General features: G+C 49.0%; 2 protein-coding genes across 2 annotated transcripts; one reads left to right on the forward strand and one right to left on the reverse strand.

The window, feature by feature from the left end:
- Positions 1-38,184: 38,184 nt before the first annotated feature.
- On the forward strand, positions 38,185-60,780 carry LOC311191733 (uncharacterized protein; the record flags this gene model as incomplete). Its single annotated transcript, XM_084264003.1, has 13 exons — positions 38,185-38,250; positions 38,733-38,818; positions 39,645-39,684; positions 40,386-40,466; positions 46,846-46,953; positions 50,998-51,107; positions 52,013-52,061; positions 53,502-53,622; positions 54,534-54,628; positions 56,296-56,361; positions 57,782-57,881; positions 59,103-59,255; positions 59,480-60,780. The coding sequence occupies 13 exons, from the start codon at positions 38,185-38,187 to the stop codon at positions 60,778-60,780; spliced, it is 2,376 nt and encodes a 791-aa protein (XP_084120129.1).
- Positions 60,781-71,529: 10,749 nt separating this feature from the next.
- HRAS (HRas proto-oncogene, GTPase) lies at positions 71,530-111,435 on the reverse strand. Its single transcript, XM_084262760.1, has 6 exons — positions 111,306-111,435; positions 81,979-82,132; positions 77,245-77,423; positions 74,774-74,933; positions 73,937-74,061; positions 71,530-71,824 (listed from the first exon to the last, which is right to left on the reverse strand). Exons 2-5 carry the CDS (start codon positions 82,087-82,089, stop codon positions 73,942-73,944), a joined length of 570 nt encoding a protein of 189 aa, XP_084118886.1. The 5' UTR covers positions 82,090-82,132; positions 111,306-111,435; the 3' UTR covers positions 71,530-71,824; positions 73,937-73,941.
- Positions 111,436-134,838: the final 23,403 nt, after the last annotated feature.

Genomic DNA, 134,838 nt, shown 5'->3' on the forward strand with positions numbered 1-134,838 from the left:
GCAGCCAGGATCAACCCACCATGCTCTGCCTGCTCTAGCCTGACTTTGTGTCGTGTAGATGTGCTGGGTTTTGAGTGGGCTGAGAGCCTCCCTTGTTTGGCAGTCTCCAGCCCTGGGTAGTCTGGCAGGCGAGGAGCGGCCATGCCTGTGGCTGAGTGCTGAAACCAGGTCTGTGTGTGGTTGCAGTGGTGGAAGGGCTGCCTCTGGGTTACCTGCAGCAAAGGACAGAGCTGGCTTTTTGCAAGGTTCAGATCACAGCTTTGTTTAGCGTAGGGGAGTGTTTGTGGTGTGCAGATGTGTTCCTCTGAGCACGACAGCACCAATTTAAGTGTCTTTCAATTTGCTCCCTCATGGAGGGTCAGCACTGGGTGCCCATCTGAATTGCTACTTGTCCCTTTGAGGTTGTTTTTCTCTGCTTTGCTCTGTAATTACCTGCCACGCGTTGCATGCTTCCCAGCAGCTTTCACTGCAGGCTTTACGAGGGAAGATAAGCTACAGTGCCCAGATGGACATCTGGGAGGGATGCTGGTGGTGGGCAGGGGGAATGGTTTTACCCCTGATACTTGCATGAAGCATAGTCTCCAGGCAGATCCCACTGCGACTTGTGACGAAGTTTCCCTTCCTTGGCTTACTTGTTGGAAAACCCTTTTCACTTTGAGTTTGGTTTGGAAAGAGAAACACCCACACAGATGGCTGCTCTTCAGTTGTCATTCACACTGGGGTTTTTTATGTTCTTTTTGCATTACCCTCAGGTGAAACCCAGGCTTGCTGCCAAAAAACATATCCCAGAATTAGAAACTACACTGAGGACATTCTGGTTTTTGTTGTCTCTGTAAGCTAGACATGCAAGAGGCTATCTAGTACTGTATCAGTTCACAAAGGATTGTGTTGCTTTCGTGTTTTTCCTTTTTGGCTGTGTTTCCACATAGTTCATTTGTTTGTTTTCCTCAGATAAAAGATACAGCTTTCATTAAGACTTATTTTGGTTATGTTTTGCTCCTTTCTTGAGAGTCCTGCTGATCTCAATCTGATAAGGGTTCTTTTTTATCCAAAGTAGCTCTCAGAAGAATTGCTGGGTTGTTAAATAATAAGAAATATTTTTGGGTCTTTGAGCTATTGTAACTGAAGGTGAAGGAAGGAGACCGGTAGCATTGCTGCTGGAAATCTTGGGTTTGGTGTGCTGGTGATTTATGAAACTGAAGTTACTTGGATGCTTCACTGGGATCCAGGATGCTACGGATGGTGCAGTCTGTATGAACTCCAGTTTTCTGGCCACGTGGGATCTTTGGTCTTTCATTGCTCCTGGCTTTTCAGGCAGTAGAGGAAAAGCAGAGTTAAATCATGGATGGCCAATATGCTGCTGTGGTCAGACTTCAATCTCAAGTGCCCTTGTGGCTGTGTGCAGGAAGGCAAGGCTGAGGAAGAAGGTAGAGATGGCAACCTGAAGGCAAAGATATCTGGGGGGTGCCTAGAACTCCACTCCACCTTGCTGTCCATTTCTTTGTGTTCTTGACCTGCAAAATTGCTGTGCCAGAGCCTGAGGTAGTCTTTAGTAGGCTGGAAAGATGCTGGCCTGAGGAGAGGTGGCTGGTACTTCCAGATGTGTTAACTCATTCTTGAAATAGCCTTTTTTTTTTTTTTTTTTTAATTAAGAAAGGTTTTTCTAGGGTAGCTGAGAGAGGCTCAGACAGCTGACGAAGCGGTGCCTTCTCTTCACAACCAAACCTTCATGCCTTATCTTCTGTGCTCCCGCTGCAGTGCTGAGCAGGGCCAGCACCTGCTGCCAGGTGTGCTACCCCAGGGTAGCACCGGGGCTGGTCCCACAGCTGGGAGGGAGCTGTGGGATGAACCAGGTAGGGAGGAAGGACCGGGTCTGCATCCTTGCGTGGCAGCTGCCAAAACCCCCGTGCCAGGTTTCTGCTAAATGTGCTCCTGGATTAAAGCGGGTGAAAGCCGGGCTTGGGGGAGCTGGGGGAAGCGGCTCGAACACGGCAGTTTTCTTTGTGGCCTGTATTTCCTAGTGTGCCACTGCTGTAGTGCTACTTTTATTGTCCTCCTTATCTGAAAGCATGGAAGTATGGGTTAGCTTGGGTTTTTTCCTCTTTCTTTCCTGAGGGTTTTGGGCACTGTTCTCCAAAGCTATTGTGGTGGGCATTTCCCCTTCCCTCCCAGCAGCAGCTTTCATTTTTGAATGAATAGCTCAGCATTGTTCATATTGTCTTCCAATTTTATGGTGTCCCCCCTCTTTTGACTGTAGCTAAAGTGGTCTCCTAAATGCTTCTGGAGGCCTTTGGGTCACTTTGCAGAAAGTATTTTTTTCCTGTTACAGAAGGTCTTGTATTCAAAGCTCCAGGGAGGAAAACCGCTTTTGTAGCTGTTGCATTTGAGTTTCTGCGAGTGTGATTCTTGTGGGCTCTTTGCTCAGTTTTTGGCCAGGTTTCAGTTAAGATCACACCGAGTTAAGTTCAGCTTTAAGCAGGACTTTATAAGCTTGGTGGAGTTGACTTTTGTGGAAACATATCTAAGGCCATACCATACGCTGCTGCTTCTGGTTTCTACATAGCATCCCACGTCTTAAATCTGTTCTTCTCTTCCAGCCCGATGCCTATTCCCCTGCCCCCGCTCTGATTCCCTCCAGAAATATCAGGTTATTATTAGGATCTGTATGCATAAGTGTTTGCCAGACTTGACATAGTTTTGCACAGAAGATGTTTAATCTCTTTACCTATGTTGAACTCGGAAGCTGGTCCCTGTGGTCAGCATGGTGGATGCCTACACGCCACTCTTGGTTTGTTCAGAGAGTGGTCTTCTAGCAAAGACTTAAGTTTGCTTTCCTAATTTAAAATGAGCTGCAGTAATGAATTTCCCCACTCAATTTTTTTTGAACTAAATATCTGTTAAATGAGAATTGGGCTTTAACTTGTGTTTTTTGGGGATTTTTCCCCCCCTTCCCTTTCCCTTTTCCCCTCTGAATACCTTTAGAAGGCTGTGGGTTTTATCAGCGTAGGTAGGTGGTGTCTGTGGCACAGCAGTGATGTCTCCTAGAATGTGTCTGACTTCATGCCCTCTCTACTACAGAATACCCCCTCTCTACTACAGACTCTACTACAGGATCTCCCTGCTCGTTGGGTGCTGGCAATCTGCTGATCCAGTAGTGGGAGGAGCGTGATGAGCAAACTGCTCTGGGACGGGATGCAAGCCACCCACAGCAAGTCACTGAGATCTTCTCAACTGCCAGCTAATTACCATGACCTTGCAGTGTTTGCAGGCTGTGATCTGATGCTCAGAAGATAAATTTTCTGAGTGTTAACTGTTTAAGTGGTGCAATCCCAGTACTCACCCCAGTTGACCAACTGAGTTGCATGCTTTCAGTGCACAATGTCCCCCTCAGCCCCTTAAGATAGGAAAAAAAGATTTCAGAAAAGGGTGGAGGGGGAGAGTGGGGCACATATAGAGATTAATAACCTCTTTTCAAGTCGCCGTTATCCTTTATCCTTTGAATTAGCTTTTTTTTTCCCCAGTGTAATACCAGAGTTTTGCAATAAAATCCACATGTAAGAAACCAGTGGCACTACTTCTAGACAAAACAGCCTTGTCATCTGACTACTTAACTGGTCATAGGGAAACATTTGGATTAAGCAACTAGAGGCGAAGTGCATGTTGAATTAATTAGTTTCTCCCCTTTATACTGTAATGACAATGCCGTTAGAGAAACCACATGAGAGGAACATTTCTCAGACCATCTCTTCTGAGTTCAAGTGTTTAAAACTGCGAACTCTAGTACTTCTAATCACAGCTAAAACCTTTCTGGGCTTTTCTGGGGACATGTTTTTCCTTGGTTAGATTTTGTGGCAGAGCGGCTGTAGGGTGCATGCTTGCTGCTGGTGGTAGGTTGGTCTCGGTGCAGAGGAGGTTGCGCCTGCTGCAGCCTTGACCTCTTTTCAAGTCAGGCCTTGCTGTGTCAGCCCCGCTGAGAAGCTTGGTGTTAGCTGTGGAGGGGCATGAATTATTCTTCTTCAAAATTATGCAGTGCTTGCTTATATTGACCTGGAGTAATACTCCAAGCACAGTAATGACTTTTATTTCCACAGGATAAGATGTCTTTCCTTCTTTAACCTCATTTCACTTAAAGCAGCTGTTTCTTTGCTTGTTTCCAGATACCAGCCTTCAGAAGGCTTTACACGTAGGTTAAGTGAAGGAATAACTTTCTGAAGGACCTAATTATGTCACTGTGGCATCCCTTAGGTAGTAGATAGATAGGTGTAGTACTAAAAATGCCGAAGTTATAAGGTCAGAACTTGTTTGTGCTCCTCTTTGAAAAACCTGGTTAGAATTAGAGGTCAATTAATTAAAAAAAAAAGTAATTTTCAGAAAGGCTTGTAGTTCACCAGCTGCCTGAATCCTGAACTCAGATGCTAGTCTGTCTATTATGAGTTAAAACACCATTTCCTTCTCTTTCTGCCAGCAAAATTTGAGATGCCCTTTAAGCCTCTGAGATGAATAGTAGTGCTGCAGTGGTTTCTCACTTTGACTTTTTTTTTTTTTTTTTTTTGCCTGGTGTATTAAGAAGTCTCCAGGTAGGCTGGGTTGTGTTTAAATTAGCTGGTCCTCTACCTCAAGAAGCTCTCTTGGATAAGTGTCTACTGTGTTAACATTGAGAGAGAACATTTCTGTAAGTAGTCCGATGCCAAGCCTATCGGTATGTTAATTGGGGAAAGAAATTAAAAAGGAAAAGAAAAAAAATATCCACAGACCATACAGCTTGCTTGAGCTTTCTAGTCCTAGAGGTTTGGCAGATGTGTTGTGAAAGAGACTCCTGCTTTCTTGATGGAAACCTTTTGGATTAAACTTCCTTTGAGTCAAGGGACTTTGTACGTCTGGTATGGAAAAGCCTGCAAGCGTACCCAGCATTCAGCATCTGTGGAAAAAACAGCTGCCATGTCTGCTTGTGAGTGGTTGTCCTGGGAATCTGCCCAAAAGTCTGCTTTTTCCATTACTCGAGCACAGTATTGGGCTTGGCACAGTTCTTCGTGCAAAATATACGGGTAAGATTTGCAGCTGGCACACCTTTCAAAGATGATATTATTATAAACTTGTCATAACCCATTCATTAACACTGTGGAAGTAACCACAGTGGTGTACCAGCAGAGCTAAGGTGGTTCCTATACCTGTACTGCCAAGGATCACCTCGGTTCTGTCTTCCCAGGTTGGCATGCTGCAGACACATAAGGCAGTTCTGCTCTTCTGTACTTGCTCCCTCAGCCTGTTCCTGTTGGTATCCATGATAAAATAATCCCCTGCTATCCCATGTAAGTTTGTAAAAGCTGCAAGGGTGAGGCAAGAGAACACAGACGTGGTGTTAATAGTTTGGAAGCTAGATAGCTAATGAGAAGATAAAAACGCCCCGCAAAACGCATAGTGTGACTCTTTACCCACATAAAACCATACCTGTAGACATAACTATTGATGTTATACTTAACTATTAATACACCTAACGAAGGTTTCCTCTGGATGTCAGACTGAACACAGCTGTTGTGCTTAGTGAGTACTTTATAAGCTGTATTGTTCTGCAAACTGGGCAGCGGCCTACTTTTTGGTGGGAAACATGACCCTACTGAAGACAAGAAGTTTTTGGATTCATTTCAGTTGCATGTTATTTTCCTTCCAAATCTAGAATTACAGTTTATCAAAGTAGCAGGGAGACAGCTACTTATTGAATGCCTGGAGTTCTTGAGAAGAATTTTGGGACACCTTTTGTGGCAAAGAGGCCAAGAGCTGTCACCCTTCTCAGCTTGGTAAGCTTCTGCCTGGTGTGCTCCATCTACAGAGCAGATGCTGGAGGGCGGCAACTTGGTGCATGTTTTGCAAGCTCTGTGCTGAAGTGCTCTGTTTGGTTTGAGATACATGAAGCTGCTGTGTCTTCTGGGATGCTGAGCTACTTGCCTGCCTGGGAAGTGAAAAGAGAAAAACCCAGCTGCTGTTAGCAGATGAAGAAGAACCGTTGGCTGCTCTGACTAACGCACAGGTTAACCCACGGCCCAGAGCTGGGCTGTTTCTGAAGAGCAACAAGAATAAGAAAACCGAGCAAACCTTCTAATAAAACAGAAACCAAAACTAACACAGGAAGCATCTGCCGCTCAGATGAACTGATATAGGTGAGTGAAGAAAAAACATGTCACCAGACGCCTCCAGAGGCTTGCTGCTTTGGCCAGAAACCTGCAGTTTGGAGATGGCAGGCGTTTCATAGTCTAATGACAGTCGTGCAGATGCCCCTGTGGTGCAATCCTAGGCAAAAGCAGGCTGGGGGATGAAGAGAAGATGCTGAGCTAGATGCAGGAAAGCCATGTCTCAGTCTTGCTCTGTTCAGATGTCTTGAGATGCATCTCTCCGGGGCGGCTTCAGCTCTGCTCTCCGCTGCAGTTTCGATACGGTGAGAAGTACAGTGAGGAAGGAGGGAACCTATTACAGCACTTGCCTCTGTTTCCAGCTTATGGGGTAAAGCAGAGCACAGCACCAGTGTGTGGCAACACTGAGGGGCTTGCTTGGCTGTCCCCCACAAGCATCTCGCTGTGGTGGTATGGTAGAAGCCCTGGTCTGCAGGACACTTAGTTTTGTGGGCTGGTTAATTTGAAAGTCTGACACAAGGTGCTTACATTAGTAGGATTTGTGACGCTGGGTTAAGGATGCATCCCTGCAAACCTGGGAGCAGGAGAGCTATTTGTTCTGGTTACTCTTCTAGTTGTCTTCTATAAGTCTGTCTGGTACAATTTAGGAGAAGAAACAAGAGGAAGGGTTGTTTTGGGAGGATGCTGAATGTACAACATGTCCATGGGCTTGCATCATCAGCACCTAAGTCTATGAACAGGAGAGGGGACAAGCTGCTCGTGTTGGCACTGCTGTCAGCTCTTGTTTTTCTCACAGCTGGGGGACTATGAATGCACAGACCCCACTGATAGGATGTCCTGGTTTTAACCTTCTTGGTGGAAGGATTTGTCTGCCCTGAAGCAGAACACGTTTCTGCATGTGTCTTTCCAGCAGCAAAGGGTTTTACCCCCTTTGCTGAACAGTCCCTGCCAGCCCCAGAGGTGACCACTGCCATGTCACTTATTTTCACCTCTCTGTGGAGTGAGAGATAGATGCCTGGCTCAGAGTTCTTAATTATGATTGTCGCCCTAATTATTATTGCTGTGGTGTCTGTAGAACTCAGAGTCTCTTCTTTAACCACCAACTGGTGAGAGCATCCTCTTAGTAACCTGTCATTTTAATGCCTTAAAAGTCTTGTCTCCCTCCTGTATTCGGAGGCGAGTAACCTGGTGTGAGTGTGCCTGGCTGCTCACAGTGTGCACAGATGCTTGAAAGAGCCACAGGGGAATGCAGAAAAATAAGATTTGGTCAGCCTGGTTGGAAAGTAGCTACAGCAGTGAGCAAACGCTTCTTCATAACACACATAGGTGTGATTTCTAACACCGAGGCAGAAGGATGGCAAAGTGCTTTGGCTTGGAGGACAACTGGAATGATCTGCATAGAGTCATCATGATTTGCCCTCTCTTGGCATAAGTGGCTTAAACCCTTTAGAAGAGTCCTCTGCCTGATTGTTTTTGCTGCTAGTTTGTTCTGGATGGCTGGTTGCTGCAGGGAGAATGATTGTTGATCTCCGTGCTCCGTATTACTGGTGTTGTGTCTGCTCCTGGTTCAAAGGAGATGATGTCCTCTGTGTGAGCCATTAACCTGTTTCCTGGACATTGCTGCATTTCATGCACCTTCTGACAGAGCAACCCTAAAGTGCGGCTGATGAGCTTCCTCCCTGCCAGGAATGTTTCTGCTGCTAGTGGGTCTTTGTTTTGGAGAAAGAACACACTGAAGCTGCCCTGGCAGGTCTGCTTGTGCCGGGGCTTGATTTGGACACTTGGGTCAAACAGAAGAACTGCATGAAGGCGGTTCCTCAGTCCTTCAACCACCAGAGAACAAGTGCAAGAATGAAGTGGCTTAAACCCACTCTATTCAGCAGTATGACACCGCACCCTCTTCTATTCCTTGTGCGTGCACCAGTTCTTACAGCTTTCCAGCATCATCCACCAGTTAATGGCTTGGTAAGTGCTTGCTGTGTAAAAGCAGAAGTGATCCCAATGTGCCTTCCTGGGAGCTTGTCTTGGCTGGTGGTGCAGGAGTTCTGCAAGCACAATGTGCTTGTTGCAGCGTCTGTGATTGCGGTGGTCAATGTGGCAGGGAAATCCACATGGATGGAGATGCCACTGCCCTCAGATTTTCTCTGTAAAGCTTGTGCCCTGGTAATCATGAGAGCAGATGCCTTTTGTGAAGGTTGTGGATGCTGGAAAAATTTTGTACAACTCACTGGGGATCTCAGTGCTGGAGTCCGAGCTGCATTGAGGTTGGTGAAGCATTGCTGTGCTTGTTCTTGTCCATTTGAACTCTTGAGTTTCTGCTTGAGTGACACACTGGGGAGAAGACAGGGCATGCTGTGTCTCGCTGCTTGGAGCTCTGCACCATGGAAAACAATGTTTCTTCTCCAAATCCTCTGCCCAAGATGGAAAAGGTGGTAGTTGTTCTCTGTAAGGACAGTTGGAAGTATCTGTGATCTCTCCTTGATCTGCTCATATTGCAGAGCCCTGGCAAAGATGGTCTCTTAAGATGGTAGAACAGAGAGCTTAAATACCAGAGCCCAAACCTCTGCCAGCTTTGCAGTACTGCCACTGTATGGTAGCTCGAGTGGAAGACCTGCCACGCTGGTTCCAGCCAAGGTCCAGCTTGGCCAGTATCCCCCTCCTGGTGACAACCAGAGTGCATACTCAGAGAAGGAATATGAGTCGTTGCGTTTAATAGCTCAAGCTTGTCTTGTTCTCCCGCAGTTTGCATGTTATTTTACAGACACTTTCATTAACTTGCTCTGAGTATCAGAACACGCCACAGCTTGCTTGTGGGTCACTTGGAAGACCTGTTTCCTCTTCCTGTTTGACTTTCTTAATCTGCCGTTCTGTGGTCTTTCGCTGTGAACAGTTATTTGTTGTTCCCAACATGCTTTGCATGACACCAGTGGCTCCTGCAGGCTGTTTTGGTTTTGGCCTTGGTACACAGAGGCCTTTTCTGTGAAGCCCACGGCTTAGTATTTCATGCCTATATACTGTCTGCCTGGACTGTGCTGCTCTGGAGTCTGCGTTTAGGGAAAGACTTTGCGGATGCTTTGAAGAGGATTAGAACCAACCTTCTAATTGGAGAGAAAATAGGGTAATGGCAGACTTAGCTGAAGCAGCGTTCTGTGCTTCATTGCTTTGACTTTCTAGCTGGAGGAGTTGTTGAACATACTGAAGAGAAGGAATTTGGAAACATGCCCACATGACCCCATATTTATTACTCAGCAGGCATTTTTGTTGCACATCTTGCATTTATTATCTTGCTGAACCATTAGGCAATCTATTGGTCTTTCCATTCTGTAGCTGGTCACCCCTTTGCGCTGTCTGTCTTTCCAGCTAAAAATGAAGTGAGAGTGAAGCTCGGTAACAACATGAGCTCAGCGGTTCATTGCGAGGAAGACAGACGTTGGCTGCTCTCTCCGTTTAATCACTCAGTTAAAAGTACTGAAAGCTGCAAAATTGACATAAGAGTTGATGTTTATACACACAAAAATCCAACACATCCGAAGCTCAGGTCACAGGTTCCTATGCAAGAGGACTGCTGTTTGGGATGGCTTGATGGAACCAATAATACATGCTCCACTGATAGTTGTGCTCCACTATAGACGGGTCTGTGTTGGCTGTGGGTTTTTTGGGTTTTCCCTCAGCAAAGATCTTCTTTTTGCACACCTTCAAATTTCTGCTTTGTGCATGTAGAAGTGTTACTTGGTATGGACTTTGAGGCAAAGGGGAAGCTGTATCAGTTACCATGAACAGTGAGGGCTTTTGCTCAAGGGGACTGATGAAAGGAGCAAACCAGAAGTGAAGCCTACAAATCTCTACTTCTGTCCGAGCCTCGTGTTTTCTCTCTGCTGGTCCGTATTGAGAGGACTGGAGATCTGTCAACAGCAAGAGTAGAAACCTGGTAGTGACTGTTTTTGTTGAAATCTTTCCTGTGTGTCTTGGTCTCTCTTTCCAGTGTGATTTCCTTAAAACTCTTTTCCCTTGGCCATCTTCTGGTGGCTTTTGGTAGATCAGATTGAGAAGGGCTGTTGTCCATGCCAAAGGTTCCCAAACACTAAGGATGTCTTAGTTAATTCATGATGGGTCTGACCAGAGGAAATAACTCTTTGCCTGGCTGAGTGCTGATGGCTCAGTGGAACTTCTACTGTCCTCTTTCTTTTTAGGTCATTCTACAGTACCTGTTGTGTTTTCCCATGAGACTGGTCTTCACTGTGCATGTGGGATTTGTTCTTCACCTGGGGCCAGAACATGGCTGATAATACTTTAGGAATAACAGCAGGCTGCTGTTATTTGCTCTCTGAAAAGCATTTGGTTGTGTTTTCCCCAATGCCACACCCAAGCACTACAGGCTTCTCCATCTCCAGATGCAAGTAGCTTGCTTTGGTCGTTCGTGTTCCTGAAGAACCTTGTGGCAACACGACACTAAAATCTGGCTATTCAGGCTGAGGTATGCCATGGACATGTCCTTCCCCTAAAAGGGAAGAGGAAAGTATGGACCAAAGATGGCAGATGTTAAGCATTAAACAAGGTGACCTGCCACTGCGTGGTTGGCATTAGTGGTCCTGGGAGCCAAACTTCTGTAGGACTTGGTGTGTCCATGCGTCCTTTCCATTGTGCGATGGAACTAAGGCTTTGCAAAGCAGAGACAAGGGCTGTTGGAGAGCTTTCTCCTGACTTTCTGCTTTCCTACTGTAAGGCTTGAGTCAATTTGTAGTCAGTCAGGGCTGGTGTTCCATGAGGTGTGTGGCACAGGGGATGGAGAAGCCTTGGTTTGGCGCAGTGAGCATCTGTGTTTGTGCTGAGCATGCTACTTACCTGTGTGCCAGAGAGTGCCTGTCAAGGCTTGGGTTTACAAACAGAAGAGCTTGTTAGTTAGGGCAGCTGGATGATATGGCAGGGGGCCCAGGTTTTGGTAAGCTTTTGGGTAGCTGCTTGAAGGAGAAGGCGGTTGCTCAAACGTTCATAAACCTGACTGTGAGCAGACTCTTCCCAGTTGCCTCATCCATGGCGGAGGTGGGGGAGCACAGCCAAAAGCTGCCGTACACGTCCCGGGAGAGGCGTCAGGGAACAGCCTCGGGGGCTGGCTGCTCCCTGACATGCTCATCTGTGGTAATTCTCTGCTATTCTCCCATAATAAATGTGGGAGAATATCAGGATATTCCCCAGATGATTTGGGGAAATTTTATCATAATAAATTTCTGCCTTCGAAAGCTTAAATGAGCGGAGGTCTGCCATAGCAGTGCTAGGAGTGGTAGCTTGCTTTTTGTCCCCCCTGTATGGTTTATATGAAGGAGAATGCTCTTATGGTCTCAAGAAAAGCAGCAGCAAAACAATGCTAAATACTGGCTCTGAAAACCCTACTGATTTGCTGGGTGCATGTTGTGGTGGCAGTGGGGATGTCTCATGCAAGCCCCTTGTTCTTTATTTAGTTTTTTTTCTTTGCTGCTTACTTAAACTTAAGACTCTTTTTAATGTTATTCCCCTATATTTAGAAATAAGGGCACAATAATGCAATGGCACAATGGCTTGGAGACATGCTGGTACCTGGTTCTACAGCCCTGTGGCCAACACGAGCTCAGCTGACCCCTGTGGTTGTAAACGTTTCCCAAAATTGTTCATATCCAGTTTTTCTTTGTAAGTTTTCTCTGGTTTTCCTCTTGAAAAGTAACACAGGTGTGGTGGCAGGAGCAGAGTTGGGGAATTCAGAGTTAACTTCTGAGCTTGTCCTGTGTTCACCCCTCTGTAGGTGTCTCACCGCAGCAGCCTGTGTTCACTAACGTGACGTTCTGTCAGCCAGAAGAAATAAACTTTCTGCTGTGTGAGGGATCAGCTAATCACTGTGTGCCTCAGTTTCCCCATTTAAGAATCCGTTCTTTAAACCTGCTTATCTTCTCCCAGGCTTGAATCTCTGTCCAGTGGGTGGGAAAGTTGTTACAAAGTCCTGCAGCAGTGCTATCATGGGTCAGTGCTGCATCCTACGGGTGGGCACAAAGTGTCTTTCTGTGCATCACTTGGGGAATAGCCTCCCTAACAGGAGAGGACTTGAAGCTTTCCATTTTCTTTTTTCTTCTTTTTTTTTTTTTTTTGGTGGGGTACTTTTGCAGACATTGTGGTTGAAGGCTTCTATTTTTAAAACCTTAAAACTTGGAAAGTGGCTCCGTAGCAGTATGTAGTGGGATTTGGGAACATGTCTGCTAAAATTGTGTGTAAGGGATAGAGCAGCAGTCAGGTCATGTTAAAGTTGTTAGACTTTCTGCTGCTGGTGCGTGTGACTCTCTTTAAACAAACACAGAGCTATGAATGTTTTTCCCATAAAAAAACCCCTCAAATAAAAAAACCCCACAAAATCACTTCTCTCAAAAATCAAATAAGGGCTCCCCCCCATCTTAGACAAATGTCGCTTTTTTATGATGATGGCTTTTTCCTGGGTAATAATTTATTTAGTGGGAGCTGCCCTGTTCTTTCCATCTGATCTGTCCCCACACCTCCAAATGTTTCCACTTCAGAAGGGAGGAGGACACTGGTGCCAGCAGATGTACTTCAGAAGCTGTCATGCAGGAACATGTCACAGGTGAGGTGTGAGGAATGAGCAAGGGGAAGAAAAAAACAACCCAAAACTCAATAAAAAAACAACAAAGCACCACCAAAGCCCCTTAAGCTTTTACTGCCATGCCAAGGTAACAGGAAAAACTTGCTGCTTGGTTCTTTGGGTCCTTGTCATGCTAAAGTACTGGAACTGCATACTCCTCTTGTGCCTTAGAAAGAATTGGAGAGATTTAGGAGCACTATATAGTTTTTAAAAGACATATGATGCTTTACCTGTTGAATGCCACAGTTGTGCTGTCAGACTTAAAGACTTAAAATGGGACTTTTGAGTGCTGCTTAGCTGTGGGGCGCAGGTAAGGGCTCTCTGCACATGCCATTGTATTGCTGGTGGTTTTCACACTGCAGACCCAGGTGGTACCCAGTAGTCTTGCTCACCCCCATCCATAGTGCATAACTCCAGCCATCCTGGTGGACCTGAGGTTGGTTTAGACAATGTTTTTCTGTCCAAGCCTCCTCAGAGCCTATTGAGAGGGAAGGGGAATGGCTTTTTTTTTCTTTCCCGGAGCAGCTGAATGCAATGCCCTAGTTACCATGGTTTTTTAAATGGAGTACTTCAGAGGATGTACAAAAGCATCTTTAGCACTTGCAGTACAAGGAGAGTGAAAGGGCCTAGATTATGTCAGCACTGCATCCAGGCTTAAATGAGTGTCATTCATTTATTGTTAGGAGGTGACCCAATTTGGATTGTATTTACGGAGTGGGAGGGGAGAATGGACCTGTTTCAGATGACTTTTGAGCCTTAAATGTACTTACAGGCTTTGTGTAGGAATTGCATTGGGTCCCGCTGGGTAAACAGAGCCCTTTGGAGGGTGTTCCCTGTGTACCAGCGTGGTGACGCATCCTGCCCTTCCTGGCTAGACAGGCACTGCAAAAACGGGTTGATTGATGCCAAGTCTCTCCACGTGGCGTTGTATTGCATGGGGAAAAAGTGAGTTGTCAGACAGAACCTGCCCAGTTGATTTTTATTTATTTTACTGCATTTTCTTGCATGGTTTGTTTGTCCTCCTGTTACGTTGCAGACCAGTTCCAGCCAAGCAGATCCTTAGCTGAAGGCCATGACCCAGCAAAGGACTGGTGAAGGTAATAGGCCCTTAGGTCTCACACAGTGGGTTGCTTCTCTTTGCTTTCCTCCTGCTCCTTTCTGTACACTGACAGAGGGTCTTGTTTTAAGTGCCACTCATGTTAGTCTGCTGCCCCCTTTTCTTCTGGCTGGGGTGGCAATGAAGAACTTCCTTTTCATCTTTCAGTCTTGAAAGTTGGGCATTAGGGTCTGGTGCATCTCCTTCTGCAGGGCTCTTACCTGTCTTTTAGCCAGTTTTGGTCCGGCCAGGAGGAATTCACTGTCTGCAGATCCTGCTAGAGACATAATTAATTTTTATTTTGCCTTGCAAGGGTTCCTGTAGTCATTATATCAAGCTCAGCCCTGATAATGAGACTGCTTTGAGAAGTGTCCAGAGCAGAAGCTGCTCTGGATATAAACCCATCTGCAAATTTGGGAGGGGGAAGGAGGAAAATAAGCAGAGAAGACTCTTGAGGAACCAGAGCTCAGAGAAGCTCAGCCTTTCCAGCAAGCACTCCTCCTTTACATGGGAGTTTCATTGTAAATCCATTAGCAGCATTCCTGTTCACTTTGGTGGAGCCAGGGATATGTCTTCCAGCTAACCAGTGCTGTAAGCCCCTGCCTTTTCCTCTGGAGAGGTACATTTGCCTCACATCCTCCACAGTCTGTTTTTAAAAGATGCCCTTTCCCCATGAAGAGCAGGAGAAAGACATCCATCCCTTCCTGTCACTGTCCCAGCGAGTAACGGGCTGGGCTGCTCTAGGGAAGCTGCACTGTGGCTCCGGTGAGGTTCAGCAGGGTGGTCATCAGAGCTCTTGCTGGAGGAGGAAAGGGGTGCAAATGCTTGGAGGCAATGTCTGGATTTGCTCCTCTGGAGGCACCATCAGCTGCAAAGCCTGAATGCAATAATACTTGGATGCATCCAAACCCAGGCTGCACTGGCACCAGCTGACTTCTGAAGTAAGGGAGCTTGTTGTTCTGCAGGAATCAGCTTTTAGGTTTGCAGGGAACCTGCTGGCTGGGAAAGCTTTCTTGATTGTGGGTGAAAGTATTAAAAATCTGTTAAATGCATGTGTCCTGCACGGCTAGAGGCAAGGGTGGGTGGATGGTCTCATGGGGCAGGCTCCCTGGGGTCTGCCAGCACAGCAATGTCAGAGCAGCACCAAGTCACCTTGCAGCATCTGTGAGTTGAGCTTGTCAGGGCAGGCTCATTTCCTCCTCCTCTTGGCTTTCCCAGGGCTATGAATGGCAGTGTTTGATAGCTTTACACAGAGAGGCATCTTTGGCGTGGGAGATGTTAACCTGAGTTCAGGTTTGGATGTGTCCCTTTTCTGTCCATGGGAGCTTTAGGCTGGTTACTGCTTGGTTTTTCTTCCTGATAATTTTTTTTTAAATTAAATTTGAATATGCTGGTCCAAATACAGGATAATGAAAATTAAGTAACTTGCTCTACCTCTGACACAGCCACTGCTGTGTGTAGTTAGTAGTTTAATGAGAAATGGGGCAAGGTGGAGCTCGTTTTGTGTTCCTGTGACCAAGCTGGCTCTGAGGACCTCAGGAGTGAGACGGCATAGTAATCCAGTGTGATGCTGTGGTCTTCAGGGCAAGACTACAGGAAATTCATTGTATTCCTTTGAACAGGATGGAGCCTTTCACGTGATTATTTTTTTAAGAAAACTTCAGTTCTGTAATCTTGATCCGTTATCTAATAGCAGGAAGGCTCCCTGAACTCGGAAATACATTTTATCTGCTTGGGGAGCAAAGGGCTCCGTTTCGGTCTGTCTGGGGAGCTCTGTCTGACTGTCCCCTTGATGTGGGGCATCTTGTGTAGCAGATGCTGGGGATTGCATCGAATCAGCTTTTAGCTTGCATTAGGGCAGGAGGGGGTTTGTTGCAGCAGTCTGCTGCTGTTGAGAGATGCTGTCTTTTTGGCTCGTCTCCAAGGTATGTTGTGGGCTGTTTAGCTGACACAGACCGCCCCCAAACTTCCCCTCTGCTGTGCCTCTTGTACCTGAGAAGCTGCTTCAGAGGAGCTTTCTGCTGCCTCTTCCCACTCTGTCAAATCTGTCTGTAGGGGTGGTCTGTCATTCATCTGTCCTGACTGGTAAGCTGACTCCTTCCAGAGCTCACGGAGAATTTCAGAAGGAATAAAAAAATATCTTTAATGTCAGTGGTTTTGCATCAGGAAGACTGATTACTGTTTTTTCCATCACCCTGATAGCTATTCTCCTGGCAGGAGCAGATTATGATTTAACTTCCACTTGAATTTAACAGCTCTAAAAGGCCTAAAATCAGCAGTTGATTGGAGTTTTGATTTGGGATGCAGGAACTTTCATGCTTTTCTAGAGCAGATAATGCTTCAGGTGCAAAGAGAAGCAGCGAACCACCCTGTAAAGTGATCTGCTACATGTTTGCAAACAGGGTCCTGCTTCAAGCTCCCTGGAGTAATGTTTTGGGATACTCTTTTAACCTCATGTGTGACCCTCAGCTTTTAAAGAGCACAGCTGAGTCTATCCTTGCCTTGACAAGTTTGAGTTACATGTACTGTGGTCCATGAGCCTGTAGAGTGGCTTTTCTACCACTGCTTCTCTGTGATGGTTTTAACTTGGCTTCAGTCAAGACTCCTGCCTGCTTTCCTCTAATGATCTCTCTCCCTGTCTCAGCTAAATTTTTTTGGGGTAGAAACCCCACAGAGTTAACTTAGGACTGCATTTTTCCAGCAAGTAGAAAATTAGTGGCTCACCCTGAGGGAAGACAGATGGGATGCTGACAGCCCTGCCAGCTTATCGTGTGCCAGCAGCCCATCAAGGGTAGAAACAGTGTTGGGTGGCTGGTCACTGGAGATGATGAAAAGGTTCTTGGTGTGTCACTACCAAGTAGTGAGACTCCGAGTACAGAGGGAATGACTCCTTAGAAAGTTGAGTTTCAGTAGGTAGAAAGAAGTGTCCCTGGAACAGTTCACACCTGTGCCCTGCTCATGTCTGGTGGCAGCAGGTGACATCTTTGAGCATCCGGGGCAACTGACATCCTTGAGCATCCCAGGCGTGGCCAGGTGAGGAAGTCCACAGAGCCTGGAGGAAGTCCACAGAGCCTGGAGGAAGTCCACAGAGCTGGCATTGGCTTGCTCATCACCTCCCTGTGTGGGCTACTTGCTGTTGCATCCTGAAGGCCCAGAGGAGCACAGAGCTCTTTTCTCTGAGGCTCCTGCAAGACAAAAGGCAAAGTGCTACAAACCACAACAGCTTCCACTCTAAAAATACCATAAAAGGCTGTGTCCTTAGAAGCTGGGCATGGGAGCAGATCCCACCCACATTACTGCAGCATGAGTCACTGGACTATTGCAAACTGCTCTCCATGAGGATGCCTGGCTGAAGATGCAGTGAGGAGCATAGGGGAACTGCTCTGGTGCTGTGGAAGTGATGAAGAGTTACTAAGAAGAGGAAGACACGCAAGCACACATGAACTCAGCTGAACTGCCGGATGGTTTTGCTTTCATTAGAGTTCTGAGTCTGTTTTTTTGTGTGTGTGTGTATTTTTTAAAAAGAATTTCCAGCAAATGCCACTTGCTGATGATTTGAGCTTAAGGTGTTTGCAGCCAAGAGTCTTCTGAATACGCAGAAGCCCAGAGTTTGCTTCTGGGAAGCACAGTAATTGCTACGTGAATAATTGAAGCTGGAAAACCCCTCCGATGTGGAAGTACGTTTTATTTACTCTCTTTAAGCAAAAGTTTTCTCTCCCTATCCTCCCTTCTCATCCTTGTCCTTCAGTTTCCTATCCTGGTGCAGAAATAGGCTGTGCTTCCTTGTAACAGATGGTGTAAAAACACATCTCCCTTGCTCTACACGCTGCTCTTACCTGTGCTTTTTATCCAGTGGGTGGTATCAGGGAGTAAACTTGCTTTTATTTTGATTTCTTTCCTGAGTTGCCACCCACCTGGCCTGGCCTCAGTGATGGTATGGTTATTCTTTTCCCTGTCCTTCCCTTCTGGTTGATGCAAGCCTTGGCTATCAGGGTTTACCGGATTAAGTTTGTCAGTGGGAAATTCTATAAAAAGCTTCCTTTATTTAGATGCCAACCCAGCGATGACATCATGTGGGCATGTCTTCCAATTTCCTCCGGGCTGAGCGGATGGAGGGAGGTGGTGGCCGTGAAGCTGAGCCCTGCCTCTTTCCCAGTGCATCTCCCTGGTCCTGCTTGGTGGCTGTCCTTCAAAATAACCCCAATCCTCCTCCTCCAGGAAGAGCACAGGGAGGTCCCTCCCCCAGCAGACCAGTGCATCTCCCTTAGCAAACTTTGTAACAGTCTGACATAGCTGTTGCCGTCTTCCTGCTCATCACTTTCAGGTTAGTCCTTTAAGGTCTTTCTTGTAGGTGTCTTCTCAGGAAAGCAGGAGGCTTGTGTACATACCTTTGATGCTACTGAATTTTACGTTGAGAAGGTTTCGAATAACTTTGACAGAGGAGCAGGTGGACTAGAGCTGCGGATGTCTGCATGGGCAGGCAGAGAGCAGGGGGAATGGGCACGTGGGAGATGTGCTCCTTGGTTTTACGGTGGAGGGAAGGAAGTGGCTGGGGGAGGACAACAGGGCAAGAGTTGGCCACAAAAGTAATGGGCTGACAGCGTTGTTGTTTGTGTGTTTCTTAAAGTATTGTTTTGAGCGTCTCTGCATGGAGGAGAGGCGTGTCTTTATTAAAGGCTAGGAGGCAAAGAGTGTGACCTGGACAAGGTGTCTGGATCTTCTGAAGATGTTATTCCTGGATTTCATGTGCACCTTTGGAGGAAAAAACGTGCTGTGGAGTGCTAACCTTCCCCTTGTACATGCTCAGTTTGTTAAAACGCTAGCATGGGCACTCCCTTACCTGCCTGCAGTAATTCCTCTGTATTTTTCTAGGTGATCATTAAACCACAGCTTATTTAAGCAATGAAATGGTACAGAGCTCTTTGCTTGGGGGGCATGGGGACACTTAATTGACTGCCTTTATTCTACTCGTTCTACTCTTGAAGGAAGCCATCAGGCTGTTTTGTTGTCCACGAAATGCCAGTTGCACCCTTTGGAGCTGGGAGGACTCTGGACAGCAGTCTCAGTAACTAGCTCAGTCTGTCTGTAATGCAGATTTCTCCAATCCTACCTACAGTTTGGGTCAGATGAGAGGCGGTTTCCAGCCCTGTGCCAACACTTGATCTGTGCTGCTGTTCCACTTGTTGATGTTACTTCCTTCCCACATTCTCCACCTCGATACTCTGAAGTATTCAAAAATAAAAATAAATCTGTATTGCACAAGCACTCTGCAGCTGGTCTGGGTGGCCAAAAGACTTTGTTCTCTTTAGAAAACTATTTTGCGAGGTTAGGTCAGGTTGTGCTAGAAGAACGTATGGATTTGCAGGTGCCAATTTCAGACAGTATCTTGCCATCAGATAGCACATAAAAGTGGGATCTTGGAGGCAGTGAAAAGGCCTTTTCCTGAGGTCTGGTGTTGTGAGCCCTGTCAAAGAAGTCCAGTGTTCAAAATACCACCTTAATTAAAAAACAGGCTTGTTTTTATCATTGGGAAGTGACATCTGATAATGTTCTCTCTAAAGAAGGGGTGTGAGGATGAATTATTTTTAGCTGCAGCTATTCTCAAGTTGTTGTTCTTTCATGACCTTCTCATAACACTTTATTTAAAGTTTTTTGTAGTTCCCGGAGTTTTTCAGCCAAAGGGCTGTTTCCGGGGGAGGAGGAGAAGAGGGAGGAGCAGCCCACAGGCAGGGGAAGTATTGAAATCTGTGTTCTGGTGGATTTTGGTGCCCAGGGGGGAGCAATGTTAGGGTTGAGTGCATCTCAGAGGGACATTTCCCAGATCAGAGGGGTAGCTTGTGCTTCAGCTTCTCCCCCAGCTGCAGCAACTGCAAGATTGCCACTGTCTACTTCCTAAAAGCATTTAATGGGATCAGAAGGTTGAATGTGGACAAAAGGTTTTGAAGGTTGGAAGAGGAAAGCTTGGGCAGAGGAATGATATGTTGATGGCAATGCTGTAGTGCAGGAATTCCGTGGGAGGGAACATGTAAGGAGCGGCAGCCTAAACTTCTGCTCTTTGTGTAATGGTTTGGGCTGTTACTGACTGTCTGGAGACACTTGGGGCTTGCTGCAACTGCTGCTGTTGTCTCTGAGATAAGAGCGCCAGCAATCTCCTGTGTAAAAACTGAAGTTCATCTTCAGCAGTCCACAGACTGCTGGGCTTCTCTTTGCTTGATTTCTACAGACTGAAAAGACAGCACAGATCCTGGGGAGTCAGGTGAGCTGGTCCTGGGCTTTTGTGAACATCAAAGTGGCCATGAAAAATCTTCTCAAAGAATGGTGATGTAAATCAGGAGGAGAGAAGTGTTTTTACGTTGGGTTGCTGATGTTAATCTGTCTCTTGGTAGTTAACAAGCAGAGATGGTTGGACTTTCCAAAGTGAAGTGTGCAGTTAGGTGTTTCTCCTGATGACAGTGGGTGAGGAAAGCAATTAAGGGGAATGTAAATAATAAGCATGCACAGTGTGACAGCAGGCAGCAGGAAGAACAGGCGAGAGTTGTCTGTGCTGCATTGCCGCGAGCATCGGGGAAATTGAACTTGGTAGTGGGGCTGGAGAGGTGTCTGGCTTTGGCTGAGCCTGGGGAAGGGATAAGGAAGGTGTTTAAGTGGCCGTTTACTTCTTGATAGGTATTTTTTTCCTCAATACCTAAATCAACAATGAGGAGTTTCTGCAGAGTGGCAATGAATGAAGTGGAGCGAATGTTCCTTGAGCTGAGACAGTTTCTTATTTTTTGCCAACAAATACTTTTCATGCTGTGGTGCCTTTCTAATAACCACAAGCACTCAGAAATGACAGCCTGGCCTACTGCAGGTGTCAACACAGCACGTGGTCACTGGTCCATCCTTGAGTGATGGGGGAAAAAATAAAAAAGGGGGGGGTTGCTGCTCCCCAAAACATCAAGCCCACATCCTGTAGCTGCTGCTGGGGAGAGCAAGGCCACAGGTTTACAGGGATACTTGCAAGCCCTGTGCTGCCCCAAGGCTGCAAGGACTTACCATGGTAAAGAGAATCTTGCTTGGAAGAGGTTATGGGTCACTTAACACCAGAAGCATGCCAAAGTGTTCTTTGTTTAACCCCGTCTTTATGGATTAAGAATTTACTTATTTATTTTAAAGCTCATACCAATCATAGAATGGTTTGAGTTGTAAGGGACCTTTAAAGATCACCTAGTTCCAACCCCCTGCCCTGGGCAGGGACACCCTCCAGTAACCCAGGTTGCCCAAAGCCCCATTCAGCCTGGCCTTGAACACTGCCAAGGGACATCTACAGCCTCTCTGGGCAACCTGTGCCAGGGCCTCACCGCCCTCACAGTAAAGAATTTCTTCCTAGTATCTAATCTAAATCTCTCCTCCTTCAGCTTAAAGCCACTGCCTGTTGTCATGTCACTACGTGCCCTTGTGAAAAGTCCCTCTTCAGCTTTCCTGTAGGCTAGAAAGTACTGGAAGGGTGCTTTAACATCTGCTCAGAGCCTTTTCTTCTCCAGGCAGAACAAGCCCAACTCTCTCAGCCTGTCTTCATAAGAGAACTTCTCCAAGCCTAGAGCTGGATGCAATATTCCAGGTGCAGTTTCACAAGAGTGGAGCAGAGGGGTAGAATCACCTATCTCGACCTGCTGGTCATGCTTCTTTTGATGTAGCACAGGATGTGGCTGGCTTTCTGCTGCAAGCCACATTGCCAGCTCATGTTGAGCTTCTTGTCCACTTTCAGTCCAAAGTCCTTTTCCTCAGGGCTGCTCTCAATCCATTCTCTGCCCAGCCTGTCGTTGTGTTTGGGATTGCCCTGACCCATGTGCAGGACCTTGCATTTTGCCTTGTTGAACTTGATGTGGTTTGCACAAACCCACCTCTCCAGCCTGTCGAGACCCATCTGGATGGTATCCCTTCCCTCCAGCTTGTCAGCTGCACCACGCACCTTGCTGTCATCTGCCTGCAGTAAACTTGCTGAGGGTGCAGTCGATCCTACTGTCCATGTCACCAATAAACATGTCAAACAGTGCTGGTCCACATAGCATTGGTCAACACTTGGACATTGAGCTGTGATTCTTAGAGTGCAGCCATCCAGCCAGTTCCTTATCCATCAAGTCCATGTCCTGCCAATTTAGAGGCAGGGATGCTGTCCAGGACAGTGTCAAATGCTTTGCACAACTCCAGGTAGATGGTATCAGTTGCACTTTTTTTATCCACCAACACTGTAACCCTTCATAGAAGACCACCACACTTGTTAGGTACAGTTTGCCCTTAGTGAAGCCATGTTGATTTTCATCAATCACCTCCTTATTTTCCATGTGCTTTAGTACAGTTTCCAGGAGTATCTGCTCCATGATCTTGTCGGGCACAGAGGTGAGACTGACTGACCTGTAGTTCTTCAGGTCTTCCTTTTTTCCCTGTTAGTGCCTGATTTCCTCTTTGTTGGGATGCATTGCTCCTGAGCTTTGAGGAGGAGATCCTTGGATACTAACTAGCTTTCTTGGGATCTTTTTCCCTCCAGGGCTTTGTCCCATGGTGCTGCAACAAGCAGGTCCATGAAGAGGACAAAGTCTGCTCTCCTGAAGTCCAGAGCAGCAAGCTTGCTGTGCACCCTCCTCATTGCCCTAAAGATCTTGAATTCCACTGTTTCATGGTCACTGCAGCCAAGGCTGCCCTTGAGCTTCGCATCCTTTACCAGTTCTTCCTTGTTGGTGAGAGCAAGGTCCAGCACAGCACCTCTCTCCCTACCTTCAAGATCTGGTCAGTCTTCGGTAGAACCTCATGCCAAAGTGATCTCCAGCGTTAAGAACTGACCTTTCCTCTTCTGGATAATATTTCCTGAGAGCTTCTACAGCAGATAGTGCAGGGCTGGTATTGAGCTTCTGCAGAAACAGACTGTCTGCCACTCGGCATTTCCCCTTGCATTGTTGTCCTGGAGGACAGTTGATTTTGGGGGACAGAGTGGTTGTCTGGCCAATTGTTTTTGTTGCAAGGAACTGCCATGTGTTTATGAAACCTGGGCTTGGCAACAGCTGTTGTGACTTTACAAGGTGCCATCTTGGGCTGCAGTAGTTGAGCATTTCATGTCCTGAGTTATGTCATATCTTTAGACTTCTGGTGCCCTTCTTGGTTTTAGGACCTGACACTTGATGCTCTAAAAAATACATAATTAAAAATAAGAAGTGACTGAGTGTGCACATGCATTCAGTGCTTTTTTGGGAACTAAACTTGGCACCGTGTTTCAGTGTGACACCCACGTTTAATTCTGCTTCGCTCATCGACAGGAGCGTTGTGGACTTGGTGCCTGGGAGAGGGGGCTTCGTTTGATCACCAAGTAAAGGAGCAGCATCGGTAAGAGTGGAAGTTTCACCTGATTAGCTTTGGGGTTGAGTATGGTGATAAGGGATCTGGCAGGAAGGAAGCGCAGCATGTGGTGAGAAGAGAAAAACAGCAGATACTCAAAGTATGATACTCGGAGTATTATACAGCAGATACTCAGAGCAGGCAGAGTATCTTCTAGAGGTGGTCTGCAGCTAGAACACAGGGGCAGCTACTTGAAGCCAGGTCAGCAGTGTAGAGTTGGCCCTATCTCTTCAGACTGCAGGTGGAGCATCATCTCCTCTGCAGGACCTGTGAGGTGATGGAGGAAGTGCTGGAACATGCGGTCCCCAGCAGGGATGCAAGGGCGGGACAGGGCTGCACCTAGGTCCATGCTGGATTTGCAAGTGGGGTCTGAAGGACCTCTGTCCCAATCCACCCCTGCTGCTTTTCATTGGGAGAGAGCCTGTTATTCTACTGAAAACCCTTCGAAAACAAGGAGGGGAGAAACAGTCTGGGAAAGCAAATAGTTTCTGATAACAGTGAGCAACAGCACAAGCTTTTGTTTTCTGTCAATGCAAGGAAGTGGGAGAGACATGTAATGGCTTTAGCACAGCACAGACTTCACTGCTGTGAAAGAGATTTAGGGCTCGCCCTCCTGCAATGGATCCTAGGGGAGGATGTGGTGGGGAGAGATCCGTAAGGAGAGGAGCAAGGAGAGGACGGACTGGTTTTGTTTTGCTGCCCCAGGCATCTATCTGTCTGAAGCAGGTACTAAAGGAAGGTCTGCATCCAATGAGCTGAGATGGGGATCCAAGTCCTAGCTTAAGTGGGGAATGGGAACCTGCAGGATGAACTCCTTGGTTTGTACTCAGCCAGGACAAGACTGAAGCAACTGAGCTTTAAAGCTCAGGGGTGGGGGGGCTCACAGAGGCTCTTCTCTAGTCAGCTAACAGTGGTGATCAGAGTGAACCTGCTTTGATCCCTGGTCTCTGGAAAAATCCCTCCTGCTGAAGGGCTTGATGTTTTGTAGAAAATAAAATGCAGAAAACTCCTGTGCAGTTGCTATTTTACTTTGAAGTCTTATCTGAAGGCCTGCAGTCGTGTTCCAACTTGAATGTGAATCTCATTCTCTGTGTTGGCCCCACTCTTTAGGGGAAAGTTATTTCTTTGTGCTTTTCCTATCAAAACAGCCTCCACTGCCCTCAGATGCTTATTTATTGGCAACTTCCTTTGCCAAGCCTTCTTGCACAGTCAGAGGTCTAGCTGCACTTGAGCGAGATGCATTTAATTCTCCCAGGTTTTGATCTTTTGATGGAAGATTCCCATTTTCCAAGCTGCTGTGGAAATCATCATCCCCCTTTCAAATGTCTTTTGTAACAATTAACTAAAATTTTGTGTTTTAAGTGAACATGATTTAAGTGACTTGTCTCATAATTTTAACACAGTTTTGAGATAAATGCATTTTCAAGTAAAAATAATCTATTTTTTTCTTTAGCTGAGCATGTCTTCAGCTGAGTAAGACTGCATCTTGAAACATGGGTGATATTTGATTTGTGTTCATTTGTTTCCTGGGGAGAATAGCATCTGCTACTGCTTTTATGAGCAGCCTTGCATGGGTCTCCATCACACCAAATGCTTGTCATATGACTGCCACAAGCTCTCATCTCCTTAAACTTGTCCCTCTGCTTTCTATCTCATCCGAGAAGCGTCATTTTTTTAGTTCTTCCATACGTACTGTCACCTTCCCCAGGCAAGCTCCAGCTTCCACTGGAAAATCCCTTCTCACATGTTTTCATTGATAGACTTGAGCCTGCTATGGTCCCCTTTGATTTGCCTTTATCCTGTTTCTGTTGCTCTTCATTATTGGCATCGGAAACGGTGAGGACATGGAAGACAGTCATTGTAGGTAAAAGAAGTTCCTCGTGTTGCTCTCTTGAGCATATTTGATTGAAGGTGCTGCCTGAATGCCTCTGAAAATTAGACATGGGACAAAGTCTGTTCTCATGTCTGCCCATGTCACCTAGCCCACTCAGACACCCCTGTAGGTACTGGGCTCCTGGATGTTCAGGTCCACATCAGACCTCCCTGAGGGGTCTCCATGACCCATATGGAGCTGGACTCCATACCTGGGGCAAGCTCAGGCCGTTTGTTCTGCCACCGTTATACCTTTTGAGTTCCTTGTGGGGAGCCAGGTGATGTGATCGGGTATAGCATTCCCCCCCTCCAGAAACCAAGCTGAATTTGTGCCTTGTCCTGGTGTTGTGATCATACATCTGTAGGAGGTTTCTAAACCATGGGTGGGGAAGATGCTGAGTTGGCAGACCAGAATTTCTGGTTCTCACTGGTTTGAGGCTGCCTAGGGCTGTCTGGGGTGTACATCCTTACACAGTGTGGTACATGCCATGAAGCCTGAGCGTGGCAGTGCTCTGCTGTCTCCCTGTGTGTGCTGGGGGCTCAGCCTCACTGCAGCGGGTGGGGGAAAACACTGCCATTGTGGTAAGGCCCGTGAGATGGCACTGTGGCCGCGTGAGCAATCCTTGCCAAGCTCTTCAGAGGCTGGTGTTGAGCTAATTAGGACAAACCCCAAGTGCTGAGGGTGGCAAGGAAAAGAAGTGTCATTTGGAGCTGGTGAGAGGAAGAGAAAAGACTCATTTTATCCCCCAGGTAAACGTGCTGTTTGCACCCACTGCCCTGGGGACCAGCGCAGCTTTGCTGTGAGAGCGGGGGCTCCCCGCCGCAGCAATGGGGAGATGCGCCCCACATTTGCACGGGGTCATGGTTAGTGGTGTGGGTTCAGATGACATTTTTGGGAGCACTGGTTTGGCTGCTGTTGATAGCTGGGAGCCAACGCTGCTTGCTGCAGCTCACTGTCCAGCGCTAGGACTTGGCAGCGATTGAGAGACTGGTATCCTCTTCCACGCTTAGATCTTACCAGCATCCAGCACTAACCCACCGGCCTGTGTTTCCACCACTCCCCTGAGCACCATTTCACTCTACTTGTATCTAATGTACAGAAACTGCTGTTGGAATAAGGGGGCTTTCTCCAAAATGTCAGGCCCCTTTCATTTTCCCTGGCTGGAAAGTTACGTGTCTGTCTGTCAATCCCAGCAGGTTTAGTTTCTCACTGTCTGCAGTAAAGTGGTAACAGCAAAATATATTGTGAATGGTAATATGTATTTTGGAGCCCAGACCAAATGACACAGATGTTGGTTTTGATGCTGTTAGGAGAAACCCAAGAACCCTTGGGATATTTTTACATTGACTCTTAAGCTGGCGAGCTGCTTTGAACAGGGTGTCCTACACGACCGTTGCTGTTTCACAAGCTGAAGAGTTACGTCTGTCCTAAGTCTTTGCCTCTGGTTGGATTTTATAAGCATGTTTTTCATGAAAGGAAAAGGGGACAGCTTCTTGTGGGAAGAGTTTCCTCAGAGGGAACACAACCATTAAATTTTCTTGTTTATGTAAAAGGTTGCTTTTGCACCAAACTAAATTAGCAAAAAATCCTGTGACCATTCAGTTGGGCTAATTTTGGGAGTTGCCAACAAGCAAAAAGGAAGGGAATGTTGTAATTTAAAAAAATAAATTGCTTCCATACTCTTTAAAAATTTTGTGTCCTAATGCTGTCCTGCACATGGTTCTGGCTGTAAAAGAGCTTTGGGCCGTGTTTTCGCTGTACTTTCCAGTGTGGGATCACAATACTTCTGGTTTCCATGAAGTTTCTGTTGCTGGACGTGCTTGTGTGGGGCTTCGGCAGGAGAAGATAAGTTAACCACAGCTCGCTCATTAGCGTCCAGAGATGCTGTTGGAAGGTAAAGCAAGTCCAAGGTACTGCCAGCAAAATGGTCAGGGAGTGTCGTCTGCCGAGGCTGCCAAGGGCAGTACCGTCCCGCACGGCGTTCAGTGTTCCCAGGCGCTGTGAGCTGATGAGACTCATCAAAGCGGTTGAAGGAATGAGGGTGGTGCTTGGGGAACCTAAGTTGAAACATGTATTTCCCTATGGGAATGGGCATTATTCTGGGTCTGGGTCAGGGTCGGGCTTATGGCTCAGGCTGCCTCCGCTCCTAAAAATGGGGTGCAGCCAGGGGCTCTGGCAAGCAGTGTGAGACCCACACAGTCCACGTAGGTCTCACTTTAACTTGATGATCTACAACTTATAAATAATTCATCTCGGTGATTATTTTGGGCAAGTTTTCCATGAAGAAGCTGCATCTTTTTGTTAGTGGATTTTTAACTTCCCACCCATCTATTTCACTGTCTGTCCCCGTGACCTCGTGTCACTGTACACTTGTGATTCCCTTACTTGTGTTTTAAAAAGAAAAAGATGCTGCCCCTCTGTGCCAAGGGGAGCACAGGCTGCTGGCAGCACAATAGCTTATTTTTGCATCCTTGTTCCTTTGGTTTTGGCTAGTGACCATCGCTAGCTCCACAGTGCTCAGCGGGATGGCTTGGGTATCAGCCAGGACACGTGTCCTCACCCCGCTGCTTCAGGCACGTGTTAAATGTGGGGCTCTAGCTGGTGGTCGCCACCAAGACAAAAAGCAGGACAAGTTTTAAATAACAAAAGGAGATGCAATAAGACCTTTTAGCTTACCCCAAATTGCCATGTGTAGCTAGAGGCAAGAATGGCCATGGGGGTGGAGGAGGGAAGAACATCATGTTGCGTGGTGTCGCTACAGGGACCAAGAAGAATAAAATACAATATTTTGAGAAGAACCCATGTTCAAGTGATGAATTACCATCCTTGTAGCTTCCTTTAGTTTGTCGTTAAAGAAATGTAAACTGCTCTTCCAGTCTTAAGCAAACAGAAGCAGCCAGTTCCTAAGCTCTGTGTTTATATAGTTCCTTTCCAGGTCAGTGCATCATCTGAAAAAAGGAGATTTCCCCCCTCCCCCAGCTTTTCTGGCCTTTTTATAGACACTGGAATGGAGGAAGGAGGGAATACAGGGAGAAAATTAGTTTTCAATTCACAAGGCAGGATGTGGACTTTTGCATTCTTCAGTTTAGTTCTCTTCTTTTTTTTTAATGAGCAATCATTTAAATAATGATGCTTAAAAAATAAATTCATGCATCTTAGGCATCTTCAGGTTTTGTACTGGGTTTTTCTTTAGGTTTTTGGTGTGGGTTTTTTGTTATTGTTCCCTGGAGAGATGAGTTCCTTTTAAGAAGAGCTAAAAAAAAATTTTGGATGCTCTTACTTCTATGAGTTCTAAAAACAGACGTTGCCAAAGAATTGCTTGTAGACATGGAGCTCTACTTGGATGGCTTAGCTTATGTCCAAAAGGCCGTGTCTTCTGACATTGCAACAGCTTGAGCTTTAAGGTAGCACCAAGGCTGGGCTTACCAAGTGGAAGCAGGAAGCTGAGCTAATCTCTTTATCAGCCTTCTTGCTTCTCTCCTCCCTCCAGTCTCCATAGATGGGCAGAGGGCTTTAACCTGAGCAGCAAGGCACAGCGTAAAAAAATGTGTGCAAAAAGGAGAGTGAGACATAAGTGCTGGGGGCTGTAGGAAGGACTGGGGGGAGACAGCTGAGGCTTTATTTACTGGCAGCTCTGCTGCTCACACTGGTAGCGTTGGCGGGGGTGGATAGTATGTAAATGCAGCCTTACAGAGTTCCTTAGTTATTTCTAGAACTAAGGGACTTGGCCCCTGTTTTTGGGTTTCACGGTATAGCCAATATTATTGTCGTCGTGAGCACAGCTTGCCGTCGTACTCTGAAAGCTTGGTGCAGATTGGGACAGCAGAAGGAAACGTGTGTGATCTGGGCATAAGCTGCATTATAAGCCACTCAGTGATATTGTGTTGTGTATATAGTGTAATCTGGGCTATAGGTTGCTGCTTGATAAAAGTGATGAATGTTGTGAAGTGTGTGATGTCATCTGCACTCTGGGGTCTCCAAGTTGCTGTACGTGGGTGCTGGAGGGGAAATTCAGCACAGGACAGCCCAAGAACCAGGGGGAAAGCCCATTCAGAAATTCCTGTGAGGGTGATCAGAAGAGAGGTGGTGGTGTTAGAGTGGCTGCTCAGGACAAAGGTGAGCTGTGCTTGCTCTGCCAGGCCTCAGTGCACGCTCCCCCCTCCCAGCGTTTGCTGGCTTTAAGCAGAAGCGTTGCGCTTTGGGGTGATGTCTCGATTTCACACTTGTGAAACTGGAGTGTTGCTTCTTTATGTTGCTTAATGTGAGAATTAAAACCTTGTTTAAAAAACCCCCGACAGCTGTATGTTGAACTCTGATGTCCTTTGAGCTTGTGTCAGCTGTTTGAATGTGTCAGAAACTGCAGGTGCTGGATGGTGGCTCTGACGATACTCTCAGTGCCAGCTCTTCCACCGCCTGAGTCAGTGATCTGTTAGCCTGACCAAAGTCCCATATGCTGCATCTCCCTTCTCTTGCAGCTTGTTCCTGGAGAAACGGCCTGCACCCCTCGTTGCATCCCTTCTTGGCAGCAGTGTGTGCTGGGTGTGATGCTTGGGCAGGGTGCACATTCTGCCTGCTGAGTTGCCGGTAGCATGTGTCTACTGGTACAAAGGTGTAATAGACTCTGGGATCTGCATGGGAAGCCCTTCCATCCCCCCACACTCAACCAGGCCAGAAAACGGGCTAAAACACAGCCTTCCCCTGCAGACCAGGTACTGGGATGCATCTGAGCTGAGCATCCCTGGATAAACACCTGTGACAGGATTAATTTTGCAGCTGGAGTCCTATTGGCTGGTTTTCCAAAACCTGGCATGTATGGTCAGATAACTGTAAAATTCCTGGCCAGCCCCAAACCAACCCCCTGCGGTGAGTCCTCTGTGTTAGTGCAACACTCCCCTGGGCTGATGCTTTGAGCTGGGTGGGGAGGAACCTCAGCCTGAAAACCCCACTGAGTCAATAAGAATCTCAGCACAACCCACTCCCAGGGATTTCTTGCAGCTCAGACAAGCAGAGTTTTACTTCCCACCATTCAGTGCCCTCCTGATACAGCCTGTTCCTTCCCCACTAGCCTGAGACGCCTGCTCCAAAGGGACTCTGCATGCAGAGACACCTGTGCTGATGCAGGATGGTGCTGCTGCTGGGCCAGAACTGGAAAACTCACCAACCTTTATTTCCTTTGCAGTGAGTGCGGGGCAAGAGAGAGCCCGTGTGCGGATTGCCTCCCGCTGTGCCTTTGCTCCCAGCCGCTTGCGGGGAGCTCTCACTTGCCAGAGGAGCGGAGGGGAGAGCCATCACACTACACCAGGGCACTGTGAGAGGAGCCAGAGGGTACTGGACGAGTGGGCTGCGGCGGCTGAGGGTCCTCGCCAACCCGCAGTGGAGACAGCTGGCTCTGGCCAGGTAGATGCCCACAGGGGAGAGGACAACTTCGGCTGAACTGATGCATCTTGGCACCTAATACCGGGCTCAGGTAAGGCCATGTTGCTCGGAGCTGGGTTGGATTTCCACTGTCACTTCTCTAAATCACTCTGAGAGCAGTTGTGTGCTGTGGGTACCCATGCTAATAAATCAACAGGATCTTGTCTGAGATGATGCTGGATGCTCTGGCTTGTCAGGACATTGCCAGTGGCATCAAAGTGTCTTGCAGCAGAGGTTCTCACTTGGGTGTTCCCAGTGCCTCTGCTAAGGGTGGTGAGTGTGGTTTTATCCAGCGCTGCAGCCAGCAGTTTCAGATACAATGCAAGTTTACTGGGACAGGAGCAAACTTGAATTTTCAGTAATGCATCTGCAGCTCCTGTAAAGTGATTTATGGGCAGTCATTTTCAGAGACCTGAGACAGGTGAAATATAAAGCTTCTTCCAATTCAGTGGACTTAGTACTCTTTATGGTCTTAAAAAAAACCCCAACAACATAAAAAGAAAACAAAGCTTGCTTGTGCGTTTTTGTTGTAGTCAAGGAAATAAACTTGCAAACAGGATCTTGCTTCATCCTGCTTGATAGTAATTTCGTTCCTGAAGTCATAATTCACTTTGTGAGCGCAAGTCTGACTTCCTTGTCGGTAGCAGGCTTGTAAGCAAGTGCCAGATTTGGTGGTGTGCAGTCCAGTGACGTGTTGTTTAGAAGCCGGGGACCAATCAGGGCATTTACAGTCTGAGTTTGTTAAGAAGAGAGGAGCTGTGGATGGGCATCAGCAGAAGTCCTTGATTCAAGCACGTTGAGTGTGTTGTCTGTTTTGGGATTGAAATTTGGGGTTCTAGTAAAAAACAGTGGCAGTTGTGACGTTGGAGGTGGGGACACTGGTTGGTCTTGTAACAAGACCTTGACAGCAGCTTGACTTCCGCAAGGGGAGCCAGGTCTCGTGGAGCAGAAGCTCTGCCTGCAGCCGGCAGCGCGGGGCCGTCACTTCCTCCTGCAGCTCGTCACCTCCCCGGCACACAGCCCTGCATGCCGGCGCCCTCCCACAACAGCCTGCAGCTCCTCCTGGATGTCTTGGGAGGCTTCAAGATTTCCTTGGGCCGCGGCGATGCTGTCGAAGCAGACCCAAAGCCGTGCTTGTAATGGATGTGCTTGGTAGGTACGTGCGGTGGCATGACCCTGCGGCTTTTGTTTTAAGTGCATGGGGCAGAGCCTCTTGTGACAGCTGCCCTCGTCTCACAAGTGCTGGCTGTGCCCTCCAAATTCTACCAGGCAACCAGGCTGGGGAGCTTGCTGTGAGCCAGTAGCCTGCATGGTTCAAAGCATATTGAGGTGCCTGTTTCGTGCACTTGACAAAGGCCCTGTAAGAGTTTATTGAAATTCTTGCAGCTTGCTTTAGCCTCTTTGTAAGCAGACTTTGCACCGCTTTGCGTGGCCGGGTTTACTCCAGGGCGTGCAAGCACACAAGTCAGTGTTACAACCAGTGGTAGCACTACAAGCGAGAGCAGTGCCTTGTTGGGAAGCGGAGCAGGCTGCAGGTGCCTCGCGCAAGGGTCTCACCTCTTAGCAGGTGTTGAACAGTGTTTCCACTTGTATAAACACTTAAGTGTTTCCTTCAGGCCTGTTCCCCTAAAGGAAAAATGTCAGGTTCAGAGCGTAGATGGCTGCAGATGTAAACCGCTGTATTAAAATGGGCTTTTAAAATAGCACGCGAAACAGAAACGGCGTCTTGCTGAGTTTCGGCAGTGGTGGTTGTGGTTGTAACAAGTACATACCTTTTTGTCTATTCCACAGCAGTTGTTTCAGTCTCTTACAAGCCATTGTGGTATGTAAGTAACATGTGTCAAAATTTGCCCCCGCCCTTTTTCCCCTGGCTTTTGGGTTTGGTTTTTTTTTCTTCCTCTTGTTCCCTTCTGGCAGCAGTCTCTGTTGGCAGTCCATTGGCCACATCCAGGACTCCAACAAACCTTCGGCTGAACTCATCTTTCCTGTTTCAGTCACCTTCTGCTTGCAGTAGCATGCAGAAGAAAACCCAGCACACGTGTTTCCGTGGGCTTGGATGCAGCTGGGTGGGAGAAACGTGGTGCAGCAAGAGGTGACTGAAGCGAAAAACACAAATTTTCTTAGGTTTTCTCCTGGAGATGGAACGTGCTGAGGAGGGTGCAAGGAGAGTTGAGATGACTCTGCTAGGGGGAAGGTAACTCATAAGATTTTTGTAACACAGCTGCATGCCTGCATCATACACAGAATCATACGGAATCTACAGAATAGTTGGGATTGGAAAGAGATCTCTGGAGATCATCTAGTCCAACCCTCCTGCTGGAGCAGGATCACCTAGAGCAGACTGCACAGGGCAGCATCCAGACAGGTTTTGAATGTCTCCAGAGATGGAGAAGCAACAACCTCTCTGGGCAGCCTGTCCCAGTGCTCTATCACCCTCAGAGTAAAGAAGTTCCTCCTCATGTTTAGGTGGATATTCAAGTTTGTGCCCATTACCTCTTGTCCTGTCACTGGGCAGCACTGGAAAAAGACTGACCCCATCCTCCTGATACCCACAGCTCATGCTTGCCTTTAATTTGCTCTAGCTGGTGCATACAGCGGGAATGGAGAAGTAACTGATAAATAGTCTGTATCATCAAGGGCTTGAGTAGGTACTTTTCTACAGTATAAAATATGTAAAAGTTGTGCTCCAGAATACGTCCAAATTCAGCCCAAGGTTGAGAATCTGTACTTTCCTAAAAAGAGGGGATTGTACTGAAAATTTCATTTTCAAAAGCCCTTCTGCCATGTGACACAGATGAGTCTTTGATTTCTTGGCTCCAGTCCTTAGACCACAGTCATTGGCATTTTTAATGGATTGAATTCTACGTACAGGTCTGGTGTCCTGGTGGCTTTTAATGGAAGTTTGTCCTCGTTTCCTCCAAATGGAGCAGTGGGGAGAGGAGGACCTGGCAGTGAGCAGAGGGGTGGAGATGTGGTCAGTGGAAAGAGGTGGCAGTGGCTGTGTCTTCTGTAGGGACTGTCTCAGAGGGAGCAAGCCAGGCAGAGTGATTGCTAATGGGTTTGTAAGCGGCAGGGGAAAACGTGTGTGCATCCTGGGGCTGCAGCACAAGCTGCACCGTGGGAAACACTTGGTTCCTCTTCTGGGCAGCGAGCAGGGTGGTTGCAACATCCAGTTTGGGTGATGGGTGGTGAGAAGTTCCCATGCTGGTCCCAGCGGGTACCACTGGGCATCTTAGTGGGGAAATACAGGACTTTCTGGGGAGGGTGATTACAGTAAATCTGACATGGGTAGCAATTTGTGATGTGGACGCATCTTTCCACTGCCAGTACTTGAGATCCCAGCTGGAAAATTGATTTCAGTGAAGTTGTTCTCAGCCAAAGTTTGAGTATTTGGTTTCAGGGTTGGTAATGGCTGGACAGCATTCAGTGCGGGTGGGCAGGGACGTGTGTTTTCATTAAGCGTCTTCAGGCTTACAGCTGCTGGCATTAATTTATTACTTCCTTAAATTGTTAACTGAAAGCTGCAAGTTTCAGTGTGAGGTGACAGATTGGGGGGGGGGGCTTTAACTCTTTTTTTTTTTTCTTTTTTTTTAAGGAATGAGTTGGTAACTGTTGAATTTAAATACACATGGCTTGGGGCTTTTCTGTAGCTTATATATTTATATAATCCCATTCTTGCATTGCTCAAGTTTTCTCACCGTTCGTGTTCACAGCTGCTTCATCGTGTGTGTTTGTCATGGGGGAAAAAAACCCAACCCGTTCACTGGAAAAATACAGCACTGACAGGAGAAAATTGTGTGGCAGGCTTGAGAAAGTAGTTTGAGTGGTGTGTTAGGGGGGAAAAAATCAGGCTTAAAATATTACAGAGGTTCTCCACGTGTATGTGAAGTGTGGCAGGTACACACTGCGCTGATTTATAGCTGGCCTATTTATATCAGGGCAGAATGATGTGTTTCATCAAACTTGCCAGGAAATAAATGTTCCTGTAGTTTTCACATCCCCACAGTGTCATTTTCCTCAGCTTCACAGTGTCAAACTACTCTTGAGTTGGAGCATGAGCAGAATCAAATCGTAAAAATATGCATATTCAGGATCTGTATTCAACAGAGGCTGTTAGAGGTAAGCTACGCTCAGTTCCCTCTCCAGAGTACTTTGAAGACCCACCTAGTAGAGCACAGCATCGCCTTTGTACTCCAAGAAGCAGTAGTGTTGTGGTCAGGTGCCGAGGTTGGTGTGGCCACTTCCCATCTCCATCCCTCCCACTGCCATCAACAGTTTTCTCCACTTTTAAGTTTTTCCTAAATTTGGTGTTGCTGTAATAGAAACCCCAAACACACACGTTGCAGGCATGAGATGTGAAACTGGCTCCCTTGCACCAGTCTGGCATTTCTGGCTGCAGAGGCGGATGCCAAAATATATGTGGTCTCCTGATGTCTTCTGCTGTGTAAATCCTCCCATGCTACCGAGTCACTCTTCCTCTGGTTATTTATTACAGCGTGTGGTCAGAGATGTTCAGAACAACTTCCACTTCATCCATGTCTTGAGAAATTGACTGTTTAATTTGATGTACAGTTTATTTTTTCCCCGCCGGTCTCCGGAATATTTGTATTTTTAGCAGCACACAGAGGATGGCATTTGAATTCTTTGGCTGATTAACAACCAAAACCACTGTCAGAAGTGGAGTGAATTTGCTGTTAAGCTTCGCAGAGGAAAGATGTGAGAAGGTGCAGAATTAGGTGACACTGTGAGACAGTTACTCAGACCTTGCTGCTTTGGAAAATGCAGCTGTGATTACACGTGTTGAGCAAATCTCATGGGGACGCCTGAAGGAGGAGCTGCAGCTTGGAAAAATAGCAGAACAAAATACACATTAATATTTCTGTCCTTGCTCTGTTTTGATTGCAGAGTAAGTAACTGAATAAAGATCATAGAGTCACAGAATGGTTGGGGTTGGAGGGGACCTTAAAGATCATCTAGTTCCAGCCCCCTACCACGGGCTGGAACTCCTTTCACTAGACCAGGTTGCCCAAAGCCCCATCCCACCTGGCCTTTAACACCTCCAGGGAGGGAGCATCCACCTCCTCCCTGAAGACACCTATTCTTGCTTTTCTCCGGTGTCAGTATGGATGAGCGTAAGGTTGCAATGCCTGTGCTGTTGGCTGTAATGCATTGTGAAAGAGCTGCCCTTGTAGCCCTGATTATTGTGTGCAGTTTCATGTTTCTGTCACACTGCTGGCAACCAGGAGCGATGGCTGTTCTCGAAGTGAAGAGATAGGGAAAGGTGGATCTCCTGGTCATCTTCCATCCATGCCAGAAAAGACGCAGTGGCAGCAAGCAGGTTGCACTAAGGGTTCATTGAGATGAGACAAATAATCTCTGATGGATTTGTGAAGGTGCAGAGAAGTGGGCCAAGCCTTGGAGAGTGCTACTGGTTTTGCTTATCTTATGTCATTGTGTGTCCCCCTTTTTTTTTATTTCTCCTTCCCCTCTGCCCCACCCTCCCCCAGGAAAAACAAAATCACATTCTTCAGCTGATGCCAAGTGCAGCACCGTTGGCTGCTGTGGCTCACCCAGGCTCGAATTGCCACAGCCAGCTCACCAAGCTGCGATTTCAGCCAGAAGCTGGGAACTATGTCCTACAACAAGAACCCTTCAGGTTCCTCATGAAGGGAGGTCAGGATGACTCTTGGTGTCCATTGCAGAGCTGTAATGGCAGCTTGGAGAAAGTTCTTGAGCAGTTATAGCACAGTGTTAGCCATCATCTGTGCATAGCAATGCTCCTCTGCTCTGCAAGGAAGTGGTCACCAGTGCTTTGGGAAAGAACCAGAGAAGAGAAACGCGGGATTTACTTTCCAGCTTCAGATGCAACAAGGCAGTCAACCTGCTCTTTTTTATTTTCAAAATTCCATAATTTCTTGTTAGAGGTTTTCAAGTCTCTTCTGCGAGGGGGATGCCAGGTGCTCCAGGGAGCTGCTTTCAAGCCCTTCAAGAAACCTCTGAACTGTATTATTGAAGTTGTTTAGCTTTCAGATGTTCCGGGCAGATCACTGGCCCATTCGTAATGTGGCAGTGGACAAAATCTCTTAAGATGGCTAACACCTGAATCTCTTTACAGCAGGAAAAGTAGGCAAAACCTTAGAGCAGCAGCATGCAGTCTGCCTCTAACAAGCTATCTGAGAGGCCTTGCACTTGGAAGTGTTCAAACACTTTTCCAAACACAAAGTGATTCGCATACAATGGACTAAAATTATTTTACCTTGTTCTCCTTGAAATCTGTAGCATCCATCTGGGACCTGTGGCAAGTCAGCAGGACTCCAAAGGACAGAGCCATGTAGGTGATAAAACAGGATGACTTCCCAGTGCTTATCCTGTCTGCACCAAGTAGGGTTTGTAATTTGTAGCAGAAGTGTGGGAATAACTTAAAACTGTTGGAAAAAAAAAATTTTAAAAGCAACTGAGCACTAGGGAAGGGGAGCAAGGGGAAGACCAGAAAGATGGGGAGAAGGGGCAGACCAGAGTTTGTTTACAGAGCCTTTGGGAATGTGGTCAGCAGGCTGGAGATGAGCCCATCCCCCATGGCTGCTAGTCCCTACTGCTGTCCTTCATGCCTGGGGACTGCTACACCTGGGACTGCGGTGCGGTGGCATCACTCCCACAGCCTGAAGGTTTGGGTAACGTGGCTGGTGGTACCCTGGCTTTAGGTGGTGCTGCAACCATCGTGTGGTTGCATATTCTGCACAGGGCTGGCTGCGTCTCCATACAGTTTGAGAGGAGGAGGACTTGGTAGACCTTCCCGCTGCCTTCATCCTTGCGGCCACCCCTGGGGACTGTGGTCCAAAATCCCTGGGGATTTTGTCTGTCTGTGTTTTCTCCTCAGTGTCTTAGTTCAACCTCTTCCTTTGGTGGACAGTGAGAAGCCAGCTACGGCTTGACAGGGGAGATACTCTTTTGGGCTTGTGCAAGACAGCACTCGAGTCACGTTTGACATGGAAATTACCTTGCTTGTACGTGAACAGAATGAAGCAGAGCAGTGGGCACAGAGCTCAGTGACCAAGCCTGGTCTGCCTCAGAGCAGATGGGGACTCTGAGGTCATCTTGCTGCTGTGTTGTTTTTCTTCTGGGGGTGTGTATAGAAGATAATCATCTAGAGACCAATTTACTTGTTGCGTGCATGCTTCAGTAGGCAAAACCTTACCTTTTAGTTTCTCCTTTGATGTTACATTTGCTTTTGGATGCCCCTGTGAAGCATCTCCTGGCTTCACATCCATAGCCAAGGGCAAGAGCATGGTGGTTTGCTGTCACCCACACGAAGGCAATGCTGGTGCGGGGCTCGCGCGGTGCAAGGGCTCTGTACCTGGTTCGCATGTATCCATGTAAAAGCATGATGTCTTTCTTACAGGCATGTGTGTGCCTGAGAACAAAGGCAGCAGACAAGACTCCCCCTTGCTCAAATTCAGTTGTGGCCCCACGAAGAGAGCGGGGAGCTGCGTGCCGGCAGGCTGTGTGCACGCTTTGTACAGCAGCTTTTCAACCTCAACCTGCTTTTACCTGTGTATGGGGTATGACTGAAAGCTAAAGTTGTCAGCAAAGGCTTTTTCTATTAGTGCTTTCCTAAAATACTTCCCGTGCTGTGTACACATTTACTCATCTCCTTTTCCCCTCTTGTTATTTTTTTCTTACAGCTTCTGACATGAAGAAAGATATAGAGTCTTTAATAGCCCGGGAAAAAGCGGAGATCGTCGCCAAGTATGAGAAGGTATCAGCAGAGTTTCTCCCTGACATGCTGGCTAGGGCTGGAGCTATTTAATTGATTAGGAATGCTTCAAGTCAGAACATCACCTCAGTAACCCTTATGCCCTCAGGCTTTGTGCTGGCTCTCCCTGCACACCCCCTCTCACCACATCCCCAGAGTTTCCTGCGGATCCCACATTCGCTCAGCTCAGGGCTTCTGGTGCTTCCGTGCGCCCTTAACACCAGGATGGCTTGTGCCCAACAGCACTGATTTTCTCCAATGCTCTCCCCAGCCCATAGCAGAGGCAGACTGGGGATGCTGGATAAGCTGAACTTGTGTGGTTTTCTCTCTCCAGTGTTGTGTTTGTCTCTTTAGAGCAGGTTGCTCTCCAGGCTCTGTGGGTTCTGGCATGTAGGGAGAGAGATGTGGGGCACTGGGGGCAGGATGCAGGCACCGGGACGTCGCTGATGCTGAGGCCAGCTCACAGGTGTCCTTTCTGCTTTCAGGGCAGGCAGGCAGGAGCTCAGATTGACCAGTGGGAAGATGCTGATTTCGCGCTGTATAAAGTTACAGACCGGTTTGGATTCCTGCAGTAAGTCCTCCTGCCCTTTCCTGTCCTCTCTGACCCATGTGTCTGTGCAGACCATCCATCTGCACCCGGTGTGGTAGACCCAAGGTCCTTCCTATAAGCCACTCTGTGGCTTGATCAATCCCAAATGCAGGAGGTACTGCACGTACCTCCTCCCTCAACCACGCATGTCCAGGCACTCTGATGCTTTGAGTCTGCTGCAAGCCAAGGCTCAGAAATGGTTTCCCATCACAAACCTGGTGTCAGAAGGTATAGGCTCCCATGCCTCCATGGAGTCCTGCAGTGTGTCACAGAGGGAGAGGCCCTTGCAGTTGCACCAGATGATTCAGGGAGGTATAGGAAGAAATGAGAAGGCATCTGATTGTTCTTGACTCCCTTAGGAAATCCCCCTCCTCAGCAAGGCACAGATGAATTAATGCACACCCTGTGCCTGGGGACAGTGCTTAAAAATAAGTATTTGTGTTCCAAATCTGAACAAAAACTTATAGTAGTAGGTGTTTTGTGTGTAGGAGGGGGGGCTCGAAGCAACTGTGATCCAGAAATGTCCCCGCTCTCTCCTTTTAATTACTGATGATATGTTTATTGGAGAGGTGCCTTATGCCCAGCGATGCCCAGTACTTGATTACCCCGCAGCAGCTCCCATAGGGTGCTGGGTTTTTTTCTGGTGCTTCCTCTGCCTCTTTCTCATTGGAGACAGCCATAAGGAAGGCATGAAGCCACCGAGTCCTGTGTCCTCAGGTGCCCAAGGTGATCCTTGAAATGCAGCACCCCATGCTCCTCCACACCCTTTCTTGCCTATAGAGTAACTAGTGACCTCTTGCTTTTCCAGTGAGCAGGAGCTGCCGACCCGCACAGCCTTGGAGGAAAAGGTAAGAGCTGATAATTCAGTCGTGGTGGATATCAGATCCTTATCACACTGGCCGGGGAGGGGACAGTTCTGAAGAAAAGGGGGGCACAAGCAAGAAGAGCAAAGCAGGCAGCTAGTGCCAACTGGATATGACTGCTTGTGCAGAGGTGGGAACTCTGCATGGCATCCAGCTGTTGGAGTTTTATTTTGCCAAGTCAGGCATCTCCCCTCCTGCACCTTTTAAAGCGTTTTGGGGCTTTTCCCTCTGCTTTGGCACAGTGCTTAGTGGCTGTGGCTTGAAAAGGAGTTTTCACGTGTGGGGGAAGGCAGTGGAGGTTGTAGAAGACTGTAATCTCTGCTGTCATCACCACTGAGCTGGGAGTATCCCCTTTGTTAGGATCCTGCAGACTGGGACTAAATAGCCTCTTGCTTCTGCTGATCTGATACGATGATACAATTTGAGGTTAGCCCAACCTGCAAAGATTTTTTTTCTTGTCAACAGCTTTCTCTGTTCAGCTTGTGGGTCTTGTCATTTTTACCAATGCTGCTTTAATTACCACGGGTCAAAATTACCAGTTTCTTCAACCACCTCAGGGTTATTCCCATCTCTGATGTGAGGTCTCTGCTTAGAAGCTTAAACCTAAAGAGGGTGAAGTTTTCAGGAGGTATCTTCTGTAGCTTTTTTTTCATAAATTTGTCTTGCTTTCTTCCCCCTCGTACCAGCAAAAGCATCAGGAAATTGAGCGTGTGGACAAGTGGCTAAAGATGCTGAAGAAATGGGGCAAATACAGAAACAGTGACAAGGTAAGGAGGAAAAGAAAGAGCAAGTGTCCAGCAGGATGGAGATGGTGCATCCTTCCAGTGAGATCATTGGAAAATATTACCTAATTCTACCCATTCATGTTTAGTATTTTAAAGCTTTCCTTGAAGTTGCTGGATTGCCAGTCGAGGGAAAAGTCCTGTTCTGACTGGCATAGTTTTAAAAACGGTTCCCTAAATGCTGCTGGTACGTTTGTACTTCTGGTTCCCTGTGCAGGCAGGAGCACAGCAAAGAAGTTCATGTCCCCAGTTTGGTCCCTGCCCTGGGAGCCAGGGGTGTTGCGTGCCGCAGGTCCGTTCTGCGTCTTCACCACCTGGGAGTGGCACGGGAGATGGGACTGGTGCAGTCCAGATGATGGTACTCATAACTGTCCCTGGAGGGAGAATTACTTGTCTGGGACATCCCCTAGATTCTGTATTTGGCTTCTAGCTGTGCCTGTGAGAAACCTTGTAGGTGTTAGATTGTGTGCATCCACCTGTGGAAATCAAGGATAGAGACACCAACCTTGTGTCTTGGCTTTAGTGCTCAAAATAAACTCTGCACCAAGTGCTGCTGTGAAACCAAGCTGGTTTTCATCAATATTTGTAATGTGTTCCTGGCACAAACCTCTTGAAACAAGAGCTTGCAGGACCTAATGGGAGGGCCCTTGCAGGCTGAGGAGCATCGTGCCTGACCTGCTCTGCTGACAGCACTCCAGGCAGGGGATGGCTGAAGCCCTGTGTCACTGTGGCCTCTGCAGCCTCCTCCCTTGGCAGGAGAAGCTGGGTGTTTGGCTGTGTTGCCTCCAGCTCCAGCTGAGACTCCTCAGGAGAAACGAGCATGGTTACAAGGTTGTGCAGAGGATATCCCTGCAACTTGGGGGTGGGGGTGGCACACTGAGCAGAGCATTCCCCCCTGCTCAGCCAGCCAGAGCAATGTCAGGTTCACCCAGCTGAAGACCCTGTTTAAAAGGAAACCCACATCTTCTCTTTGCTACAGCAGGGACGGGGTGGAGATGGGCTCGGGGTTTTGCAATCCTTCTCTTTGCTTCAGAGTGGTTCTAATTACTTTGTTCAGCGGTGCTGCTCCACAGGCAAAAGCAGAGGCTCTCCTGTGGCTTTGTTTTTTCTAATTAGAAGTTAGCACTAATTGGTTAGTGGCCTTGAGAGTTAAACACTAAATCCCAGCAGAGTGCAGGGGATTCCTTCAGGCCCTGGAGGATTTTTGGGACAGACCCCTTGGCTTCCTTGGGTTGTCTGGTGTGGGCAGACGGGAACCAGGGTGAGGGGTGTGTGGAGCAGCAATCACCATCTGTCTTTTGGATTTACCCTGGTAATCAATGGGTATGTTACCCACGCCGCAGCTGACATCGCTCAGGTTTGCTGGATGGTGTGGGGCTAGATTGGCAGGTGGGTTTTGAGGGTCTTCGGGTCAGAAAATCACAGAGCTCTTGTGACGGAATAAATGATGTTATTTATGGCAGCCTGTAAGTGGTTGGTGATTCTTGGGGACAGACGTGGCATTGTCCCTGTGCTGGGTGACTGGAGGTGGCTTTTCCCTCCTCCCAGCAAACAGAGAAGGAGCGCTTGGTCCCAGGCAGGGAAGGAGCAGCTTGTTGACCCTGGGGAGGAGAAAGGAGCTTTGGTTTCAGTCCCATCCAGCCTAACACCCCGCTGCCACGCACCACTGGGAGTGCAGACAGACTTTGGAGCAGCCATGCAGCGTTAAGTGCAAAGAGAGGCACAAAAAATAATAGTAATACCAGACTGTGTCCTTCACCTGGATGTGCAACACCATGCTCTTGTTTCAGGAGCATGGAAGCTGCTTAGAGATTCCTGCTGCCACAGTTGGATGCAGCTCAGACATAGTGTTTCCAGGACATTGTGTTGGAATTATAGTCACGTCCTTCAAATGGTTATGGGATTTTTTTCTAGCTGAAGTAAACGTGACAAGCCCTTCGTCTGATGTGTCTAAAGCGGGGCGGGTTGGGTTTGTTCCCTCTCTGAGCACTCAGGCTGTCACATCTCCAATTGCACGTGTCCTTCAAGTTTGCTTTCAGCGCCTTGCAGGTGCCATGGAAGCCTGAGTGTCACAATACAGCAGCTCTGTGTTACTTTAATAAAGAGCAGGTTGTCATCTTTGATAAAAAAACTCACTGAAGGCAGCAGTCTTCCCTTCGGTATTCATCTTGATAGACTGCACTTTGTTAGAGGGAAGAAATCTTGTTGGAGGAACCCCAGACTGTTCCGCAGGGAAGCTGCCCTGACTGTGGCTGTAGAAACCTGTCTTAATTTCCAGGCTGTAACTTTCTGGATTTCAGGGCCAGCCTGTTGAGTTCATGTGGTGCAGCTGACAGACAGCTGACCCTATCGAGTGCTTGAAGAGGGGCTCTTGGCTCCACACGAGCAGGCTGGTTTGCATCATCTTAGTAGCTCGCCGGGGCTTAGGTGGTTGTCTCAGCTTCTGTGTTGCAAAACATCAGGAAGACAAGGGAGGCTGTGTCCCCGGCCAGTGACTGGCCCCAAAGCAACCACCCATCCATCAGTGGGTAAGAAAGGGCTTTTTTAGACCCCAGCACGAGCCATCGTCCAAGCGCAGCAGGTTTTGCTCGCTGTTCCCCACCTGCTGCCAGTGCGCGTCCCTGTGTACCGCTGGTTGCACTCTGACTGTTGTGGCTGTTGCAGATTATAGGAAATAAAGCTGGAAAAACATGGAATGCCTCTTCCAGTCCCTTGCCCAAGTAGGCCCAGCTATGCTGAAAATCATTCCTGACATAAGCTGTTTCAGGATGTGCAACAAACAGAATTATTTTAAAGTGATGCCCTGGTGTTCCTTGGGCTCATCACCACATCAGATCTGTTTGCATCCATGTCCTAGACACATTTTGTAGTGATCAGATTAATTTCAGGAGCAACATCAGTAACAAGTGACACCAGCACAATCCCTTGTGTGGATGGGGTGGTACCCTCTTCTGGCTGCACAAGGGTGCAAAACCAAAGGAGTTCATGCAAGGACCATGCTGCTTTGCAGAGTTAGGGTATGTCAAACCTGCAAAGACATGCTAAACTTTGTCATTCAGGGTTCAGCACAGGGAGGCTCAGGTGGTCTGTGTCCTCTTCACTGCTGTTTTAAGCTTGAGTTTAAATCCCAACCTGTCTCTACTTGGAAAGGTTAGGAAATTGATGGTGCCGTGTAAGAATACACACAGTTGTGGCAGCATGGCTTTGCAGAGGAAAAAAAGAGGCCATGTGCTGGGATAGCAGGATAATTTATTCATTAAGGCCCTGAGATCAGTGGATTTCAGCCAGAAGTATCAGTCCTAGGAAGAGGATATGACCTCTGCATCGTTTTCAAGCTGCTGTTTGCTGCTGGCTGTGTGGGACGGGACATTTCGAGAGGGATGTCTGGCCAGAGATGTCTGGTTCCTAGGCAAAGCCTGTCTTTGTGTACTGGGATAGCCTTGTCTCTGCGGAGGTCAGGGGAGTGCAGGGTGCTTAATCCAGTGCATGCCAGCAAAGCAGTTTAGGATGAATCAGGGCTCTGTATGGACTGACACGGACCCCCAAGAGCAAATAATCTGCTAACACTGGGGAGAGACAGCAGATGTTTTTCATGGCAGTGTCAGCGGGTGATGAGGTCTCCTGCCTGGAGACAGCATGGGAAAGCAAGGGGCTAGCGCCTGGAAGCTCCAGGGTGACCTCTGCTGCTGCTTTTTGCCAGGTGACATTTCCCTCTGCCCCGGAGGTAGCCCTGGTAATAAATTTAAGTCCCCACCCATGACACATCAGCTTCAGGATTTAAATTTGCCCTGGCTTTGCCATCAAGACCCCTGCACACCTGCTGGTACCCCACCCAGGATAGCCAAGGCTCCAACCGCAGGGACTGCTGCCCAGTGTCTTGCCACATCATCAATCAGCCAGTTTTGTGGTGCATAAAAAGTTCTCTTCTCCAAGGTGGTCATGTCGTGGTCATGGTGGTGGTGGCTTCCTTCACCCACCACTCCAGGTGAAGAGTTTCACAGCTCAGCTTCCGTGCTACATGACTGATGGAGGAAGTGAAAGAGTCCTTCCTTTCCAGAGGAATCAGTCTTTGAGCCCTACAGGAACTGAGGAAAGGGGGCTGCCCCCCACTTCAGGGTGTTGGAGACGCATGGTAGATAGGCGTGAATGTGAAATTGCCATGCATACCCAGAATGTGGTCATTTCTCTTGCTGTCTCTTCCTGGTGGACCATGTAGGTGGCTGAGAAGGTAACAGTGACAGGCTCCAGAATGTGAAAATGTATTGAAATGTGTATGTTCTGCTTTAAAGAAACAACCTACCCCTCCTAAACCCCTTTAAAATGCATTGTTCTACTACTGCAAAACATGTCCTGTGTTTAAGGGCAGTGACTCCACCCCTCTAAAGACCTGGGCTGATTGACTGGGTACTACTCAGAGGAGAACTCTGATACAGGAAGCAGCAGCTCAGGTCTGAGTTCTGTAGTCTTCCCCATCCCACCTATTGGAAAGAAAATACTTGGAGGGGGGAGAGATGGGGATCTGGAGCCATTGCTTTGACTGCTAGCATGTCCATATGTGAAACAGGATGATATCCGTTCTTCCTGCTGTGCATTGGTCTGTCAGTCTGCATGGAGCATTGTCTAGGTGCTCTCTTCCATGTGTGAGGACTCAGTGGCATATAAGATGGTGGCCTTGAGGTTTGTTTTTGCTTCTCACATAGAGCAGGAGTTGCCATCACCTGCTGCCTTCCCTCTGCCACTTCATCCCAGCGTAAATGCTGCTTTTAATCACAACTTCCCTGTTTTCCTTCAAGTTTCGTGATGAAGGAAAATTGCTCATCCTTCTTCCACGTGACTCACAGCTCTGAGGGTTTATCACTTTCACGTCTGGAGGCGGTGGGAGGAGGAAAGCCCTTGGATAAATAACAGGGAGGCATTTCAGTTCAGTTCCATCTCAGCATGTTTTGTAATTCCCTGTTCCAGCCGCACTCTCATGTGGAGAAAAATCATTAGAGACATTTACTACACACCAGTGAGGGTTTCACTCATTAAAGTACAACAATACCAGCTCTGGGAATTCAATCAAAACTATTTCTTCCCACGGCACTCAATGTCATCTTCTGCCTCAGCAGCTGTCAGTTGGTCTCTTCTAATCTGTTGGAAATAAATAATTTTTTCTGAATTGGTGGTTTTATCCCAGCTGGTACATACTTCACTTTCCTGATCTTAGCTTCTGCTTCATGAAAACATGAGCTTGCTTACAGGAGCTGGGCTTTTGTGGGCACTGTACTGATACCACTTTGGGGATATGGTTCATCTAACCCCCTCGCTTCATGTCTCCTGATGCATGGCACTTCTTGTGTCCTGGTTTAATGATTCTCAGGCAACAGGACTCTCCTGTTCGTCTCCTTGGTCTTTCAGCTGTGGGGATGAAATGTTCCAACATGGTTTTAAGGTTGGAGATGGAGACACCACCTCATGTGAGCTAGGATGCACAGAGTGTCTCCCTTGGGTGTGAAGATGATGAATTAGTGATGATCTGCTTACAGTGCAGGATGTTGTTGAACAGGATGGTGGCCTTCTGTGGGCATGTCTTGGTAGTGAGATGATTTTTAGGGAGACAGCTCTTATTTGGCACCTACAGATGGCGGGGCAGGATCTTGCAAAGTATTTCTGTAGGGTATGGTCCAGACTGTGCATGGGACCTTCAGAGCGTGTGCTCAGCAACACCTGAGGCAGGACAAGCATTTGGTAAGGACTGAGAATGGGGTTTAAAATGTTGAATGTCCTTTACACTTGCAGGATCAGGATGCATTACACTGACACTTTCTGTGTCAGCAGAAACACTGAAATATTTACCATAATGTGGCGGGGAAGTGCTATAAACACAGATCTAGCCCTCTTAGTACTACATGGTGGTCTTGCAATTTATTGCATACCTATTTTATATGCTTATTTTGACTGGGATGGTGGTGGTACTTTGTTGCTGTTGCCTAGCTTGTCTACTTGACCACCACCTTCTGTCTCATCTTGTACTCGATCTTTGGGACAAGAGCTGCTGTTGCTTTGTTTTGCATTCGGTCGGCAGTAATGAAATGAGATGCAAGGGTCTGTGCTTTTGGAGGCTCAGATGGGTTGACAACACAGTGCCATGGTTATGGTCTTTATAACCTTATATGTAGGCTGGTGTTGAAAGGTCAAGCTAGAAGTGAAAAAGCTGATGATGTGAGAGGGGTCAGAAAGGAAACACAACAGGAACAAATGTTCAGCTTGGTGTAAGAGATGCAAAGGCAACGCAGCAGGACCACATCCAGAGAACCTTCTGGTAGGTTCTTGATGCCAGAGGCAGGGCCAGCTAACCTTGCACGCATTTCTGCCCTCACAGATGTGCCGGCGAGTATACAAAGGGATCCCGCTTCAGGTGCGAGGCCAGGTCTGGTCACTTCTGCTGGAGGTGGACAAGATGAAGAAGGAGAACGCAGGCAAATATGAGGTATGGGCTCTTCCCAGCAAACACAGGAGCAAGGTGATGGGCAAGGCTGGTTTGGTGGGGCTTTACTGGCTGGGGCAAGTCACACCCGTGGTGGATGCGGGTGTCTCCACCTCCACCTGCGCAGGCAGAAGGGAAATGAGGGTTCCTGCAGGGATGCTTTAAGGGTCAGAGGGGGCACCCAACCCTTACATCCTCCCTCGCAGGACTGTGGCATGCTGAGCACCCTACGACATACACTGGTGGCAAGGTCTGTTCCCGGCTATGAACTGCTGTAACCCCTGAGAAGGAAAGACTTAAAATTAGTGAAGACTGAGTATGCAAAGGGGATAAACTCTTTATCCGCGTGTGTATGTTAGGCTGGGGCCTTTTACCATGTTAGCCAGCTGCTTCCACTTGTTTTGTTGGAAGATGTGAGCAAGGATGCTGTCTGTGTTAGTACATCCATAGGGGAAAATACAGGGAAGAGGGAGGGGAAGTTTAGCAAAGGTACTGCCCAAAGGAGCTCACTGGAGTGATGCAGCGTAGCCAGGAGTACCCTGAAGTGGGTCAGTGCTAGATGGGGGTGCCTCAAACCTCTTCCTGTGCTTGAAAATTTCACAGGATGCTTTTAAGTGCAGCTCAGAAGTCTTAAACCAGATAACGATGGGTTGTGAGTTGAGAAACCCCGTTAAGGCTGAGGTGAGGGCAGGTCGTGCAGGTATGGGCAGGGGGAGAGCACACGGATTTGTGAGCACAGGGTCTTGGCCTACAACATAGAATGTGCAGCTGGAAGTTGACTGTCAACGCTGGAAAAGCTTGGATTGAAGTGGCTTCTTTTATCATCCATCTTCAGTCTTATAACTGTCTTGAAAGCGTCTGTTAAAAATAACATAAAAATCCTTTTTCTTTTAAAAATACTTCATTTTCTCTGCAGGTAGGAGAAGAACCTGCCTGGCATCACTTCCCACCAGAGTGCTGCCTGCACCAGGCTTGGGTGCCTTGGTACAAAACAGGCAATTTCTGTTGCATGCGTGGAGCAGGATCCCGAGTGAGGGCATTGCTGCAGTGTCTGATTTGTTTGATTTCAGGCAGCTCAGCTCCTTTATGCTGCCTCTTTCCATGGCCAGCGTCTGGAAGTCCCTGGCTGAAAGAGAACTTGTTTTCCAAACTTGTGTTGTGGTTTAGTTTGCATCATGTACCTGGGTGAGGATCAGGATGTTGTGAGGACAGTTATGTCTCAGAGGCAGGAGGTGGAGTGCTGCTTCTAGCAGGTGTTTCTAAAAATCCCTGCCTATTAAGCAGGATGACGTTAATGCTCATTATAGTTAGTCAAGCGTAGATGTTAATAGCGAGGTGCCGCTGGGATGGAGTCACGTGCAGGGGCTTGGGGAAGTGGGGCTGGGCTCAGGGCAATCAGCAGAGATAACAAAGCTCTCCCAGCGTGCAGATTCTTACCACACTCCCTCCCCTCAAAGCTGTGCAGCGCAGGCAGGGAGGCAATCTGAACAAATGAAAGTCTGGAGGAGTTTATCTGTGCTCCAGAGGGGTCTGTGATAAACAGGAGCTTCAGAGCTAATAGGCTTTGCTGGATGCAAACCCCCTACAAGCTCATCTTAATCCTCCTCTTCTTTGGTGCCACCTGCCGCCAGTAATTAGCCTCCCTTCATTTTCTCTAGAAGAGGCTCAGTGTAGGTCCCGGATCAGGGCTTTTGCTTTCAAGAATGGACCACGCCTCAGCCCTGTGTCCTGGAGAGGCTGGTCCCAGGGCCACCCCGTTTATCCTTGGTCATGCACCATGCCACAGAAGCCTGGCTTTTGCATGTGCCTTGTTTTGAGTGTGTCACCAGGCATGTGCCAGGTGACTTACCTTTTTCTATACTCACTGGTCCCACTGTAGAGATGTCCCCTGTGCTCAGAGGACCTACTTTTCCATCCAGATGGGATACCTTGCTCCCCATGTCTGTGTTTCCTCTGGAGAGATACAATTCAAAACCATGGTCCGATTGCTTCCATAGCACTTTAATTTTTCCCAGCTGTCCTCCAAGACTTATCCATGCAAGTGAATGAGTCTTACCCAGGGCCATGGCAGCTATCCCTGATGCTGCAGGAGCCTGGAGGCTACCAGTGGTTCCAACATGGATGTGATGTTCTGCCTCCCTGGGGTTTTATTGCTACAATCAAGGGGCCTTGAGGGTTGCTGAGAAGGTGGCAGAAGAAATGTGCTGGCTTTGTGATAGAGCAGAGACTTTATAAAAGATCTTTGGGACGGGACCACCAGCATCCCAGCCTCTGCTCTGCTGCCAGCTTGCGGGGCTCACAGTGCTGATGAACTCATCAAACCACCTCTGGAGGTTCCAGTTTCCTTGGGAAAAAGGCGAACAACCTGTCTCAGGCTTCTTGTTTAGTGTGCAGAACTGCTGAAGCCTCCTGGGTGGCATGGAGGTGACAAACTGCTCTACAACCTACCTGCTATTCAGGTGTAGTGATTTAAAAAAAAACCAAAAAAACCCACAACAAACCCAAAGCAGGATGTTTTACAGTCTTTTGGAGATTTCTGTGTTTATCTGGCAGGAAAAACAAGAGCGCCTTTAGCAGGGAAATTCGAGCTGATGTGACCTGGTGTACATGAACAGTCATCTTGTTGAGGGTAGTTTGTCTGCTTTGTATTGGATAAAGAGATGTAGGATGCACTGAGCACAGGATTTACAGCATGGAAATTACGTTCATCAGATCTTCATTCCGTTGTCACTTTTATCCTTCCTTGTCTTGTGCAGGCAATAATCACCACGTCCCCTGCACTGCTGTTCCTTCATACAGCTGTTCTCAAGGTTGGAATTAACATTCCTGAGATGCTGTGACTGCCCTGAGCTAGCAATGACTGTGCTGGGTGCTAATGACCTTTCGAAGTTCCCCAGAGCTGCTGTGGCCAACCCAGCAGGTCAACAGCAGCCTGGAGGCACCTTGTATCAGGCTGACGAGCATTTGTAGGATGGCAGCTGCTGGAGCAGATGATGAAGTATCTGTGCAGATGTGCTATTTTCTGACTCCTGTGTCTCGACCCTCGGCTCAAGGCAAGCTGGGCTTGCTGCTCATCTCTGCTTCCCCTTAACCTGCCAGTGGATCTCAGGCTGTGTGAAGATGGTCAGAAAATGTATTTTATTGATGCAGTTGACCCTGGTGATACTGAAGAGGGAGGGCAATTGCACAGTCATTGATGGTATCTAAAAGCTGTGAGAATTAGATGCTTGGCTATGGTCCTTGTCTGCATGGGTCTGTGGTGGGATTCGACCATGGAGCATCTTGAGCTTGAGACTCTGAGGGCACAGTTGGTTGAGGTGGGCTTACCTTTGGTTTGAATTTCCTTTTATTGAGTGGACTTCAGTCTTTTATCTGCGTGATGCTGCCTTAAATGATTGGCCAGCATGGGGTGGGGGAGGACATGGCTATTCAGGGTTTTAAGTTTAGCTTCTGTTCTTGACCTGCCAATTCCTTAAAATTTGCACCAGTCCAAGGGAATTCCCCAGAATTCCTTAAAACTAAGAAGATTCTCTTCTGCTGGGGTAGTAGTTGGAGATTGCTTCATAGAGCCATAGTAACAGTTTGGACTTGATTAGGACTGAGCCTCTGAAAAGCTCAGGGGCTCGGTGCTTACATCTGTGTGTCAGTTGTAAAAGTGTATCCTACCTTAAGCACCAAGACATGGGGATGCTTTATGACAGCCAAGCAGGGTACCTCAAAGGAATCAAAAGAAATCAGAATGGAATTTAATTCTAAAGGTTTTAGATTCTGAAAACTTGGTATCTGCGTTGGACGATGGGTGAATGCTGGGTTGGTGGTATGTGAGCCTGGGGTTGTCCCCTTCTCCCTGGGCCAGCAGTGCATCCAAGGGGCCTGGAATGCATCTCTAGGCTGCAGATCATTGCTCACTGCAAGATGTCAGTGTGTCCAAGTCACTTTGCGATAGCTCTCTGCTGCTCACAAGCTGCTACTCCTCCTGTACCTTCTGGCAGTGTGGAGAGGTGTGATGTCTGACTGCTTCCTCTTGTCTGCCCTTCTCCCTAACAGCAAATGAAAGAACAAGCAAAGAGCTTTTCATCGGAGATCAAGCAGATAGACTTGGACGTTAACCGCACCTTCCGAAACCACATCATGTTTAGGGATCGCTATGGAGTGAAGTGAGTATGGGGGGCTTTGCACGGCTGTACAGGCTCCGGTGCCAGTCGGTGTGCGTGGGATGAGCTGGATGGGGTGGACAGCAGCCTCCTGGCTCAAAGGAGCTCACAGGAGAGCAAAGCCATCTCTGCCTGCTCCACAGACTACCAACAGTGACCCACAGATTTTGGGCTGTTGACTCTCTCTTTGGACAGGTCTATACCATACATGTGCAGCCCCAGTTCTTGAGCCAGACATCAGTCTGTTGCAGTGTCTTGTCCTCCAGGGTGCTAGAGTTGCAGTTGCAGAGGACTTGGTTTGGGGTGATGGAGTGGGTCTGTGAGGAGCTGGGTGAGATGGGGCATACGTGGCTTCCACAACAGACAGGGCTGGAGAGGTTTGACAAAGTGGCTGTGTCACTTGGATGAGTCACGCCTGGCCACCCTACACAGACTTTGTGAGGAAGTGTGCGCTGTGTGTCTAGATAGTAAGGACTCCTTTAGTGAGGAGGGAAGGAAGAAAGGAGCCTACTAATAAAATGGTGGCAGTGCTTTCCCCAGGGTGTCTCACATTTGATGCCTGGGTCGTTTTAAGTCTGTTAAAGACCCACCATCCCCCAAGCCTGAAGAGCAGGTGTGTTGAACATCACATGTGGGTAGGTGCGCATGTGTCCAGGAGACCTGCTGATGGGCCAGGCTGGTTCAGCCCCACTCCAAGGGGCTGCTGACTCCCCAGTACGGGAGGAGGTCCCATCCCACATGCTTGTCAAAGTGCTTTCTGGTTCTGTGAGCCCTGCTCCTTCCAAAAAGCTTAAGTACTGGATGCCCAGGTGTTTTCAGAGCCTCTGCTCTATGTACAGATGTGCTGGTGTGCACACGAAGCTGGAGACCTCATGCCCAAGAGTTCTAATGTCCTCCTTTCTCCCCAGGCAACAGGCACTCTTCCACGTCCTGGCGGCATACTCGGTTTATAACACCGTAAGTAGTAAGTTAGTCCAGTTAAAGTGAATAGCATTGTGCTTTATGTGGGTGTGTATATATACAGATTTTTAAAAAAACTTTATATATGTGTGTGTTATATATGTGTATACATATGTGGGGGGAATGTGTGTATATATACATGCACACTCCTCATTTAGCCAGTGTTAATTCCAGTTTTAAGTCCCAGTACTGGTTTGTAAAGACAGCTGTGAGACTTGCCAGCAGCACAAGAATCTTTGCAGAGTTGCTTCATTCCCTTGTTCATTTTGACACCTGGTAAATGACATCTGGCAGAAGTGGTTGTTTGGGCGAGTGTCAGCAAAGAGTGGGGGATTGCCCTTTGGCTTTCCATCAAGACTAGTCTCCTGGCTGAAGGTCTGTCATGTTTCTTGTCATACACTGAATGGCATCCTTGTTGAAAACACTGGTTTATTACAGTGAACCGGTCATTTTTAATTGAAAGGCCTGGGCAGAGTAATCAGGGGAACCTATTGCCTCCATCTCCTGGAGGGGATAGTTACCCCAGAAGGCAATTGTCAGGAGGGTAGTCAAGGAAACAAAGACCCTGCCTTCCCTCATACCAGATAAATGCTTACCAGGTTTGTTTATTCTGGAATTACTTCTGTGCTCATGTGGCTGAAAGAATCCAAAACAGTATCAGAGCCACATGCTGTTGGAGCCATCATCCCATCCCTATTCCTTGAAGTATCTGCAGGTGCCTCTTATGTTGGAATGTCTGTCCCTCACCCTCCAAGCTTGAGCAGGACTGGTGGGGAACATTGCCTGCAAGTGCCTCACCTCCTTGAGGGGCCGTGAACATGGTCAGAGGAACAGAACACCTCTCCCATGAAGAAAGGCTGAGAGTTGTGCATGTTCAACCTGGAGAAAAGAAGGTTCTGAGGGTATCTTATTGTGGCTTTTCATTATATAAAGAGTGCTTCTAAGAAAGACAGGGACACTTTTTATCAGGGCCTGTAGTGACAGGACAAGGGGCAAGAGTTTTAAATTGAAACAGGGTAGGTTCATGTTGGACATAAGGAAGACATTTTTAACTCTGAGAGTGGTTAGGCACTGGAAGAGGTTGCCCGGAGAAGCTGTGGATACCCCATGATCCCTGGCAGTGTTCAGGGCCAGGTTGGATGGGGCTTTGGGCAACCTGGTCTAATGAAGGGTGTCCCTGCCCGTGGCAGGAAGGATGGAACTAGGTGATCTTTGAGGTCCCTTCCAACACAAACCACTCTGTGAGTCAGTGACGTGGTAGATGCTCTAGACATATAGGAGCTATGAATTTGGGCATAAATAATAAAGACCTTGAAATGGGACAGACCTTGAAAGAGGAGAAAAAAAGCACAGACAACCTGACATGCTTCTCCAGCTTTAGTGTCATGGTGGGGTCTGACAGCATGACAGCACCTGTGCCCCTCTTGGTTCTTGCAGGAAGTGAGCTACTGCCAAGGAATGAGCCAGATAGCAGCCATCCTCCTGATGTACTTAAATGAAGAGGATGCATTTTGGGCACTGGCACAGCTACTGACCGACCAACGGCATGCCATGCACGGTAAGACTGGGACAGGATGGATATGGGGGCTCTTGACATGGGAGAGAAAGTTGGTGGGTAGGGCCTCGTTTCTCCTCACATACCTGATAAAGCTGGTAAGGCTCAGTTGTGTGCCAGTACAGCCTGACCATGGACTGAGCTTCACTCTTGGAGGCAGACAAGCTCATCAGAGAAAAATGTGGTTTGTCAGCACTGAGCTTTAGTGCTCAGGAATGAACACTTTTGCAGAGGTGCTGTTGTCCCTCCGAAGAGCCTTGTCACAGGCAGCCAGTTAACTCAAGGCTATGAGTTTTTGGGAAGTCTTGCAGAAGCACATCCGAGAGCACCGTGTAGCGCTCCAGGTGTAGCATGCCATGAGCTGTGAGTCCTTGTGTTTTGGTGAAGATGTAATTCCACCAAATGTGCTGCATCATTTTACTTCAGGCATATTAAATATCCTTTCATCTTACTTGTGATTAGTCATCTGTGCATGGAGGGTTATGTTAGGAGTGGAAGGCTAAGCCTTGTGACGTGATAACTCTGGACAGCGTTAAAGACATGTCCTGCTAGATTACAGAGCATTGCACAAGCTTCTGGTGTTCAAACATCTTCAGCTTTTCTCTGAACCTTGTTAAGCACCAAGATGTGTTCAGAGAGGTCTTGGCCAAGCCAGGTCCCAGGTGGGGAAGTGAGCGGTCTGCTCTGCCAGGGCTACAGTGAGAGGGGCCAGCAGGGGTTGGTGCTGAGGGTGCTGTTGTCCATGTAGATGGGGTGAAGGGTGGGCTCTGTGAGGAATGCCAGGGGAGGTAGCTGGGTGCGCTGTGGTCCAGCCAACTTCAAGAGAAGACCACAGGGGATGAGTTTCCAGAAAATGAGGACTGTTCTGGAGCTTTTCTGATGATGTTTTATTTCTCTCCTCTTTTCTTGTTAAGGCTTTTTCATTCCTGGGTTCCCGAAGCTGCAGAGATTCCAGGCTCACCACGAGCAGATTTTAAGCAAACTGTTTCCCAAACTGAAGAAGCACATGGTATCTCTTTGCTATCAGTCTTCCCATACTAATATCGTGTTTTAATGCAACACTAGTTAGTGTAATGTCCTGCCAAGCAGATGCACAACTGGTCGCGTTTCTAGCCATGCAGGGCCGCTCCAGCCGCAGGGAGACAGGCGTTTGTCGAGCGGGATGCCTGCGTCTTGCTGAGGCCAGTGGTTATCATTTGCTTGCCTGCTCATCGTTAGTGAAGGGACTGCTGAAATGCCAAGGCTTTCCCAGGAGAGCCAGGCAGGAATGCTCATGGAGCCTGCAGTGAGAGGGGCGTACAGCAGCGCAGCTGGGCTTTGTTCTTGCACCAGCTGCAAAGCCTGAAGGGTGATGCTGGACTCTGTGGAGTCGTACTTAATTCCATAATTATTAGCCCCAGTGCTTGCATTTGCCAGCTTTGCTGACAGGAGGCATGTAAGATTTGTTGTGTGTTTTGTTCCTTGGGCATGTCCAGTTGTTCTCTGTCTAGCAGATAGTATGAGGTCATTTGGTGGCTGGAGAAGCATCTGCAGGACACATCAGCTGCAGTCTAACGTATAGGCAACTATTTTGCAACACCTGCTCCCTTTTTTGTACACCCACCTCTGCCCCCAGATTTCTTGTAGCCAGTTGGGACTCAGTGGCCAGACTCTTGAAGGTTTCTTGTGCTCCCAAGGGACTCGGTGGCCCAGCTCCAGGAAATGCTCTTGGAATTGACATCATCTGCCACAACTCTTGCTTTCTGCTGCAAATGAGCCAGACCTGGCTGTATAGGTGTAGCAGGGCCAGGACAGGTTTTCACTTAATTACAGCCATAAAGGTGGGGAAGCCTGGGTGGGGAGGATGGGAATATAACTCCCAATACCGCTCATAGGCTCCCAGGTGCCCAGCTCTAGCCAAAAGCAAAGACCTGAGCCAGCCACTGATCCCATGGGCTGCTTTCTCTTCCCATGCCCACCACTTTGCTGGCTTTGCAGCAGTGGTCACATCGATTTTGTGCACGGGCAGGGCGCTGTGCATCCCAGCACCAGCTGTGCCACACCATCAGCTGTGCCAGAAAAAGCAGAGCTGTCTCTGTGTGCTGTGCTGGGTGCCAGACAGGGATGGAAAAGTGATAGACTGGAGTGATGTTGGTGAGGTGTTTAAGAGTTTTCCATAGCCTATCAGTCCATCCTACTGCAGCAGCCATGCCATGCATATGAGGTCGTGCTGGCAAAGCTGGCTTGACATCGTGCAGGTCTGGATCTACCTGTGGAATAGCTGGGGTTAATTGTTTTTGTGTTGCTCTGAGAGGCTTGCATGGGAATCACTATGGAAACAAAAATGGTAGAATGCAGGGGGTGTGTGCTTTGGGTTCTTGGAAGGTTTCTGTAAATCTCTGGAGTAGCTGTCAGGCCAGAAAAACTTCTAGAAATCCCTCTCCAAAGTTGTGTCTGAAGTTTGGCCACATTGAGGGTCAGGTTCAAGGAATATTTGGGGAAAAGTGCCAAAGTAGGTCTTTAAAATTGGTATTTAAAGCAGGGGCTTTGTTGGGAGACAAACTGCAGCCAGATCTTGCACCCAGGCACCAGCATTAGTAAACCAATCAACCAACTAACCAACCTCCCCAGAAGTTGCTTGAATGTCCAGCAGGCAGCCTGGTGAAACACCTGTCTCTCTTTGCTGTCTCCTCCTAGGACAAGGAGCAGATGACTACGGGGATTTACACGACCAAGTGGTTCCTGCAGTGTTTCATTGACCGGGTGAGGATGCTCTCTGGGTTCTTTGCTGCTCTGGTGTTTGTCTGTGTGGTTAATCCACCTGGCTGTTTTTTTAAAGTATCATAATTTGAAGAAGACATTTCCATTTCATAGGGTGGGATGTTGTACACACTCTCATAAGGCAAAAAAAATTAATAAGAGCAAAGCTTAAAGAGCATGCATGTGTGTGATGACAAGTCAGATCCTGCTGCCTCACCGCAAGCAGGAAGAGATGGTCACTGGGAGATGGCTCAGCAGCAGCAGTGTAAGCTTCAAAGTCAGGAGAGATCTTTCTCCTGCCCACTGGCACTGCTGCAAGGGCAATTAACCTCCCTTTGTCTCTGGAAGCAACGTAGGGAGAAGAAGAGCTTGGGGCACAACCCTAAGAAAATAGCACTGTGGCAGCCGTGGGCGAAGGAGCAGGCTGGACACTGAAGACACATGAAAGCGTGAGACAACTGCCCTGACTGGTCCAGAACTAATTTGCCACTCCCTAGCCAAGACTACTTTATTTTTAGGGGCAGTGTTGTGCTTGGACACTTGAATTCAAGATCCAGACTTGCTCATGTTTAGGACATCTTTGCCTCCTCAGTCTCAATTTTCTGCTGCCCTGTTGCCTCTAAAACCAGCGAGTGACCTCTTCCCCTCGAGAGGGAAGTCGCTGCTTCACAGGGCTTCACTCAGAGCTGTGTGAAACACACAACCCCTTAGCTGCAGGAACATGAGGTGAAGGACCCACGACCGCCAGTCACACTGAAGTCTGTAGAGTGAGCACAGCATCCTGAGTTCGACTTTAAATGTCACAGTAGGACCAGTATTCATTTCTGTGTTGGTGAGAGAAATTTTTGCTGGGGGCTGATGGGAAGCTCCATCATTTTGGATATGAGTTCATTCCTGTTTGTCAGATTGGGTCTGGGTGCAAATGAATGCCTCTAGCAGAAGTTGATCTAGCAGGCAGAAACGAGCCTGTGTGTAGACAGACCACTTCTAGACACTAAAGGACTGAGTTTTTTAATGCCTAGTGAAGCGCTGTTTGGCCTCCAGACCTATCCCATAAATAGCCCTTCATCTGTTGAGGCAATTTGGATGGATACAAGAGTGGCTTTGTGTGCTTGCAAGGCTGCAGAGATCACTCCGTGGGTAGGGTAATCCATATGTGAGTGTGCCTCTGTGGAAGGTTTCTCCTGCATTTGTGGTCAAGTTTTAAGCACGTTCCTGGCCACCCAGGGGTGTTGGCTTTTAGGCAAAACCACAGGTTTTGGTGTTATAGATGAATCCTGGACATCTGGTGCCATTACCCTGGCATGTGCTCTGGTACAAAGGGACAAAGCAATGCCACCAGCCTCTGTATGGTCATCCCATCAATCAGTGCTAATGAGTGTGGTGCTAACCAGCTGGATTTTTGTTTGTGTGCTTGAAACAGACCCCCTTCACCCTCACCTTGCGGCTGTGGGACATCTACATCCTGGAAGGAGAGCGGGTGCTTACAGCCATGGCTTACACCATCCTCAAACTGCACAGAAGTAAGGTCCCACCAGAGGTGACACCACACCAGGCCACCCTTGTGCTGCCCACACAGAAGGTCTTGCTTGGCTGCTGTTAGGCTGCTTGTGCCCTGTGCTGATCCCAAAAGGCACTGTCCCATGCAGATGCTCCAGGGAGGAAATGAGGTTCCACAACATGCCAAATCCTGTGCTCAGTGGACAGCAAGCCCCACCTGACACACTCCCTGTTGCCTCTTTCTGCATGCTGTGACCCACAGCTTTTAGTAACACACTCTTAGGGCCAGTGCAAACAGTGACCCATCTGTCTTCAAAGCTCTATGTAGCAGTTCAGCTGAAAGGGTTGTAGAGGGAGAAATAAATCCACCAATATAATTCTAAAATGACCAAGACCTGGTTTTCTCATATAACATTAAAGCAGTGACATTTCTACCTTGAGATCTTTGGGACTTTGAACCCCTATGCTCCCCCAAGCTAACAGCCTTGCTTTGTCACCTGGTTAGGTCTTTAATCTGGGACAGGAGTGATGCTGATACCGCACGCTGGGAACCTTTGGGCCAGTGGGATTTATGGCATTGTGTTTATTGGCTTCTGCAAACAGCCACCCTGTGCTTGCTCTCTAGACAAATGAAGAACAGGCTATCCAGAAATAAATCTTCAAGTATCCTGGCTGTTTGCAAAGACTGGGAAACTGACAGGCAGGCAGACGTTTCAGCCTGGCTGTGAAATCATATCTCCTCCCTGAGGAATGTGTGGTGTGGATTGGCATCCCTGCCTGCATCCCATCCTTGCCCACGTCCCTGGTTGTGGGTCAGCATCTCTGCCTGCATCCCTGCCAGCTGGCTGAAGCAGGTTGGCATCCCTGGCTGGTGGAGGCTGCCCACAGTGACTGTTCACTCTGGCACTCGGGGTTTATCTCATGGAGCTTTTCCTCCTCCTAGAGGTATAGTTGAGAACTTCCAGAAATGACCCAAAACCCACATCCTGGTCAGCAACAGCTCCCAGCCCAACCATCCCTCTGCCCTTGCTGAGCTACCGGCCAGAGGTGGTACGGATATGTACAATGTATCCGTATGAGCTACAGCAGGAAGGTGGGAGACAGGCAAAAACGTTCAGGCTGTCCCACTTCCAGAGTGGGGCAGGCAGCAGAACCCCAGATAAAGCCAAAGCAACGCACCCTGCGCTCGCGCTACCCTGTGGTTTGGCCGTGCCGCTGCCATTGCTCCTCTCTGCCGCCCCCAGAGCGCTTGCTGAAGATGACGCTGGAGGATCTGCGGGAATTTCTGCAGGAGAAGATTGCTGGTTCCCTGCAGTATGAGGATGATGCCGTCATCGAGCAGCTGCAGGTGTCAATGACCGAACTGCGCAAGATGAAATTTGACCTCCCCCCACCAGGTGGGTAGAGGGGAAGGTGGGCAGCCCAGTGGGAATGGCCTGTAGCACCCATGTCCCCTGGGGACCAGAGCACCCATCCGGTGTAGTTGGGAGCCAGGGCAGCCTGGAAGGGCTGCTAACCCACTGGGTGTAGTATCTGCCTCCCGTGGTTGGGGGGCACTGGATGCAAAAACGAACTGATGCACGGTTTGGGGTTTATTTTGCTTTCTCTGCTTCCATTGCAGCAAAGCCTGAGGAGTTCCCACGGAAACCCCTGGGCCTGGAGCTCTCCCTCAACCCAGTAGCTGTGAAGGGCAATGTGGCAGCCAACGGCCAGAATGGCTGTGTGGGTGAGCACCCCTTGGACAGGGAGGCCCATCCACACAGAGGTCCCGGGGAGCCAGGAGGAATGACGACAACGGAGGTGAGGATTCCTACCCTCCAGGACAGTGGAACAGCTGAATCAACAGACATCCACCTGCATCCTCCTGGTGAGCAGCCACCAGGAGAGGAGGGTCTGGTGGAAACCACTGGGGATGGGCAGCCGCTGTCACTTCTGAAGTCAAGTGAGGTGCAGGCCCACCATCCCCTCCTGCCCACGGCCCTGCCTCTAGAGCAGCCTCCTCTCACTCCCGGCTGTGCCGTGGTGGACCATGAGTCCACCTGCCTTCCTGCCCCAGCTGAGCATAGCTCCTTGGACTCGCCTCTCCAAAACACACCAAGCCCTCCTGACTCGAGCACCACTGAGCATTCCGCTACGGACCACACGGTATGGCAGCCAAATCCTGCTGCCCTGCCAGCAGGAGAACAAGCATCTTCCCTCTGCGAAGAGAAAGCACTCAATGCACCCCCTGATCCTCTGCTGGGTGACCGGCAGCAGCTTTCTAGCACGTCGCAGCATGACAGCTCCCCGAAGAGTGAGCGTGGGGGGGAGGTGGCTGAGCAGCGCTGCAGAGCAGTGCTGCTGGACAAAATGGACTTGAAGCGCTTGGCATCCAAAGCTGCATCCACGGGGGAGCTCGCCAGCCTGCAGGAGAACGGGTCGGGGAGCGCCACCGGCACCATGCACTGGCCGGAGGGGTTGGGTGCGTGGCCCACGAACGGGCTGACAGGCGGCAGCGTGCCCATCTTATCTGTCAGCAACTCGGAGGCAGCGGGGTCGGGCGAGGGCTGCCCCTTCGAGCAGGCAGCGTGCCCGGCAGGGCAGGGGAACAGCCCCTACGCCGTTGTCAAAACCACCACTCCCTTCCACCTGGCCCACGCGACAGAGCAGGACTTCTTGAACAGAAAGCAGGTGGCATTGCCTCTGCTGGAGACTGGACATCCCCTGCCTGCCATTTCCATGCCACCGCCTCTTGAGCTGGACCCGGAGGAGGTAGATGCACAAAAATGCCTCCAGAAACCACTGAACGCACTGAAAGCTCCCCAACCCTCCCTGAGCCCCAAACCAAAATCACTGCCACAGGTTGCCAAATCCCATTCGGAGAACAGTTTCCTTTTGGCGTCTCCTCCCTTGGAAAAGCTGTCCAAATCAGTAACTTTCTAGTAGGAATGGAGGGAGACAAGGGAGAGGAAAGCGAGTGCTGTAGCAGCACCCTCACCCTGTTTTTGGGACCCCCCGTTCAGCAGGGCTGTGTCAGGGTGACAGCACAGCAGCCACTGCCTGTCAAGCTGTGCTTTGGTACGAGTGCCCAGCGAGGAGATGGAGCAGTGGCCACCAGCGGCCACCAGCGCTAGGAGGCACCAGCGGATTGGGTTTGCATCTTTCCTATGGACAGATTGGGAAGCGCTTTCATTTTCCTGTTCCTCCAAGGTCCCCGAGCCTGGTGGTGTGGGGGGAGAGAGGCTGGGCTGGCGAATGTGCTGCGTGTGTCCTCCAGCTCCTGCCTGCCATGGGTGCCTGTGGCCGTGGACACGGGCTCGAGGCGCGGGAGTCCGAAATGCTTTCCCTGAACCGCCCGAGGGGTGCAGCCAGCGGCGGTGCTTTCAGAGGCCTTTGTAGCAATAGATGTGCGTTTCTTCCCCAGGAGCCGCAGCTGTAGGCAGCAGCGTTTCTGGGCAGGGTCCTGGTGTCCCAGCGGGGTGCGGGCAGCCCCCTGCCACTCTATGCAATTCCACAGAGCCATACCTGGCTGTACCCAGCTCCCACTGCGGTGGTGGATCGTGTCCTGGAGGGGAGGTCTAACAGCTGGGGAGTCCCTGGGGATGGGGAACGTCTCCTTGGTGTGATCCTGGTGGAGGGCCACCAGCAGGGTGGTTCTTTCCCAAGTTCTCAAAGTGACAGGGACAGCGATGAAAGTTGGGCTGAGTGGCCCTTCCACAGGCTTTTCCCTCGCAGGTCTAGGGCAGCAAGCAGGCTTGCTGCTTTTCTCTTGGCTGAGCAGGAGAAGGGGCTGCTGCCTTGGGAAACCTCCTGCCCTCACTAGCAAGCTGCTGGAGGTGTGATGGATCTAGTCATGGTGCTTAAGCTGAAGCCTGCTTTTACGTCCAGTGAGTTAAGTGTCAGGGTGGAAACAGCACAGGAGGTGGGAAGGGGAAGCACGTGGCCCAGAACGTGGTATCAGCCCATCTGGTTTAGCCCACCCAGACATCAACAACTAAGAATGGGAGTTTGGAAGATGATGCTGTAGAGCTGAGGGGGTAACATGGTGGGTGCACAAATACCCTTCATGCACCAAGTCCTGGTGGCTTGTCCGTTTCTTCCCCATCCCCTGGTGTCACTACTGCAGGGCTTGAATTGTCGGGTGGAGGTGTGCAGGGACGGCTCACCCAACTGAAAGGAGCTGGCTCAACTTCCTGTTCACTTTGCATGTGAAAGGACTTCATCAGGAAGGAACATCAACAGAAGCAGCAGGAAATAAGCTCACCCAGGTGGCTGTATTTGCTGTCCACATGGGGTGGCTGCAGGTGCAACCTTAGGTGGGATTGCAGGTGGGATTCCCATCTTTTCAGTGGGGACACTGAGCAAAAACTCCTTTGAGTTCTATGGAAGACTTTGAATTTTTTTTAATCTCTCTCACAAGCTGAGATAGATAAATAACCTGATCTGAAGCCTACTCAGAAACCCAGCAGAAACTTTCCCTAAATTACTTGATAGGTGGGGGTTTATCAGTGGTGGTTTGGGGTTTGGTTTGGGTTTTTTTTTTCCCTTGTGTGCATGTGGTGTTTTATGTTAGCAGCAAGGAGAGCAGCAAAGCCAGCACCCCCCATCTTGTTTGGATACAGCCAGCCAGACCACAGCACCCTCAGCTTCCATTGCAGCCCCTACTTGGTCAGAGACCCCCCCCCATCTCTTGCTGAGACTCCAGCCTTGCCTGTCCTCTCTCCCTCTGCAAAGCAGGGGTAACCCTATTAGCTACCTCGCAGGGGTGTTGGGAGGAGTCAAGGGTTCCTCCTGGAGCAGTGCTGTATCAGTGTTCAGTATTTGAGTTTTGAGACAGCACAGGTCCTTTCTAGGACAATGGTGCTTGACTTGCTTTTATGTTAGAGTGTTTTTCAATAACTGTGCAGTAGTTAAACCTATTTGTGTGTTAAAATACCTGGGCAGTATTTCAGGACAGGTATCAGTTGCCCTTTGCCAGCGGCCCACTGGCCAACGGGGTTTGCTGTGAAGCACTGAGAAGCATCTGAGGGCTGGTGGACACCTCTTGGGTTGGTTTCTGTAGCCCAGGGGGAAATCTGTCCTCTCCTTAAAGCTCACATAGGACCTCCTGCCAATATATCTGAGCTTTTGGCTTGTGTATGTGAGAGCTGAGAACTCTTTCCCCTCATTCTGACCTGCCCCATTTCAGGCACACAACCTTACAGATGGTGTTGCATTTGTGCCTGGGTTCCTCACCCAGGGTGTCTGGGACATTTTGCAGTGTTCACATAAAAAAGGTGGTTTGCTCTGATTTTGGAGAGCTGGCAGATGCACAGTGCCCAGCGCATGGCATTTGGTACATGGTGTTCAACAGGACGGGGGGGGGGAGGGGGGAGTAAGTTCCTCTTCTCCAAGCCCTAACATGAGCAGGCAGCAAAGTCACCTCCAAGCCTGGGGGTTCAGCAACTGTTGGACTAGGCAGACATAGGCTCCCTGTTCCCACCAGTGTGCTTTTTGCTGGGAAGGCCTCTGAGCTCCTCACAGTGCCAGCTAAGAGTCTCTTCTTCAGCCTGCAGCCCCTGAAATCCGGTGGGTTTGGGAATGGGGAAGAGTGCCCTGGGGGGCAAAGCAGCCTGAGCTGGCTGGGAGCCAGCAACACGCATTGCGTTCCTTGAGGTGATGCTCCCACTTCAGCACGAGAAGCACAATCTGCTAGGGAAGGACCTCCTGCTTCTCTGCCTCTTGCTGCAGATGAGGGTATGGCCATGGTGGGTCTGGGGCAACCGGTGGGCAGGACATGGCCTAGGCTCAGCTCTCTTGCTGGGGGTAGGAGGGGAAGGAAGGAGCAGGGTGAGGGTGGCAGCTCGGCAGGACAAAGGGAACCAGCCCGAGCCACTTGCCCATCACCCCAGCGTCAGCCCCACAGCACAGGCCGCTCCTCCCGCCGGCAAACTCAGGAAGGCCGCTCCCGCTGTCCTGGCCCTCGCAGCCCTGGGGCCGTTCTCGCCTCCCCGCCCCCCCCCCCCCCGCGCAGGTTTAAAGATCAACGTTGATCAACATTGTGGGCTTGGGGCTGGTGTTTTTGTCTGTAATTGAGCACTTTGAGTGGCTGCAGCACTGGCGGGCAGCAGGAGCCACAGGGACCGGCGCTGGGGTGGGTCCCAGCGTGGGACGGCGGCTGAGGCCGGGGCCTGTCTCGGCCGGGGGCTTCAGGAGCCCGGCTGCCACCTGCTTCTCTCTTTGATTTGCTGTCCGTGTTTACAGCGTGGAACGCTTCCTCCCTGACTGTTCCTGATGTATTGTAATTATTACTTAAAAACACATGCTTACATCTGTGCTTTTATTTTCTCTTTTGTTGTTTTTTGGGGTACAGGTTTGCCAAGGGAGTCAGCCATTCCTTTCTACGCTGATCTAAAGGGACTGTCTGGAGTGTGTGATGCTGTGTTTTACATGGTTGTACTGATAACAGTTAAAGAACTTTAGCATAAAATTAGACTCCATGAGGTTTCTTACGGCAACAGAGGCTGCAGCAAGACCAGTTGCCTTCGCCAGCTGGCTTTCACCTTGGATCATAGGGTGTGCTTCAGCTGCTGCAGGTCCAACCCCCTCCAGCCCTGCCTTCCTCCCAGCTCGTCTACTGCAGTTAAATCCAGACATCCACTCTGTGTACTGCCATCCTTTCCCAGCTCACAGAGCCAAGGGCCACACCCCGGCCCCAGCCCCTGCACAGCCCTTCTGACATGCAGTTGCTCTGTTTTCTGGCTGAGATTTTGGGTTTGGGGGTTGTTCTCCTGCCTGCAGGCAGCCCTGCAAGCGTCAGAGGGGATGGGGAGCCGGTGGACACAGCTCCTTGAGAGGTGTGTGGGTGCGACTCACGGTGACGCTACGCGAGTCAGGCCTGAATCATGCCTACACCAGGCGCTGGGAGCGTGAGGTGGTGCCCTTCACAGCTGAAAATGGATTTTTAAAAGCTGTGTGTGAACAGCACCTTAGACACACCCCACATTGCTGGGCCAGTGATTCCTGCCTGTCAATGACACGGTACCGTTGCCTTTGGGATGTTAAATCTGGGCAGCAGTCTCGTTTCCCCTAAGAGAAAGCTGGTATTTGGTACCTACAGAACATGGTTATGGTAAACGCAGGGTCAGCTCTCTCTCGGCACAAACTGACAGCAAAATCGAGGGGCTGGGATTAGCTAAACCCCACCCTCGGGTTTCAGGGCAGTGCAGAAAACGTGGCATCCCTGTGCATCACCTGGGGGGGTGCTGCAGGCAGTGCTTTGCCCCACCTAGAGAGGTCAAAAAGCTCCTACCTTGTTCTGCAGTGCTCTTAAGTTACCTCGTTTCTAGTAACTTTAACACCTGATTTGCAGCCCTGCGAAAAAACAACCCAAAACCAGTAAGCACCACAGGGGAGCAGCAGAGGAATGGGGTTTTCAGTCAGCTGATCACACATCATCTCTGCTGGTCTCTCCTCCTCAGGAAGCCCTGCTCCAGCACGGGGTCCCTCTCATGAGAGACCGTACTCCTTCCTCACGAACTGCCCCAGTGTGGGTCTCTTCCGTGAGGTGCAGACCTTCAGGAACAGACTGCTCCAGTGTGCATCACCCACAGAGTCACACATCCCCCAGCAAACCTGCTCCAGTGTGGAGCCTTCTCTCCACAGGCTGAAGGTCCTGCCAGGAGCTTGCTCCAACATGGGAGCAGCCTCTTCCATTTAGCCTCACTCACACCAGCGTGGGGTGTCTCCTCAGGCTGCAGGTGGGGTCTCTACTCCCCATCTTCCATGGGCTGCAGGGGAATCTTTCCTCTGGCTCCTGGAGCACCGCCTCCCCCTCCTTCTGCACTGATCTTGCTGGCTGCAGTTTCTCACATCTCCTCTGCCTCTGTGTGGTGGCAAAAAAAAAGCTGCTGCTGCTGCTTTGGGTTTTTTCCTTACAAAATAAGCTGTTCAGAGGTGCTGCCACCGTCACTGATGGGCTTGGCCTCGGCCAGCAGCAGGTCCTTCTTGCAGCTGGCTGTCATTGGAACACGGGAGTGCAGGCAGCCTCTGCTCCAGTGGAGCAGAACCCCTAACCCCTTCCCATGCCCCCTGGGGCGTGGGTGCTGCTCCCAGGGGACCAAAGGCAGGACAGCTCTGTAGTCCCCAGCCCAAGCTTACCACTAACCATTTGCTGTACAGCACTGGGACCAGTGGCAAACGAACTGCAGAAAACCCAGTGGTCTTGCCAGCCAGGGACCAGTCATCCTACTGCCTCTCCATCCATCTCATCTGCCCTGCCCACCACCCGTGACCACTAAGAGCTCTGCAACCCTGCCCAGTACCCCCAAGATGCATCAAGGAGTCAGCTCTGAATAATTGATGCTAATTGGAGCCTGGAGCAGAGCCAAGCCAAGGGAGGGAGCATGGCTTTGGGCTCTTCTGGGCTCTGGTCCTGAGATGCAGCAGGGGCGGGGAGAGATGTGGGCATGCCACGTCTGGGAGCTTTACGCCCTGGCCTGTCTGGCAGAGGCAGTGACAGAGTTTGGCTGGGTCTGGGAGTCTTCCTCCTCTTCACCCTGTGGTGCTGCTGACCTGCTGATGTGCCTCTTGCTCGATGCTCACCCGCTGCTGTGCATGTTGCACGCCGCTGGAGAGGGGCTGTGGCGGCAGCAGCCGGGAGTTGAGGAGCAGAGTGGGGGTACACAGAGCTCGGGGTGTGCAGCCCCCTTGGCTGGGGCCAGGACCTCGCTCTGCTGAACCACACACCCTCTACTCAGCCCACAGAGAGAGCAGGGCTGGGCTGCCCGAGGGGAGACAGAGCTGCACATGGTGCCAGCCCCATCTGCCTGTCCCAGTTCCCACCAGCTGCTGGCAGCCAGGATGCTTGCTGTCACTCCATCCTCTGAGCAAGGCTACCCCTTCCCACAGCACTTCATCGAGTATAACCAGCACATGGAGAAAATTAACAGCCCAGCAGCCGAAAGACAGGGGTCTGACCCCCTCCCAAACCATCTCCCAAGTACTACAACCTCAGCAGCCAAGGAGGCCTGCAGGGTGGGCACCAGCATCCTCCTGGTAGTGAGGCAATCACACATGTAACTGGACATGGACACAGAGATAAGCCAACCAGAGCTGAAACATCTCCCTAATCATCTCAGCCAGTGTCTCAGTGAAAGATGCAGCAGGTGCTCCCACCCCACGTGTGTCCCTGCTCACTGGCAGCACCTACAAAAGATCCCCAGATGGGGATGTAGATGGCTTTGAAGGCGCACACAAAAGCACAAGTCTAAGGAATTTGAGGCCCTAAGCCTGGCTTATTTAGCCCTATTCTTCCACACAGTAAAACAGGCTCTTCCTAAGGCACACAGAAGGGTTAACTGTCAGAAACTTACATCCTTGCTCCCAAGCTGGTATGAGGTCCCTAGAGGTACCTGTGGATAGATGGGGTGCAATACCAAGAGCTCCTGCTTCCAGCCACCCCATTAAGAGCCTGGGTGATTTGTGCCCTGGAGGCCACCCAGCCTGTCCCTCTTCCAAGGGATTCTAAGCCAAGCAGCTCACTCAGGCAGGGATTTGCTTGGGGAAGCTGTTTCTTGGATGGCTTTGCTTACCTTTATGGCTCCTGGTGGAGCCAAGGAGAAGTGATACAGAGGTGCCACTTGGTCTGGAAAGGTCTGCAGCAGTGAACTGTAGTCCAGAGGGGAAGTGTGGTCTGCTCTTCCTTACCCAACAACACTGTGAGATGAGGCCAGCATTTAGGCAGGGCTGCTCTGTGCAGGTCAGCTTTTCATTCAGCTACTCCCCACTTGCTACTCAGGTGTCTCCAGCACTGAGTCATCACTGCCAGCTCTTGCAAACTCAACCCAGATGCTTGCCAAAGCCTTCAGCAAGCACCATACACTCATCTGCTTTGGAGTCACTATCTCTGCTGGCTTAGGAAAACGCTTCTGTGGAAGCCCTGGCAGAACAGGAGAACTGTTCCAGCACTTAATCAGCACCTTTAGGAACCTGCCAGCAATTCTGTCAGTTGACTCAGCTGTGATGTCTCTGGACCCCCAGCTCCTCGTGCCTGGATGATGTAGGAGAGAAGAGCTTGCACATGAGTCCTGAGGCATCCGGAGCTGACCAGACCGAACAGACCAGACCTCCTCCGCTATTCCATCACCCAAGAGCAGGCTCAGAGGTGGCGCTCTTCCATCACAGAAGATGCAGCCTGGACAGATAATCAGTGCAACGCTGCCTGAAGCCTTCTCAGAGGTGGTGTTCATACTTGCCCAAGATCCATGGCACAGCACCAAGGTTAGTCCAGCTTTGCCGTGATCGGCTGAAGAGATCACAGCAGCCGAGCATGAGCTGATGTGCCCAGACATAGCAGAGAGCTTACCTCCATCGATTCCTGCAGCTTCCAGCCATGCACCTGGAGCAGCTCTTCACAATAACTGCATTCTGCTCACCTAAGCTCATGCCACAGAAGCAGAGCTGAGATGGGCAACAAGCTCCTTGTCATAAGGGCAACAACTGTAGTATCTAAACCCGTCATCTTCCAGTCCAGGTACTTCTAGAACAAATGTGCCTTCAACAACTACAGGGGAATCAACTGACTGGGCTCCAAAGCCATCAGTTCCTTTTCCAGCCCTGGATTCAGTCTAAAGAAACTGCCACCCTGACCTTACTTTCGGACTCAAGAGGTTCGGGTAGCAGGCAGAGAAGGCACCGTGAACTCCTATGCTGACACCCTGCCTGTTGTGGCCAGCAAGCCGCCCTCCTGTCCCCACATTGCCGGCTCCAAGCCAGCGAGTGAAAGCACAAAGCCCAGAGTAACAGCTCCACCTGAGAGAACCGACCTGGTCTGTTTTTTTCTGACCCCAAAGACCAGATCAGAGCTGACCTCTTACTGCACACTGAAGGTCTGTTGTGATTCTCCTGAAGCCAACTTCTTGGAACAAAGATGCAGTGTCACATAATACACAATTAACACATTATTTCAAGGGAAGAGCTGTGGTGTCAAGCTTTTAGCACCTCCTACCTCCAGCCTTTCAGCATGGACTTGAACACTGACCTGAGGCAGGTTCCTTGTGATCTTCTAATTACAGCAAAAAGCTTTCAGCTCCTGAGACAGCCAGTGCTTCTTAACAAAGGGTCCTGGCAGCCTCACTTCTGCTGGGGGCAATTCACAAAAGGATGGAGACTGGTCTGCAACCTGCCAGACCCTGACCACCACCATCAGTCAGGTCCTCTAAGATCTCCAGCTCCTACCTTTAAGATCTCCAGAGTTCCAGCTCCTACCTGCCTACTGGACTTCTGAAGTGCTGCCCTGTCACAGCACTGTCCTACCAAGATGAAGACGTACCCTGGCTCCTGATGAACTTTTAGGCCCATTTGCAGAACCCCAGTGACTCCTAGGACATTTCTGTCTGCTCTAGCCAGACATAAACCAGGACTATAACCAACCACCCCGGAAAAGACTCACTATCTGGAACCACTTGAAGTGTTGAAGCTTCAAAGCTTTTAAGTTTCAACTAGACTCTTCCACTAGGAAGAATGTGCCCAATGGTCTGCTACAGAACAGGGACACTGACTGCTGAGCTGCTGATGTAAGAGCTCATCATCAGTCCCTGTTGGTGCAGCAGTCATGAGGAGTGGCCCATGGAAGCAACAGAAGACACTGCAACTAGAAGACATTCAAACAAGCTACAATAACACACAACTTGACCAAATCCAGAGCTTTCTTAAGCAAGATGGACAACCTCACCCTGAGGTGAGGAGATGCTTTTACTTTGCCTTCCTGCTCCTGACCAAACTGCTGAAGGACTTCGTGTTCTGGCAAATGCTGCTCGAGCACACCCTCACCAAGACATGCCAGCCTCTTGCAACTGAAGGTGGTGCCTGCCCTATGAAGACACCTCATGAAGCTCCTCATCTTGCTTGGCCATGGCTCCTGGTCCTTGACTGTAGCCTGTGGCTTCCAACCAGAAGTGAAAAGATACTCTCAGTGGTTAGAGCCATCCTGAGTCCAGTCCTTGTGAGAGCCCCAGACACTGAATGTTAGAGCCCTAAGCAGTGTTACTTCTCAGCTGAAGGCCATCAGACAGAGTTCATCCTTCACCCAGGGCCTGGCGTTATTAGGAACAAAATCTATACTTGCAGTCTTCATGCCTGAAGTAAGTTGGGAGGTCTTCTGGGAGCCCCTGGTCCAGCCCCACCGTGTAACACCATACTCAGCACCTTCAGCACTCCTCCAGCATGGGGACAGGTGCTGCTCCAAAAAGCACACCCAGCCAAAGCAGCTCTTCCCTTGGGTAACTTCTCCCACTTCAGCTGGGATCAGCCCTCCTCCCTGAGGAACCAGGTGCCTGGCAGCTGCAGCCAGGGTGGGTGGGGGCTGTGCCCCACAGCAGTTCAGAGCAGGCAGGAACAAAAAGCAAGCCGTTAGCACAAGTCCTCTCTTGCCCAGGCCAAACGCAGAGGCAGCAGCTCGGGGGTTTGATTCTCCTGCTTTAGCTCTGTGGCCGACCGGCGTGGCACAGGACGAGGAGCAGGACGGGAAGCTGCTGGCTCGGATGCTGGGACCCCCTGGGTGGGCTGTGGCTTTATGCAGGGGGTGACCGGGGTTTCTCTCCTGGCTGTGCCGTGTGAGGCGGGTGACTCGCAGGCTGCCCGCGCCGCTCCCAAGCCCCGCTGGCCTCAGCTGCCCAACCCGGCGCCTGGTCAGGCCCGGGCTAGCCCTGGCTGGATGGCTCCCCGCCACGCTGCCTGCACGGCCTTCCCTCTGCGGCACTCTTAACCCGGGATGCTGGCTAAATCAGCCTGTGGGATGGCTTGGGAGAGGGAAGGGCAGCGAGCACCCGCCCCCCGGCATGCCCCGTGCAGCGCCGCATCTCACACCTCGCCTGGGCCCTGCGAGTGGACGGCCATGCAGGAGGCACCTGGCAGACCCCAAGCAAAAATGGCTAAAAAACCCGGCGTCCCACCAGACGAGCCCTTAGCCAAAGCTCTCTTACCCACTCCAGACCCAAGGACTGGAAGTCTGAATCCTTCAGCCTTAAGTTGTTGAGGAGCCAGACAGCTGTCTGCAGTGCAGGAGAGCCCTCCTGCTACATGCTCACCAGTAATTAAGCTGTGCACAGGGCAGACGAGGATTTGCATGCCATTATACGCTGCTCAAAGACTGGAGCAGCCCCAGGTGTACGTGCTGTGCAGGTATTAGCATTAGCTGGGTGCTGGAGTGGAGCAGAAAGGCCTGATTCTACCTCTGGTGCACAGAAACATTTGGGAGGTGCTGTGCCAAAAAAACGCCTGGAAAAAAAAAAACCAAGGAAGCAACTCACTGGCACCAGCTGAGGTGAACCCAGCTCTCAGATCTCTTCCCTGATGCTTCTTCCCTTCCAGGCATTGCATCTGAGGCCATAAAAAAATCCCACAAGGATGAGGTTGAAGGCAAAGCACCCAGGGGAGGGCTGAGGACAGGCTCCGACTGGTTGTGCTCTTCCACCCCACCAAAACCTGGGGCCAGCAAAGAATTCCAGGTAGGCTGACAGGGACATGACAACGACTTGCTGGAGACAAAGACAGCTCTTTCCCTGAAGGATACCCCACCCCAATCACCTTCGTGGTCTACAGCGTGACCTCAAGCCACAGAGAGCAAATCTCAATGCCCTTCCCTCCCACCAGTGATCCTCCTGCAGCACCACAGCAGCACCCTCTGGAAGGAGGACACAGCCATCGAGACGGTTTGTCGAGACCATCAAATAATAATTTACTGTGATTCAATCTGTGGCTTTGTACAGTTGCCGGGGTGGGAGGAGGCCAAAGGAGGAGGGGACAGGGAAAGAAAGAAAAGAGAAAAGTCGTTTGCCGCAGGCTTGGTGAAGTGTGAGATAGTCCTTGGAGGGGCTCGTGCTCCCCCTGTCGTATTCCTCTCCCCCTCCCCCAAACTCCTCCTCTGAACACGTTTGCTTCTTCTTCACTTCACCTCTTTCCTTGCGCTCTGCACAGTAGGAACCTCTCCAAGACACGGTCCAGTCAGCTGAAACCAGAAAAGGACACACATTAGCACCCATCTGCCATCAGGACCAGGAGGCCGTTCCCGTTACCCACCTCTCTCACATTCAGGATGACCCCACTAGTGCCCACAGAGGGAAAGCAAAGGGCTGCACAGGTCTTGGAGGTCCGGACCTGCCTCAGCAAAGCATATGCACATGTGCTGAATGGTCTGTGGAGTGTGATGGGTGAGCCTTGGCCTCTGCCCAAACCTAGTTGTGGGAAGGCGCGGTGTTTGGTGAGATCTTTCTCCTTTCTCCAGGGACAACTGGAACAACAAAGTCAGTCCAGAGCAAATGCAGCCAACCCCCCCCAGCCACACACCCACTCTTCTCCTCAAAACCCAGCACATCCTTGTCGTGCTTCTCCTTTTGTGCCCTGATGCACCCCTGCCTCTGCTCTCGGCCGCTGCAGATAATAAGACAGAATGTAAGGTTTCCAGTTTCTGCCTCAGCAGAAAAAGCTGTGGGCAGCTCTCACAGGGCACACTCTCTTAACAGAGGGGAGTTAAGGGGGACTCTTGCTTCCAAAAGACTCCTTCCCATCCCTTCCTGCCCCTCTTTTTGAAGGCACTGCCCTTGCTGGTGCTGGCCACTGAGCTGCAACAGGGACCTGGCTCCCAGCAGCTGGCAGAGGGGAGCCGCAGTGCCTGCGGAGCCCACGATGTCAGCTGTGAGCTAGAGCAGGAAGCAGCCCTGAGCTCGCATCCCCATCCGGAGGAAATGGTCCTGAACATCTGGAGGACCCGAACATCTGGAAAACCTCCCTTAGCAGTGATAAGTGTGCTGGGCACAGCATTTGGCTCAGCCCCCAGGAGACCTCACATGCCTCAGCTGGGAGCGGAGGGGTGGGGTGCTTGGGTGGTTTTTTGCTCATAGGAAGGAAACGCTGCCAGCGCTTTTTTTTTTTCCGGGGGGCGGGGGGAGGGGAGGGGAGGGGAGGGGAAGGGAGTGGGGAGGGAGGGGGAGAGCTCTGCTGTGCTTGTGGCCTTTGGCTCAAAGAGTGATGGAGGAAAACCAGCTGCCCATCTCCACATTCAGTGAGACCCTCTCAAGCACTATCTCTGGACACGACACATTTCTCTTTAGGACTCTAGCAGTTGTGTAAAGGGGTGAAGGGCCAGGCTGGGTGCTCAGGAGACTCCCCAAAAGACATTAAGGGCAATGTTCCTGCAGGCTTTTCTCCCACAACCCGGTCCCAGATGTCCTTAGATGTATATCCTCCCCCGTGCACTCATCCCCAATTGTCTGTCTCCACTTCTGCCATGGAAGGAGCTGGTTACTTAGGCAGATGTTCCCCGGCATTTGGCTTAAGGCCACCCAGCACACACAGGGACACCAAAAGGAGCTCTCCCTCACTGCTATCCGGCAGGATTGCAATGGCTTAAACAAACTCATCATTAAAACAAAACACACAAGGAAAGAAGAAGAAAAACAGGCAAGAGAACACGGACACTGAAAAACACAGTTTCTGGCTCCAGCACGCGCAATTCATAAAAGCCAAACGGCCCCCTTATGGCTAATTCTCAACATTGCATCAGTTCCAAATATCCCAGGGGATGGAGCTAATGGGGAAATGCTTCTGAAGACCACAGGGCTTACAGAATGAGGCAGGTCTCCCGAAGCTGCAGGACGAGGCACTTTACGTGAGTGCATTAGGAGGCAATGCCCTCACCCAGCTCCTCCTCTGAACTCTTTCAGGGCCAGGCTGGCAAAGGCGCAGCGAGCCGCACACCTTCCACATCAGCTCAACTCCTCTTTCAGAGGGGCAGCATGGGAAGGAGCTTTCCAGGGGGACACATGACTCAAGATGTATTTTTTTTTAATTCAGTCCTGCACAATTTTGTTCCACAAAACAAGGGGGGGGAAATAAACAACCCTCTCCTCCTCTGCACGTCCTCAGGAAAGTGGAAATTCTGACTTACCTCTGCTTTGAGAGGAAAAATGCTATTTCAGCCAAAAAGGTGTTTTGTTAAAATATACCCCCTGCAGAAATAGTTCCTGCTGCGTGTGCCTGCAGGTGAGCGTGCCTGCAGTCACCTCCTGCCCTGCTTGCAGTACAGTCCCACCACACCCCACCTCCTGCTTCCAAAACTCACCGTAGTCACGATATCACACATTTACAGTTCATGCAGCCAGGGCCGCTCTCATCTGGGGGATTCAGCTTGCGCAGCTTGTGCTGACGTATCTCCCGCACCAGGGTGTAGAAGGCATCTTCAACGCCCTGGATGAAAAGCATCAAGCAGTTGCCCACTTTGAAAGGGGACAGTGGAGAGAAGAGAGGGCTCTGGTCCCGAGCTAAGGGTCCCTGGCAATGTCTTCCAGCAGGGCAGATTGCAGAGTTAAAGGCACAAAACCAAGCCAAGAAGACCAACAGAGATCTTAATGTGGCCCCTGAAGAGAGGGCAAGATTGAAGGAACAACCATGAGGCCAAGGAGCTCTTAAATCCTTGAGATTAATCAGCTTTCAGCAGCCAGAATGGGGTTTACCACCCAAGAGAAAAGCCACCACTAGACAACTGAAGGTCTCAGCTGCTCCATTCCCATCTTTGTGCCCTGGGAGACCCACGGGGTCCTTCCAGCACTGGTATATTCTGCCACAGGTCTGCCAAAACAGACCATGGATGAGGTTAGCCAAGCCCCTTGAGCTTGGCTGACCTGAAGTTACTGTGGTGGTTATTCCATGGACTTGGGGAAAGCCCTGAGAAGGCATCTTTCCTTCACTGCTGCCAGAGATGAATTATGCCCTCCTCTGGATCAGAAGCTCAAGCCCTGATAGGGGAGGGAATGTCTTGATGGAGCACTTAACCTTGAGGAAGCAACTAACCCTGGCCCTTGCCCCCATCTGTCTCCAAGTTGGTGACTGCCCGTTCCTGCCTCTCCAGGACAGCACTGGAGAAAAGAAAAGATAACTTTGTTTAAACCCATCCTCCTACCTGTCTGGTTTTGGCAGACGTTTCTATGTAGGGGATCCCATAACTCCGGGCCAGGTCCTGTGCTTGCCGGGTCTCAACTGTCCGGGCTGGTAGGTCACATTTATTTCCCACCAGCACCATGGGAACATCATCTGAGTCCTTCACCCTCTTGATCTGCTCCCTGCAAGAGTAAGAAGTGCCAAAGTGAAGGGAGGAAGGGCATCAGGGGGGCGGCTCCAGGACACTTCCCACCAGCTTCTTTGTCGAGAATTAACAGCTACACTTTGTTCCTGCCAAGTGCCTTGTGTTGGACTTTCAGGAGAACATAACTGACCACAGCACGTAAGTGAGTAAACAGCAAAATAGCTAAGGCAACTTTTGGAAACAAAAACTAAACATACTTCTGCTCTTCACATGCAACTGTTTACAAAACACAACTTGAAATTATGACAACCTATATTAAGACATGAGCTTAAGGCAATTCAAGCTAAATAAAACAAAAACTCAAGCAGTTACCTGTGTTATTTCCAACATTTCAGATCAAGTAATCCCCCCAAATGGGGATTTAAAACAAAAAATTAAAAATCACCTGCAACCAGAATTTTCTGAGCTGATAAACCAGCTTTTGGCAGCTGGAACCTTTTCTGCAGATGCACAGGCAGTATTTGCTTCTTTTCAGTTTAGTTTGGGTCACTCAAAGTTGAGAAACCAACTGGGAAGCTGAAAAGCTGCAGAGCTCGCTTCTTCATTCCAACCTCGGATTTAAAACTAGGTGGGCGAGCATGAGATCTACCACTTCTAAAAATCTTAAAGGCCATTATGGCTGCAAACAATCCATTCAATTCCCTCCTGACAGATAACAACTTCCTTTGCTTAATAAATCATTTAACTTGAGATGCAAAATAGCTTTTTTTTCCCCCTCTTGCTCACGAGTCCCAAACATTTAACAGGGTTTTAACTAACTAATAAAAGCATCATTTAAAATGTTGATTTCTGCCTTCTGATTGAATTCAGATTTCCATCCAAAAGCAGCTGGATACGTATCACATAACAAAAATAAACAAAATCAGTCATCTCTTTTGTAATGTAGTAGAAGGCAGAAATGAAGCCTGACTATATGTATGATATGCCACACAGCCACTTAAATGTTCCATGTAACATCCTGAGCAGCAAATGCAAGTACTAAATTTAGTGCAGGGGCTACACTTAGCTGAAAAGAGATCCCTCCTAATGGTTACTAACCAGGGAGAGCCAACGTTTCTCCGGGGAATGTCCCTTTAAAAGTGCAAACACAAAGAGCACAGGCGAAAGGAGATGAAAGCTGGTGATTTACATCATGATTAAACCCGGGTTTGAAATCGAGCCATCCTGTGAGTGATTCACAGGCACCAGCCTGGCACAAGGATGAATGCTGCTGAATCCCTCAGGTGCTTTAGGAAAATCCCATCCTTTGTCCTCTGGTTCAGCTAAAACAAGCCAAATTAGTCCAACTGTACAGTTATTATGCAGAACACACCTGCTAGCTGAAGAATGAGACATCCTGACAGCTCGGAGCAGTGCCTGTGACTACAGAGCAAGGAAGGGCTGTGCCTGTGCTCAGAGCTGCGGGAGTATCCGGGACCCGGGTCTGCGCTGAGGGACTGGGGGTACACAGTCCCTTGGTGGGCGGTGGACAGAGTGGGGACAGGCAGAGCCATCTCTTGCATCCTCTGCAAGTGCCTCCTGTGAAAGCCAAGCCTCAAAAAAAGGCATACTGCAGAGAGATCCCCCTCAGCCAGCATCAGAGTAACCAGGAAAGACTCCCGCTGCTGTTGTGTCATCTCCTTGGCTCTCCAGCTCTGCAGGGATGACAGCAGCAGTGCAGGGAAGCAGGATGGGTAACCCTGCCAAAGCAGGACCGTGCTGGGATGGGACCCCTTCTCTGCCACCCCACCCTCAGCACACCCTTCTGGGCACATCACCTCACTGGGACTCTGACTTTCCTCCTGCTCTGACTTCACCCTGGTTGAAACCGAGCTCCAACGAGCCAGGACTCCCACTCACCACGTGCACACAGCCTACAGACCACAGCCTCACCATGCCGGCTGCCAGCAGTCCTCCCTGCCCTTCCCAGCCTCCTCTCCCAGCTCCTAGGCCCTGCAGAAGTCACTGAGATCGATTGCACTAACACAGCAATTCCATTAATTAGGGAGGAAAGGGAGGGGGTCATAGAGGATCAGCTCTCTCTTTAGTCACCATAAACACTTAAACATTACATTACTGAGTCCCCGACAGCCACGAGCAATCCCTTCGGATGGGTTTTATGAGAGTCACTGACATTAGCCGTCTGCTCTGCCTCTTCCCTGGGGAATGGCCACTTGAGCTAATTGTCTTTGCTGGCAGCCAGTGCTTCTACCATGGGGCCTCATCTAAAAGGGAGGGCAGGAGGGTGCAGTGGCGAGGCCTCCCCTTTGCTCAGGGCAAGAGGGAAGGGGCCCTTCCCAGATACCAACCTGTACTGGTGAATGTCTTCAAAGGACTTGGTGTTGTTGATGGCAAAGACACAGAGGAATCCTTCTCCTGTTCTCATGTACTGGTCTCTCATGGCACTGTACTCCTCTTGCCCTGCAGTATCCAAGATGTCTAACAAGCAGGTCTCTCCATCAATGACAACTTGCTTTCTGTAGGAATCCTGCAGGCCAGAAGGGAGAGGGAAAGAGAGGAGGGTGTGTTAAGGGAGGGCTTGGGTCTGGCCAAGTGAAGGGATGCAGTGAGTGCATCCCTGGGAAGATGCCAGGTCACACTCTGCTTGGGTTTAGTTCCCATTAAATAGCCGACTCAATTTGTTTCAAAATGGAAGGAAAAAGAAGAAAAACAAACAACAAAAAAGGGCAAAAGGGAGCAGCCGAGCAAGTTTCCCCTTCTCTTGCAGAGCCACTGAAAAGACAGCCCCTGGCTTGCTCTCCCCATTCCCAGCCCTGCCTCTGGCAGACCAGGGGCAGCTCTGTCTCTACCCCACCACATAGCCCTCAACAACTATTTCCCTAAGCTTCATTTAGTCCCAGATAATCCCTTCTGCTGCCTCCTGCCTGGGGTGGTGGAAGGGGATACCCAGGTAAGGCAGCTCCGGCCAGGGCTTCCAGCCACTGTCTGCAGGGCTGGAAGGTGTTTAAGATTACCTGGAAATCCAGCACCTCCAACGCATCTCAGATCATGCTAGAGGCGGTATGCCACCAGAAAGGCTGCAAACTGGGCTTGAATAGGAAAACTCTTCTTCAAAGGTGAGAAAACAAAAAGTATCATGATGTGAGGAGGGTGTTTCCCACAACCAGTCCACCCGGGGGCTCTAGGAGAGGCAGGGACTATCCAGGCAGGTCCTTTGAAATTGGGGGGGGGAGTTCTTGCAGCAGAAGCAATCACAATTTATCACAGATGTGAGAAGGCCTGGAAATCACCCAAGACATCCCTCAAAAGGTTTCATTTTCAAGGCAGCCTCCTCAAAGCACTGCTCTTCCCCATGGTGCTGCTCCCCCGTGATTGGTGTCACTGCTGGGGCAGCCCCTGCGTGGAGGAACAGCCTCATCCCTCTCTGACAGCCACCTCCAGTGTATATATGGTGCAGCACCCTTGACTCAAGAAGGGAAAACTGAAGGTATGAAAAAGGTGTGGGTCAGCAGCGGGACCAGGACAGCACTTCGCAGCCACTCCCAGAGCTGCAGTTCAAAATGAATTCAAACTCTGCTGCTCTTCAAAGGACCACAACAATGTTATCAGATGAGCTTTGCAGGTCTTACAGACAAACAGCCAGCGCAGCAAAGGTCACCGCCAGGACCAGCAGCAGCACAGAGAGGGAATGGGCTAACACAGCCTCCACCCTTTGGTTCATTACTGCAACAATGTCATCTACTGGGGCTAATTAAAGTCTTTTCCTCATGTTGGGGAGAGGACCATGAAATCAGAGGAGATGAGATCTGCTCTGCCACGACCTTCTCAGCTGCGCCTTCCCAAAAAGGAGAGTGATGACCCACTGGGATTAAGTGTGGAGTGATAGGCTGGCTTCCAGCCAACCACTCTGAAGGCAATTGGCAGGCTGCCCTGCAGGGATGTGCTCCCACTTCTAATCAATACTGTATCTGGAGCCTCCTTGGTGCAAGGGAGAAGAGCACCGGTTCCACCTCCAGTGTCTTGGTGCCTGGAAGGGACTGGCAAAGAGGACCCAGTGCCTGCTCTGCCCGGCGAGCCTTCTCCCATCCCTGCGTCCTGGCTTGCATCCAGACAACCAGACTGTCAGCACATGTTTGCAATTAATTGCCAAGTCCCCAGTTACAGGAGGTCTCACTGGCAGACAGCACCCCTACGGAGAAGCAATCCCACACCTGAGCTCAGGTTATCAACAGGCTGCCCATAAGGCCAGCCAGCTCCCTGAAGCAAAGGCATTAACAGCCTCACAGAGGATGCTTTGCACCCTGGTCTCCAAAGGAAGGGGACAAGCTCTCCCCACCACTCTCTCTACTTTGTGTCCAGCTTCATCTAACCCCTGCCCTGGGGATGCTTGGGACAGAAGGCCATGACAGGTGTCCTGGCTGCCGCTGACGGGGTAGCTGCCACCAGCCCCCATGTCCAGCCACTGCCACGCCGCAGCCTTGGTGTTCCCCTGCAGCCCCCCATGTCCCCTCTTGCACAAGGGAAAGTGTCTGGCTCCAGCTGTGAAGCACCAAGTGGCAGAAACATCTGCTTGGGGTTCAGACTCAGGATCGCAGAGGGATGCTGGGAGCACCCTGGGGGTCCTGGGGGTACAGGGCACTTGTTAAACACTATGTCAGAATGCAGCCAGAGGCTCAGGAAGCCCATCACTAGCTGACTGCTAAAAGCTGAAGAAGTTCTCAGCACAGCCTGACTCTTTACTCCATCCCTGCTCATTCAGCACGGGATGCTGCCGGTGTTGTGCAGTTCCTTGATGCCTTGGCCCTGCTGCTCCTGAAGTAAAGGTCCCACAGCTCCTGGGCAGCCAGGAGCATGTGTGTGAGCACGTGCTGCTGGAGGTTGGCTGGCACTGAGCTACAAAGCCAGGCATTTGCACTACTGAAGTGGGAGGCAGGAGGGGGCAGGACTCACTTCCCGACCTCTCCTGCCCTGGGGAGAATCTTCTCAGCGCACCCCGACGCACTCACTCTCCCCTTTGCCCGCCCTTGATTCAGTTAATATTTTTTCATCTAAAAGCCTGTGCTCTGTGCACGTACACTCCTTTTTTTGGCCTTTTACCCTGCCCATTGCAGCATTGCTGTGCTGTTTGCTAGCTGGCTGAACAGTCAGAGTCAGCTCCTGGGCATGATCCAAAGCAGCTTAGTCACAGGAGGGTGGTTGGTTGGTCACATTCGGACGGCTGGCAGGTAACTCGCTGTGCATCCTGAATCCCAGTAAAATGAAGCATAATTAAAAGGAGTCACCCTGGAATGAGTAAGATGATGGCAGGGGTGGGGGTTATGTGGGGCACAACCAAGGGAGCTGCAGAGACATGAGGACTGGTGGAAAAGCACCAGGAGTGAGAGGGGTGAAAAGCAGCTCGTGGCTGCTTTAGGAAGAGGAAGAAAAGGGCTGAGTGGGGTTGGGGGAAAAACAGGACAGCAGGCATCTCCTGGGCAAAGCAGGAGTGGGCAAGGCGAGGAGGGTGTGCTGGGAAATGCCATGCAAGATTTACATTCCCTGCTGCCTGTTTACATGGAGAAAATTCCCTGCAGAGTACGTACAGGGGAGCAGGCAGGCAGCTGGAGATGAAAAAAACCCCAGGATGCCAAAACCCAGATCACTGGGTCAAAGCTGCCTCTCTCCGCCCTAAGGTCCTAAAGAGGACCCATCCATGAAGATGTCTCCCCAGGGAGGCTGCTCTCCCCCAGCAGTTCTTTTGTCAAAGACAACCTGGAACAGGCTAATGGCAACAAGCACATGAGGGGAGAGGAGCTGGGGAAGAAGGTAACTGTATCCCTAAACAAGGTGCGGCACCAAGACTCAGAAGCCCTTAAATTAAACTCCCTGTCTGCTGCAGACTTTCTAGGTGACCTTGGCCAAATGACGTAATAGCACGTGCTTTTAAGTGCTTTCTCTCCTTTCCATCTGTAGGGCTGTAAGACTATTTCTGCCTTTCTACCAAGCCTTGTCTAGTTTGTTTAAGTCGTAAGCTCTTCAGGGTGGGGACTACACATACAACACCTACCAGAATAGATTTCTGATCCCAGTTGGGACCTTTTAGCCATCATAATAATAATAACTGCAGCAACCACAGCTGCACTTATACACATCTGGTAGAGAATCCTTTAGGACTGCAGACAGGGAGGTTATTGTCCAAGAGGCAGGACAGAGCTGTAATTTGCCTTCCCAGGGTGGACTCACTCCTTGTGCAGAGCAGCAGCCGCTGCCCACATCTCCAAACAAAGGTGTAAGTCATGCAGAGGGTAATTAGCTTCTCGCTAGCGATGGTGAAAGCAGTCAGGGGATGGAGTATGTTTTTAAAAAGAAAAAAAAAAATGAAAATTAAACAACAGCATAATGGCTACTGAAGGGCAGACCCCACCTCAGCACAGCCTGGAAGAGCACAGGGTCCCTGCCTGCTTCTCCAGGCAGGGTGCTGAGTTAGAGAGGCCGGCGCTATCATCCACGCCATCTACCCATACATCCAACTTTCAGTCCTCAGGATGGAGCAGAGGTAGCTCACTGGGAACTACAAGAGTTCTGCTACTGAGCATGCCTAGCTCAAACTGCTGGACATGCACAGCACTGCCAAAGCTCTGATAAAATCCACTTCAGCAGTAAGTCCCAACACAGCCGGCTTGGGAAGTCAATATATTTACTCGGATTTCACAGGAGGAGAAATTGAAGCAGATGCACAAAATGGCTCTTCAGTCCCAAACCTTTAACCCCTCCATACACTGCCATCTCATCAGAAAGGCAGACTTGTGTACTGCCTGTCAGCCCCTGCCTGGCTCTGCCTGCTTCTGCTGCCTCCCTTGCCATCTCCCTTCAGCAGACGCCCTTCTGCAGGAGGCACAAGTCGGTCACTGCGACCTCTGAACATGCACACAGTGACTCAGAATACCTCTGCCAAGCAGAGGAACATCCCTGCTCAAAATCAGACTTCAGAACAAGCTGAGCATGCTCTGGGGCAGAGGCAAGGTGGAGAAGAGGAAGGAAGGAGACAAGAGGAAAACAGGCAGACAGACAGACCGACCGACCACATGCCCAGAACTGCTTACCTCTATCGTGGGGTCATACTCATCAACAAAATGGTTCTGAATGAGCTGTATTGTCAAAGCACTCTTCCCAACGCCACCAGCTCCCACCACCACCAGCTTATATTCAGTCATCTTCCAGCCGACCCCAGCTCAGGACTTCCAGGAGCACCACCACCTGCAAGCAGAAACATGGCTGACACATTAGGAGAGGGCATCCCTTGGCATCACCATCTGCTCCACAGCAGGGCTGAGCGGTCAGCCCCCCTTTTCTGCTGGGAAAGGCAGAAATCTTTAAAGCACAGCATCATTCCTTGGATACCGAGCGTTCCCAATGTCTTCTGCACACCCCAGGAGCACCCAGATGCTGTGAGGTAGAGACAGCAAAGTCTGGAATCCAGCACGCTGTAACAGAGGCACCTAATTCTGCAAGGCAAAGGTGAAGGGATGCAGCCCTTAAGGTTTAGATGTTCTTTTAAGTTGCTTGACTTCAGTAGGTATTGAGTATGGGACAAGTTCACACACTTCATGGTGGAGGGCAAAGAGCCACTCCTCACTCCTTGGGGTACAAACTAGCAAGCTGCCATCAGGGATGCAACTTTTTTTTCATACAGCTTTATGAAATTGTCCATGAAACTGACCAAGACAGGGCATGCTGCTCCAGGACCACACTGGTCTCTCATTTCAAGCTCCCAGATGTACCACCCTGGCAAGCCTGGCCTGGAAACAGGGAGATGGTGGGACGGCCCTTGTGTGCCAAGGGTCAAGGGCTTTCTTACCTTCTTGCCACACAGCACACTGACTACCCTGGGAATCTGGACAGAAAAATTAAACTTATTTCAGTCTGTCACCCTGTACTATGCCTCCACAATCCACTGTCTGTTTTTTGCTTTTATGGTCTGATGTTCTGGGGTCTCAAATGTGAGATTGCCTCACCCCAAACCATGAAACTTGGTCTAGAAGTACAGCACAGACCTGCAGCATCTACAGCTTAACTCCCTCTGCAGTTAACCTAATACTCCCTGCTTGTAAAGAAGGTTACTTTAAAATGGCCAGTGGTTATGAAGGCAAAATATTCCATCAAACAGAAAACCATGTTTATCCCACAGTATGCTGAAATCCTTCAGCATGACAGTGAGGATGCAAACATCACACACTCCCTGAGCAAACCTCAAGAGGCAAGGGAGTGTTACTGATAAGAAAACAAAGCTACGGGCTGTGTAAATCAGAAATAAACCCTAAACCAACCATTTTCAGAAGTCTGGTTTTCCAGCATTTCTCAGCACTGTCTCCAATTTGCCTTGTCTCAAGCCAGTGATACAAAATTCTTAGACAAGATTTGAAAGCCGTGGCCAGTGATGTCAATGCTCACGGGAGCAAGAAAGAAGTCCCAGCCCTCCCAAATACGCTGTTTAGCTACATGTCCTCAAGGCTGTGTTAAACCTCAAACCCCAGGGCAGGTTTGAGGTGGTGGCACATGCACAACCTCCACCCCTCCTCCAGCAGACGGTGCATCCTACTGCACTGGCCACGGCAAGGAGGGGGAGGATTTGCAGAAGAGGTACCCCGGCTCTGGTGGGGCTGGCATGCCCCACAGAGGACAAAGATGCTATCACAAAAGCTGGTAACTGGGAACAAGGATTAGGGTCAGGACAAGCAAACCACACTTCTGCAGTACCGTGTACTTGCCGTGGCGCTTCAGCAGGACAAAATTAATCTACCCCCACCCCCGCCTTAAATTTCTGCTCCGACTCCACCAAAGAAAGCGGAACTTTAGCTCAGGAAGATTACAAAACCTCAAGTTTAAATAGAAATCCACCCTCGTTCGACTGCAACGACTGCCCACTCAAAGTCACCCCAGGGTCAGATACTTGTCTGCAGCAGCCACCCGTGAGCTCTGCTCTGGGGAAACCACCCAAGAGGCAGCAGTTAGCGGGAAGATGAGCTCCCAAAACCCTGGAAGCCGATACGGGCTGTGCTGGCAAAGGCCGCTTTAGACCCTGTCCTCATCTGATGCATTTGCTAACGCAGCAAAGATCTAATGGAAAGGAGGCCAGGACTTTCTGCCTCCAATCCCCACCTGACTGCAACCTTAAACTACTCAGACAGTTCAATCACTGTCTCAGGCTGGGAGCAGGCAGACACAGCCGCTTCTTGCCAAAGTCCTTTTCTGAGCTGCTGTCTCCGCAGCGGGAAGGCAAAGGAAGCTCATGTCCTTCTCAGCATCCAGGATCCTGAAGAAGGGCGAGGGAGGGGGTGCAAAAGAGCACACGCTGTGCCAAGCAGGACCTCTGGTTGCTGCACCATGCTTCATTGCTGAAGAAACTGAAGGTCATTAAGCACAGTAGGAAAGCAGCAACAGTGGGAAATGAGGCACAAATAACACTGAGAACCTAGGTCCCTATGTGAAAGTGCCACTGCTTCCCAGAGAAGTCCGATGTGCCTCTGTTCTGGCAGCCAAGGAAGAGATGCAGGTTGAAAGCAAGACTACAAGAGACAATCTAAGTGATCACACTGACCAACCACATGCATGTAGCCTGCTCTATTAATGTACACCCTCATGTATAGGACATTCTCACATACAGGTGCAGTGATGATGCTCAAGGCGGAACTGCACAACTGCCTGAGTCTATGGGGCTTGCTAAGGCAGTGAGAAAAGCCTAGGCTCAATATGGGAAGAAGACATGAGTCCTTGAGGAGGGGTCCTTCCTCAAGATCACCCCAGTGAAGGCACTGTTTGGCCTATCCCTTCAGAAGACCCCAGCCCACAGAGACCACATCAGCTGCTAGCAGAGGATGGTGAGTCCAACCCACCCGACTACTTCATACCATCACTGCAAAATGCTGCCTAACGCAGAGCGAGAGTGTGGGGAATGACTGACAGCTCTGGGTGCCAGAGCTGCCTGAATTAATGCATGCTAAAATCAATGTTTAGACGAGCTCGCTTCTTTTCCCAAAGGATCCACGATGCAAACGCTTCACAGGGAGCGCACAGACCCAACTGCTCATCAGAGCACATGCAAATGCCACGGGAGAGGAAGCCTGGCCAACGTCTGCAGGGAAAGCGGTGCTTTCCGTATGACCAAGCCTTGTCACAGAGTTGGGCAGCTGGTCTTATCCCTATGCTGACCTTAGCCAACACCATCTCATATCTTCCCACCTTGTTCTTTGCTCCTGAACATGGGAAGAGCAAGGCTGCTCATCGATGCTCGCACAGGTTTTGATGCAGGGGTGGGTGCTCCTCAGCACCACATGAAAATCACCATGACCACATGGGATGGTTCAAGGAACATCCATCCCAATGACAATGCTTCTGGCTCTCCTAAAAAAACAAAAGAGGCAGGGAAGGGAGAGTGGGGCTACTGCTGGACAGATGGTAGACACCCCCCAAGTTTTCGCACTCTGTCTGGGGACATTCAGGGTGGAGATTTACAGCCGGTTGGTTGTTGTGAAAGCTTCTCCTGATGTGAGGATTTCCAGGAGGATAAACAAGAGTTTCTGTTCCTCAGCAGCTAACGCAGAGCCCAGACAGAGCTGACCACAAAATAACAGAGGGAAACACAAAAGCACGGCCTCCTAGTCCCACGCTGAGCAGGAACAGTGCTTCTTCCATCTTCTGCAAGCTCTTCAAGATCTGAAAGCCTGAGCCAGGTTGCCATCTGGTGTTTTCCCTGCCTACCCAAATTTATCACCTCTGCAGTACTCAACTGTTGCACCCCCAAAAAGCTGCACAGGTCTGTTGAACAAATAGCTGAGCAAGACAGCAAGGAGGAGCACTGTCCAGGACGAGGAGGGCTGGGATTCGTGTGCCAAGTCAACAGTCCCAGCATGGAGCCGGAGCTGCTGCTGCTGCTGTATTTCCTGACCTCGTGGATTTTCTCCTGTAGTGAGAGGGCTCCTGGCTCCCGTTCAAAGCTGTCTAGGAAAGCCTCGCCGAGTGCTTCCGCCTGGCAGCAGCAGCTGCTCCCAGCCCAGTAGCCAAAGCTACACAGCTCCAGCAAACAAGAAACATCTGCCAGCCTTGTGCAGGAAGACAGGAGAACAAGCATCCAGCCCTGATGGGCACCAGCATCCTACCTTTGTCTTGCAGGGAGAGGATGAAGGCGCAGGTGAGGTCGGAAGGCACATCTTACTTTCTCCCCTGTCTGCTCATGCTGGGGCAGCACAGAGGCTTTGGCCACAGAAGCAAGGACCAAGATGCTTGGCACAAGGTTTCTTGGCGCTAAAGAAGGTTTACAGGGAGAAACTCTGCTGTGTCTTGTAAAGAGCAACCTGATGTTCTTCACAGCCCCTCTTCTTCAACACAGTGTTTCATCTGCAGGGGGAGTTTTGGGGACCTCACTGTGAAACCTCCAGCGGCCCACTTAGTAGAAGCAGAGACGAGGAAGTCAAGGGATTTGGCCCCACCAGCACATCCCATCAAACCACCATGGTTTCAAGAAAAGCTCAGGTGTCAAGCAAAAGATATTGGCAGTGGGTTTCCAATGCTTTCACCATGAGGGAGACTCTGACACCCTTCCAACAGGACCACTGCAGCAGCTTCCTCTGTGTCTTCCCTTTCCTCCTCTTGCCTTGTTTTCCCCCAGGATAGACTCAGGTTTCTTCTATCAGCAGTCCACCACCTCGTCTGCAAGTCAGGATCCCTACTCAGTGATTTCTAAACACAGACAAGGCAAACCCCACTGTCTCTCCCTGGTGACCATCCAGGCTCCTCCATTCGCTCATGTACAAAGCTGTCACCAATGTCACAAATTACAGGCTGTGGCGAGGCTGCAGAAGCCTCTCCAGCGGTGTGAAATGCCCCCTTCCATTTCCACTCAAGGGTTATAATGCTGATTTTTCTGTGGCCTGCCCTGCCTGAAAGAGATCAGGGAACAGAGGCTGGCAAGCTAATGCTCTGTTACCAATCACAGCCTAGACAATGTTTCATTTTAATTTACTTGTTGCTTTTTAAATTAGCAAGTGGGCTGCAAATCTAACCTTGATGTTGGCTTGCTGGATGCACACCAGCAAATTCACACAATGCAGCCCACAGATAAGAAAAGAGAAAGGGATGCCAAAGATGGCATAAAAGTTGCAAATCACGGCCCAGCTCTGGAGAAACAACTTGGAGATAATAAATGTCTTCTATTGGGGGAAAAATCACAAAAAAAAAAAAAGCCTAAGAGGAACAGAATGACTTCTGCCATCCTCTGCAAGCTCTTTGAGATTGGAAGAGGCAGTCTGTCCCATGAGACTGAGCACAAAAATACTGCTCCAGAGGAAGAAAAGGGGTAAGGAATGACATCACATAGAAGACTCAAAACACAGACAAACGTTCAAGGAGAAGCCTGGGAAGAAGACTTGCAGAAAACTGCAGGCAGGTTCAAGGCACAGGCAGGTCTGGAAGAGAGAGATTGCCTCCCCACAGCAGCCATAAGCATGTCCCAGCAGCAAGGTACAAGCCACAGCTTTGCACAAGGTCTTGAACAGGTACAGACGGGTCCTCGCACCAGGCCCAGCCCTTCCACAGTTTCTAGGCGAAGCACCTCTGGCAGCACAACCCCTCTGCCAGAAACCACCCAACCACAAAGGGCTTGTGACGTCCCTGCTCATCTTTCCTCTCCAGAAGAGATGGAAGGACAAAGGAAAGCAAGATGCTACCATCCTCACCAAAGTTGCTGCCCATTCTCTGTTCCCTGGTTCCTGCTTCAGCTGTCTGATAGCTGAGTAAAAGCCAAAGCTGCACAATGGCCACAGTAAGCGGGTCCAGCTACGCTTTTCTCGCTTTCCCTCTCAAAGAAACATTCTTAATAACATTCCTTGTTGCCAGTTTACTCTAAAAAAAACCCCACCTGGTAGGCAACTATGTCTGAAACACCCAAAACAGCAAACCTACGTAAGTCAGTAACACAATAAACCCATAGGTTTTCATCCCTGTGGATGAAGGAATTGCCTCCCTAGCCAATATAGGCATCAAATTACTATACTCCAAAGAAAGATTAGCAGGCCCCTTATCTCAAGAGCTTATAAACCACAACTGCCCATGTCTCCAGCATCATGACCTGGAAATAGGCAGGCAAATGATACATCCCACCCCACTGCTGAACACAGACCCTTAAAATGGGAAAGGCTGCCTGGGCAAACACCCAAGCGACTGGCTGAAAGCACCAGCTGCCTGCATCTGGCAGGGCCAGCGGTTTGAAGAAACCAAAGGCAGCTTTTAAATGATGCCCATGCCTTATGATCTAACACATAAGTGCTGTTTGAGACACTAGATGAGCAAGAGCAGCCCGCGTAAGGAAGAAGGAGGCCGGAGTTTTGTCTGACAGACTGGTAAAGGTGGATGCATGAAGGCGTGAACATACCACAAAGCAGGCTGGGACAACAGGGGACAACTAAATAAAAACCAAGCTCTTATCTTGCAGTCAGGACTTAGAACCTAGTGTTGACTCTGCCAACGCATGTGGGAAAGCGGTGTGGGGGAGGAAAAGCTCTCATTGCCGAGACACAGAAGACTGCAAACTGCCAGGGCTCCTTCATTTTCATCTTCTCCCCACCCTCCCAGGGCCGAGCAGGTGGTTAGAGGCAGAGGCTCTGCCGCCTGGGCTGGCAGCTTTCCACCTCACCCTGGAAAAGAGACTTCTCCCAGCCTGCCAGCCTTCTTCAGAGAGACAAATGAAGAACACACTCCGTGCGACGGAGAAGCCAAGGTGGAGTTCTAGAGAAGCAGCAGCTTTTAACATTCCTGTGCATTCAAATCCCATCTATAAACATAAAGGGTGAATACCTTGAGCATGTGAAGAGATGGACAGGTAGCCAAGAATGTTTTAAACAAGACCCATGTAATAGACAATACTACTAAACCTGCTAAAATCACCCTAATGAAGTCACAACTGGGTCATGGGCACAGGGGTCAGAGGAGAGGCGGATGCACAGATAAGCAATGGGACATGCAGGTAGGGATGGACTAGAGGGGCAGGCTGAGCACCACTGCCATTTTCCACACTCAAAGCCCAGCCACAGGAAAGGGGTGGAAACCCTTGGTGTAAGGTGGTCTTGTAGATCACACAAGTAAAGGGCCAATCCCAACCTGAGCACCACTGACAACTGGGACAAAAAAGACCCTACCTATGAGATTCCCATTCTCCTTTCCCTCCCCATCCTTCCCTGCTCCTCCCAAACAACTGCTGACAGGAAAGAATTATGAAGCTGGTTTCAGGAAACACACCCAAGCCATTTTCCCTGAGAAGAATCTGCAATGGAAATTGGTCTGGCTCTTCAGCTTCCTGCTTGCTCTATATCCTAATACATACGTATTTTCACAGTGAATAAATGGATAAGAAAACAGGCTATTTGCAGCTGGGAAGCTTCAAGAATTGTTTTGATAATGCTTTTAGGGTTTTTTTAATATTTTTCTGTTAACATTTAATGGGCAAGACCTTTTAAAAGGCCAGGTTTTGAAGCAAAATAATATTACAAGAGTATTGGTGGTCTCCAGGAATGAAATGGTGTGTGCAGCACATGTCCTGTTGCACTACAGCACCTGCAGGACAAAAGTCCAGATAGGGAACCAGTGGCATTGGGATCAGCTGGAAAGAGGTAGAAGCTGCCAGAAAAGCAGACAAATTAATATTTTGAGACAGCAGGACCCCTTTTTGCTCCCACTCATGAAGCATTCACCCTCTGGATGGCCAACCAGCCCCACAGAGAAATACAGTCCTCCCCTCTGGGGATGGCTCAAGTGCCCCTAGAAGGAGAAGAAACACAGAGGAGGAGTGAAAAGGATCTCTATCTGCAGGTGGAACCAGCTCTGGCTGGGTTGGACTAGGACAAGCGTATCTTGGGGTAATCCTCTAGTTAGTACCCAACTTGGTACCCCCAGCTTCCCTGGACATCTTCCCTAGGATCTTGGGCTGGAAGGGGAAAAGCTGAGTCAACCCCCATCCATCCTCTCTCGCTTGTGTTTAGCGCCAGTTGCTAATCATATCCTCCTAAGTTTTATCTTTTCCAAGGAAAGGCAACACTCTTGTCCCCTCCTTCATTTTTCAAGAGGGAGGGTAAAGCAGCACAGGTCCAATACTGTCATCTCCACAGGTTAGTTGTGGGTGAGGGAAGAAGACCAAATTTCTTTCTTGCCTTTCCGGTCCCAACGGACACTGATGAAAAGCTGCTCATATGGTCCATTCAAAGACAGAGCCCAAAGAACAGCGTGAGTGACCCCAAACAGCCAAAAATCAGATAGTTCCAGAGTGTGCCCTTTATTAGTAAGCCATTTAATTTACATGATCAAATATAATCATCTTCCTTCTGCATTCATTTTAGCCCTTGCAGCGCCTTTGCAGACACACACCCTTATTTATTAGCAGCGCAGGGACAAAGGGAAAGAAGGCACCACAGCAGAAAGCAAACCTGCAGGGCTCACCTTGGCAAACCTGGGAGGAGGAGCTAGGGAAAATGCATTAGAAAAGCAAGAGATGGGGCATCTTGGGGAGCAGGCAATGAGAAGAGGAGATAAAAGGCAGTGAGCAGGCACCTGCCACTGGGACCCCATCCCTGCTCTCCTTCCCACCGGGACACGTTATCAGCAGGGTGACACAATGCTGTCGCAAGCATGAATATGCATCAGTCATTATGCAGCAGATATTCAGGGGCACGTTGCTGATTTATGGACCCAGCAGCTGCAGCACCAGCCAGCTGCAAGCTAGAGGAACGGGGACACTGAGTATGGCTGGCAGAGAGGTCTGCATAAGACCTCCAAACCCAGCCCTTCACCAGCCAAGGAGGATGAATTTGTCATGACCAGGTCTGAAGAGGGACAGAGCCAACCAACGCATTTCGTGTGCAATTCCGAGCAACCATCACACAACGCTGACAGCAAAGTCCAGAGGAGAAGGTGCAAGACTTAAGGCTGGATCAGCAGACTTTGTTAAATTTGGGTCCTGGGTTACCCAAACCTCACTCTGCCGCTCATGGCAATTCTCAGCCACAACAGACTTGCCAATGTGACGCTCGAGTCTCCTCCCTCTGCAGCAGCCTAGATTTTTAAAAAATCCAAGCAATGTTGTTGTGGGTGGGTTATTTAAATGCATCACTGTCACAACACAGACCTGATGCAAATAAGACTGAAGATGTATGGATTTCAGCTCTCCATCCTGAAAAGGCTCTGGAGTGACAAAGGGCCACTGCACAGGGACTCATCCTGCCCATCTTACAAGCATCGCAGCACGGACACAGAAGAAACGCTCCTTCAATTCCAAGTAGCCTCCACACAGGTTTATACATCCCACCCCCAGGGAACACACAGTGTAGAAGATCAAGGAAATAGTAACTCCACCCTGCAATGAGGAACCCACAGCAATTAAGTGACTTGCAGAGGGTTACACAGGAAACTTGGGGCAAAGCTGAGGATTTCTGCTCCCCCACGTTTGAGCTTTTACCACAAGACTGTGCTTCCCATCAATGGCTGTGGTTGATTATGCAGGGGACAGGAGCACAATGCCTACTCCATCACCTCTGTCGCAGGCTCCAGCATCTGCTGGCAGACCTGCATAATCAGCAGAAGTGGGGGTTGGGGGGGGGGAGGGGGGAAGTTTCCTTCCAGAGCTTCCTCGGGAGCCCACAGCAATGACGACATGCAGGATTTGGGTGGGCTCGCAGCCAGCATCCACAGGCACACCAGGGCTGAAGAGAAATCACAGAGAAGCAAGAAACCAAGCCTGTGTGAGATGCTGTTCTACCTCAATGCTGAAGCCTGACATGCTGACGAACAAATACACAAATGCTCTGAGAGCAGCAGAGCAGCTGAGGTCCCTCTAATAATGCCTAAAGGTTAGGTGTATCTACATCATCTTGAAATCCCTCAACTGATTTTCAGTCCCTCAGGACCTCCCTAGTAGGGGCAATGAGTAGATCCGGATCTGGCCTTAGTGCTGCATTTGACACAACCATCTAGCCCTGGAGACCCTGCCCTACCTCTGTGACTCAACTTAGATGGCCCTCTACAGAGACATACAACTGATGGAGAAAAGGCCAATGCAGGGATCCTCAGCTTGACCAGCATGACAGCACTCCTCCAGGCATGTTAACCAGATTTGCTTCTGGAACAAGGTATGGATAGGAAGTATGACATGCCCTGAGCTTCACAGATGACAACTCATTGTGGAAAAGAGAGTGCTCATTAATGAATGGGCAAAAAAGATGCAAGATAGTTTTGATGCAAGCTTCCAGCTGCAAGCAGGACTTCACCCTGTTCTTCAGCACCTGATTTCTCCTGAGAATACATGAAGAGACCATACAAAGTACAGTCTAAAACATTTGTGGCACAAGCTGGAAGAATGACAGCTTGGGGCAAGTGAAACAGGACAACATGAGCCCACAGGTACTTTTCTAAATGAAGCATCCTTTTGTCAGGCACTGCAATGCACCCCCATCACAGATCAATCCCTGCACAGCAAACTCCTCAGGCAAGAAAAGCTGATGCATTTAGGGGAGGTGGGGGAAACAGAAAATGGACCTTTGAACTGTAATGCAGTGTAATTACTGTAATGTAACTTCATTATGTCAGTGTAAGCAACGGCCAGGCAAAAAACATTGTAGGGGATTCTCATGTAGCTCAATCCTTTCACCCTTTGCAGGGGAAGCCATCTTCCATTTGAGAGCAGGGTCTAATCCTGCCACATGACCTGCAAACAAAAAGGGGGGTCCTACACCAAAGGTTCCATTTTGGAGAATTTATCTCTCTTCAGCTCTGGTTGTTCCTGCTGTCCATACAATGCTTTATATTCTGAAGCCACTGACTTCCCTAAAGCCTGGCAGGAATGAGGTCCCCAAGCTATAAACAGGCTTGTATATACAGCTTCCCATTTTCCTTCCTTCATCTCCCACTGGCCCCTCAGGCCTTCTGAGCCTACTGCCCAAGCACAAATCCACAATGGGGAAGCACATATTGCAGAGACATTCAAAAAAGAAAGAAACACAGCAGCATTCATTGGATTTATTCTTGGATTTTATAAGGCTCGTGCAAACAGATCTGTATTTGGCCTGAAAAAAACATAACCACAAAAGGCAAACTTACAACTTCAAAGCTGACTTCTCCTGACAGCCCTAAGCCACTGTGTGCATGTGCAGTATGGACAAGACAGCAGATCTTTCTAGTTACCAAATGAAGGGAAAGGACAGCCCAAGATGAGGAGGCAGAACCAAATGCACAAGTCCCAAAACTGAGATCTGACCTTGATGGATCACCTAAGAAAAAAGTAGCACTCATGTAAGTGAAGCCACTAAGCACTCAGCATCTTGAGACAGTAGCAAGGTAGACTGACATTTCCTGGGAAATGAAAGGTTAAAACGCCACCTTCACTCAGCCAGGGAGGCACAGAGAGTGTCTACAGAGTAGCTGTTAAAGTCAGCAATCAAAGCAGAAGAAGGAAGGAGGTGACTGAGTTGCTTCCTCCTCCCTGGAGATGTTGCTGGCATGAGGAATCGCACATGATGCTGGCGAGTGCTGCACAGAGAACTTGCTCCTGGGATCAGCAGCCGAGTGTCTTCCCAGGCCCCTCTGCTCAGAAGCATCCCCTCTGTTCTCCTACCACCTGTTCCTAAGGACAAAGGGGGATGACAAAAATATGACTGCACATCTTCTACACCAGTGTCTGGGTTCCTCCATGCTAGTGGAGGTACAGGTCTGTCTAATGCCTGAGGACCACAGTGGAGGAGCTGCTGCAGCAAAGATCAAGCTGACCGATGGTTCTTTGGCTTTGGTTTAAAATGCAGTAAATACACAATATAAAACCTGAACTACCCTTCATGCCACTAGAAAAAATCCAGGCATCTGCCTTCAATCCCCCAACATATAACAATATGATCTTATTATTATCAGTAACATTTACTATGTTTTCTATATGCTACTAGATTGGGTGGTTGGGGTGGGAAGATACGTTACGTGACCCACATCACTCTGCAAATCGCCAACTGCTGGGAGCATTTCTTACTATCACCCTTTGCCATCAGCTCCCAGCAAACCAGTCCTGACCTTTCATTCTATTGGTTACCCCTGTGTTCAGCATCTGCCTTCACAAACACCAGCAAAGACACAAGAACTGAAGCTCTGACACTTAAAGCCATACTTACTGGAAAGGGGGTTGAAAACTGGACCTCAGGGCACCAAAACACTCAGACAATTCTCTCTTTGACTACAGCAAACACCACTAAACCCCACTAAAGGGGCTCCAGGCAGGGCTGGAAGGACGGAGAACACAGGACACACACCAAAGGACCAGCCTACGCGCTTGCTCAGGCTGACAGCTGCCTGGCTTTTCACACCTTCGGGCTTTCAGTTGTTGTCTACTGCTATAAATACGAATTGTAACAGCTATGCAATCGCCGCTCAAGTGGCATGAGACTGGTCCCATGCTTGGTGGGGCGTTCCTCTCCAATTCCACCCACCCTCAAAATTTGCGTACGATGACTTCGCTGACCGTTCAAGCCTGCAAGAATGAGTAATGCTAAATGTCACAAGGCTCTTAGGGTTTTTTTTTTCCCCAGAGGTTAGGAAAAAGCAAGAAAACGGACAGGTGATGCGAACTGGCACTCTCAAAGATGATCCAGTTTAATCAGGCAATGCAGACTCCCCAGCTCTTGTCACGACACGATCCATCTTGTGAGCTTCGAGTTGGACTCGGGAATTACTCATAAGATATGGAAATGATTCCCCTGAGGAAACAGTCACTAGCAACAACTACAGAAAGTCTTCGCTTTGGAACAAGCGGCTCTTTCAGAGCTTCAGTGGTCGTGGGATGTTTCCTTCTTAAAAGGAGCAGAGAACCACCACAGTATCTGCAGCCAGAGGCTCTACTTCATGGGTCCATTTCTCCTCAAATCCTCAGGACAAAAATTCTCCTTCCTTACAAGAATGAATTCAGAGATTAAGCTTGAACTCTGAATTTTACAGTCTTGCCAGCATTGTGAGATTTCAAACATGATCACGTGCTTTCACAGGAGCCTGGCAGAGAGACCAGTGAGGTTTCAGAAAGGGGTGATGTCCTGATAAAGCCTCCCCGTTTCATCCGACAGCAGCGCTGCTCACCAGTGCTGTCTCTCTCAGGGCTCCCAAGGCACACACAGCAGTTTCTCAATGTCATTCACACCTAACTGCAAATAAACTGCTGCTCGACCTCACTCTTAAATCCTCTTCATTTTCAGAAAGCAACTCCACGTGTGTCCCTGTCCCTACAATGAACCTTCAAGGCCATGGTGAGGTGCAGTGGGTTCCTACATAGGAACTTATTGTTCCCACAGAGGGACTTGAACTGAAAAAATAAAATTAAGAAGCTAAAAATGAATCCAATGTTTGCAAAAATTTGGTTTTCATTTTTAAATTTTTTTTTACAAAACCAAACAAGCCCAAGGAAAACCACAAGCTCACACATCAAACCAACCACCTTTAACCTGAAACACCACTGTAGCAAAAAGAGATATGGCAGTGTTTTGTAGAGCACGAGTAGATTAACGCAAGAGGAAAATACACACTCCAACAGCAGGGATAGTATTGAGCTCTGAAAGCTGGAGTTTGTCAGCTTGCCCTCATGATCCATCTTTAACATCAAAGGGTAGAGGTTGTCCCATTCTAAATGAACTCCCCTCATCAGAGGCCAATTAGTGTCTATGATCTGGACTCAAACCCCTACTAATCACAAATATTTTATCACCTCATATAATGATTTTTGCCTTTCAACAGCACATCTAAGACAGGACAGAGGGAGCCTAAGCCCTGCACTGAGGAAAAAGTGTATTTGAAGTTAGTATTTCTTACCCAAATGGAGACCTACCATAAAGAAGCTGTTCCAAGCAGCAGCTGCCATCCCACTCATTTCATTTGCCCTTACTTCCACGTATTTTTGATCAAACTTAGGACACACTATGTCAAGTCAAACAGGAAATCTGACTTAAGATAACAGTCAAACCCCTGAACAGATATAAAAATTCATGTAGTTGACCTTTTTTTTTACCCCCCCAAAGACTTCTACATGTACGGGGTCTGAAGACGACACCGATGCGAGTGGCCAAGACCACTGTGAAACACACAGCCGAAGGCCCAGGGTAAGTTTTATAGGCTGACAACTCCTCTGTGCTACTTTAAACAAGTGCTTCTTTTATTCCACAGCACCAAAGGAATTACTGCTCTTGAACAGCCCCCAAAAATCCCCAAAACAAACTCAAAGTCAAAAACAAGCTCAGAGTACTCTGGAAAATGTGACAAATCGAAGACTTCATGAAATTCACTCGAAGTTTTTGCTGCGTTACCTAAAGATGATGTTTACCTAAAGATATCCCTTTTTTTTTAACCTGTACTAAAATGGAGGGAATTCACCCTCTAAGGAGAGGATTTTCATCCTGTAGGTCAGGAGGCAACATGCTTGAATACCTCTGTGAGCTGCCAGGGCCTGGTGCTGCTGTGACAAGTGCACTCCATCCAGCCCTCTTGAGATAACCCTGCCTTAGCTGAACAAGGCAGAGAAAAAGATATTTATTTGCAACGCACCAGGTTCAGATTCCTCTGACAACATCCCATGGTACAAACTTTGCTGCTCTTGCACGATCTGGGCAATGATATGAAGGAGCGAGGCAGGTCTGGCATCTCCCAGCCACCGCCAAGAGAGTGTGGGAATGTACCAGGGAAGAAGGACCATGCTGCTCAGCTGGGCTGACGTCCACTTTGATCAGACCCAGCTCACAGGCTGGGTACCTGCAGTGCTACACGTTGTCTGGGCAGCCACAGCACCAGCACACACAAGCTCACACAACCTCTCCGAAGCTGAATTTGCAGCAACATGTTGCTTCATAAGGTAAAAACCACAACATGCTCATTTTCAAGTAGCCAGCTAGTGAGGAAAAACAACAAGGAGAGGGGGGAAAAAACCCAACCCCTAGCACCACTTCCCCTTCTCTCACACAGAGCTGAGAAGCTTATAATAATCACAAGCTTATATTAATTGCAAAGCATAAGAATCTGAACAAACACCCTCCTTGGGCAACCGGGGCCAACCCCAGGAAAATATTTGCATCTATGGGATGTGCGAGTTGTGCAACCAGCAAAATATCAAGCCAGATAAGGCAGGGACATTTCACCAGGCTCTATGGAGACACACTCACAACTGCGCGATGCTGACTCAGGCTAAGACAAGTTGCTTTAATTTTCTGTCCCTCGCTCTAGCTTTTCACAGGGGAAATAATACCAGCCGACTTCACACCCAGTTTGAAGCCACTAGACTGCATTTGCAGAGCTCAATCAGAAACTAAAGCAGCCTTTGGTAGAGTATGGGAGGGAACTGGGGGTCCCTGAGATGGGAGTCGTCTTCCCATCCTAAGGGTAAGGTCTTAAGGAAGCTCTTGGTGCACCAAGGTTCGCTCTGCCCTGGATGCGATACGCAACTTTATCATATTACACAATTTCCCACGCCTAAGGCTTGATGTAGCCTTGTCTGCCTAGATCTAGTTACACATACACGTTGTTAGGGAATTAGGGAAATTAGTCAGGAAGGCCATATAGTTACAAAACATCTGTGAAAGACTCATGGATCCTGGTTTCTCCCACCAGTTTTCAAAGACCCATACACGTGCCTGTTCAACCAGGTGCCACTGCACATCTCCCTGCGACCCACGAACCGTCTCCTGGTGACAAGGCAGTGAGCATGCTGTTGGTGGCAAAAATTAACAAGCAAGGAGCACTGTTTTGCCAGAGCACGTCCAACCAGCAGCAGGCTGATCTCAGCAGAAAGCACGATTCCACTCCCATGGATGGAGCTCAGGGTTTTTCGCACGTGACAAAGCACTGTAGGTATCATTTTGCAAACCAAAGCCCTGCATTAACATCCCTCCCTTCCTGGCTCATTTTGGCCAGGTGTAACAGAAGGGATTACCTTGGGTAAGCAGTCCAAGGGAGGACGTGCACACCCACCGTTCAGCACCACTGACAACATGCTCGTGACTGGGCAAAAGACTATGTGTTAGCAAGAACACCAAGGAGCTGCAAGGACCCAACAACTGTGCCAGATGCCTCTCTGCTAGAACACTCTTCAAACACAGACACTATTTATTGTACCAAAGTTCAACAGGGAAATACAACAAGGAAACTACCAGAGCAAAACGTATGCTGTGGGCCCCAACAAACTTTCCTTCCTGAACTGAAAGTCTCCTGAAGGTTTTCATATACACTTCCATGGCCTCTCTGTCCCCTAAAAGCATGAGTTTGAAAGCAGAAAAGCTTGTAGTGGACAAGTGTAGTGAGGAAGGAGAGCAGGGAAAGATCAGATGCACTGTGAAGTGAGGAAAACACACCATATAACAGAATATAAAGGACTACTTTGCCTTTTCTGTAGCATGATACATGCGCTTCCCACCTCGGGTCAGCCAGAAGTTTCTTCCCTTAATAAGTCCCCTGCTATTGCAAAGTTTTAAGCAACTGCAGTACACACAGCAAACTTCCAGAGACTCTCCAGAGCTAAGCACCACTTTATGGGTGTCTGAACAGATGGGAATTATTGCATGGGTTTCAGTAACAAACAGAAAGTGGGGTACAAATCCGACTCTGGTTTTCTTTGGGGTTCGAGGATTTAAGATTTAACAATGACTCCACAAGCATGAGACAGAGGGGGAAAGAGCCAGGCACAGCACTCTCCCCTGTTGAGCAGGGCTGCAACCCGCTGCTGGCACAGGGTCTCGAAGGCTGAGTTCAAGCTCTGCAGGCTCTTGCTGCAGACAGGTTTTTCTCTCCCGAAACACCCAGCACATCACATTTCTGCCATCGGGCTAATTCTTCCTCAGCAAAAGGCATGATGGAACAAGTGATCCCAATCAAAGGGGAAACTCAGCCAGTCAAGAGAATTGTCCCCAGGCTACCAGGCTTTATTCCTTCCAGTCGGCTCTGCTTTGTTTTTCCAGTTCTCCCAAGCACAGCTCTGGGTCTCCTCCAAACCGCAACAAGGTCTTCGGAGCAACCCTGAAGTGGGATACAAGAAACTGGCTTCATCACCCCTGAAGCCCCATTACAATATTTAATAGTGTTTCAGTGTTAGGAAAACAAGCTTTTTGCCCTAAGAGCTTTACCCACCACACCTGGAACACCCAGACATGCAGCCCTTGCAGAGGTACCATGGGGCTCCCTGCTGCTATCATCTGTTAATCCACACTTTGAAAGCCTTGTGCTCTTGACTCAGCACCGAATTTAGAGGTCTCATGTCTTTTCCCACTCCAATACAACAGGACTGTTCATTGGGCACATGCAGGATGTCAGGAGTATTCAAGTAACCCATGACCTGTGCTAACAGCTGCCCAGCCTCGCTTGAAAGGATGAAACAGGGACAAAACTACCCCATTCCTACCTACACTTTCTGCCTTCACTTGGTTAAAATGCCCCTTTGTCCAGAGCTGGGACAGGCTTGGAGCTCTGTCCTAGCACCTTTACTGGAAGCACCTCTGAGGGAGAGGTGCTTAACTCCATTTTCCAGTTGCTGTCTAAATTACATCTGTCCAGCTCTTGAGCAAAATGAAGGATAGCTTCCTGAACAAAGGAAGATGCATAAGTTTACCAAATGAGACAGCACGCAGCTAAGACAAGAACAGATTGTGTTCAACACTGTCTTGCTCTCTTTCTGTACTACCCCAACCAGGTCAATGTAGCTAGTCAAGGTGGGATTCATCTCACCTACAATACTGGTGTCTCCATGAGAACCCATCACCCAGAGCCTCTCTATCATCAATGAGAAAGAGACAGGCACAATCCATCTGACCCGTTTCAGGTATTTTTCTGCAATAAGATGAGATAAAAGTGCTTGCTTCCTTTGCTGTCTGTACAGGAGTGGGGGGATGAGGGTAAGGACAGGCAAGCTGTGATGTTAGATGTCAACATCTGGACAGGTGAAGTACAACCAGACATTCCTCATCTTGCACTTAAGTCCCTCACTGAAAAGCTTACAAGCTATCTCACACTGCACCTAACACGAAAGCACTTCTAGTTCCCAAGGCCTGAAGGTAACACTACACTTCAAGTGGGAGATAAGAGGCCCATGCCAAGAAAACTTCACAGTATTTTCCCTGTAACAATATCCCAAGTGGATCCAAGTAATTTCAGGGGCTGGGTGAAGGGAAGGCAGAGCTGCAGGTCTCCACCTGCCTCTGTGTCAGCAGGAGAAGCAGGTCTGGGGCAAGGATGCCGAAGATGAAAGGACAAAGCATCCAGGCTGCACATTTCTTCTAGCAGATAGACTTGGGATTTACAGACAAACCTTGAGGAGTATAGCCAGCAAGTCAAAGGAGGTGATCCTCCCCCTCTACTCTGCCCTGGTCAGGCCCCACCTGGAGTATTGTGTCCAGTTCTGGGCTCCTTGGTATAAAAAGGACAGGGATCTCCTGGAGAGAGTCCAAAGAAGGGCCACAAAGATGATTAGGGGCCTGGAACATCTCCCCTATGAAGATAGGCTGAGTAAGTTGGGACTGTTCAGCCTTGAGAAGAGAAGACTAAGGGGGGGACCTAATTAAAGTTTATAATTATCTTAAGCAGGGGATGCAGGGGGAATCAGCCAGCCCCTTTTCAGTGGTCTGTGGGGACAGGACAAGGGGCAATGGCTGCAAGTTGGAGCACAGGAAGTTCCACACCAACACATGGAAGAACTTTTTCACAGTGAGGGCGACAGAGCCCTGGGACAGGCTGCCCAGGGAGGTGGTGGAGTCTCCTTCTCTGGAGATATTCAAGACCCATCTGGACGCCTATCTGAGTGATATGTCCTAGGGAGCTGCTTTGGCAGGGGGGTTGGACCCGATGATCTCTCGAGGTCCCTTCCAACCCCTACAATTCTACGATTCTTTTTCCTGACATCTGATACACGATCCTTTGGGACAGGCAACACTGGAGCTTGGTGCAGACAAATGCAAAATAGTGAGTCTAGGGGCAGGAAGCCAAAGCAGACAGTGCACATTAGGTGGGGCTGTCATGCTGCTAGGATGGCCAGAGGTGAGATCGAGGAGTTATCCTAAGATTTGTGAAGCCATCAGCCCTGGTGCTACAGCAAACGGGGAAATGAAGTTCACAGAGGGACTGCACGCGGAGTAACTACCCTGACAAGAGAAGGAGCGAGGAATAAGTTGTTACAAAGGACCTCAAATCAAATAAGGGGGAAAAAAGAAAGCATGGAAGGAAGAGACTGCATGACACATACCCATAGTGGGACTGAACTGAAGGGTTCAAAAGAAAACAAGTTGTTCAAAATAGCTCTCTGAAATGGTGACTTACTGGTGGTAGAGCTGCTTCTTCCACCCCAGTGTACATTCTCACTAGGTTTGCAGGCTCCTGCCTCAGATTTCAAAAGCTATCTTTTTGTATCCTAATCCCAACAGGTCCTTGATCCCATTGCCCCCACAGAGCAAGCCATGCTGAGAAAGTGTGACTGGTGGCTTGTCCACCTCCACACATCAGCCTGCCAGTCACACTGCAGTGCCAGAGCACGAGCTGTTTGATTATTTTGATCTGTTTCGGTGATGGCAGTTTGTTTGGTTTTCTCCCCTTTCTCCTCCCCTGGAATTTATTCTGGAGTTGCTGTAAGCTGTGAATGAACTCATTCTCAATGGAGACTTTGAAATAAAAGGGATCAAAACTTGAACTGGCCTGAGAGACGCTGCACCGACTGACAGCCCATGGTCACAGCAGTCAACACAGTTCAACCAACCTCAGCAGAATTTGAATAAGACCTCATAACCCTGTTGCAATGCAACTGCAGTGCTTGCCAAAAACCACATACCCAGCAGCACACTCTGAAAAAGCCCAGTCCTCTGCTAAGCACTCGGCTTCCCACCTCTTCACAAGGAACACACTTCAGACAACACTCCACTTGAGGACCCTAAATAGGGTGACAGAAGCAACTCCATACCTCTTTCTTTTCAAATTGTACATCTTCCTCAAACTTGGGCAGGCTTTTCTTTGCCTTCTCACGAGCATCCCACAACGGCTTTGTTTTCTCTTTAAAATGGTAAAGACTGCAGGCCAGCTTTGCATGGTTCAATTTTCACCCATGTAGTGGCGACTACAATATCCCATTAGCTGCCCTGGGCATTTTGAAGTCCCCAACCAGGAACTAGAAGGTATAGGTACTTGTAACTTACATACCATAACCCTCCACCTTTTCTTCTGCATCCATTTAATCTCTAAAGCTGGCCAGTACCAGATGGGTGTTCCTCATTACCTGCCTGGGAGAATCTCCACCCAAAATCTCCCTTGCTGCCACAGCAAGGACATCTGCAAGGACTGAGCAACTACTGTCATGTTCAGAAGACATGAGCAGGCTACAGCAACATTAGAGCCAAAAGAAGAAGATGAAGAATGTGAATTCCAGGAATTATACTTCTGCATGAGCATCTTCCATCAGCACGTTCCTCTGAGGAGCCTCCCTTTATTCACCTCCTATCCTGAACAGTTTTATCATCCACTCTGCGGTTGCTCTGAATTACCCCAGAGGTGACCATATTTCAGCAACAAATTAAACTGTCACAATACATTCCTTTCTACACTGTTTTTCAAAATATGTGAGCTCTGGCTACCAGAGACTTGTTTTGGAAAGATTAGATTAGGTGCCTCGGAAACTGCTTTGAGGAAAGCAAAGGGGCTTTTTGCTTCTCAAGGAAATCTACCTTTTTTTTTTTTAACCCCCTCAAAGACCTGGTCCATTAACTGCATCCTGGTTTTCAGATCTTTCCAGTGTGGTTGACAAAAAGGGAGATGGCTTGTTTTGCAATCATCTGCCGCCAGCACAAATCAAGATCCTAAAGCCCTCTGGTTTTTAAATCAATCTCCATCCAGAGGGTTACAACATCTCTTTTCAATTGCCCAAATCTTCTTACTGTTTTTTCCAACCCACAGCAAGCCAAGACACTCAGTTTTACCATAGGCTATCTATCCACTTCTGCAGACAGGAGCCCTGGTTACAGCCTGGAAGACTTACATGGAAAGGACTGCTATCCCAGCCCTCCACTCACATCAATTTAAGACCAATACCTACGATATTAAAACAACAGACAAGACAACTTTGCTTAAAATGACAAAAGGAAACAAAATCCTACCTTCTCAGGGTTCATCACAATGAGAAGGCATTTCACTCACTGGGAAATCAGATTAGCAACTTGTCAACAGTTGGGTGCTGCATATTTTGACACTCACCAGTTACCAAAGGAAGGGGGAAGCTGATCTTGCAGTCAAAGCACTGGACTGGGACTCTGGCCTGATAATCAGGTGCCACGGTTACAGGGATTAGATGATGAATTATTAAACAAATGTCACTTAGGGTCTGAAAGTCCTAGCTTTCCTCCTTGTAGGACAACTGCCCAAATTCTTGCTAAGGATGGCAGATAGGAAGCAATCTCAAGAAGAAAACTATGACAACAGTTACTGCAATCAGACTAGAAACACCATTTACCCCCTATTTGTGTCCTCCTTGTGCCTTCTACAAAAATTGAGAGAGAAATGCTCTCACCCCACTGACGCGTTGACTTGCTAGACCCACACTGAAGGACTACTGATATGGTCTATAACCCCATGGCAGGACAGCATGACAACACACCACTTAGGATCAGCCCTAAGATCCTGTGGGTTGTGGTGGCGGTGGTAGCCAACCAAAGTTAAGCTGCAGTGGTATGCCCACAAAAAGCACTTTGCTGCACCTCTGAACATCCACTGACAGCAGTTTAAAAAACCTGTGTGCGCCAAAGTACCCTCCATCCTTAGCCACCTATCACAAGTCAGCATGGCTGGCAGGGAGACATTTACAAGGCAGCCAGCTGGTGGACCTCCCAGGCCAACGTCAACCGATGACCTCTATCATGGCATCTGCTCAACAGCCCCATGCAGATCAACATCCACACATCGAATCCAGGCTGTGGATGGTCCTACCTCCCTGCACAGTCTACAGCGCTGTCTTCTTGCTTTCCTTGAAACTGGTCAGTGTTACCTAAGTTTGTGGAACTATTTTGGTCTCTGAATGACCAACATGATACACAGAGGACAGTATTTTCAGAAGGCAGTGCTTTTCATACTTGAAAACATCTCTAATTAGGTGCCTGATGCCTTAAGCCACCGATCCTTTGAGACTGGGTGTAACGCATAGATGGGAACACAAAACTGATCTAGAGCTGGACAACATTTCTGTGCCAACTTTGCCAGCTACTCAGAAATATGGCCCGATGTTGCCTCTGTGGTAGCTTTCTGGGATGAATACTGTGGCTTTCATCAATCCTGCACAAGAAACCATAGTACAACTGTAACTGCTGTACACCTCTTGCACAGAGATCAGCCAGAAGGTTTCCATTCTCATCTATCTACCTCCCTGCTCTGCCACTGACCCAGCACATGCCTCTGTGACTATGAGGCACAGCAGCAGGTAGCCTCCTTGCTTCTGTGGAAGAGCAGGAGCTGAAGCACTTTTCCAGATCTAGCTCTGACTCTCTCAAGCCTCCGTTTCCCACCCTCACCATGGTCACGGTGGTCATTTCTTTCCAGTATGTGTGTGTTTTGAGCATTAATACCTTGATGTTTGGAAATTCATCAGGGCCACCGGCATAGCCACAGAGTTGTCCCCTGCAACTGAGTAGAGCTGGATGGAGGACATACATCTGTACTCCAAGGAGTATAGACATCAGATGTGACCCTCACAGACTCGAGCACAAATCACAGCCACTGCATCCCCCAGCAGAACGATGAGGCGGAAAACAGAGCAGGGATTTGCGTGTACTTCCTCATCCATCAGCAGCTACAGCAACTGCCAGATGAGAGGCCACACCACCAAGCACAGCAGTGTCCTCCCCCTGCCTAGCCTCCCAGCACTTATCCCCATGCATCCCTCCCACATCAGCGGAGTAGGAAGCCAGCACATGCCTGTCGAAGCAGGTCAGGCAGCAGACCACTTGCCCAAGGCTGCCTGCGTGGAAAGTGGGACAAGCCCTCCAGAAAAATTTGGCTGTCCTTGTATGGTATCATGCAAATGAGGAAAAGGCCAGGGGAAGCAAGACTGCAAGAACTCTTGCATGACCAAGTTATATTATAATGTTGTATGTTCAGCCTCCGTGCATGAGTGGGGAGGCAAAGGGTGTGCGTGTTCACAGGCAGGAGGTACCTCCTGTTTTCACCAGCGTTTGCTGGGTCTGCGTGCTACGGAGAGAGTCACGCCTTTCACCGCAGGAGCCCAACACAGCAGGACCCAAAACGAGCCATTGCATCAACAGACACAGTCCCAAGAGGAGATGATGGAAGTTAGTTACAGGATTACCACACCTAGAAGCCAGGGTCTGTCCCACATTTACCTCCAAGAAACAGTGATTATTTTTTTTATCTATTTATCACACTCAACTATTGGATTATCTATTTATCATACCAACCAAAGCCTGGTTTCTCAAGTCCAGCCAGGATGAATTCCATCCCCTCACATACCATTAAGCTCCCTGACATTCATTCTTGCTTCAGCAAAGCCAGCTGCAGTAAAGGAGCAATGGATGCTATGGTCACTACCAAAATGCAGGAGCTAGTGCCATACCAGAAGCACCAGTCTGGCCACCACAGTCATTAGCTGGGGTAGGACAAGGGATGAAATGCAGCATTTGCAGACTCCAGTTTCATACAGTCGATACATTTCATACACATGGATTGGAGCAGGCTGAGCAGAGCTGGATGAAAGCCACAGAACTGCTGAAGACAGCACGGACCGTAGAGCAGACTCCACACTGCTTCTGGACCGTGCCTACACAACGGCAGGCTCTTACTCCAATAAACCACTGATGAACAGAGCTCACTTCTCAGCAATCCTCTAAACAAGATCCTGATTTGCCTGGGGCACAACCACTTGCTAGCCAGACCCTCCTTTGTGGAGTTTGCTTTTTTCAGGGGAGACAATCCCACGCACTCCCACTGCCAGACAGCCACACTCAGATTTAGCCTGGACTGGGACAGCCAATGCTCCACCCTGCATTACAGCAGCTTTCATGATGCCTTTTCCACTGATGATCTCCTCACTTCTCTTCCTGCAGAGTGTTAGCCCATGAGCAGCAGGCTGCTTGGTGCACACCTACATCCCTCATTTTGCTCCTACTACCTGATTGTTTGGATCTCGCTTCTCTGTCCCTCCCAGTAAGAGGACAACACCCTCATCATTTCCCCAGACACAGCTTCTCCTCACATCTGCTGTTCTCTCAAGGATGCTAAACAAGCATAAGACATACAGGCTTCTTCCCAGGGACATTGCAGCAATGTCTCTTTTTTGTATTCATCAAGTTACTGCTCCCACACATGCACATCTAAACTCAGTTCTACCAGTTCCTGAATTTAACTTATGTACAAGCAGCATGATCTGGAACAAGTTTAGCTATGCAAAGGGAAAAACCCACTTATACTCTGGCCCACAGAGCTGTATTAAGCAAGTACATGGGCTGCTGCTGCGTTACCAGAGTGCCCCTCACCCAGGGCATCCTACCCTTGTAGCAGATTGGCTGGATATCTGCTGGGTCGGTATCACTAATGAAGGAGATAGTCCAGCAAGATAAGGCAACCAGCTCAGCAGAGACCAGAAAGGCGGTCAAGGACTCCTGGGTTTGTGGTCCTTCCCTATAACCACAAAGCCACCTTTCAGCACAGAGATGAGCTGTTCCAAGAACCCACATTGCTGTCAGATGGGCACCGTGGGCAGGTTGTGCGCTAAGACAGTGAGCATGGAAAGACTATTCCCTGTGTAGGCACTCAGTCCACCCTGCATCACCCACAGCAAGCTGTAGAGCCATACTCCAGCTGTGGGAAGTTTCTAACGAAGTTTTGTTCTTACTTAACCGGTCATTAAGCAGCGCTGGCCTCACATTATACGAGAAACCAAGACACAGGTAGCAACACACAGAGTAAGATGGATTATCTTGAAGCTTTTTCCTCTAGATATCTGTAATTATAAACCAAACATCAGCTTCCCTCTCTCCCTGCAGTAAATAATTAACTGCAAAAGAATATTCCACTTGGCCCCATCCTCCCCAATCAATTTGCTTCATAACGACGTGCCTCCTGGATTGCTCGCTGTGTCAGTTATCCGAAACATTTCACAAGACATAGAGGAGCAGAGTAGCTGTTAACTTCAGTACAGCAAAGACCTTCCCTTACGGGTACAAGGAGGCATCATCACGTAACTCCCTGTACTTAAAGCAGACAGCTATGACATACACCGCTTAGCTCATTCACTGCAGCAACATCACTGCAACCATCAGCGAAGGCGAATCACGCACTCCGAGGAGTGCCACCATGCTCCTCTGGACTGCCAGAGCTTTACTGCCAAGGCAGAGCAAATCTCCTCCCCTGAAATAGAGTTTTCTATTCCTTCCATTGTTTTTGAGAATATCTTCCTTCCACGCGCCCCTCCCCCCCCATACATCCCATCTCCAACCAATTTCATCCAGGGGAGGGAAAAAAACCCACAAAAACAAGCCTTTTCCCTAAGAGCACTATTATTTTTAAGAGACATTAATCTTTGAATACTAGCTCCAAGTTGAATATTGTGACTGCTCGGTCACGCATGATAACCTGTTCTCCTCCTGCTACTTACCCTCATCAACCTGACAGCACTCACACAGACTCTGGAAGTAACAGGCAAGCCAGAAACCCTTCAAAACCCCCATTCTTTTTACCCCCACTGAAAAATACCTCCTGGACACAACGCCAGAGGGGAGGAAGGATGAATCCAGAACGAAAGCAGGACTGCCTAGCGTCAAGGCGGCAGATAGAAGCAGGTTGCATACAGATACACAGCCAAAGAATGGCACAGAGTTTGATCCTAGTTGTTTTCTTAGGATACAAAGTCAAATTCACTTTAAAAAACCCCCAAAAACCAAAACAACAACCCCAAACAAAAAATGCCTGAGTGCACAAGCGAAAATGAGAGTTGGGAAAAAACTCCAGAACTGCAGGAACACCCTTCTTGCAACAGCCAGAAAATCCAGGGAGAGGCAGAGAAGCATTACCACCAAGCAAACATCTTCACACTCACATTCAGTTTGGGTTTAGTTTAACATTTTTATGGGTTTAAACACATACCAGGCTTATTTGAGCTGGTTATGAAGTGTTCAATAAAAGCCTCCACCGGGAAGGTGGAGAAAAGAGGGGAAAATTGGCTAATTTAGCCTCAAAAAGCATGGAAAGAGAGGTTGAAGAGGCAGAAGAAAGAACGAAAGGGAAACCGTGACACAAGAGAGAGGATACAGGGAAAGGAAAAATTAAACTAAACAGATACTGAGGACAGTTCAGGAAAAGATAAACCATGAAAAAGTGGAATGAAAACTGGAAGGGAAAGATAAGAGAAAGAGGAACGTGCCATGGCAGAGCAGTTGAATGGCAGTTAGCAAATAGAACATTTGTTTAATCTCATCCATATATGTCAAATAATTTATTTGATTAATACTCTTTTGTGGTCATCAACCAGCTATACAGCTGATCAAATATAATTTCATAAATATATTATTAGATTAATACAGGTAAAATTCAAATACATTCAGCATTTTTATCTGCTGCTTAATAAGCACTGGTTGTAAGTTTACACTCCAAAAATGTTAAAATAGAAAGCTGATAAATTACAATTAGACAAAGAATGCTCAGAACACAATAATTTCACTTTTCCTAGACCAACAAGAAGCACAACAGCATAACGCATCCAAAAGACAGGAAAGGAGACATTTTCTACCTTTCCCCTTCATCACCCTCCCACAAGGACCCCCTTTCTACAGGCGGTGCTTTCCATCTTGGGTTTTGTTCCGTTGTCTATTTCCACCATATTAAACTTTTTTTCACTCCATAAAGCTTTTCTTGTACCTCAGAAAGGCTGGGGAGCTCGAAGAGCAGCCAAGCAGAAAGTTAAATTCGGGGCGCACCAGCAGCAGGAGGGGCAGTGGTGGGTACCATCTCCAGGCTGGAAGCAAACAGTTACATTTGCAAGCTGAGCTTTGGTCCTCTTAAAGGGAAGGGAAGACAGGTGCAAGACGGCCATATGGACAAGGATGCCTCAGGGCCTCCAATCTCTCAGGGAAAAGCTTCCCAGGTACCAGCAGCCTTTTCCAAACCTCCCTAGGAGAACTAGGTGGGGGGGAAATAGGTTGATAGACGCCAACGAAGTCCCCTTGAGATTCTCAAACCACAGGGTAAAGCCACCAATGCAGACCATATCCACACACATGGTGTGCCAGGGAGCACTGGGCTCAATGAAGAAGCTGTGGCCATTGCTTTCTAGGCTGACGTCAGAGACATCCAAGGTTACTCCCACCACTGCTTCACCACTGACATCAGTCAAGAACCAAACTTGCCACAGGAGAGAACCACACCAAGGGTAACTCCTTGGGACCAGAAAAGTATCCCTCAGGTCGTAAGTCCTGTTTAAATATTACAGCGATATCCCAAACTGAGATAATTATTGCTAATTACAAGATCATTTTTATGTAAACATGGACGGTATTACCATACATTCATCTCTTTTAATTAAAAGAATGAGGTTCACTGAGACAAGGAAAAAAAAAAAAGAAAAAAAAAAAGACGTGTTGACAGCTCTGACCCCAAAGCAGACTTTCTGCAAGTGATAATGCCCATCAGCCTCTAGACCCACCGAGAAGACCGAAAGGGAATCAATCAGCATCGGCCTCCCCAGTGCTGAAACGAAGCAGTTGGCACGTTATTAATCATACAGGGAAAATGTTTGATGAGGAGAAGGAAAAGACCAGACATGCATAGACTCAAAGTCATGACTGTGTTACAAACAGTTGGGAAAACCACACAAGTCACCAGTTAGAAAATCAAAATACTTTGGAGCTCCACGATGATAAACACATCAGCAATTCTGACCAGAAGAAACCAGCATCCACCATACAAGCCTTTAACCACAATTCAGTTGAACCTCCACAAAGCCTTGTGTGCTTTTCTCTCTTCAAAACCAGTTCCTGCTCCGATCCACACAACCTAACCATGCCAACCAGGCTGGGGAACCCATGCCAACCAGACTGGGGAACATCACAACAGAGCCCCACAAAGAGTTTGTGGCCCTTCTGCATCTCAGAGACCTACTCAGGAGCAACTTTGCACAGTGCAGGCTATAGAGACATGAGTTAGGTCACCGAAATAGTCAATCACTTGACTTGGGTCAAGCCATTCCTGCTGCACCATCCCGCTTCTAGCAGTCCTAAGCATTTCTCCAGTCGCTCCAGAGTTTGCCAGTCCTCCGCAATTTCTCATTGGCTCTTTTGTCTCCTGGCTCAGTCTACTGCCCAAGGCAATTAAAACACATCCCCAGGCAGGACTCACACGAGCCAAGCAAGCCACCAGATGTCCCGCTCCGCTTGGGGCATAGGGGTTGCACCCCCAGACCCCACGATGTCTGCCCTTGCATGGCAGACAGGGCACAAGCAGCCTCCACACGCTGCAGAGCCCCGGCGGCGAGCATCCCTGGGAGGAAGGGAGGTGCCGCCAGCTCCGCAGAGCTGCACGCACGCAGGAATGGGGGGACCTCGCTCACTTGCTCGCAGAGGCACGTACCTGCGTCTCTGCCACCTGCGCACCCCCTCCACGCCTCACCCGTGGCCTGCCAGCACTCTCACCTCCGTAAAGCTGGTCTTTCTTGAGGGGTGCTGCTCCAAAGGGGACAGCCGGAGCTTGGTGGGCGCCTGCTCTGCCGAAGGGAGGGGGGGGGGTCCAGTAGCCCTCTTTGGGATGAGCACGGGGATGGTGTGGGGGATGTACGGGGATGAGGGAAGGCAGATGCAGGGGGCTGCAAACGGAGGGTGCAGGGAAGAGGAGGGAGAGGGGGCAGAGAGGAGGAGAGCACGGGGGGGGGGGGGGGGGGAGGAAGGAAAGGGGCCTGCAGCTAGGGCAGAGGGAGAAGGGGGTGCAGGAGGATGGCAGGGAAGGCAGAGGATGGAGGGCAAAGGGGGTGTAGAGGGGATGGAAGGCAAAGGGGGCACAGAGTCTGCGGCTGAGTAGTACCCCACTCCCCCCGCACCTCAGCGGCCTGCCAGGGGTCGGCAGGCAGCGCCCTGGCAGCACCCAGGTAGCAGAGTCATGGCGCGGCCAGGCAAGCAGGTGGGTCCGCGCCACCGCCCCCAAACACCCCCGGGCCCCGCCACCGCCCACCGCCAGGGTCCCTCCCTCCCCCCGCCTCCCCCTGGGCATGCCGGGGGGCGCCTCCCGCACAGCGGGGGCACAAACTTCCCGGGAGGGTGCAGCCGCCCCGTTAACAGGTGGCGGCGGCGCTGCCGGCCCGTCCCCGCCGAGCCGGCCGCGCTGCCCCCCCCGACCGCGCATCCCACCCTCCCCGGTCCCGGCGGTCACTCACCGGCTCGTCCACCCCGCCGGGCGGGATGCGCGTCCTAGAGAGCGGGGCGCAGAAGTTTAAAGCGGAATAGTAATATTATTCGGGTTTTTTTTTTTTTTTCTTCTAACGGAGGAAAACCAAACAAGACGAGGCGGCCCCCAAGCAGGCGAACCCCCACCCCCCCCACCCCGCCGCTCCGTTCCTCCCCACCCGGCCCGGCTCCGCCGGGGGCTTCAGCCGCGCGTCGGCCTGCCGGCGAGGTGAAGTTTCCACCGCGGTGGTGGAGGCACCCCCGGCGTGCCGCGCCCGCGCCGCATTGGCACCGGGCGCCGGGGCGCTCTGCCGCCGCCGCCGCCCGGACAATGTGCGTGCGGGGGGAGCGGAACGAAGCGGGAGCGCGCCCCGCCGGCAGCCGCGGCACACGCCCAGGCACCGCGCCCCGCCCACCCGCCGCTCAACAGCCGCCCGCCGCCTCTGATAGGCGGCTCCCGCCGCCACCGCCCTCCGGGTGGGCCGCGGTGCTTGTCAATCAGGCGCCACCGCCCGCCCGCCGCGGCCTGGCCGCGGGGCGGTCCCTAGGGCGGCGGCGGCGGGCGGCTTGGGGGGAGGGCGGCGGAGGGCAGCGGGCCGCTGTTTTGCCGCCTCGCTTCGGCGCGTCGCCCCCGCCGCCTCTGTGCCGCGGAGCCGCGGGAGCTGCGGTGATCTCGTCGTAACCCCCTCCCTCGGGCCGCGTCTCCGCTCTCCATCCCGTGACGGCCCCTCCTCGGGAGCTGCCCGCACCCGGGGCGAGAGGAAGGCCTGCCGGCCGCTGCGCTGTAGGCGCCGGCCACCGCCCGCCCGATCTCCTCAGCCCGCCCTTCCCCACGGCTGCAGGGCTGGTCTACGCGGGGGGGGCGGGGGACCAAGAGACTTTACCCGTAGGCGGCTAGCTGTCAGCAGAAGCTGCCCCGACGCGGAGTGCGGGGTGAGAGATCATCTCAACCCTCCGGTTGTCCCGGGGCCTGCGAGCTGCCGCCCGCCTGCCTTCGGCCGGCCGCGGGGACAGGGCCGCCGCCGTCCAAAGGGCACGGCCCTCCAGGTAACGAGGCAGGGAGAGCCCTCGCCATGCAGGCAAGGCCCGGCACAGGTACTGCCCTCGGCTGAGCTGCCGGCCGTGGCACTCCACGAAGGCCCAGTGAGCAGCGTGTGTTGGGTAAAGGAGACCAGAGGCTGCCAAAATGTGGTGTTTCTCGGTGATCGCTGTCCCTGGCTGGTAACCCATAGGCTAAAGCCAGCTCATGTGGCGATTTTGACTGGCCCCTGGAAATGCCTAGAAGAACAGATGACTCCAAATTATTTGGGAGTGATTTAGGCCACAAAAGAAAAGATACCTGACTTGGCTCTGCATAAGACAGCTGGGGTCCAATTAGGCTTTGCAGCAAAGCGGCACACTGCATGGACAGAATTACTCCAGTTACAGGCAAAGGGCCAAGCACAGTGCTGGGCTCTGCCTTATCCTATTTGGGTCCCAGAAGGAGCACTGCTAAATCCAAGCTAGTAAACCTTGATGGACTCAAGCTTCGTTCCGTAAATTCAGGTCTCTCAACGGAGCGCTTCCTGTCACTGTACACCTATATTACTAGACGTCTTCTACTGTTAGGCACCCTGTTACTTTGGAAAGTGGATAGTGGGCTGTATAGTTACATTGTTATCCAGGAGCATGCAAAGACTGAGCTTTGATGGGGAATATGATGCCAAATAAAGCGTGCATTTCTGGTACTGGAAAAGTACTGCCCACTCTTGACACCATTTATTTTTTCCATTAGAAAAGTATCTAGTAATCTGAAAATGGATCTAGAAACCATTGTTCTAGATACGATGCTTGACACATAATAAAAAGAAAGCTCATGCCCTGCAGAGCCTGTAGCAAGAATAGATTAAGCGAGTTGCAAGGATACATATTGAGAGAGTTTTGCAGGTTTTTTCAGGTCTCATAGACACGTTGCACCAGCACAAACAAACCTGCCAGAGCACTTTCTAAAAGCCAGCGCGCAAACAGACAGTGCAAACCAAAAGGCTGAAGCTTTAACCTACCTTGAAACTCTCTTACGTGCCTCTAACAAGCCCTCCTGACTCTGAACGACTTCTTGGTTCTCCACGGCAGCAACGACCGCGGCTCGCAGAAACACAGCATCTCTCCCCAGCAAGCCAACAGCAGGAGCAGCAGCACACAAAGGTGATGGGTTTCTTCACAGGCAGACACATGTGCACACAGCGCACCGCCTCTCTGCGCTACCTGTCTCATCTTGTTGTAGCCGTTTCTGGCAAGCAGGCAGGGTACTGGAGCATGCAGAAATCTTGCTTTTTGAAGCACCCTGAAAGCAGGCCTGTATTTTTCAGTACTTAGGTGGCCCAGAAGAACCTACCAGGGAGCAAGAACCAAATAGGTCATGTAATAAACACAGCTATAGGTGAACCTCAGTTTCATGCTTCTTGGGCTTCGCAGTGACCTACAAGAACCAAGAAACACCAGAAGATAGAACCAAGAAGCACCAGAAGATGGAAATGAAACTGCCTCTTTCTTGCTGGTTCTTCAGTGCCAGATCACATCAGGATATAAGATACCTGAGGACTATTTGTTTGCAGACTGCTGGAAGAGAGGCATAATCACCTATTGGTGAGTCATAACCACACAGTCATATAGGGGTGATGACACGAACTTGCAAGGACACAGAGAGTGATATAGCTTAAAGATATCTTCTCCCCCTTTCTATTTTTAGATTAAAAAAGCAAAATATAGGGACAAGATTCTCTGCTGTTGCAAAGCATTATAGCTCCACTGCTTTTGGCCAAGCTAGGCAGACCTACGCTTACTGAGGTTATAGCCCATTCTGTGTGAGGTTGTAAAGCTACCCCACCATTTCCATGCCACTGTCTTCACCAAACTGTATGCAGCTTGCAGGTGGGAGGCAATAACTCATGGACATGCTTATCCTGTCATGACTTTTTGTAACTGCACAGTAAATTCACTCTGGGAAGGTACATCACTGATTTTTGTAGGTGCTGTGACCCAAAAAAATAACTCTTTGATTTTGTCGTTCTCTCTTTAACCTCTATAAAAGGGGAGTCACAGACAAGGTGTGAGCTTAGCTCTCCACTGTGTGGCATACAGACTTGCACCAAGAGCTTAGTTAGCAACTGAGCTTGCTCATCAGCTATGGGTCAGGGGTATCCCCAACATTTTTGAAATGTTAATATTTTTAAGAGTTATTTCTAGTAGAAACACCCAGGCAACAGCCAAGTTGAATTATTCTTTATTTCTGCCTAAAAATAAACCAAACGAACACTAAAAGTTCTTCTTGTGATCATAAAAATCATTAGCAATATAAATACCACTAATGTTTTAGCTTCACAAGGATATGTACTTGAGTACATTTGGATATATATATTTTTTCTATACTGAAGGGTATATCAATTCTTAGCAGACACAGAGGGCAGATTAGTCATGTAATTTGCTTTTGTTGTCCTGAGTCTCTTATTACTTCACCATATCTGCAAGTCCCCCTGACTTTTAATTATGCAGACTGCTTCCTGGTTCTTTGCGTGGCTTTTGAGCTCTCCCTGCACTCACCTGGCCCATTTTCCTGGCTGCAACTTCTTCTGTGTAACTCATACTTTGTGGAAGTGTTTAGAAGCAGGACTACATCGCTCTGCTCTCCCTAACATTGTCTCTGATGGCCTACTGAGAAAAGCAGAGATCTTGGTGAGTTTTGTTCCCCCACACCACCGTATTCTTCATGACTTTTAAATTTATTCCTCCTGCAGATACAGAAGACTCAAGAAACCTGCAAGAACTTTCCCCATACTGGGATGTTTTCCTTGCTTATCTCTCCCTGAGCTTAGTGGGTGAGTAGTGACATGGCACAAAGCAAACTGATACGCAATCAAATTTAAAATTTTGAGTTTTCTAGAGATTGCAAATTATTTCCTTTTAGTGTCTGACAATGCAATGCAAGTAACTTGCCATAGCAACCATCTTATGAAACAGAAAAAAACCCCCGTTATCATCACAAGGTGCTTTGTTGCTATAGCAAGGGAAGAAGCTGAGACCTTGTCCTTTTTTTGTTCAGTGGTGGGCCATGCATCACCTAGGTAGCAGAACCTGTCAGTAGAAGTTTACGTTAGATTCAGTGCTAGTCAGTTGCCTCATGGGCCTATCTGATACTTGGATCAAAACCAAAGTGCAGTCAGAAGGAAAGAAGGAAGTGTTCAGAAGAATTGAAACAGGGCTGGATTCTCAGAAATACAAGGCCAAATCCATTTCCGCAGCAAGCTGACGCAACACTGCAGATGCCAGTAAGGGATGAACCAATTTTTTCTGAAATTAATTTGGCTTCCATTCTCTGACAGTCTCCATTCTTTTCCATGCCTCCTTTCCTTCTTTGTTTCTTTCTTTAATTTTTTTTCAAAGTGGAATAAATCTCTGCAGAGTACACTGGGAGTATTTTGGGGTTACTTGGGTACTTGAGACAGAGGATGGAATGAGTTCACAAAGTTTGTCTTCAAAACCATTCTCTTCACAGGATGCTTCTGGGAAGGGCAGACTCATTGCTACACAGCTCACTCATGTTAGAGAATTTAGAAATGGCAAAGGTAATTGGCTAAGGGCAGAGAGTGGAAACCCTCACACTTATCGCTGTAGGAGGAAATAAAAACTGCCCTGTTAGCTCAGAGGAGAAAATTTTTTAAAACCATCATCTTGTAAATCTGGAGTGGGTCTAGGATATACACAAAACGTTTCCTTTACTCCTGAGCTGGAAAGAATGCCTTCTGTGTCATAGTCTTCAAAAGTGAAGTGAAACTTGAAGGTCTTAATCCCTAGACTATTGACGTGAGATACACGTAACACAGCTCCAACTGTGTGATGGAAATGTATGCTCCTGCTATTTTCAAAACATTCTCTTGCAGTTAAAGTTTAGGCTGTTGATACTGTGGGATCAGGCTTGAGAAACAGTGGCCAGCCTTCTGAGCTGCCTGGGGGTTAGCTGAATTTACAGGTTAAATTATTATGACTCATGGACAATTCTTTTCTACCTTCCTGATGAGGCTGTAGAGAAAACGCTGGTACGTCACAAGCCCCAGCAATAGCAGAACTTGGAAAACAGCCTTTGAGAGAAGCTTTTAATGTAGCAGATAAATTTATGTGGAGATGCAAGGCATCCCAACAACGAGTTGTTATAATGTGAGTGACTGATATGCAGACTATGGGGAAAACCTGAGGGTCCTGCAACACAAAGAAACCACGATAAATGAAAGTCATCTCAAAGAAGCCATGCTAAAACTATTCAACACTATAATTTAACACAGTCTCCTAGAGATTGGAAAGACTCTGTGGGCTAATCCTTAGTGCAGATCCCACCGAGAGGGACAAAGCCACAAGAGACATTTCAACTGTGAAATTCTGCAAGCACGTACCATCGTCCCAGGCGACTGGCACTCTCAGAGGTACCTGATCTCAGAGGTAGACTTGGAAGCAGAAGTCCAACTGAGAGACCATGGAGAGGAAAAAGGAAGAACAATCAGTCCTGGTTTTAAAGGGTTCTTGAAGATGGACACTGAGCTGAACTAGGGAGATCTCCTGCAGTATTCAGTTAACAAAAGAAAACACTGAATTAGTTAATCAAACCTCAGTCGATCTACAACATCTTCCTTTATATTGTCTCAACATCAAGTTGCTTCAGTTGACCCAAGCAGTGAGTGAGACCACATTGGTTTTAATCCCTACAATAATAGCATTAAGATTGAATTAAGTTCTACTAAGTAGAGTGCTCAAGCCTCTTTGAACCAAACCATTTGAAACACTGCAGAAGATTAGGCAGAGCAAAATCATCAGTCCTGGAGGGTTATCTGATCCAGGACAGGATCTTTCTCATAATGAATTTCCTTTTTTGAAATGAGCAAGGAAACCAGGCAGTGCCTTGCCAGGTGCCTGGCTCAAGCCCCACCAGAGCTGAAAGGAGGAAAGATTGACTTTCCTGTTAACTGAAATGATTTCTGCTACCAGTTGGATTTGATCAGTTATCAACTGAAAATAGAAACTTGCCAAGACAAGATGCTCTGGAATCACAGAAGGGAAGGCTTTGTAATGAAAGCTTGGAAGTGGAAGGAGATCTGTGTTCCACAGTTTAAAAATACCGACAACTGCTGACTCCTTTTTTTTCTATTAAAAAAAAAAACCCAACCACCCAAACATGCAAACAAAAAAGAAGTAATTCAAAGACAGGTCATTTCCACTGAGTCAGCCTCCTTGTAGAGGTGCCATAGGAATGAACAACAATTTTATCTCCCTGTACATGGCATCATAGAATCACAAAATGTGTTAGGTTGGAAAGGGACCTTTAAAGGGCATCTAGCCCAACCTCCCTGCAGTGAGCAGGGATACCTTTATCTAAATCAGGCTGCTCAGAGGTTCATGAAACCTGACCTTGAATGTCTCCAGGGATGGGGCCTCCACCACCTCTCTGGGCAACCTGTGCCAGTGTCTCACCATCCTCATAGTGAAGAACTTCTAATCTAGAATTAATGTCCAATCTAAACCTTCCCTGCTCTAGTTTAAAACCATTGCCCCTCATCCTATCACTACGTGCCCTTGCAGTAGTTAGTGATGTGAAGCCATCACTTGAGTAGATGGTGAGATGTTTGGACTTCAGATTTTGCTGGGGACATGGGGGCAGAGATGAGATATAGGTTAGATTTTTAAGAGTACATTTACAGGCAATGTCACTTTCTACAACTGCCTGCCAGTTTCAGTCTGATCCAAAGCACACTGCCCTCTACAGAAAGGGTCCTGTTTATTCCAGAGGGTGTTTGCTTATGATCCCAACCAATGTCCTTTTTGATTTTTTCATGCTTTTTCCCCAGGAGTTGCAGCTGATCACGCTGTGAGTCTAGAGCCTGAGTTACTTAGAAATGGCACTTGATTCCTTCAGTAAATGCCTCCACCTGACCAAGAGTGACCAGTGTTGGTAAGGTCCCATGTCTCCTTCCACACTCCGCTGAGCTGAGCGTAGCTCAGCACGGGTCACATAGGGCAGGAGGTCTGGTAATGCCGAAGTCTGTAAGTCGGGAGCCACACTGATTTTCCTGGCAGTGGTTTGCTGGCATATGTACAGGAGCTTTTGTTAGCTGTCAGCTTGAATTGAACATCAGTCATTCCCTTGGAGCCTGATCCTCAGATCACTGCACTCTGAGGGAGGCGTTTGTCTTTGTCTTCATACAGCAGTAACTCAGGTCTTTGGAAGTTGAAAGCCTTATTTTTTTGTTAACAAGCCCTCATGATATTTAGGCCCCATGTGGTTTTCATTTTCAAACTCTGCAGAAAAGTTTGAACACTTTACAGCTTCCACACTACCAATTCTTTATGTGACAGTTTGGGTCACTTACCATGCTCTGGGTCATCTGTGTCACTTTTGCTGGCAGCAGCCAGATTTCCAGGAGTGGAAAGCAGATGAGTTGCTAAGGGATGCCTTGTGCTCTGTGTCATTTCTGCATTCACTGATGTGCAACAGATTTATCTGTGTAGTTCAAGGCCTCTTTGTACCAGATGAGTTTGTACTGAAATCTCAGACTATCCCATGTGTTCTGAAGGAGACACTAAGATTATTCTTATTCTTCTCTAAAAGAATCTTCTTACTTCTTCATCAGCTAACGCTGATTTTCTTTCCCTCAGCATTGAGGAACAATTGCTAACTACATCTGTTTCTCACAGAAATTTCAAAGCAGTGTTGCGCAGCATGGTTCAGGCATGCACACATGGTAGAACTAGATAGAATTAAAGACATTTGTGTTTATTCAGTTAAACTACTGGTTTCTTTTCCTTTGATTGTTTTTTAATGTACTGGCTGCACATTGTCTTTATTCCAACCATGCACCCCTCCTTCTCATCATCAAACTCTGCTGAGCCTTTTCTTCTATCTGGTCCTTCACTAAATTCTGGGTTTCCCTCTGTAAGGAGCTGCCCTGAACCTTGGTTCCCACCTTTGCAAACAAGTAAAGCTGATGCAAAGCAGTACTCAGATACAACATGGACTGGACAGCTGAATGGGAAACAGCCTTCCCATGACCTTCGTCATCTTGGTGCTTGTGAGTCTCCAGCATACACTCTTCTCCATCACCCAACCTTAGTAAAGCTTGTTTTATCTGGTCACTTTACATTACAGACAGCTGTTTTCCTCTGTGGCATCCTCTTCCTGATGCTGTTGCGCAGCATTTCCAGCTGCTCCTTCATCCCTTTCAGTGATCACCTGAAATGTCCACTGCTGTAGTAACAAAGTCCATTGGTGACCTCCACCTTCATGTTCTATCTAGCAAAGTTAGACTCTCCTGAAATGCAGCCGCTTCCCTTCAGAGCTGGAGATCCTGAATTATACAGCTCCCTGTAAGTTTATGGTGATAGCGGTATTCCCACATCAAATGAGACTCAGGCTAGATACTGAAAGATCTCTTAACAGTCAGGCTGTGCTCTTGCACACTGTCCTATCTAGGCTGTCCTGAGAGACCCGTGGTAATGGTAAGGGCATAGTCCTCCCAGGCTAATGCCTTCAAGAGCAGCATGTGGGTAGAAATTATCCCTTCAGTCAGAGAGGTGGCATAGCTGATCTCTGCAGGTTACTTGCTTCAGATGGGTTTTCTTTTTGCTGACAGTTCCCCCTTTCCTTATTAAAGATCTTTCCCACACTGAAGCCATAAAGTGTCATTTTCTGTCTGCAGTTCAGGCAGCAGCTTTCTGCTGCTGCTTCTCCAACAGGGTGGGTGAAATGCAGAAGAGCAGCTGGCGTCACTTGCATCTTGTAGGGTTGGTGCAGGGCCATTGCATGATTCTAGATAACTTCTCAGGCAGGTGTTTGTGAGCCCAGCAGTGATGTAAGTGTCTGTGTGTGTGTGTGTGCACACAAATTAGTCACATACTGGCTGATGATTTTCATGGGGCTGATACTAAACATTTCTGAAGTCTGACCTCCTGCAAGATTCTTAAGATGGGATTCCCAAATGGACATGTTGCAGATTTCTTCTTTGCCCTAAGACTCTTGACTTTGTCTTTTCCACTTCCAGTCAGCAGAATTCATTTGGGGAGATACTGAGGCTAATGTACTGAAACACCAATCATAAATGTTACGCGAATCCAAGTGATTGATGGAATTTCAGCCATTGACTGTGAACACATGAGTAAGCTAATGTTAATCTACAGATGTTGTATTAACACTGAGTGATTTCCCAGTCCTCATTAGCAATATGCTTTGATAAGGGTAGAAGGTGTTAGCTATAGTTTCCCTTCAGTAAGCTATTTAATCATCAGAGCTGTGGCAGTGAGATTTGGGAGACTTACATGATCACAAACATGAATTAAAAGTAATATGATACCCTACTTGTATCTTCTCTGGGATAGTGCACAGGGCAGGGAATGGGTTCAGAGCTGCTCATTTACCCTATTTAAGGGGCAGTGGTGGGCTCCAGTGAGGACTAAGCAGAAGGCTGTTGCCTCCTTGGTCAAGATCTTCCTCATTTTCAGGATCACACTTATACCAGCTTTCCTGCAGTGATCAGCACACGCCAGTGAACTTGTTTTAGCATGTTTGGCAGCACGTTCTTGCTGGCTTACTGCTGTCTGATCCAAAGCTTACTGCAGATACAGGGAAGATTCATGGACTTCTCCAGTGGCCTTTAGACTACACCACGGAGGCAAAAATATAGCAATAGATACACGGGTGAGAGAACTACACGTTACCATCACATTTTACTCTGAAGAGATGGCAAAAGACTCTGCAGCCCAGCCCTGTGCATCCCAGAGCAGTAAAATCAACATGAATCCTACTTAATAAGCAATTCAAAAGCACTTTTTGGATTTGTGAATCATCTGCATCCCAGCCTTTCTGAGGATCTTGGGTAATCAGACGAGAACAGTGCCACTTCTGTGGTCATCCCTACCTATTTATAGGGCTGCCAGCCTGCTCTGGCCCTAATTTTGAGCTTCTCTTTTAAAATGCCCTTTGCCACAGAGCAGTTCTCATCTAGAGATCTCAGACATGAAGTAATCCTCCTAGCTTTTCTAGAAAAAAGCTGACTACCATTAAACCTTTTTTACAGGTGGGTAGGCTGAGCTCCAGTCTGCCTGAGATCACAAAGCGTTATTTAGGACCGTACTGCCTGGGCTGACACATTCCCGCAGCAGGGATGACCACCTAGGGGGAATATTAAGCTCCTTCATTAGAGGAAAAGAGTTCCTAGGCAGAGAGGAGGGATGGCCACACAGGCTCTGTTTACCTACGTGCTTCACACATGACGTAGAAGCAAATAAACCTTGCTGGCCCCGTGGCTTCAATCCAGGTGTCCCTCGGATAAGGACAAAGGTGTAGGGTAAACTGAAACCCCGCACTCAGCCCTTTGTGCTGAGCCACCCGGCAGGTGGGAATGTAAAACTCCACATGATTCCCTATGCCTGAATCACCTGCCTTACCACTTGTTATTGCCTAGTGTGTTAGCATGCTGCCTGCTGGATAATGAATGACTTCATTCACTGCAGCAGTGAGGACACTATTAAAAATTAACCCTGGCAAATGGTCCTGCTTTGTTTTGCTTTGGTGAGAGGCAGACAAGGGGGAACAGGAGAGGAGAGCTGCTGGAGTCTGATTTGCAAGTGGTGATTTTTTATGAATGGGGATGGTTCAGGCTTCAGTTGTTGGCAGTGATGAAAATTCAGAGGTCTTAAGGCACTTGGTAAAGTTGGCAAAGTTAAAAGCAGTGGAGAAGGCTAAACAGGCGTATTGCAGGGGAGGTCAAAGAATGGGATAAATGGGGATTACTATGCTGACCCACAATATATGAGCTGTTTGCAGAAATAAATGAATTTATCACATGGATGTTATTACCATATGTAAAGAATGGGGTCCATAGTTGAAAAACTCTTCATTTTTGGCTCATGTATTGCACTCTTTTCTCGCAGTGTCACACTTGTAACCATACCCTATGTATAGCAGCATGCCGAGTATATTTACAGAAATGAAGGGTTTGCATTAAAAATCTGAGGAAATAGATCAGCTGACAGACAGATCGCTCATTTTCTTGGCTTCTCTTTCCTTCAGCACCCACACAGTATCCATCAAATTGTCTCAAGTCAAACCTCGCAGGCTGCATATGAAGCTTGGGCAGGGAGCCAGGCAGGCTTAGAGAGCAGAGACCTTTCTGTCTGCACACACTTCCCACCGTCTGTGTGCTGCAGGCTGGAGCAGGGGAGCTCAGCTTTAGGCTCAATAAAAATTACCTCTTTACTCCCTTTGCATTGTTGCAAGAAAGGGATTTGATTGGAGGCCTGTTGATGCTCATGTTAACACAAAAATTGCACCCTGTTCTGAGGCGTCTTTAGTTGGCTTTGGTGCAGCAGTGAGCCGGTGGTTCCTCAGGGCTGTACCAGATCCCTTGAGCAGCTCCGTCCATAGATGGGTTGGTACCCATAGATAGTCTAGATGGTAACATAAGCTGTAATGCCAGGTGCAGTGACTGCAAGCAGCTCTACCCTCTGTCTGGCATGCTTTTTTCCAGGAGCATACTGTAGCTGTTGATTTCACAAGCTGTACTGTGATATGATGGCACCTATCAAAGGGTCAAGCTGAGGTCTGCATGTTTTTACTGAGTCACCTGCCTGTCTCTGTGTGGTAGAGGTATTTAAAATATCAGGCTTAAGCAGATACTATGCTGCAGCAGGGAAGATGATACGAAGTTCCTGCATAAACAGCATTATGAATTTGCTGGATGAAAGGCACTCGGCGTTGCTATGTTGGAGACGTTTCTAAGATCTTTCCTTACCTGTGGCATTTCAGGGACCATGGTTGAAATATTCCTCACATTAATTCCTGCCTTTTATTTATTTTCTTTCCTTTATCTCTCCATGTAGACAGAACTTTGTCATTAGTCCTAGTCCCTGGCTATCTTGATCTGAGCCCCCAAGCACCAAATCCCCTCTGCACCCTGGTCCTGCCCATTGTGGCAACAGCGAATGCGCCTCCAGAACAAGCAGCCCTGGTTGCCACGTATCTGGGCCATGGCCGTGCACCATGGCACACAACAGGAAGGCTGCCAGACTTACAGCAGGGCAGGGTGGTCCCAGGGACCTGTTTCTCAGCAGCTAAGGTGTTTGCTTAACATCTTGGGTAAAAAAATAGGCTTATCAGAAAATCATGCTTGCAAGTACTAGAATACTTCCTGAGCATGGTTCCTAGATAGCTGCTGTATAAATGATGAGGAAGCGATTCAAGCATGCTATCACAAACAAGGTGTGTGGTGTGGTATGGGATCTGCCCTTGCTGGGATGCTGACTATGTGACAAGCAGGGTTTTAGGATCTTGTGCTCATTGCATGCAGCAGGCAACAGTTCCACTGAACTCTTGCTGCAGCCAAGCCTGCTGCTGGCAGGAGTTATTTTAATGATCACTGACCAGGAGTTATCACAACTGTTGTCAGTCAACACAGCAACATTTTATAAATATGTTCTTTGTGGAGGTGGTAGTTTTGGAAAGCCCAACAGCTTAAAGTTAGTTTGGCACCTCTTTATAGGCTAAAAATCACTTCCTTTAACAACAGTAGGTTTGGGATCACACATGTGGTTTGGTTATATTTATTTATTTGTTTGTTTGTTTGTTTGTTTGTTTCACCCCGGTCCTTATGTTTTACTCTCCAGGCTGCCCAGCGCTGGACATGGTGTGAGGCAAGTATCTCAAAGGAGAAAGAAATGTGCTGTGCAAAGAGCTGTAGGCATGCATCCAGCTGCCCAGTTCTCCAGAAAAGAAAGTTGTGAACTGCACATTGGAAATCTGCCTTCCACAAACCAGGAGGTAGCTGATAAACACTGAATGCATAGTTGGGTGCTGCACACTTGTGTTTCCAGTTACTTTTAAGGAGAATGACAAGGAACTGTAATTTTAATGCTAGTTTAACTTTTAGTATTCTGATCTGCTAGTGCTGAGAGTAATCAACTGATGACTTGGAAATTAGCCAACTGCCAGTGCTTGCTACACAAGATTACTGCGAATGGTCTGTTAATGAATGTCCCTGTGTTAGCACTTCCACAGCATGGCCTAGGGAGTGACCAGTGTTGGGCAGAATGAAGGAGGCTTGTGCACACCCCAAGGAAGACAGGCTCTGGCAGTGGTGATGTGTCTTTGGGAGGACACACATTTCAGCACACTGCTTGGCAGTATTTTAGACATGTGCCCTGGTTTTGGCTAGGATAGAGTTATTTTTCTTTCTGGTAGCTGATGTAGTGCTGTGCTTTGGATGTAGGATGAGAGCAGTGCTGGTAACACACGGATGGTTTTAGTCGCTGCCGAGCAGTCAGGGGCTTTTCAGCTCCTCATGCTGCCCTGCTACACGAAGGTGGGGGGTGGGCATCCAGGAAGCTGGGAGGGGACACAGCCAGGACAGGTGACCCAAACTAACCAAAGTGATATTCCATGCCATGATGTCATGCTCAGCATAAAGGGGGAGGAGCGCTGTGCTCCAGGATGTGCAGTTTGGGGCCAGTCCGGCTCAGGACAGCTCTGGGCTGTGCAGTCCCAGCTGTGCGGTTCGGTGAGAAACTGCACCGTGTAGCACCCGTTCTGTATATTTTGCTGTAAAGTCCTGTTATTGTCATTTCTTCCTCCCTGTGCTGTCCCAGTAAACTGTCCTTATCCCAAACTATGATGTTTAGCTTTGTCTTCCTTTTTTTTTTTTGCTTTCCCCCTCCCCATTTTCCCCCCTGCTCTGGGGGAAGCCAGTGGCTATGTGGTGCTCAGCTGCTGGCTGAGGCAAAACCATGACAACGTGTCTGTCTACATTAGCCTCTGCTACAAAACAGCAAGAGTCAAACTGCACAGAGTTGTGTTAGTGTAGTGCTAACGCAGCACATAAACTTCTGCTCAACTCATTCCAACAGTACTTTTAAGTGAATCAAGTCTCTGCATCCCGTGTATATTAGAGAAGACCAGGTGCAAATCCAGCACTGGTTTTGCCTTCTTTATGTTTTCCAAAATTTCAGATCCAAATTGAAACAGAGATTGTCAGAGGTCCATCTCCATTGCTAACGATAGCGGGCAAGTCTGGAAAAGCAAGGTCTTCGCTCAGAGCGTAGGAAGTGAATGGAGATGAGTCACAGCACTACAAGCCCACTATGACTCCTACAGATAGCAGTAGTTTGTGGTCACAAGAGGATTCCCATTCTGTATTTCTGTCTTCTGCTGGAGGGATTTGCTTGGCCAGATGCACACCACTCCACTCCAGCACTAGGAGTTTCTATTTAACCACTGTAAGGGTTTACCTCAGGGTCTCTTCTAAGGTGTTTCTAAAGGTTACTGGGATAGGTTCTTAGTCAGAAGTTCAAGCATGAAGTGATAAAGTGGAGGTTTTCAGGGCCAAAGAGCTGTGCTGAAAACACAGCTGGAGTCCCTTGTAGCAGACAACAAATGTGCCATGTTCACTGCCATGTTCACTGCCATGTGCTGTCACAGAGCCAGTGAGGGCCTTAAAAACAAACTGTTAAGCAAAGCGTTTGAGTTAGGTGTGAGATTTGTGTGGACTGGGGTGGGGTTTATGATTTTCTGTACTCAGAAATACTACCTGAGTATCTGACTTGGTATCACCCAGCATGCTGAGTTAGGTAACAGCTGAATTTTACTGAAACCTCTAGATAGTGGATAAAAAGTACAGAACCTTACCAATAAACCATCTTCTCTCATTACTAATCTAGTTTAGCTGCTGGAATAATAAAATACAAGCTCCTTTTTCTAAGCATATATTATGCAAAATCAGAGCCAAGGCTGTAAGGAGAGTGAAAATCAGGTCTCTCCTGTCATTTTGAGGACAGGGCAGCATCCTTCCATCTCTATGAGGATAGCAATCCCTCTAATAGTCCAGAGGAACTCAACAATGACCCAAATACAGATAAATCCCAAGGTTTTCAGAGGGGCTAGACATGGAAAAGACAACCCAAGCCCCTTAAATTCTGGGGAAGCCCCAGTACAGGATGGTAGTGGATTGCATCATTTTCATTCTTGTGTAGTATTTGCTGGACTGGAATCCAGGCTGTGCGCAGCAGAAATAGATGGGAAGGGTGAAGGGTTCCTCTGACAGAGCAGATAGAACCACTTTTGCCTCTGCTCAGCTCATTCCCTGATGCAGAGTCAGATGCAAGCACAAATCACCTAGTAGACCATGGAGCTGAAACACCCCTGGGATTGCTGGGTATGGGCAAGGCATCTGGGGCAAAGGAATTACTTTGGCTCTTTGTATGTTAGAACAGAGAGCCACGTCTTCTGGGCTCTAGGTGCTGGCCCCAGGGTTAGAGAGGTGTGCGTGGGGGTGCACAGGGTATGCAGACAGTGTCTGCAGAACTGCCTGACCCCTCATTTACCTGCTGGCCACCTCTACTGCAGACTGCACCCCAGCCACCTCATTTCCTTCCCTGTGGGGCGGGGATTTGTGAAGGACTTTGCCAGAGCTGCTGCCGGTAGCCAGGCTCGCAGCGGTGCCGTTGCAGCGATGGCTGAAAGCCTTGGTGTACATGAGCTGCATTCAGAGTAAGCTTAGAACTGTGCAAAGTGCAGGCAAACTAGTGTTGTCATGGCATGGAAACCAGTGCTTTGCTCTGATTAATTTCTTTTTAAAGCCCTGATTTCTCCACTGCTTCACACCATACATTGCCACTTAGACTGATGGGAAGTGAATATAAATTGACACCTTTCAGACTTGGTAACATTTTGTGGTGGCTTTGCATTGGCACAGAAAGCAAATACACACTGCAAAGCTGCTGGCTCCTCTGCCTGCAGACAGCTAGATGAATTTCACAGCTAACGCCTGCTTGGCAAAACAGACCTGAAAGCGCTGCGAGGCCACAGGTTTCTTTACACTGCAAAGAACAAGTGAAGCTCTTGAAAAACTATGGCAAAACAGTCATTGACCTTAGCTCCTTTCCAACACTAACTCGTCTCCTAGTTTAACGTTCAAAACAAAGCTGTAACTCACTCTCTGACTGTGGAATTCATCCCAGAAGAAATGCGAGGACCACCAACAATGAGGACCAGGTGTGAATTATAAATAGCATCAGCAAGAGGCCTTCTGTGTCCCAGGGGCAGTAATTCTGCAGCCAACGCTATTCCTTTTATATTTTAGTTTTAAGTATTCTCAGCAAGACCTTCTCTTGCATCTAATTTCTACTATACCAAGCACTGTCATGGCCCTAAACTGAACGAAACCCCTATAGTGGTACTAGAGTTGTAACAATGTTGGGGTTTGTACCTACCAGTTCTTTAGTAAAAACGACCATCTGGGAGCTGTAGGGCAGCTTTAGACTTGTCCCATATAGAGGGCCAGGGTGCCTTACCCTGGAAGACCAGATGCGTGCATATAGTTTCCTTGAGCTTTCCAAAACCAGGAAATAGTTTGACCTAAAAGAAACCAAACAAAGTAGATGTCATTGAAGAGAGACACAAAACAATAATCTTTATTTTATACACAGGCATTTCAAGTTACCATTGATTCATTTGAATCAGGAATGATACAAGAAAGAGAGTGTGAGCATGCTTTTCTGGCTTTCAGTATTTTTTTTTCCAGATGAGGAAGCTTTTCTTTCCTTTTTCCTGTAAAAATGGGAAGGGAGGGAAATCTTACCACCTTTATTCATTAATTTATTTACGACTCTCCATTAAAATTACGTCAGACTTACCTTCTGGTATTAGGAAAGTCTGGCTTGATGGGTCAATATTACTACAGTGGTCTGTCTCACCCTTGCTTTCTCCTGTCTTTCATCCAAATCAATCATATTGGCTGCACTGGGCAGAATCACTTTGTCATGAACCAAAAACTGCCTTTCTAAAGCAGTAGTGCAGAGGAAGGAAAGACCCCTCTGGTGTGGCGTCTGCACTGGGTATTGCTTGAAAGGAAGTGGAATTTCTCCCAGCAAGGTTCTTCCCTCCAGGCAGAAATTAATCTGATCAGGGTTTAAACTAATGAGATATTCCAACACATTTGCAGCCTGTCTTAAATTTACCTTTTCTCTAAGAAACCTCCTCCTGTGAGAAGGTGCCATTTGCTGGTTTTATTGCCTGCTAGTACCCTGAAAACACACCCTGAAACTCTACCAAGCCAAGAAGACAGACTCTGTCACTTGGACCTCTGGTGTTTGTGGTCACCTCAGACCCAACACACTGTTTCTGCATGACTTTGGCAACATCACTGGTTTGGTTTACTTGTTCACAGAAGCCAGGATGAAGAAAAACTGTGACCGCCCATCTCTCAGTGTGAGTTAAAAAACTGTTAGTGAAAGTTTTTCTAGGTCTAGTTCAGCTTGAAAAGATACAGCTTTGTACATAATGCCATATGTTGCCTAGTGAAGCTTTCCTTTCAGACTGCAGTTTATGACTTCACATAATCTGTGAAAAGGAGCAAAAACAAATGCCTGAATTCAGTGAATCAGACTGGATCCTCACACTGCCCTTCCTTTTCATGCCACGTACAGTGACAGCAAAATAAATTAAATTCACAGAACTCTATCATCCTCTGGATCTTTGGATCGGTTCTTACTCCCTCCCAGACTCATTCATTGCTTCTGAGGGTGAAGTCCTAAATACCTGCCATGGTCAAAACTGTTCTTACATCATCATCATCTGAGCGCAGCGACTCCAAGCACCTGTAATCATGAGGATAATGACATCATCAAGACTTCAAACAGAGCTCTTTCTGCAGACCTGGGCTGATTTTTAAATGTCATGGTAGTTGCTAGCTAACTGATCGAGGACTTACCAAATGTAATTAGTGTTCTGCCTATCATGCAATGCAAGGCGACTGGAGAGCTTTCCAGCAAAGCAGCAGTCTGCATGGGAGTGGCAGTACATTAGTATGAATTCCTCCCTTAATCTCAGATTAGCTCTGGGTTTTGTCTTGTTGCCTAAAACAGGGATGAATATTCTTGCTTTGTATTACCTACTTGGAATAACAAGTTTCTGGAGGCACACCTTTCACCACACACCGCATTCACCTGGTAGTGTTAGCTGAATTGACACCTTTTTGTGTAAAGATTAAGCATGTTTGAAAATCAAACCCAAGTGGTCAAGCCTGAAGGTCATCTGGGTGTGGACTAGATGGACAGCAAAAGTAATTCCTGTTCCTCTGCTTTCCATAGAGATGTATAACACTGTGGCAGTGATAGGAAACTGCACAGGAATGGAAGTTACCCAGGGGAAAAGCAAAATTTCAGGAGTTTAACACACTTTAATTGTGGAATGAGTAATTTCTGCCTTGCCACACTGAAAGAACACCTTAAAATGGCCACGTTTGGGATAACACTACAGAAATAAGGGACTGCAGCTGCACACCAGTTCTGAAGAAGCTGAGAGACATGTAGGCTACCACCCCCATCAGTCTGCCCCCTAAGAGCATGTAACATTTTAGAACAAATTTTGACTGCAAGCATAAGTAAAGACATAGGAAAGCATGGCAAAAGTTTACCAAAAGCAGATTATACCTACCTCTGGTAAGTGGCTTGCTCTGGTTCTGGCCAGGCCAGAGTCAACCTCCCCAAGCAGCCAGCCCAGGTGAGCTGTTAGCCCAGGTGAGCTGAGTTAACCTGAGCTGTTTCCACACCACCTTCCACATAAAAGGGGCTGGTAAGGAACTGCACCCCTGGTGCCTCCAGGGTAGTCTAAGGGTGGCCAAGGTGTTACACAGCACTCTGTAATCATGGGGTCCATAAGGTACTCTGTGTTATTGCTGGCTGTGAGTGTAATTGGCTGTTATTGTCACCTCTTACAGTGCTTTTGTTGGAAAACTCTTTATCCCAACCTAAGGAGGCTCAGTGTTTCTCTTTCAGGAGTGAGTGAGCAGTGTGTGGTGCTTAGCCACTGTTTGGGGCTCAACCACCACATCATCTAAATGGAAAAAAGAAAACCCTACTTGTTTGGGACTTTAGGACAGCCTTCAGTACTGTGTCCCAAGGGAAATTGGTAGTTCTGCTGGAAAAGGTATTCTCACAAGACAAAGGTAATTACAGGGCTGCTTAATGGGGCAGAGAAGAGAATGTGCTGCAAGGGGGACTGTCAGGCTGAAAGGTAGTTTGTAGCAGAGATTCTTATGGACAATACGCCTCTTAATGTCTTAGTGCTGTTTGGAAAAGACAGAAGTAAGGTACATTTGGTAATAGTTCAGGGGTCTCATCAGAGGACAATGAGAAGAAGGGGATGGAGTAACAGGAACAGAACAAAATGTAACACACAGTGCAGGGTCATGTACTTAGAAAACCCTTTACTAGAGTGGGGACTTACATTTTACTTGTGTTTGCAACTGAGTGGGACAAAGAAAGAGAGGAACATCATCTTATAATTATGAGTGATCAATTTGATATTACCTTGATAATATGACCCCAGGATATACCAGACATCTACAGGACAGAAAGGAGAGTATTTATTCTACTGCACAAGACACCTGGAGTAAATTGTACTGTTCTGATTACTTCAAGAAAGATATGCTGGAAAAGTGATTATGATCATGTCCAGTTCTGGGCTTCTTGGTATAAAAAGGACAGGGATCTCCTGGAGACAGTCCAAAGAAGGTCTACGAAGATGATTAGGGGCCTGGAACATCTCCCCTATGAGAATAGACTGAGTAAGTTGGGACTCTTCAGCCTTGAGAAGAGAAGACTAAGGGGGGACCTAATTAAAGTCTATAATTATCTTAAGCAGGGGATACAGGGGGAAATGTCCAGCCCCTTTTCAGTTGTCTGTGGAGACAGGACAAGGCGCAATGGCTGCAAGTTGGAGCATAGGAAGTTCCGCACCAACATGCAGAAAAACTTTTTCACAGTGAGGGTGACAGAGCCCTGGGACAGGCTGCCCAGGGAGGTGGTGGAGTCTCCTTCTCTGGAGATATTCAAGACCTGTCTGGACGCCTATCTGAGTGATATGTTCTAGGGAGCTGCTTTGGCAGGGGGGTTGGACCCGATGATCTCTCAAGGTCCCTTCCAACCCCTACAATTCTATGATTCTATAAAAAGAATTGTGAACTTGTCTTTAAAGATAGGAGATTTTAAGCTTGGCTTGTATGACTTAGCAAAATAAATGTCAAGAGGAGATGCCAGTGAGCCCTATAAATATATCAGGAATGGAAACAGCAAAGGGGAAGAGTTATTTTAAGATGAAAAATAATTTGGCAAAAGAATAAGTAGGTATAACTTGCAATAAATAACTCTAGGCTATAATTTAGGACGTCTGTAATCACTAGAGAGAGGCTCTGGATAAGCCTTTCAGAAGAAGGAGGAAGAGACTGACGGGTATCTAAAAGACTCTGATGTGGTTACCTGCAGCAGTAGAAAATTGGTTCTTCTGACCAGAAATCCCCTTCTGGCTCAGTAGGTTGTAGTACAGCGGAATTGCTAAATGTTAATAATGGAAGTGGCAAATAGGTATTAATCGATCATGGTAATTAGTGACTGGGATGACTGGAAGTTGCTTATGACTGGATAAAATCAGGAAGGAAGACTAATCTCTTCTTTCGAAGATAAGACCCCTAAGGAAAAGTGCATCCATCTAGGCTTGGTTTTCTGGGGAAGTTTCACCTGATTCCTGTTCATTTGGGTAGCACTAATACAATTAATCCAGTCTAACCTGTTTTGTGGAGTTCCTATGATGGTGAGATCAGAATAAGGTAGAACTTTTCCAAATAGGTCCAGAGTAAGCCAATTGTCAATATTAAGATTTTAAAATTTTAAACATTTATTGGCAAAGCTAAAACATAACTTTTCCCTCCTGCAAAGCTTCATGAATGTGCAATGCGATTCCTGGATAGAGATCACATCAGCTCCCCAGTTATTAATTTACAGGTTTCTCACTGACCTTAGCTCAGCTCTGGGCATGGTGCCAGCACAATTACGGTAACTCAGAACAGGGCAGACGTAAAGCTCCTGTATTTACCCTGAGAGTGTGCCAGATTTTTCTCTTGCTCCATGATGGAAAGATGCATTTCTTCTTTGATTAGTTTCAAAATACTTCAGGCTGGGTTGGCCGTAACAAGGTATTATTTCCAGCAAAAGAAGGAAAAGTGAACTACCATGCAGATGTGTGCAGGTATGTTACACTTACTCCGTAGATAGCCTTCAGGAAGTGTGTCCTGAGGAGGGGGGGAAACTGAGTCAAGATGACTTGAGCTAGTTACCTGGAAGATAAATGGCAGAATTTGGAATAAAATTCAAGGGGCAGATGCCTGATTTAGTGTTGTTTCACTGAATCATGCTACCTTCCTGGAGCATGTCAAGGCCTGTTGCCTTCCTTCCTGTGAAGATGGGCAGCTGGACTGCCATGACACCAGGCAGAGCTGAGTACACTCATCACCTTGGAAAATCAGGCCCCTGGTGATTTTCTCTGACGTTAATTGACTGTCAGTCCCTGCAAGAGGGGACTCAACACATTTCCTGACCTATAGTCTAAGGTAGTATTTTCCAAACCTAGAGTAAATGTAATGTTGCTGCAGAGGAAGTGCTGATGCAATCCACCGGCAGCTGCTGCTCCCCAACATCCTTGCAGAGGTACAGCCTATACTGGAGGTGTGAGGGGGGTCAGTGCATGCAAGTGGGGAGTTCAGAACCTCAGCCTCTTCTGAATGGCAGCCAGGACTCTGTGTCTCCACTCCAGACCTCCTACCTTCCTGCCCAAGAGAAATACTGCTCAGGGCTGCTCCCAAGAAAATGCTAGGTGCCATCCTGAAAGTAACCCCCTGCAAAGCAGGCATTTCATGCAGGACCATCGAGGGTGTGATCACATTTTCCTACGTGCCTCACTTATGAATCCTGTATCTCAAGTGTGGAAATGTGGATTCCTCCTAAGCGTGAGTGGGAATGGCAAGAACAAGGTTCTGAGTAAGTGTGTTGTGGTGAGTAAGAGATCAGGCAATGCATGTGTTTGAACAGGCAGATTTAATTTATGGGCAGATGAGTCTGGGTGATTGAATTAACCTGGTTTAATGAGTTACTGCCTCTCAGTGGAGCTGTGAAAACTGACAGCATTTTAGTCCCTTGCTTTTTAAAATAAGTCATATTAGGGAAAAGCAAACACGTTTGGTTTAGAGAGTGGAAGGGGTATTAACGTGGTCAGTTAAGATTGCTCTGCACATGCATGGTAAGTCGCTAAGCCACAGGAATTCTGTATGTCTGCCTGTGCCCCGGGCGCACACCGAGGGCACTGTGATCTTCTGATGTCTCAGAAAATATATCCCTCCCCCAAAAAATCAGTAAGCATTCTTTATTTGTATCAGGGTTGAATAGTGAAAAAGGAGTATGATGGCAATCTCACCAGGAGATGGTGAAGGGGGAAGGAATGGCACAGTGCTGCTCAGGGCGCTGCATGGACATGCACTCTTGTGCCCAGAGAGATGTTTGATCATGTCACCAACAGTTGAACCACAGCTGCTGGATGCAGATGATGACCAGCTCCCTTCTGCCACGTCTAATCCTTTGACCACTCTCGTCTGGAAATTCAGCCTTTTGATCTCTCTATTCCTTGATTACTTTTGTTTCAAACGCGGGGTGATTTGGCGAAGGCGGCCTTGCTGTGCACCGCCAGTTGCGTGTCTGGGACCCCCGCGCTGCCGCTCACCAGCTGAGCGCACGGAGCGGCGGCCTGGGGGAAGCTGCTCCCCGCGCTGGGGCGCAGGGCGCGGGGCCGCCGCCGTGGCGGCAGCTGTCCACCCGCCCGCAGAGCAGCTCTCGGGTGCTCTTTGGGAGGGGTGCCCTCAAGCCCCCTCCTACTGTCGCCCCGACTCCTTCAGCTGTGTGGTCACCCGCCCTCAACTCCCACGCGGGGTCCTGCAGCGTGTCCCGTCCCGGTCCCGTTCCCCGCCCCGCTTTGCAGGCGCTGCTTTTATCGTTTCCACTCTTCCCGCTGCAAGCGTCTTCTTTCCAGCCGGCGTCCCTCCCCGCCTCCGAAGGGCTCCCAGAATCTATTCCTCCTCCTCGCCCAGGCAGCGGGGAGGCTGTGTCACTACCCGGTGCCCACAGCGCCCTGCGGAACGCCGCTGCCGCTGCTCGGGCCGCTATCCCGCCCGCAGTTCGCTGGGGATGCTGGCTGGGCCGGCGCGTGAAAAGCAGCGGGAGCCTCGGGGGCCCGGGGGCGGAGCCTCGGGGGCCCGGGGGCGGAGCCTCGGGGGCCCGGGGGCGGAGCCTCGGGGGCCCGGGGGCGGAGCCTCGGGGGCCCGGGGGCGGAGCCTCGGGGGCCCGGGGGCGGAGCCTCGGGGGCCGGGTCAGGTGCCGCGGCCCCGCGCGTCGCGGGCGCGGTTGCTGGGTGACGGGCGGTCTCCGCGCAGGCCAGCGCCGCCGGCCCGGCCTACAGGTAGGAGCTGGTCTCCCCGGGCCACCCGCAGTGAGGCCCCGGGGAGGGGTCGTGCTTACCGTCCGTGAGAGGGAGGGCGCAGCGGGGCGGTAGCCCAGAGGTGGCTCTGTGTGTGCGTGGGCGCTGGCGCACGGGCCGCTGTCCCCCTCGCTGCCCGGTGCTGGCTGGGTACGCTTAAG

The sequence above is a fragment of the Gallinula chloropus genome (genome assembly GCF_964237585.1).
Source record: "Gallinula chloropus genome assembly, chromosome: 4".
Taxonomy (NCBI): Eukaryota; Metazoa; Chordata; class Aves; order Gruiformes; family Rallidae; genus Gallinula; species Gallinula chloropus.

Coding starts and splice junctions, on each gene's coding strand:
- HRAS (XM_084262760.1), bottom strand. CDS start 82,089: ATGACTGAATATAAGCTGGTGGTGGTGGGAGCTGGTGGCGTTGGGAAG. Junction 77,424..81,978: donor AGTATGACCCCACGATAGAG/GTAAGCAGTTCT, acceptor TCTGGCCTGCAG/GATTCCTACAGAAAGCAAGT. Junction 74,934..77,244: donor GAAGACATTCACCAGTACAG/GTTGGTATCTGG, acceptor TTACTCTTGCAG/GGAGCAGATCAAGAGGGTGA.